Source organism: Camellia sinensis, chromosome 1 (assembly GCF_055761805.1).
Source record: "Camellia sinensis isolate YWXY chromosome 1, ASM5576180v1, whole genome shotgun sequence".
NCBI classification, from domain to species: Eukaryota; Viridiplantae; Streptophyta; class Magnoliopsida; order Ericales; family Theaceae; genus Camellia; species Camellia sinensis.
Genome location: NC_138961.1, coordinates 134833966 through 134978144, shown reverse-complemented (window position 1 = coordinate 134978144; position 144179 = coordinate 134833966). Strand labels below are relative to the sequence as shown.

Here is a 144179-nt window from a genome sequence, read left to right as displayed (position 1 = left end):
TGAGGAAGGAAAATGGACTCAACAATAAATGAACTCTTTATTATCTCCAGTAAGGAGTCAGCTAAATCCAGTGGTTCAATGTCACTGATAGTTGATAGAATTGATGTAGATGTGTCAAATAAGCTCACCAATTGGGCTTCAAAGATGTCCATCTCCTCTTCTAAAAAAATTATTATAGAAGGGTCACTTGTGGAAAGCAGTGTTGAAAGAATTGGTATGAGAGCAGGGGAGATGCCTCAGTAGCATCTATGGTCCTGGCCACCAGCAAGTCTAAGGAAGTGGGACTAGAGCTGAGCGGCAGGGGAAGTATTGGTGTGCCACCAGTGTCACCCCTAGAAGTACTAGCTACCACTGGAACATAAGTGGCAACAGGGGTACTCTCAGTAGACAAAGAGCTAACTAGGAATCTAGAGGATAAGAGAGCACGCAGAGGTGAGACAATGGACACCAAGGGCAGACTAAGAAACTCAGCAGTGCTAGGAGATCAGGAGGAGAGAATGATTGGCATATCAAGCGTCGAAGGAATAAGGAAGAAGCTAAAAAGAGTGTAGAGGCAAGATTAGAAGCATTGGTTACAGAACTCTACACTCATTGGGAAGCTGGTATCTGCTTTTCCTTTTCCCTTCAAGTTCTCTAATTTGGTGGGGGCTTAAAGGTGGCCTTTCAGTTCCCCTCTAGAGAAAAAGAAGTTAACATTGAATAGGAGAGTGGCAGGCTGGTACTACTATATTTCAAAAGCAATAAGTGTAAAGGCAATGCTAACATAAAGGATATAAGAGACAAAGGTATCATAAAGCGCTGAAGAGGATTACCAACAGTTGTAGTGGTGGTAATTCGAGAACTGTAAAGAGCGTGATGTTCAACAGCTCTGTTTTTCGTTGCAGCCTCTTTTTGTGCTGCATCAGCAGTAGTAGCCTCCTTACTTGAGATTCTTTGTTGCCTCTTTTTCTCTGATCTCTAGAACACAATAACCTCATTGGCCTATTCCTTCTCTATTGCATTGGCTGTTGCTTCATGAGCAAAATCCATGATAAGTTTGGCAGTAGGTAAGGTTGGCCTCTTTCTCATTTTTAGGGAAGGCTCTTCTTTCTTTTCCTCTTCTTCTTCTGAAGGGACCCCAGGTGCCTCTGTTATAGGCTCAAGCTTGAGTTGGGCCTTTCTTTTCTTTTCTTCTTACTATTTACCCTTCAGTGTGACAAGGGCCTGTGTTCGTTGAAATGGGACCTCCCGCGAAGCCCCTGTACCAGTAAAAGAAGCACTAAGGTTAAGAAAAGTGTAAAAGAATGAAAGAAAGGCAAAAGAAGAAGTAAAGCATGTACCATTCTTGGTGGCAACCCTAGTAATTCTAAGTGAAGGGGACTGAAACAACAGGGGTGGAAGCAATGGTGATGCCAACCTCTTTAGTTTTGGCTTGCCCACCCTAGGATGGCATATCCAGCTCTTTTAGCAAATCTAGGGTGGGAGTGGCAAGCTGCACCTCTATATTAGTTGTCCACCAGTCTTGAAATCTTCTCATGACCCCACTATGGCCAGTGAAGGGCATAAATTCGAAGCTAGAGAAGTCTTTTACAACCTTGATCATTGCTTCATCTAGCTTGGATTTTGGCACCTTCAAAGTTTTGGCATCAAGGTTAGAATTGGAGAGGCTGCTGAGAGGGACTAGGAGCCCCTGAGTAAGCCTAAATTGCCTTGCAAATTGGGCAGGGCAGTAAGCCTTGGCAATGCACTTGTAGGCCTTGGGTTTAGGGTGCCAATGAAGAGCTCCATTGGAATTAAAATCGAGACCCACATCTCCTTATGAATAGGCCTGGAATATGTGACATCAGCTAAAAAGGCCCTTAACCATCTTGGCCCCACATTAGCATTGAAGAGGCAAAATAAGAAATGATGAATAGAGGCTGGTAAATTGTAGAAGCAAGAAAAATAATAAGCAAAACTAGAGGGGTACAAAGAGACTCTGGTATACTTCTCTCCGTAGGTGATAGGCTCTTGCACCAAAAATTTCAAGCAACGATAATGGAAGTCAGTAAAGTAAGCAAAAAGCCAGAGTTAGAGAAACCAAATAGGGCCTCCTTGATTGGGTTCTAGAGGCCTTTCAAAAAATTGGGAGCAAACCCTATATGCATGGCCTAGAACATAAGGGGCTAAGGCTATCCTCTTCTTTAAAGCCAGAGCCTTGGCAAGAGAAATAAATTCAAGTATTATTTTTTGGGATGAAGTATAAAAAAGAAACTTACAAAGCCAATAAAGAATAAAAGAAAAGAATTCTCGGTCGGTCACAAGACCTTCCTTATTATTCTTAGCTTCTATAAACTCACTATAAGAAGGATTCGAAGTAGGAGTAGAGAAGGAAACTGTAAGGTCTAGGTAATCAGGACCAAAGGGGCGACCAATGGGTGAGAGCCCTAAAAGATGGCACATATCAAGAATCATGGGGGCCATTATACCACACCAAAATTGAAAGAAATTAAAAGTAGAATTCCAAAAACAAAGAGCAGCTGGAACAAGAAAGGGATCCTCAGGAATTATAAACCTGGAAAGTTGAAGGACATAAAGAATATGGAGGACCTCTAGATCTTGTTCTCTGGCCTCAATGACTTTGTCATACCATTCCCCTCATTCTGTCTTTAATGTAGGCTAACAGCAATATGGTCGAGTGGTCTTCCAACCTCCTCAGTTGAACTTTCCTTCGTAAAGAAGGTAGTGATCCTCCAAACGTAGGTACAAGGAGGGAAGTGCAATGGAAGCCTCAGTAAAAATAGGACCAAGGATATACTCCCCTTTTGTGTGGTGGCACATTCCATCGATTGCATTGTGGCCCTTTGGTTTGTTATATTTGGCTATTTCTTCATTGATTCATCTTCTCAAAGCCACCGAGGGACGAAGACATTCGACGACTGGCAAGTTTGTAGAGGAAGAAGTAGCCATTGGTGCGAGTTGAAGGAGGGATTGAAGAAGCAAGAGCAAGGGTAGGAGGAACAAGAGCTAAAGCAAGCACAGAAGTGAGTAAGAGTGAGAATAAGAGTTAGAAATGGACAAGTGAATAGGTAAGAGCTCAAGAATTAGGGCTTTATACCTTCTTGTCTAAGTTGCCCATTTAACCTAACGGGTCAAGTAGTTCTAAGCTATTTGGGCTTTATTTGACCCATGTGAAGTTAGGGCCCATTTAACATTTCGAAGGCCTTGAAAGTACATTTTTTGGACTTTCTACCAAGAAAATTTCCTTCAAAGGAGTATTTTGCTACCTTTTGAGGATAGAAAGTGTGCTTCAAAATGCTTGACTTCGCTTCGAAATGAATGGGCTACTTCGAAGCCAATATTTGCTAATATGTTAATGAGTTTCGAGATTAAAGGCTTGCATATTAGCAAATACAAACCATGAAATTGGAAAAGACAAACCCGTATTTTAATTTCAAAGGTCTTGAAAGCACATTTTTGGACTCTCTTCCAAGAAAATTTCCTTTGAAGGAACATTTTGCTACCTTTTGAGGAGGGAAAGTGTGCTTCGAAACGCTTGACTATGTTTTGGAATAAATGGGTTAATTCGAAGCCAGTATTTGCTAGTATGTGAATGAGTTTGAGATCAAAGACATGCATATTAATACAAACCATGTAATTGGAAGTAAGAAACCCATATTTTATTAAATAAACAGATGATTACATTAAGGGGCCTATTTGGTTACATTCTCAATTTCGTAAAAATAAGGAATGGAAAAGGTTACGAGATCATGGAACTTAGTCCAGCAAAACTCGATGAACACATATTCTCTCTCCAACCTTTCCTATATCCTATCTAATTGGGGCCATTCTAGTTGGTGTGCCCTTATTTGGTGGAAAAGCTATTGGCCTTCATCTCAAACTCTGTTTACTTCAGTGTATTCTCCACCTCATCCATCCTATCCATATTAGTATCATCTCCATATGATGGGTCATGGTTATTAAAGTCTTCATATTCTTCAAGGAGATTCTCTGCTTCGTACTAAGTTTGAATACGAGTAGCAGAGATCTCTTCCAATGATTCACTGGCGGCTAGCGCATTTTTATGCCAGTTGAGCAGGAGAGGAAGTTGGTCCAGGAAGGTATGGAGTTCTGTCTAAGCCACTGGATTGAGGGAATGGCTTCAAGAGACTATATCACAAGCCTATAGAAGGTTCTTGTGAGGGATGTTGTCTGGAAGCACTTCGAAGGATAGGTGGGAGAAGGCATCAAGTAGAGTTTTGGCTTTATACTACTAATAGGCAGTGGGAAAAGCTAGGGTTGGTAAGGGGAAAAATGCCAGTCCTCGAAGAGGGTGAGTTTCAATTCCTCAATCCAATTAGGATTATGAGGAAAGGGAGGTGCAGTTGAGTCAATTCCAAAAAAATGTGGAAATTAGGGCTCATTTATACATTCTAGCCAGTTAGAAGAGCAGAGTTTTGCCTTCTTGGCCAAGTGTGAGGAACTCAGTCCTAGGGCTTCGATTAGATTAGGAGTCTTCCACACTATTTTTGTTGGCAGAGTGGAGATGTACCATACTGAAATCAAGTTGTCTTCCAGGCAGTGGAGGCGATCAAATGGTACATAAAGATATACCACTGAGCTACGAAAAAAAGGAAGAACCAAAGTAGGGTCATCAAATTCAACAAGTCTATGGTGGATTCGCTCCATTGTCTGATGTTAAGTTGGTTTTGGCTAGGTATTCTAACCAGTAGTTTTTTTTAGAAGAGAAGACAGCCTCATCCCAAGCAGAGACCTTTGGGGCAGATGAAGAGCCTTTGAGGTCCATATGAGCAAGTTTTTATTCTAAAGGTGTATATTCTACGAAAGCCTCCATGACTTGTATAAATGAAGGAGGGTAAGTATGGCTAATAAATGCATGAGAGTTCTTTCAAGGTCAACCATCATTATCCAGAACCTCTTTATATGCTTGATCAATGAAGGAGAAGGTTTAATTAGCCATCAAGAATGTATCAGTCTCTTCGTTTGCACAAATAGTGTAAGTGAGGTTCAACCACGGGGGGAAGTTCAAGGTTTTAAACATTGCTTGAAGGCAGTTATACTTCCAGAATAATTAATTACCATGCACGACCCAGAACGTGGGCAGCAGTGCATCGATCCATTAATATTTCCAAGTCTTGGTTATATTAGTGCGGGGGGTAATGTTGGCCATATATTTTGTATCAGCCAACCACAGCCTGACACGTGGTTTATCAGGGGTAACTTGAGGAATTAGTAAAGGTCTCCAGTCATCAGAGGACACGTAGCAAATTATGTCAATGGCAATGGATCTGCAAAGTACTGGAACAATCGAAAGGAGCAAGGTGACGTGGCTAAACGGTTCTTGAAGATTTAAATTCAAATTCATGAGAGAAGCCCAACTGCAAGAAATAGCTTAGTGGAGGCAAGATGCTTGAAGTCATGTCCCATGATCATGGAGGTTGCGTCGATAGTTATCATCTACTTCGACAGTTATCAGCCACTTCGATAGTTACTACCAGAGCCTATAAATAGTGGAGAAAGCTTATAGTGGAGAGGACCAGAACTAGATCCAGAAACCAGTTTATTTGTTTTACATTTTCCTTCCAGTTCTTTACTTTCCCGCACTACATTCCAATTTGTTAGGAGTAGTTCTAAGTTAGTCTGTTCGTTACTGTAATTCCCTTTGAAACTGTGGAAGTGTGAAGGTACTATTGTAAACATTTGTTTACTTAATGAAATTTAGTTTCTGACACTGTTCTCTTCCTCTTTCTTTACTTTTTGATTAATTCTTCTGAATTTTCTCCTAAAACAAGCCACCAGTAAAAGTCTTTTGCATTGAGACTAAAAGAATTTCGAAGCAATTGTCTGATTAATTGGTTGGCATTTACTATTTCTGTACGGACTTATTGATCCTTACTGGCACACTCTGATTATGTTTCTAACCTTCGAAAGTCAAAAAAGCCAACAATTTCAGTCATTCACCTTTCATTTCACAAAAAGAACTAAAAAACAAAAAGTATATTTGATAAATTTGACATAGCAAATAATAATCAAACAGATAACAAACCTATTTAACAGACATAGCAACACAGCAAGATAAAATCTAAAATGTAAATCTAACAAAATCTCTTGCAAAACATTCTCATAAATTTGAAGTTCAAAACATTAAAAGTAAACAAAAATCAACTACTTTGTTGAAACCAACAAAATATATTCTTCCATTGTCTGCTTCTCTACCCTTAGCCCCATGAACCTTGTCAATTAATTGGCGATAATGTCTGCACATAACATAAATTCCATTAACAAAAAAAATAAAAACAAAAACAAAAACAACAAAAAAAAATTTAAAAAAAAAAAAACAAATTGCTTGTCGAAAGCCATACAAGATAGGGTCAAAAAATAGGAAAAGACTGTCTCCAGTTGGAATACCCAACTGGATGATCCAATTCGGCCCGTTTTGAATCTATCTCAATGATTCAAATGTGTAGAGTTCGTCGAGTATTTCATCGTTATAAAAAATTGCGTTGATCGAATATCAATAGCCACTTAATCAGATCACACTTGTATCAACATTTTAAATCATATTTATCATTGACAGAAATTTGATCTGATCAAGTGGCTATTAATATCTGATCAACGTGGTTTTTTGTAGGAATAAAATACTCGACGAACCCTACACATGAAATAATTTGGATCATCAATGTAAGCTCTGTAGTGAGCTCATAAAAGCCCAATAACACGCTCCACTCCGATCTCGGATTAGAGAGAAGTCAGTACCTTAAAAAATATCCCAACCCAAGTGCCAAACACAAATAATTTTTGAAACTGTCACTGTCTATCATTTATTCTACATAAATCATACAAAAATGGATAATTTGAATATTAATTTACATAAGTTCAAAAAAAAATTATGTGATTATGCGAATTTGTGTTTACCTTACACATTTTTATAAACTTATTTATGCAAATTCATGAAAATTTATGTAATTTTGTGTAGAATTGTATATCAAGATTTTTCCTTTGTAATATATTTGGATCTTGAATTAGTTAAAATAATAATAATAATGAAAGGGAAATATACTTAAACAAAATTTAAAAATAAAAAATAAAAAATAAAAAAAATAGACATTTTTTTTTTTTTTTGGAAAGGATTGTCTTCGGTCCACAAAGGATTGGATGGTACTATTGGATATGTGGGGTCCACCATGGGTCTTGTAACATACCCGGGGAGTACCTGCATGCGTTAAACAATTCGGATTCTCTATCTCTTTGATCTAGTCTCACGAGTGCAATGTAAAACGTAGATGAGAGTCCATTTTTGGCAAGTTATAGAAAATCCATTTTATTGCAAAACTTTTTTATAGAAAATCCATTTTATTACAAAATTATTTGCCAGAAATGAACTGCGTCATCAAATCTCAGAGTCGCCACCTAATATTTTGAGAAATTAGGAAACCCGCGACTCGTGCTAAGGCCACTGTTCATCATAACCAAAGTTGTCTTGGTTTGGAACCTTAGGTATGAGAGGGGAAGGTCATTAATTGAGCACCCCCGCTCACCCGATCAAAAGATCGACCTTTACTAAATCATGATATGAATTTTATTTACTTTATATGTTCATATTCTAATTATTTAATAAATCTTAAAAATTATTATGTGAAGCATACAAGTATAGACTGTGTCATTTATTTTGGAATAATTTGATTTCATGTAAAAAGAGTTTTGGAGATGTACAACCCAAATAAATTGAGTTTACAAACATGAAAATCAACACTATTCCAAATTAAGCGACACAACCTTCATCCACTAGCATTCATACAGTTATATCAAGTAAGCAAGTTGCCACATGGTAGGATGCTTAAACATAATAAGAAAACACACATAAACGGGATGCTAAAGTATAAAAACTTACATATTTACTGATGTCCCTCGAACAACTACAAAACAAAGTTAGTAAAACATGCATGATCTTATATACAAAATCCTAATGCAATTCACTCATGAGATGCAACTAAAGATTTGGCTTCTAAGATATGACATGTGAATCATCTCAAGAACATGAGATAGCGCACATAATCACATAGGAATTGATTAAATCCACAAATGCAAACTTAGCCGAATTAAGATGCATGAAACATAGATGCAAAGCATGGATATAACAAAAAAATAAAATCAAATCAATATGATGCATATCCATAAATAAGGAAAGTAAGTAAAAGAACAGGATAGAAAGAAGTGGGGCAAAAATTATTACAACACTTTGAATAAATTATTACAAACCAAATTAGAGGAGGGGTGAGGAGAATATTACAACAAAATAAAAACCTCACAATACACTCAAAATAAAATAAACAAAAGAAAAAAAAAGTTTTGTTTTCCTTGGAAACCACCGGAAGTTGGTTAAACATCGGAAGACAATCCCATCTTGTCCAAAATAAGCTAACTGGCCAGCCGGCCAACTAGGCCTAGCAAAACCTGTCTTCCAAAGAAAGATTGAACTTCTTGATTTCCAAACTTCTTCTTGATCACCCTCAAGTTTAGGAAGTGTGTTCTCAATCCTCAATTTGAAAGCTTGGAATCCTTGCTAAAATGATGGCTTGGAGGTGTATGTGGGGAAAAATTATTATCTCTCTTGCTTTTGCTCACTTTTACCAACACCCACTCTTCCTCTTGATTAAAGCTACTGAAATTCAAGTATTTAAAAAAATTTGGAGGATTTTTAGGTGTAGAAAAGATAGGATTTCAGTTTGTATGGAAGGTATGGGGTGTATATGGAAGATATGAGTACTTTTAGCTCAAAAACTCAATTTTTCTCTCTTTTTTCACTCTTTTCTCTTCAATTTCATGGTCCTCTCTCTCTCTCTCTCTCTCTCTCTCTCTCTCTCTCTCTTAGAATATTATCACTCTATATTGGCAATGAGGGAGAATGAAGGTCAAAAAGAAGGTGGGAGACAAGAATGTGATAGGAGGGCAAATTTTCAAGGTGGTTGCATGGGATACTCCTTTATGGATACAAACAAAATCTCTTTTTGACAATGGGGGATGATTAGGTACGTATTTGGTGATATATGGGTCAGTCAATAGGGTAGGGGAGTGTCCCACACACAAGAAAAAAATGCAAAAAGTACACCTTCTTTGTCTGCTGATTTGAAATGGTCAAATATTATTTGAGGGGAATATAATACAAGGCAAAGCTTTGGCAGAGTGGTTAAGGTGTTAGGTGTGGAGTCTTAGGTTTGGGGTTTAAACCCCTTCACTAGCATTTCTTAAATTCATATTTTTGGGTTTAGACAAGTCAACGCCACACCATTAGCAAAGACCAATCCAGTCATGCCACGTTAGCAAAACTGCCAAGTTAGCGTCACAGTCAGCATTGACGAAATATACTGCATATGGACGGAATATTTCCTAACTTAACAGAATATTCCCTCACATAATAGAATATTCCCTAAGTTTTGAAAATTACAATTTGGCCCAAAAGTTTCAAATAATTGTGCTGTAACCTAAATTTCGGGAGAATTTTTCAGTGAGGCCCCCAAAAGTGCAACAAAGGTTGATCCTAGCTAAACGAACCATTCTGGACGCAACCGCGAGGTCAGAATATTCCCTCGAAAAGGTAATTTGTGGCTGTTTAGGGTTGGAAACAGGGCTCAAATTCTGAGTTTTCTTATTGAGGATTCTGTGAGATACACCTTCTTGTTTTCATCATTGGGTGATCAAAATGAAGCGCCCAAGTCTTAGGGCCAGTCAAAATGGGGTGTCTATAGGTCCCATTTCGATAATCTGAACCAATCAATGTGTAGAACTCGTCAAATACTTCATCTTTGCAAAAAAATACATTGGTCGGATATCGATAGCCCCTTGATCATAATAAATTTTTATTAATAATTTATTTTTAAAATCGTATTTACTATTAACAAAAATATGATCTGATTGAGAGGCTATTGATATCTAATCAGTGTAATTTTTTGTAGGGATGAAGTACTTGACAAGCTCTACACATTTAATGGTTCGGATATCAAAATGAGGCATGTGGTAGGCCTTATGGGCCCAACAATATTGTCCAGTGTCGACTAGAGAAAAAAATTTCCCTTTTTTTCATTTTCAACCGCCATAGGCACTCAAATCCAACAAAGTGAGATTAATCTTCTTAATTTTTTTTTTATTATTTTTAATTGGAGATTAAAGTGTTATAAATTCAAGGGCAAGTTTCAATTTACCTCTTCTAGTTTGGTCCATGTGCGAATGACCCCTTATCATTTAGAAATAACCACATAATTCATAACTCCCATGTGGTTTATAGACCAAAGTACACCATCAGCTTTGCCATCTAAGTTAACAGAATGTGAGGATCACGGAAAATCATTTCTCACCATCAAAGGGGTTATTTCTGACCGTACTTTCCCAATCTGCCACTCAGTCCCCGAAGATCCAAACCACATTATCCACGATTGCCATATCGCATGCCGAATTTGATGGAAACTCAAACCTCCAAACCTAAACCAGCAATGCCCCAATTTTTACTCTTGGGTCAAAGCAAACTGCCTCTCTCTAACTTCATCCATGAGTCAAACATTCTGTAACACTTGTGCTCTTTAAGTCATTAGAAAGTATATTTAATTTCATTACTTTTTCCATTGGGGTCTTTGGGGTTGATGTATTATTGTTTTGGGTTGTTGAAAACCGATTTAAACTTATTTAGGTAGTTCTTTCACGCTTGGTTTTGTTAGAAAGTGCTTAGGGAGCCTTAACTTTCTTTTCTAGGTCAACATTGCCTTCTTGAGGGTCAACACCTACCCTTCTTCTTCATTTTCTATTGGGTTCTGTTTTTAAGTGTCGACATTACCTTTTTTGGTGTCGACACCATAGGAGTTGGGTGTTGCATGTTTGGGACTGCTTTTTGGGGTTGACCCTACCTCTTCTGGATGTCGACACCCTATCTAGTGCTAAATTGAGTTTTCACCACTGTTTCTTGGTGTCGATACTTGGCAAAAAATTTTAAAATTTTAGCAGCTACTTGGGCTCTACTTTTGGGACTTTTGACTTATTTTCTTGGTTGACTTTAGGTCAAACTTTCCACAATAGACCTAGACTATAAAATAGACCCCAACCCACACTCTCTTACCTTATTTTTTTTTTCTCTCTTTCTCTCTCTCTCTCTTTTCTTCTCTACTTCATGACTTCTATCTCTTTCTCTCTATACTTTAGCTTTTTGCACTAGATCCTCAAATCTACTTACCTAGAGTCATCTTCTCACCTTACTCCTTTGAGATAAAGTGTAGAGCTCGTCTATGATTTCATTCTAATCGGAGCAAATCGTGGTTTCATCACTTTCAAATTTTAGGCATTTTTCTCCCTTCTTCCTCTTTGTTTTAAGGTAAGGATTTTATTAATGATTTGTATACTCCTTAACTTTGTTGTGTGCTATTTTGTAAAATAAAGGATTTTGGGAAGCTAGTGTTTAATTTAATTTGGATATTAGTGCATAAAAAGGGGTTTCCTTTGTAGAATTATTGATTGGTTACTCTATGTTTATGTGGCTATTTTGTGACTTTGTTTGGGAAGGAAAATGATATTTGAGAGAGAAACCCCAATTTTGTATAAAATCCTAATTTAATTTTGGAGTTTTTTTTTAAAAAAGGTTTGTTTGGAAATATTCTTGAGATCTTTGGAAATGATGAATAGTTATTACTTTTGTTGAAACGTTGAGATCGTTGAACACAAACCATCTTGATTTTGAAAAGATTGAGGAAGGCTTGAATTATATACCTTGTTGTCTTTTATTTTATATTAGAGATAACTGTTTTGGTTATCGGTGGAGAATAACATTGTCATGTAATAGAAAGTGCATGTGATTTAGGCAATTGAATTATTTACAAGCCATGCATCTCATTTATCATACCATGGATTTGGGAACCTACTGTTTGGTACCTTGGTAATGTTTTATGTCGAAGACACTTACATTGTTTTTGAGAAAAAGGAGTAAATGATGTGGTGAATCCATGTAGGAGGTGTGGTTGTGGATAATTAATTTGATTATAAGCTCATGGTGAAAGTCCTAAAACCCGCGCGATCAGGTGTCAATTCCTTTCAGTTAGGAGCCGGTAAAGTGGCCTTTGATAGTGCTTTTATAGCCTACTTGCAGACACTAGCCCTGGGGATTTATAGAATTGGATTTACTGCCCTATTTTCTTTTCAGAAGAATTGTGGTTGGAAGATGTTTTGGAACTCTTGCATGACATTGTTTCAAAAGGGAAAAACGCATGTTTTTCAGCACGGCATCTCATTTGCATCTTGCCATATGACATCGTTAGTTATCATACATTTCATTGAGTTATCTCTGCTAGGCTTTATACTCACTCTACGTAGAAAACAACTTTCAGGCATTGATAGTGTGCCGCCACCAAGATGAGAGCTTGGAAGGATTTTGGGGCTTAAGGCTCGTTAATTATCTTCTTTTGTTGTAACCAAGCGATGTCTTGGAAACTTGTTGTCTTTGGGGTATGAACGTGTATTTATTTTATGTCGTCCTTATAGATCACATGCTATAAATTCATGTTCTAAGATCGATGAATGTATTAATGCATGTGATGTTATTTTGTAAGACTCAAAGGACATATATGAATGAAGTATAGTTTTGGGAATGTTATGGCATTAAATGATTGAGACGTATCTAGCTTTCACATGTTTAATGAGGACTACGTTATATAGTTTGGTATTTTTTAAAAAAAAATTTTGTGTGGGTGTTATACATTTCTTGGGCAACTATTTTTCCTATTGTGTGTTGGAACATTTGGCTTCTTCCTAATAAAATTATTTTTGAAATAACTCCAAGTACTTTTTTAACTCCAGCAAGTCAACATTCCTGACCTCATCTTTTCTAAAGCTTTAGAATGTGGGAAGAGGTAAGTAAAACAAAACCATGGATATCATTTCAATCAGCTGGAAACCACTCACTTTTAACAGCTTCAAACTCAACACAGATGGAGCTGCTAAGGGAAATTTGGGTAAAGCCAGTGGGGGCGGAATCTTCAGAAACCACCACGATCAATAGGTTGTCAGATTCTGTAGAAATATCGAAATCACATTAGCCACAACAGCTAAACTTTGGGTTCTTAGAGATGGACTCAATCTAGCCGATAACTTCAATCCTGGAAACTTATGATAGAAGTAAATGCTAAGCAAATCATCAATCTCATTTAATCAAAAGACACTACTCACCATAAGTGTGGTAACATCATTTTTTATTACAATACTTACTGAACAAGATGAGAGTATCTAGAATCAAACATTGCTACCGAGAATTGAACAAATGCGTAGATACCTTACAAACCTTAGGCTTGGAATGGGTAGGAACTCACTTTCTTGAATTTCTAATTATTTGGCCCTTGATGCCAGAGGAATTATTTGTAATAGACTTATTATATGCAATACCTTTACTAAAAATAAAAAAATGAAAAAAGATTTACAAGAGACAATTCCGGATTCAACTAGACCTCTCTCATCCCACCCGTTTAGTTTTTTATTTTTTATTTCATTTTATAGTTTTACAATTTTACATTTTTAATATCAAATTATAAAAAGTAATGTTAGGAATACAAAAGATTTTGCCAAAAAGTCCACAAACACTCCTACTCATGTAGGACCCACACTTGTGTGAGTGCTTGGTATATTTTTTGGTAAAATATTTGGGATCTTTAATATTTTCCAATTATAAAATGAAATATTTATGAAAAATTCTATAATACACGCTTTGAAAAAGGTGCATACTGTATGCCCCAATTATGACATTGGTGACATGTGGTATCATATGCTCTAATTATGATCTTTGTAACCTTTGGTTATGACCCACTGTAATGTTAATTATGACTTGGTTATGACTCATTATGAGGTTGGATATGACTTAGTTATAACATAACGTGATTGTTGTTTTAATTAGAATAAAGCTTTCTAACTTGAATTTTTGACCCCCAAATGGCTTGAATTTTTCTCTCCTCTTCACTCAGACCCACCCTCCGGCCGACCCAACACCATCCTCCCTCATTCTTCTTCCAAATCTGTTTTTTCAAAGCAAAACCCATATACAAATCAATAACTCTCCAAAACAACATAAAGAAAGAAATGAAAAAATCAGAGAAAAGAAAGAAAGAAATTGAAGAAACCTGATCCTCTGACACAGTTTCTAACACCAAGGCAACCATGGCTTTCTCACCATCTACTCTCCATGGCATCTTCACCATGGTTTCAAGTTCAGGTAGGCAATGAATCTAGATGATTTATGTTGTTTGTTATTGTTAATTGAATAGCCCATGTTTGGTTTGCTTCAATTTTGTGATGGGTTTGGTAGCTTTTAGACAGAGAAAGTAGAGAAAGAAGAAGAAGAGGAAGCCGAAGGAACCTTCAATTTTGTGGTGGGTTTGATAGCTTTTAGAGAGAGAACGTGGGTTTGCTTCAATTTTGTGGTGGATTTGGTAGTTTTTAGAGAGAGAAAAGTAAAGGAAGAAGAAGAGGAAGCTAAAAAAAAAAAAAAGCTTCAATTTTGTGGTGGATTTGCTAGTTTTTAGAGAGAGAAAGTAGAGGAAGAAGAAGAGGAAGGTGGTTCTGGTTAGGAGGTTCTGTTTGTTAGAGTTTGGTTCTCAAACATTTGAGAGGGAAAAGAGAGGAGGAAGGAAGAAGAAGATGAAAAGAAAAAAAAAAATGTGCCAAAATAACGTCGTTTTGGTACTTTCGAGCCATTCGGGGCCGCCAAGTTTCAAGTTACCCAACAGAACTGTTTTAATTATGATCAAATAAGTCTTTAGTTATGCCTTAAATGATATTTAACTATGACCATTAATTATGACTCAATTAGACTATCTCCAACGTTGCATTAGATCTTATATCAAATTCAAATTTGATAAAAAAAATGCCTTAAATATCAGCTCCAATCCTTTCATCAAACTGATATTAAATGGAGGAAGAACCAAATATTTCATCAAATCAAGAGAGTTTTTATTCTTTATCAAATTTTGTAGGTAGCCGTTGGACCGAATGTCCACCTAGACGTCCTCCCAAATAACCAAACTTTCTTTATTTGAACATCAACTTTTACTTATGGCCGAACGTCTGCCCGAAAATCCTTCCGAATAGCCAAACTTGTAACAAGATTTGATGAAAATTTTGAATTTACCATTAGAGTGCATCGTATCAGATCAAACTTCTCATTAAATTTTTAGTCAAATTTGATGAAAATTTCGATACAGTGTTGGAGATGCTCTTATGACTCATTGTAATTATAAATTTGATTATGATCGAGATAGTTCCTATCTAAAAATAATAAATAAAAAAAGGATTGTTTTAAGTTTTGCCTTAAAAATGTTTGATTATGATTCATTAAGTCATGATAGAAAATTATTTTGTTATAATATTTTGTGAAATTACTTGAATATAATACATTGAGAGGTGTGTATTATACCATTACTCAAAAATAATATATATTATATTTAATAAATTAAATTATATAAATATATATACACAAAAGTTGTTTAATTAATTTAATCCGACGGGTGAAAATATGGGATGGGGAGAAGCAACTCTCATCCCACCTCATTTTCTTATCGGGAGAGAAAATCTGGCCCTAAGTATATGAACAGATCCATGTTGCATATAATTAGGGGTAATTGCCACCTAGGAGTGGGCACCGGCCCATTGGCCCACTCATTTTGCCTGGTTCAATCTTATTTTTTTAGGGTTTGAGATAATTCGTTTCGTCTATAAGGTCTATAAGATCAAGTTGGATCAATATTTTCGGTCCGATATATTAATAGACTGAGCTTGAGGTTTATATTCTCCATCCAACCCAGCCCACTATTAAATTAATTATATATATATATATATATATTTGAATTTACACTTTATCATTATTAATTTTATTTAAACTTGATGTTTGATTGAATTCATTTTCGAAATCTTTCAATTTATATATAAAATTTTTCAATTTATAATGTTGTCAATATATTTATTCAATAAATATAATGTCTGATTGAATTTAATTATGGAATATTTTTTTAAAAAAAATTAACATATAGCCCTATGGTGGAATTTGAATTTATAATTATTTTTTGAGATGGGTTTAAACAAATGTAGAGACTCGATGTTAGGGTCGGACCAGGTTTCAACAAACACAAAATTCCTTATTATGCAGTGCCTACCTGACTGGAACCCGGCTCGGCCCAACAAAAGCCCACCCCAATTAGGGTAATCTTTAAAAATTGTTATATATTAATAAAAATATTTATAATTTTGATTATTAATACTTATTATTTTTTTTTGTAATTACTCTTCTGACAACCTCCCTTATAGTAAATCACATAAATGGTCACAAATATGTGGATCCCACAAATTTCACTCACAACAATAAGAGTTTTGTTGGTGCAACTTATTATAAGTTATAACTGAAAATAAAAAAAACAAAAGGGCCTCTCCCCCAACTTTCACATAACCAATTTTTTTCAACTTATTTAAACTATTTTTACGTAATAAATTGTAAACAGAAACTGCATCAGACTCATAAATTCAAATAAACTATAAGTAGATCATTTAAGTTGTAACAACATTCCCACATACACAACAATCAACCACGCTACATAGGTCCTGTTTGGTAGAGCTGTGGGAAAGTGCTTATAGCTTATACCTTAACAACTTATACCTTATAACTATGAACATAAGCTGATTTCTGACTTACAAATTAAGCATCTCCTGCCCCACTCAAAGAATAAGCTGATTTCTGACTTACAAAAAGCTATAAGCAGCATTGTTAAGCTAAACCAAACACATCAAAATAACTTAAATTAAGCCGAAAGCTGAAATAAACAGCTTTTAAGCTGCACCAAACAGGCACATACACACAGGCTCAACCACAGTGGCTTGTGAGTAACCCTGTGGTTGATTCTGTGCCACATTTCTCCTCCACTTTATGTTCATGGTTATTCTTATTCATTCCCTAGAGAAAAAGGGCAAAAACATTTCCAGAGACATTTCTCATCTACCCCAATGAGTTGCTAATGATTGTCCACAAGGAGCTGCTCCGACTCATTTTTAATGTAAGCTGCAAAAATCTACTCCACGATTTTGCCTAGCTGAATTACCTGTTCGCAAATGGTGAACATCCTATATTATTTGGTTATCGCTCAAAAGACTTTCAGAACACTAATGTTTATATCCTGAAGACTAAAAACTTGCACGTAACTTCAGCAGCTCAATGGAAGGCAACTTGACAGCAGAGCTAGTCAGTCCTTAATCAGTAACACAGATAACAAGCTTATACGACAGAACACACAGTGCGACAAGAATCCCAATAAACATATTAATGGAAAAATGTACCTCTATCAATTCCACCTAGAAAACAATATCATGGATTTGAAGTTCAAAGCATTGAATGTTAACAAAAATCAACCAGTTTGTCGAAGGTACTGTGTATGTTCATCCTTTGTCAGGTTCTCCGTCCTTGGCCCCATGAACACTGTCAACTGGTGGCAATGTCTGCACATAACATTACAAAATTCATTAACGAGAGAGAGAGAGAGAGAATGAATGAAAATGGAAAAATAAATACAACAAACAAGTTTGCAATCATATTCAAAAGGGAAAAAATCATTCTTCCAAATATTCTGGAAAAGAAAGCCCCAAATAAAATTCTATTGAAAGCCACACAAAAAGAGGGGTACTAGCATAGCCAAAATGCCAAACACAGATAATTTTGATTTGAAAATGTCATTGTCGTGTCATATGGGTTAACCAAGTGCTATGTGGAATGCCCATTTCTAAGGGCATGGGATGGCTTGCTTGCTTTATATGAAATTTCCTATGTAAACTCATCCATTGTTGCATTATTTTGCTTTTTGGCCTATCCTCCTGGGTTGTGAGAGGATTATAAATATAGGCTAGACTTGGCATCATCACTCTACAGTGAGTTTTTTGAGTGTCCATTTGGACTATGTTTTGAGCTTCATTGTGATACCAATTTTTGGCAATGAAATTACTTAATTACCAAAAATAAAAATTTGCAGTTCTTCTCCTAAAGGGAAATAAATAATTTTCCTAATATTCTTGAAAAGAAAGCCAAAAATAAAATAAACTCTTGAAAGCCCAAGTGCCAAACACATATAATGCTGACAATGCCATTGATGTGTCATTTGGACAAGGATTCTGCATAAAAGTAACTGTTTTGTTGAGTTTCCAAAACTTGTTTTCTGATTTTTATTTTTTTTTTAAAATTAGAAATTAGCTTGATAAAAATAAACACCAATTTTTTTTGATTTTTTTTTTTTTTTGAATTTTTAGAAATCATTCCATCCTAAAAAGAAAATCCATATGAAAATAAATGAGTTTTTTTACTATTTTTATTTTTTTACCAAACTACTTTTTGAAAAAAATTCAGAAACAAATTATGAGAACTGAGTCAAATATCCAACATTAATCAACTATAGTTATTAAACAGCCACAGGCACTCAAATCCAACAAATCATGGGCAATGTTCCTTTCAAAAAAAAAAAAATTAATTTTTTATTTATTTATTGGGAGATAGAACAAGTGTTATTACAAATTGAACAAACTACTAATACAATTGAAATCTCAGAGACATTTTATCAAACAGGTAATAGGCAACACACAGCATAGAGAAAGAGAGAGATACCAAATCAGGCTTGAAGATGTTGTGAACAATGGAAGCGCCAGAAAGAAGAGAAACAACGACAACCACGCACGACCACGCCAGCGACGGAGTGCCACTCGGCTGCCTCCGTCCTCCGAATTTCTGATTCATTTCGCGCACTCCACACCCACACCCACACCCACACCCACACCCACACTTGACTTGGCAACAATAGCCACAAGCCCAACAATCTACCTGGCTGATTCAACTACTCCTCCAAGTCTTTAAAATATACAGTAAATTACTAATAGATCCAAATTAACAATTAAATTTTATTAATAAATTTATTAAGCGATAAATTTATATTTTTTTTATTTTTATAATAATAAACTTATCAATTATGGCCTATATATAAATAAATCTAGTTAATAAAATTGATTGATAAATATTCCCTTAATATATATATATATATATATATATCACAGCTTTTTTTTTTTTTTTTTTTTTTTTTTTTTTTTTTTTTTTTGGGCTGGTAAGGCAATTTGTGATTCATTTTGATTTTTAACTTTTTTACTTCCACTACAGTTTCTCTTTACCATCACCATAATTACTATGCTTTTACCCTCATCATTGTTATTATTGTCGTCACTGTTATTACAATATAAAAATTAAAAATTATAATTTAAAAATAATAAATTTTAAATTTGATCTTATATTCAACACTTAATTTTTTAATAACCAACTTTTCAATTTAATAAATTTATCTTTTAGTTTTAGTATTTAATTTTCAACATTCAGCTTTCAGTTTTAAATTTTATTTATTTGTGTGAATTTTTATTGAGAAAATTGTCCAAACTAAAGAGGGTATAAGACATTAGGTCTAGTGAATATTTTTTTATTCATGAGAGGTCCACCATTTTTGAAATAATTTAGTAAAAAGTCTTTTTGTTAGTTTTGAGGACATTTACCTCTTAATTTATCTATGGACTTTTTTGATTTGTTGACTTTTTGTTTGCTATCTGTTCCTGTTCAAATTTATATCTATCTGTTTAAATTCGTATCTATCTGTTCAATTTTTTTTCCATATCTGATCAATTTTTCCCTTATTTATTCAATTTTTTTTACCATATCTATTCAATTTTTTGATCTTTTTAGTTCAAATTTTGTTCTCATCTGTCAAACTAACTCTCTCTGTTGTCAAAATCTTTTTTATCTGTTGAATTTTATATCTATCTGTTAAACTTATTCTATCTGTCTCTTTCTTTATCTGAGTTGTAAACAACCTATTTTGACTAACCCTAAGACTTCGGGCGCTTGCAAACTGCCCAATGATGAAATGGTACTTACTTCTTCGTTAGAAAGTTTAAAGTTGTTTAGAGATGCTGTAATAAACCCGTTTTGGCAAAAAATTAACTTTTTGCGAAAATGACCATTTTATCACTAGGCCCGTTTTTAGCTAAAAACTAACTTCTTAACACTGGAAAGCTCGATTGTGTTTTGATTGATCGTATTTTTCAAAATTAGTGATTCGTTTTATCAAAAACATTGATCAGAATGCAATTCAGGCTTACATATACTACAAGCAAGCCAAAAGCATAGAACCATGTACTTGTGAATGCATACATAGCACATGTACCAAAGCAAAATGAGCATGTGCATGTTAGATGTGAGTGCGCAGAATTATTTTTGGAAGCTCAATCTTAGTGCATTTTTTGTGGGAACGGCTGGGGGGGGAGGGAGGGAAACGATGAAACCCTAGAAGGTTTCCAAAGGCTTCCCCCAACTCTATAAATAGAGCCTCTCCCCCTCTCTTTGAAGAGGTTAAGAAATTTGAAGCATTTTGAAAGCTTTTAAGATCAAAACAACCAACTTCCCTCCTTCCTCTACCCTAATTCCAAAATACACCACCCACAACATCTCTAAATACAAAAGAATACCTAACGACTAAAGAACTTCAACCCAAACTCGGATTCCAAACTTGAGGGAAGCTTACAAGCAAGGGCCTCGTTATTTTTTTGCATTATTCTTCATGGGCTCTTTAATTCTCGAAAACCAAAAGGTAAACCCTCCCTATCATCTATATTTCAGTAGCTCTTCGCTTATTTTCAGTGGCCAATCCATGCTAGGTTGTTAGTCCATCTTAGCATCATGTAGTCTCTTAATTTTTCTTGCTCTCTCACATCTTCTTGCATGTCTTGTTTATTTTCCATTAGGACAACATATTTTTAGGGTCATCTTAATCTTATAATCAGCATAGATGGCCCAGTTTAAGCATCATGTTGGTTAGTTTTGCATTATTTTTTGTGTTGATTGTCTTTTATGTATTAAATCATGTTAGAACCCTTAAACCGGTCCTAGGTACATATTTTGTATGATTAGTTGCATGTTTAGGTCATATTTATTTTATCCGTGCATGTAAGATGCAGAAGTGGACATAAGGTAAGTCCCTTTGTTCTTTTTGGCACATGTGTGTTATTTGCATTGTCCTTTAAATAATGCAAGTTTCTGTGCTCTTTATATGCAAAATTGTGTGTTTTGTATATTTTTATAAATATTGTGTATTTTAGTTTGTGTTTAAAGCCATGGATAGTGGTGTAAATATGGCCCGACCCATGATAGGCCGTGAAGGCTCCCATTTTTTTTCAGGTCAGGCCAAGCCGAGCCTGCCCGCGGGCGGAAAAGTGGGCCCCAGGCCCAACCCCAACCCCACTTAGATTAGGGCCTAAGGCCTAGGCTCGAGCTCGGGCTGCTAGCTGGGCCTAGCGAGCCTTTTTTCTTTTTTTTTGCAAAAAATAAATGATAAAGACATTGTGTATATAGATTATTTATGAGGGATAAAAAATAAAAGAAAAATTGTATTAAAGTATTTTAGTTAGGATTAATGAGATGTTTGGTTATGTTTTATGTGTGGTGTTATTTAAATTTAATTATGTATGACTTATGTTTTTTTGGTTATGAACTTATAACTAAAAAGTATGAAATTATGTAATTTTTTTCTTTCGAAATCAATAATTATATATATATATATATATCAAAATGAAACTTTCAATATTACAATCATTAAATTAAATAGATAACATTTATTGAATGAATAATTTTATTTTAGAATGAATTAAAATATTAAAAAAAATTATATCATTAAATAAAATAAATGTAGATTATTGATGATGGTAGAGCAATTGTATCACTATAGGTCAAGTACATCCCAACTAGGTTGGCACCTACTAGTCTAACAATTATTTACATTACACTCCACCTCAATAATCTAATACACACAAAAAAAAAGACGAAATGAAATAATGAAAAGCAAATTGTTGATCAATCATCAGAGGAGCCAGACAATTCACTCGTGTTGCCCGAGGATATGTCATCCAAATCACTTTGAATTCTCTGATTTTCACTATAATTTTGTCTTCTTATAAGTACATGTATATGATCTCTAGATATCATCAGTGCTTCAACCATTTGGGGCGAAGGCCTGTTGTAGCAATTGCTTAGCACCCGTCCACTTACACTAAAAGCTATTTCCGAAGCAACTGTAGAAATAAGAACGGTTAGTATATCACGGACCATCTGTGAAAGCACAAGCCACATAGTTTCATTTTTTTTTTATCAATCCAAAATGTCAAAATTTTGGAAATCGTCTACTGTTGGGCTTTCCAAATAATATTGTAGTTCAAAATTACTTACACTTGTATGTTGAGATATTCTTCAACTATTTATAGTTGAAAAAATACTTAGTCTGCCACCTCGAGACGAGGCTATTGTTGTAATGTGTATATGTGTATTCGCAGATGCAGCTGCCTTGTATTCTTCAAATAATGTTTTGCATGTTTGCATAATATAGGCAAATTGTTTTTGATCAGCGACAATACATTCTAAAAATTCTTGTAAACCAATTTCTTTACACCTAGAATCAATTATCATGGCTAAACCTAAAAAATAAAGCAATGGATTGAAATATTTATTAAATTTTTCTTTCATTGCAGTAATAATGTTTACATAATATTCATTACCCATATATTTTACGAAAACTTTCATTATTTTTGCTAACATATGTAAAACAAATAGTAAAGTAGGAATATATATATATATATATATATATATATATATGTATAAGAAAATAATTTTGTTGCAATATTAAAAACTTGTAGAAATCTTTATGTAAGGCTACTTAGCACCAATTAAATTCTGTGGGAGTCAATACTTCTCTTGTTGATGTTGTTGAAAAAAATAAATTTATTGTTTTTCTTTGTTCACAAGCTCTTTTTAACATATTATACATTGAATTTTACATATTGTCTAAATCTAAAATTAATTTTTTAAATGGCAAGCATTCTCATTGACAAATTTTCCTATATTTCGAAATTCGATTAGCAAAAAAGATAATAGTAACAACTGCATTTTTTATTACCAGTATAGAAGTCTCGTATACATACATAGCTTCTTTAACAATCGAGTTTAAAATATGAGCACAACAACGAACATGAAATAAATCACCATCAATAAGTAATTGTAAAGTTGATTTCAAATGGGTTACAGTCTTATTGTAATATGTTATATTATCAAAACTAATGGAAAATATTTTATTTTTCAAAATACACTCATATAATACAGTTCATATTTCTACACTAAGTGAATGACTAGTGTATGAAAGTTCATCTAATCTAAATGAAATAATTCTTTTATTTAATTTCCAATCATTATCAATAAAATGCGCAGTGATACATTGATATTCTAAACCATTATTTGCGCACAAATCAGATATTAAACAAACTCTTCCATTCAAATATTTGAAGATGTCAAATAATTCACTTTTAATATCCTCAAATTTCTTTAAAATTTTGTTTCTAGTAGTATTTCTTTAAAAACTTTGATATTGCGGTGCAAAACTTTCATGAATCATTTGTACAAAATCGGGACATTCACTAGTAGTAAAAGGTTGTTCTTTTTTAATAATATAATCAATTACAGAATTTTATACATGTATAGGATCATATGAAAATTTTGTAAATGACTAGTTGATGAAACCCCTAATTGCATTTGACTTCTAATATTAGGTTGTTGATTTGTAAATGTTTGTTAGCATGCCTTTTTAGATGATTAGTACCCCCTACAGATGCAACACTAAGTAAATGTGCACAATATTTATGTTTTGCTTTAAATCTAATTGTACCATCAAGATTATTTGCAAATATCTTTTCGAAATGGTCCCAAACACTGCTAGTCGTGCCCCTAGATGATGATTCAGCTATTGGAAGAGGGATATTAGGTACATTAGAAGGAGAATCAACATATTTATATTGTGTAGTATATGCATCAATATCGACATAAACATTAGGAATATTAGAATCCATAATAATGTAAGTAAAATAATATATAAGAACTAACGATTAATTTAAATAATGAGTAAACAATAACAACTAATATATTTTAAGAAATAATTAATTTTAAAAAAATAGTAACTAATAAATTTAATTCAACTAATTAATGTTACCGACTGGCAAATGCGATATAAAAATTACCTTCTTCTGATAAAAGCTTATTCTTGCACAATTGCAATTATCACTTAGGGATGAGACTTCAAAATTAATTGAAAGAGTTGAAAGTTAAGAGAGATTGAGAGTTTGAGAGAAAGAATTGTTTGTGAGAAATAAAATGTGAGAGTGGGATATTTATAGGAGTTTAGGAGAAGGGGGGTCAATTTGTATAAAAAACAAATAAAAAAAATCTTTTGCCATTGGAAGTCAATGGTCATTTGACCGTTTGAATATTATTATTATTATTATTATTGAATTTGACTATTGGTGTGGCAGAGAGCCGTTAGGGGGTGGGTGGTGAAATTTTTTTTGGGTCGAGCAAAGATTCAAAATATTGGTTTCAAAATGATGGCCTAGGCTTAAGGTCTCGAGTTCGGCTCGGGTCTGGACCCACCCCGGGCTGTGGGTGGGTTTCGGGCCATCCACGGGCCATTTTTACACCCCTAACCATGGATTGTCAAAAATCCATTTTTAATAAAAAAAAATTCATTCTTTTAAAAGAAATATGGCTTTATTCATTCAATCTAAAGTATATGATATTCATTTTTACTTATATCAAATAGTCTTAGGTTAGTTAAAAGTGTTAGGTCTAAAATGAATTGTATGAATGATTAACCACTAAAATAATAAAATAGAGAGTGAGTAGAGGCAAATCTTTAGATTAGGCAAAAGAGGGTGCTTCCATGCAAATGACCCTCCCATTTTGTACCTATGCTCGCAAACCTAAAATTTTCTTCGTTATGATAGATTAGGCCTTAACTTAGTTTTCATTTCTTAATTTCCCTTTAAAAATTAAGTGGCAACTCTATTTCAATAAAGCAAGTCGGTGTGGGATGCGTGCCTTAGACTTGAGAAAGGCACGACGCCCATATATACAAATTGATTTCACATACAAATTTGCATAGATTGATTTCACATTTTTATTTTATCTGTTAAAAATAACAATACAACCAAGCATATCTATTGAAACAACTATTTATCATCCATAGCCAAATCTAACACTCTCAGCTAAGCATTATTTGTTGAAACCAGCACCCTCTCTCTCTCTCTCTCTCTCTCTCACAAAAACCAGTCAAGCTCTTGATTCTTTTCCACAACTCTCACTTCCTTTGTAGTTTCCATGTATAGACTCTTGTAAGACCTTTGCGAGCTCACACTAGCAATTTCTAGGGTTTCTCAATCATCCATCTTTCTTCTTCTTCTCTTTCTCCTCCTCTTCGTCATCATCATCTTCTTTTTCTTTGGACTTCGTCGTCGTCATCATCTTCCTCTTGAATATTCTAAAATGGGCGGTTTACTTCTCCAACCATCTCATGGTTCTTCAGCAACCGATCGGGAGCCATTTCTGCAGAACAATCACCAAAATCATCAAATAAACATATACACATATAAGTATATATAAAAAATCAATCCATGGCTATAGTAGCAAGATTTGTTGGATCTTCTTTCTTAATCCATGCATGTCTTCTTCTTCTCTTTCTTTAGAACTGCGATGAACAATAATGAGAAACGCAATAAACGGAATCGGAGCCCCAACCATGAGAAGCATAGAGAGAGAAATGACAGATCCAGTAAATTTGTATTCGTCAGATAGAAATAGAGATAGTTTTGGTGCTCCAGCAAATCCGTCTCTAGCGACACATATAAAGGCATCGCTGGTTTGACGGAGGAGAGAGCAACCTTTACAAATCTGTGATTGAGGTTTATAGTAATAGTGGTGAGTGAAGTACTTAGGGTTTGTCGAGATCCTAGAGCATGAAAGATAGACAAAGAACGAGATTAGAGAAAGAAATAGAGTTTCCAAGGGAACTCCGATTTCTCATTGATGACACTTTCAACGTCTGCTTCTCCAAGTCCAGCTTTCAGTCCAACAAATGATTCCTCTTCTGGATGTCACCAGTCACGAACAACATAGGAGCCGGAGACTTCTTTGATGGAAAAGTTATCGGCGAAGTCGTCGAAGACGAAGCGAGACTTGACGGTGAAGCAAGACAAAACCCTAGCAAGAATATTTGAGGAAAGAGATACAGAGATAAAGATAGAGAGACAAAGAGAAAAATAGAGACACTTTAAACAAAAACACGTGAAATCATCCAAATAAATAGTGATGGGTAGGTTGGTTATTTTGCTTGAGCTTGTCTTTTTGGACAAAGTATTTGAGCACCTAGATTGGACCTTTGGCCAAGGAAAATCCAAATTTGGATTTATCAACTGAGTGCCCATTTTTATTTTGTCAAAAATTCAACCATGCTAGTGTTAAAAATGAAATTAGTTGACATATAGAAAAAAAAAAATTAAAAAGGAAATGTTACATTGAACAATTAATTGCTCATTTAACTTAGTTTGGTAAACATAAAAAAGTTAAATGAACTAAGTTTGTGCAAATTTTAAAACTTGTAAAAGTTTTCAAACCAAACTTCAATAGTTAAAATGCTAGTAAAATTATAATTAATTTTTTTTTGGGATACGTATTTAAGAGTTTTAGTTATGAGTTCGGATTCTCTAAAATAATTTTAGAATTTTTTTTTTTAGATAACTGGTATTTAATTGTACAAAATTTGAAGATACGATAGTCAAAAGTTGAAAGTATAACAACCATAGAAATAATCACTCTAACATCATTTTTAAAAATAAGAAAACTCAAAAAACTCTCTCCTTTTGGAATATTAGGCTAATTATAATGAATCAAAATTTTTTACATAATTTCCAAAAGCCCACCATTCAAATTAATTCATCAATCATACTAAAGGGCAAAATAGAAACTTTTAAAAGAAACTAAGGACAAAATATGTACCAAAATACAAGCCTTCTCAACTAAAGGGGAGCTCCTATTTGCATCCCAAAAAGTAGGTTGGGCACCCCACTACTTTTAGCATCCCAATAATAAATTAAAAATTTTATTTATTTGTTTAGAGACTTCAAATAATACCTATCCTAACCCTAAAAATCCTAAAACCCTATACAAATCTACTTTGTACACCTAATTACCAATAAACAGAGGAACAAAAACCACATTTGGTGTCTCTGGAATTCCAAGCGAGGAAGAGGGATTCTGAGTTCATCCAAAATGAAGAGGGTTTTTACTCCTCTACATAATTTGTTCATCTAAGTATTTTTATTCATCAGGAGAATTTGGGGATCAAACAATGTAACTTATTAACATATATATTGAATTTACGATGTATATTATTTTGTTTGTTTGTTGTGTTTTTTTTTTCCCTTGTTTTTTCCCTATTTTGTTATTTTTATTAGTTTACCAAAACGACATTTAGATTTTACTTATTAGTCATGGCATGTTGATGGTCCAATTATTTCATATGGATATTCAGTATCGAACAAAATATATTTTTCTGGATACTTAATTCCAAACATGTGAAATTTGTTCGGATATGATGAGAATATCTGAGAATTAGCCCATGCATCCACAAAACAATCCAAGCTCAAGTGTGCACAAGTGTCATAACTCAAGTCACAGCTTAGGAAGGATAGCAGCCTTACATGCATACTTGTAATAGTTAGTTAGGAAGTTAGATAATTTGTTAGTTTGTTATACAAGTGTGTTTCAGTCAAGTGAGTTAGTTAGAATAGATGTATATGGATTACAAGATCTAGGATTGTATATAAACATTTGTAGAACTATTCATTTGGGTATGGAATAAGAATTTCATCATGGTATCAGAGCTTTCTAGCTCAACCGAGAAAGGTCCTACAATGGCTGAAACTTCTTCTTCAGTTACAACTATTTCTTCAAATCTCAGTTTGCTTATATCAAATCTTAGTTCCTTAGTTACAGTCAAGCTTGACTCACATAATTTTCTCATATGAAGGAGCTAGATTCAGAATGTCCTTTATGACACAAATCTTCTTGGTTATGCAACTGGTTTGATGGTTTGTCTCGCTCAAGAAATCATGGATTCTACTAGAAATCAACGAATTCTCAATCCAAAATTTACCAAATTGAGGTAATTGATGCTCATCTCCTAAGCTACTTGGTTGCAACTCTATCTCCCTCAATTTATTCATATGTTCTTCATCACACTCATTGTTTCCAAGTGTGGCAAGCCATAGAAAAGTGATTTACCTCATTATCCGGATCACATATTCATCAATTGAAGACTAAATTGCAAACAATTACCAAGAAATCTCTCTCTACGGAAGATTATCTTGCTCAGCTTAAAGAAATCTCAGATCAATTGTCTTTCACTTCTACAAATATTCCTATAACGGCTTGGGTTAGACCTAACCCTTTTATGTTCTTGGATCCGGGATCTGACACTCTTTATCATTGTCTATACTTTTTCTTGTCTTGTTGTTAGTTATGTTGTGAATAGGTTAGTAGTTTTTTTTCTAAGGAAATCATGTCTATTTTTTATCAGGTTCGCTAGAGCAGTATTTTTAATGCTTGAACGGTCTTCTGCAGTTTGTAAATTTCTGAAAGGGGGTCATTGTGCGCTCGAGCCATGTTTTGGTCGCTCAAGCGGTCTCACTTACTTGTGCCTAATGCTCAAGCGGTATTTTGGTCGCTCGAGCGGTCTCACTTATTTGTATTTAACGCTCGAGCGATATTTTGGTCGCTCAAGTGGTCTGTGTGTATATCAGATCAGAAAGAAGGGTTTTTGGTCACATTTTCATTTCTTCTCTCTCTCTCACTAAAACATTTCTAAACTGAATTTCTTTTTTTTTTCTCTCTCTAGTTCTTGCTTAAAACCCTTCCATACACCCTTATCATTTGATTTCACCACCATAAGGCTTTGGAGTAAAATGCAGAGTTTGGCGAGGGCTTCCATTTAATCTGAGTGGATCATCGTTTCGTCATCGGTGATTTTTGGGTTGTCTCCTCTTCTCTTTAAGAAGTAGGGATTTCTTTTCTCGTTTTCAATACCTCGTTATAGATACACATGTGGTAGTTTTTATAAAATTTAATAACAAGTTTGTTAAAAAAATTTCCAAAAAAAAAAATGATAGGGGTTTGGGGTTTGGATCTTAGGAGTTGGAATTAGAATTTGATGAGTAGCGGGTGTTTCGGTTATTTGAGTGGTAGTTGTGCATGTGCGTGTTAAGAGTAGAGAAAAATCCTAATTTATCATTATGGGCTTAATTAATCCTAAAGGGGTGAAGATGTGTAATAATCAAGTTATGTGTTAAAGAATTGAAATAGCCGTAGAGTTATTAAAATGAAACTTAATTGGGTTTGGTAATGGTTTTTGATTAATTTTATATTGTAGTTGTACTTTATGAATTGGATTGGTTTATGGAAAAAGATGAAGTTTTGGCCAAGGGTGGACGTAGTTAATGGTTTTAAAACAACAGATTTGGTTTTTGAAATAAAATGACGTGTGTAACTCTTTTATGAAATGAATGAGAAATGGTTGATTTGAAAGGTGGAATTAGTTATGGATTTTTATTGTATGAGTCGTGCATCTATTTATATGATTAGAGGTTTTGTCCTTGGTCATCGGCGGAGGATGGCATTGTTGTTGTTGAGTAGATGATATGTATGTACACTTTAGCATGTTGTGCTATTATTCTGGGTGAGACCAATAAAGCATGGCACTTTGACAGAGGTTCATCGTCCCTTTTAATTTGCGCCCGGTAAAGTATGAAAGGAGGTCTGTTTCTCTTCGTATTGACCTGGTAAAGTGTGGCATCTTGTGATAGGTTCCTCTCCCTTTCGGTTTACGGTCAGTAAAGTGTGACCATGGGCTCGTTCCCTTCCGGATGAGGACAGTAAAGCGTTATCTGTTATATGGGTTACATCATTTGCCATCCGTGTTGTAGGCCGGTGGAAATGGATGTATGTATTACGTTCAGTTATTTATATGTAGAAATATATGTTTTCTTGATATCCTCTTATGGGTGTTCCTTGCCCTTGGGCCTATGGCTAGGGAAGATAGTAGATGTGTTGTTACTTAAGTGTGTAGTGGGTTGAGATATGGGATTGGGTTATAACTCGTATATCTGAATGTGCTTTCAAACAAATGTGGAGATGGAATTCTTTTATATTAATGTGGGGTTTAAATAACCAAGGTTGTATTGTGAAGAAATGCTTTTGGAACTAAACTGAATAATTAGAAAGAAAACAAATGGTTTTACAGCTTGTAGTGTTCAAATGGGTGTTTTTGGAGAAAATGTACCTATATAAGTATATTTTGAATATTAAACTATCACGTTATTTATATTGTACGTCTTGGTGCATTAATGATCAGAGATATATGTATGTTGTTATTGTTTAGGATCGTATTAGGATCTCTACTGGATTTTATGTTCATCCCACATTGCTAATAAATTTTTCAAGTGCAAATTGAGAAATGATTCAAGATCGGTAATCTTGCTTAAATTGTTAGCCATGTGGCCTATACTTGTACGCGAAACACCATTGATGTAAACAGGTTAAACCCTTACTTTAATGTAAATATGTAAGCCTACGGACATTTTGTTTAAATATAATTCTTGCTGCATTCCATGTATGTACAATTGAGAGAACTTTCATTTATTATGGATGTAATGTATGTATAGTTCTACATATTCTTAATAGAAATGGATTTATGTTAATAGATACGGTAAAGTTATTCGGGTAATAAAAAGTGGGGCGTGACAACTTGGTATCAGAGCTAACCGAGTTTGAATATCTTGGGTCGTGAAAAGTGGTTTTTACCACAATGGGTTTATTATGCTTGGTGAGGATGTTTGCATATAGTTAGGATAAGTGTTAGGATTGTATGTGTGGCATTTATGTGAGCATGAGATTAAGTTTCATGGATAGTGCTAGTAGTCGGTGAACTTGCTTTAAGGTCTTATTGGAAAACACGCTTGATCAACATGGTTTCTGATGAGAATTCCTTGAGAGTTCCGGGACGAGTAGCTATCCTTGTGGACTTGATTCGATTAAGTAATTAAATGTGTAACTGTTTATGTGAATAAGATTGTGTGATTTTGTGTTAAATGTGTCTTGTAGCTTAGTGGCAGTGAGTGTGTGCCTCGGGGAAGGCCATTGGGTGATTCACTAAGTTTGGTTTTAGTTTTTCGTTTCATAGGATGTCTTTAGAAGGAAGTAAAGGCCAAGTTTGGAGTAAAAGTGTAGGTAAAGGCACAACTGTTCCGTTGGTACCTGCCCCTACAGTATCGGTTGTGGGTGAGGAAGTTGCACGTGAGATTTTAAGAGCGGTGATAGATGCTCCAGCTAGTACTGAGGGGGACTATGGGTGTACCCTTAAATTGACCAAGGATTTTCTTTGCTCCAATCCACTTGTGTTTTTGGGATAGCCTAAGCCGTTGGAGGCTGATGATTGGTTAGAGTCGATTACCAAGACTTTTGATATGCGTAAAGTCAAGGATAAGGAGTTGAGGGTTATTTTGGCTGGTTTCCAACTGAAAGGAGACACTGGTTATTGGTGGAAGTCTATGAGAGTTTCTGTGGGCACCACTTGGGCTACATTTACTGAGGCTTTTTGGGCTAAGTATTATTCTCCTTCCGCTCAAGAAAGATTGAGAAACCAATTTGTTGAGTTGCGCTAGGAGAATACTCCTTTGGCACTATTTGAGGCGAGATTCGCCATCTTGTTCAGGTTCGCTCCAAAGTTGGTCGCAATAGAGGAGTAACGTTGTTTTGAGTTGGAGAAGAGGTTGTGTGATGATGTCCGGGGTAAGGTTGCTGGGGCTATGTACAGAGATTATCACACCCTGGTAGAGGTGACGGCTCACATGGAAGCTGTTAATCTTAGTGTTGGTCAATATAAGGAGAAAGATGGCATATTGGGAATTTTGACTGTTCGGGGAGGTAGTAGACCTAGTAAGAATTGGAGACGGGCAAGATCTCAGGCAGAGGCACACGCGCAGTTAATGCCTCAATCCACTTTTGGTTCTTCAGATTCGTCCTTTGGAAGGTCTAGTCAAGCTCAGGCTTCATCGAGTCAGTCACAAAACATGGGACCACCTATTTGTTCTAGGTATGGTTGGATGAGCCACGTTCGACGTCGTTGTCCTCTACGTGAGCAGGACCACTTTCAGTAGTCCCAGCGGGGATAATAGTGATGTTCTAGTGTGGAGGAGTTTTATTATTTGTAATGTAGTATGAAGTTATCTTATTTAAAAATGTGTACCTACGAATGTTGTTTATATATATATATATATATATGTGTGTGTGTGTTGTTGTAAACCCAAATGATATGGGTATGTAATTAATCTTGAATTTTCTTGTAATGTATTGAATAATGTTGTGAGGATTAGAAAAATAGTTTTTTTAGTGTTATATTATTTTCCTGGGTGGAGCGTGTATTGGCTTGTGATGTCTTGGGTTGATTTATTGTTACTTGTTAAGAAGTAGGGGGTTATTTATCGTTATGGCTAGTCTTTATGTGGCAAGAATGAGGTTGTATAGTGTTAATGTATTATTTTGGGGTGGTGTGATACCTGTGATACCATGGGGTTCTGTAAGATAAGTAGGAGTTCCCTGATGGATGGTGAGAGTGTGCAGAGGGAATATAAGACTTGTGTCTGTAATGGTGAGAGTTGTGTTTGTATTTGTGCGGTGTTGGAAATTGGTGGTCTACAGGAAATTGTAAGTTGGTTATCTATGTTTAAGTGTTGGGTGGTGTGTTAGGAGTGTGTTGTGCTGTTGTTTTACGTATTCACGGATTTGGTGGATGGACGTTGACCTTATCGGTCTTTTAAACGTAGTGTGATGAGAACATTTTCCATATAGGCATCTAAATGGTGGTTGGTTTGGTGAGCAAGAGTGGTGTGGTCTAATCTTAAGGAATCCGATGTGATTCAAGAAACATGTGCGTTTGTGTGTAAAACTCTGTTTTGGAGTAAACAGTGCTAGGTTGCATGTCAGTGTTGGATGCCAATTGTTGAGGGTTGTTAAGTTGGGTAGTCGATTGATTTTTGTCGGAATTGGGTTAACATATACTCACCTCGAGAGTAGCTTGGAATCAAACATAAGGATTGTAAGGTTGAGCAGTGCTTTAGGGTGGACTTGTGAGTGTTAAGTCTCATGTAAGCAAATATGAAGTTGGTGTGAGTTGGTGGTAACCAGGTTGGGATTACGTGTTGAGGCCGCCATGTTGTGAGCACTTTGGCGCCATTGTGTGATTGATAGATGGTGACGAGAACGAGGCTCTCAAGAATATGTAAACTTTATATGTGCTTTCCTGTATTATTAGCACAGTTATTATTTCTATTAATTTGTTGTTATAGAAATGTTGTTTTGGTGTTGAGGCATCACTATAAGGTGTTGTTGGATGACGGTTGAGGTTCACCAGTTATTTTATGTTGAGAAGAAAATTTAGAAAATGAATTTTTCCTTGTATTGTGGTCTAAAATGGCAATGTTGAACTGTAATGTTGGGATTTAATCTAAGTAGTAATAAAGGATTTCGATGCGTGGTTTATTTGATTTAATAAAAGCTGAATCTAACAAATCATGAGAATGTGAATGATTATGTGTTCTGAATAACACTTTATTTTGTTTTCGAAGGATGGTTGCAAAATTCTAAGTTTTACGTGGAAATCAAAAATGTATTTTGGTTGTGGGCGGTGCAAGTTTGAGCACCTTTTGAGAATTTGTTTTATATAGGAGAGACATTTTCAAAGAAAATAAGAAATTAAGTTTTTTTTTTTTTTTTTTTTTTTACATGGACAGGTTGTGAATTATGTCATCTTTCATTGTTGGTTTGTGTAGTGACTTAGCTTGGATTGCTAGTCATGTGTTTAGGTGTCTTGTTTTAAGGAGGGTTTGGTGTTATTGGGGCTTATTATTCCGGAGCGTTGTCTTTTGGGTCGTGTTTTTGTGGTAAGTCCTTATCTTTTATGAGAGTTGACTAAGAGTTTTGTTGTAAAGGTGGTTTCTTTTCCTTAGTGCTCGGGTGTTGAGTACTTGGTGAAGGTTGACGTCCTTGGAGTGCACGTAAAGTCTGTTGTTTGTTTTTCTCGTCTCGTAGACCCAACAAGGTATGTGGGTCGAAGAATCATTCATGACCTATTTCTTGTATTCTTGCTGTTTGGGTGTTTTTAGGGCCCCGACGCCTTGGACCAGGATCCAAGAAAATTTTCAAAGTATGGATTTAGGCTTGGGTTAGTGGTTGTATTTATTTTTGTGGTTGGTTTGCCTTGTGTTGTGGAATATTCTTAAATTTTGAGGATGAAATTTCTTAAGAGAGGAAGATTTTAACGGCTTAGGTTACACCCAACCCTTTCATGTTTTTGGATTTGGGATCCAACACTCTTTATCGTTGTCTATACTCTTTTTTGTCTTGTGTTGGTTCTGTTGTGAATAGGTTGGTAGTTCTTTTTCTAAGGAAATCATGTCTATTTTTTTTCAGGTTCGCTCGAGTGGTCTTCTGCAAACTTCTATGAGGGGGTCATTGTGCGCTCGAGTCGTGTTTTGGTCGCTCGAGCGGTCTCACTTATTTGTGCCTGATGCTTGAGCAGTGTTTTAGTCGCTCAAGCAGTCTATGCATATATCAGATCGGGTAGAAAGGTTTTTGGCCACTTTTTTATCTCTTCTCTCTCACTAAAATATTTCTAAACCTAATTTATTCTCTCTCTCTCTCTCTCTTTGTCTCTCTAGTTCTTGCTTAAAACACTCCTATATACACTCATCCTTTGATTTCACCACCTTAGGGCTTTGGAATGAAACGTAGAGCTTGGCGAGGGCTTTTATTTAATCTAAACGGGTCATCGTTTCGTCACTGGTGATTTTTGGGTTGTCTCCTCTTGGCTTCAAGAAGTAGGGATTTCTTTGCTCCTTTTCAATACCTTGTTATAGATATACATGTGGAAGTTTTTATAACATTTAATAACAAGTTTGTTAAGAAATTTTACACACACACACACACAAACAAACAAAAAAAAGATAGGGGTTTAGGAGTTGGAATTAGAATTTGATGAGTTGTGGGTGTTTCGGTTATTTGAGTGGTAATTGGGCATGTTAGTGTTGAGAGTAGGGAAAAACCCTAATTTATCATTATGAGCTTAATTAATCCTAAAGGGGTGAAGATATGTAATAATCAGGTTATGTGTTAAAGAATTGGAATAGTGGCAGAGTTATTAAAATGAAACTTAATTGGGTTTGGTAATGGTTTTGGATTAATTTTATACTGTAGTTGTACTTTATGAGTTGGATTAGTTTAAGGAAAAAGATGAAGTTTTGGCCAAAGGTGGATGCAGTTGATGGTTTTGAAACAATGGATTTGGTTTTCGAAATAAAATGGCGTGTGTAACTCTTTTATGAAATGAACTAAGAAATGGTTGATTTGCGAAAAATCTAGAAATTCCCTAGATATTGATTTGTGATTATGTAACAGTGTTAATCAGTAAATAGCAATCCCAATCAAACAATCAAAGACAAATCGACACAATGATTTAACGTGGAAAAACCACAATTAGAGCGCCTCCAGTTGTGATAAAAAAACCATGGGCAAAAGCCACAAAACAATCCACTAAGAAAACAAAAGGAATTACACAAGTGTACTCTGAATTACCTAGCGAATCCAGGCTCGAATTGAACCGACCCCTATATGCCTCTTCCAGCCCCGTCTTCACCTTGGAAATGTCTTGCCCAACGTTGAATCCATAACGCCGATGTCGAATCCACGACAATGAGCCACTCCAGAATCCACCAAAGCTGCAGGCCCAAATTCCACAGAATCTTCCGAAGAACAACTCTCTCTTTTTGAATAAAACAAACTAAATAAACCCTTTGATATAATCCACTCAATTCATGATTAATCTCTCACATATATCAAAAGAAACAAACAAAGAAACTCTAGATGAAAACCCTAATACCCAAAAAGAATATCTGACAGCCGTAACCTTAAAATCTGATAGAACCACTTATTTATAGAAAACAGGACCGCGATATCCGCTCGAGTGCAGGAATGGCCGCTCGAGTGGACTAACTAAAACGCGTGTGACTAAACAGGGTCTATGCTCGAGCATGGAAATGGCTACTCGAGCGAGAAAAAAAAACTCTCAATACTTTTGTAGGCAAATGAAACTTCTGAAAGGTCACGATCTCTGCTCAAGTGCAGGAATGGATGCTCGAGTGAAAAAAACATGAAAGAATTAACATCACAAACTTCTCTGGAAAGGTACAATTCGGGTTAGATTCGCATCTAAAACTCATAGCCTCATTGAAATAAAAAATCGAATAAAATTACAACTAAAAGGAGTTTTGTCAAACGCTATTGCCAAAAAGAAAAAACTAACCATTTGAAAGGTGGAATTAGTTATGTATTTTTATTGTATGAGTCGTGTATCTATTTATATGGTTAGAGGTTTTTTCCCTGGTCATCGATGGAGGATGGTATTGTTGTTGTTAAGTAGATGATATGTATGTACACTTGCACGATATTATGTAGTTTAGCATGTTGTGCTATTATTGTGTTATTGTTTGGGGGTCCATTTCCCTCCGGGTGAGGTTGGTAAAACGTGGCACTTTGACAAAGGTTCCTCGTCCCTTTCGATTTGCGCTTCGTAAAGTGTGAAAAGAGGCATGTTTCTCTTCGTATTGAGTTGGTAAAGCGTAGTGCCTTGTGATAGGTTCCTCTCCCTTCCGGTTTACGCTCGGTAAAGTGTGACCTTGGGATTGTTTCCCTCCGGGTGAAGTCGGTAAAGTGTTATGTGTTATATGGGTTATATCATTTTCCATTCGTGCTATAGGCCGGTGGAAGTGGAAGTATGTATTACATTCAGTTATTTATATTTAGAAATATATGTTTTCTTGGTATCCTGTTATGGGTGTTCCTTGCCCTTAGGCCTATGGCTAAGGAAGACAGTAGATATGTTGTTACTTAAGTGTGTAGTGGGTTGAGATATGGGATTGGGTTATGACTCGTATATCTGAACGTGCTTTCAAACAAATGTGGAGACAAAATTCTTTTATATTAATGTGGGGGTTTAAATAACTAAGGTTGTATAGTGAAGAAATGCTTTTGGAACTAAACTGGATAATTGGAAAGAAAACAAATGGTTTTACAGCTTGCAGTGTTCAAATGGATATTTTTGGAGAAAATGTACTTATATAAGTATATTTTGAATATTAAACTGTCATATTATTTATATTGTTTGTCTTGGTGCATTCATGATCATAGATATCTGTATGTTATTATTTAGGATCATGTTAGGATCTCTACTGGACTTTATGTTCATCCCACGTTGCTAATAAATTTTTCAAGAACAAATTGAGAGATGATTCCAGATCGGTGATCTTTCTTAAACTGTTGGTCACAGGGCATATAATTGTGGGCGAAATGTCATTGTTGTAAATGGGTTAAACCCTTACTTTAATGTAAAGATGTAAGTCTATGGGCATTTTGTTTAAATGTAATTCCTATTTAATTCTATGTATGTACGATTGAGAGAACTTTCATTTATTATGGATGTGATGTATGTATAGTTCTGCATATTCTTAATAGAAATGGATTTGTGTTAATGGATATGTTAAAGTTATTCGGGTAATAAAAAGTAGGGCATGACAATTCCTGATGAAGATATAATGTTAATCATTCTTAATGGTCTACCGGATGCATATGATGCTCTTAAGACAACCATTTGCGCCCAACCTGACTCTCTTTCCATGGACAAGCTATGTTCTTTGTTGTGTTCTGAAGCAATTCACATTGAACGAAAAATCAAACACTCTGATGATCATAGTCTAACTATTGCATATTCTGTTTCAAATGGTTAAATCGTAATTTCTCCTCTAGTTATGGTGCTTAATTCACTCTCAATGCTTATAGAGGTAGTTCTTCACACTCTCGAGGCAGAGGTCACTCCTATAATGGCCCTAATAGAAATGGCAGTCGATACACCAATCGCAACACTAGAGGCAGGCCAAATTATCATTCTTTTGGTTTTGGTTCTACTAACTGTTAGATCTATGGAAAAATAGGCCATATTGCTTTTGATTGTTGGTATAGAATAGATCAGGCTTTTCAGCCTCTGACATCTACTTGTTAGTCTCAAGGAAATCAATTGACTCCTAGAGCCTATGCTACTACTATTGCTGAGAATAAGCAGCCTTCATCAGCCTCGATTGTCCCTTGGTACATAGACTCAGCTGTAACAAGTCACATCACCAATGACTTGTTTAATCTTCACATTTCTCAACCACATCATGGCCAATATCAAGTTATTGTTGGGAATGGCTCTTCTTTGCCTATTCATTACATTAGTACAGGTCTTTTACCTACTTTTACCTACTCTTTCTCTCTCAATCATCTCTTGCATATGCCTTCTATTTCGTCTAATCTCTTGTTTGTTCAACAGTTAACTAGGGATCATAATTGTGTGGTTGTTTTTTATGTTAATTCATTTCTTATTTAGGACAAGCTTACGAACAAAGTACTTCATAGAGGCTCTAATGTAAATGGTCTTTACTAGTTCTCTTGGTCTCCTGTTACTTCTACATCTTAGGCTTTTCAAACACTTTTTTCTCCGCATGTCTTTGCGCTTACATGGCATCAACGATTAGGGCATCCATCTCTTTTGAAATCTCAGTATCTTACTAAACATCTTCCTACGTTTCAACATGCACAGTTTTTTCGTTCTACTGATTCTTGTGATAAAGTTACTCATTGTGCACAGTGTTAAGGATCCATTCTTCTTGATGTGTTTTACTCTGTCTATTAGATTTTCTAATGCTTCCTCTGTGTGTTAGTTTCCCTCTTGCAGGTCTCCTGGACTGTCTTTGGAGCTGCACCATATTTCCTCTATGTTTTACTTGCAGGTTGTGCTAGTACTTATTTAGGGATGTTGTGGGTTGAGTGTTATGAGCTACTACAATTAGGATGGCTTGTGATTGTCTTTTAGAATGGAGCATGGTGAGCATTGAGGGTTGAGTTGCATGGTGAGCTAATATATGAGGGTTGAGTGATGTGAGATCATAAATCTATTACATATTTGTGTTATAATCTTGTCTTTTGCAGGTTGTCAAGTCAGTTTCTTAGTAAGGAAGAGGGTTGAGTTTGGTGAGGTTCTGCTGTTTGTGTGATGAGGGATGTGAGCAATATACCTTTTCTCTAACTGTTTGTTCTGCAGATTGTAAAGCTAGCACTCTTGTTAGGGAAGTCTTTGTTGTGGGTTGAGTGTGAATTAGCTCATATACTGTTTGGAGTATTGAGTGCTGAGTAATTGTATTTGTTTGCACCTATTTTGTTCAATCCTTCCCCTCATGGTCTTTGGTATGTGGAGTTGGAACAGAACCTTGTAGTGCAACTTCTACATATTGTCTTGGCTAGGTAGACTGGTTCTTCTAGCCTATTGTAAGGTTGTTGTTTGTGCTATGTTGTCTGTGTTGTTAGCTTTATGTTGTTGGTGCTAGTTGTTGTGATGTTGGTCTTCTGTGTTGCTGGTTCTGGTTTGCTATTTATGCTACTAGTACTGGTGTTGATATGTTGTAGTGATGATAACCAGTTATAGTTCTGTTGTTTTGCTGAGAACAAAGCTGAGAAAACTTCTTCAACCGGTAAGCTTTTAAACAAAGGTGAAAAACAGAACACCTATCATTAAACTAGCATATCATATGTTTTGATTTACTATGTTATTAAGCACCTAAATGTTATCTGTTTCTTTGGTTGTTGTTGTTGTTGTTTTTTTTTTTTTCACTTGCAGGTGTATACAGTAATCGTGGTGATATATGGGTGGATGAGGAGTAAATTTAGTAGTTTATTTGATTTTGAAAGGAAAGTATGTGAGATCAAGTATTTTATTAGTGGCAAATATATCTTAATATAACATGTAGACATCTACTTCTAAGTCACCATGCAAGTTCATTTGGTTGTTGGCTCTTGTACCTTGCATATGTTGACATGCTAAATTCTCATGTTTTGGCAGGTCGTCCCTACAGCTTCTGTTTTTGGTTCATCATGGACCAGTTGGCAACAAATATTTGCACACACAAAGTAAGTTTTCTAATTTTGTTGGCAACTCATACTTATCAAAATATGTGTACATGTGTATGTATATAATGTTATTGGAAAACAAAAGAAAATAAAAAGAACTAAGTAGTTATTCTGGTTCTACAATTATCACTTTGCCTAATTTTTAATGATTTTATGATTATCATTAGATTTTGGCGAATTGTTGTCACATTTATCATTCTTTGTTCAATTTATGTAATAATTGAGCTATTGTGATGGTTTGCATTTTGCACCCTTAGGCCAGTATGATCTATTGATTATATGATCTATCTACTTGCTCATGGAGCTGTTATTGTAGAACCTGAGAGCCAATTATTTGGGTATGTTGGTGCATGTTGCCTAAGCTATGCTATCACACTATCATCACCCTTATTACAAGGTCACCAAAAGCATATTTGTAATTGTAGTTTATGTCTCTGTTTTAAGTGGCCTACCTTAATTGTACTATTATAAGATCCCTGTGAACACTCAAGTGAGTTGTCCCTAAATGTAATCTTGTATTTTGAAATGGAATAAGATTATTCTCCTTTTTTATGCTTAAAACAATATTTTAGTGATTAATTGATGTTTTATGAAACTCATTTGTAATATTTGTTAGATCGTATACAACAGGTCAAATATAACATGCTGAATTAAAAAAAAAAAATTGCATACTCTACGGCAGACATAATAGGTCGTTGTATTACATATTTTACGACGAGCAATGAGAGTTGTGGTTTGTCCCAGGAATTAACGGCGTGCAAAAATAGTTGTAGAAAACTCAAACACGACGCACAAGATCCACTATTAAAGGGTTTTTAACGACATGCAAAAGTAATTGTAGAAAAATTAAACACGATTCACAAAATCCCATGTTAAAGGGTTTTTAATTGCATACTACAACATGCCGTTGAAAGTAAGTGACTTTCCATGAATGGTAGAATCGTAAAACCCCTTTTTGTTGTTGTGATACTTCTGCACCTCTTTCTTTAATTTATAGTGATGTATTTTAATACTTCTTCTCATGCTTTCAAACTTCTCTTCAAATATTTAGGACTGATGGTGGCTCTGAATTTGTTAATAAGAAGTAAGATTCTTTTCTTACTTCTCATGGCATTATTCATCAAATTAGTTGCCCTTATACTCAAGACCAAAATGGTGTGGCTAAAAAGAAGCCCAAACACATTTCAGAGACTGCTATTTCTCTTATTCATCAATCCAATCTTCTTCTTTCGTTGTGGTTTGATGCCATTGCTACCTCAGTGTTTCTCATTAGTAGAATGCCTAGTTCCACTCTTCATCTCATCTTTCCTTATGAGGTCTTATTTCAGACTATTCTTCTTTCAAAGTCTTTGGTGGCCAATGCTTTCCTTGGCTCAAACCATACACTCATCATAAACTTCAGCCTAAATCTACTCCTTGTGTGTTCTTACCATCCTTCTATGAAAAGGTATAGGTGTTTAGACCCTTTTTCTGGTAAGGTGTATATCTCCAAACATGTGATGTTTAATGAATCCTGTTTTTTTTATTATTATTATTATTTTCACCCTTCCTCAGACCTCTTCTCTACATTCCTCCTCTTTTCTTACTCAATTTTTCTAGGGTTTTTCCTATCCTTTGTGTTCTTCTCTTCCCCAGTCCTTTTTGGCTCCATTTGGTGTAGCTGTTAAAATAGATTATAGATTATAGTTTAACATATTATAGATTATGACTTTAATCAGAAGTTGTTAATCTATTTGGTATAGCTGTTGGATTATAGATTTAAGTTGCTGAGTAGTGTTTGTTAAATAAGTTGTGAAGTAGTTTTTTGCTGTATAAAAGTCTTTTTTACCCTTGTTAGTTGTAAATTGAATTTATCTTGACTTTTTGCTATTAATTACATATTAAGAGATCATTCCAACACCAAATTAACATAATGATTTTATTTTTAGATAATAACAATGATATAAACATTACACAAAAATAAATTTATTATATTTTAATAATTATTTCCTTGACAAATTGACATTAAAATCTCATATCTTCTCGAATCCATCTCATAATCATCATTATGAACCGAATGCCCATGTCGGTCTTCCCCTACCACTACTTCCTCGTCAATAGGGACATACTCAGTATGTTTATCATAGGAGTCAAATGCAATATCCATTAAATTAGTTAGTCTAATGAAGTTGTGGATCGCCATGGTAGCGCAAACAAGTTGTCGTTGACAAACAAAATCATAATTGCATGGAATATCTTTCATAAAAGCCCATATTGCTTTCCAAAAGCCAAATGATCTTTCTATTACACTCCTAAGTGACGAATGTGTTTTGTTGAATCTTTCATGTGCAGTTTGAGAAGTTCGATGGTCAAATTGAGTGAAATGATATCTCTCCCCTTTGTACGGCGCAAGATAACCCTTTGTGTTTGGATAGCCAGAATCAACCAAATAATACTTATCTACAAAGTAAAATATGAACTCATTACAAATATAACTAATATAGAATAAATGAATAAATCTTAATTTGTGTTACATACATACCTCATTCTGGATATGGAAAATTATTGTTTGGATTCCTAATTGTATCCCAAAAAATTCGCATGTCATGTGCACTTCCCTCCCAACCAGGCAAGCAAAAGGTGAAACACATATCAAAGTCACACACTGCCAATATGTTTTGTATAACGTATCTCTTCCTACCTATAAAACGGGGTAAGTATTCTACTTCCACATGAGCTGTGATATGTGTTCCATCAATTGCCCCAATGCAATTCTACATACAAAAAATATCATAAAATATTTTTTTTAAAAGAGAGAGAGAGTATTTCTAGTTACCTTAAAATGAGGGTAATATTTTCGGCTATTCCCTATGATTTTTCCAAAGATTTTTTCAGATTTTTCCAAAGATTTTTCCAAAGATTTTTTCAGATTTTTCCAAAGATTTTTTCAGATTTTTCCAAAGATCCCACTCCTTTTTTAAGGTATCCCAACGATTTTTAAGCTGAAGGCGAACATATAACGTTCCAGTTGCAATTTTGAACTTGTTAATAACTGCTTCCCAACCAACCCTATCTAAGTTTGTACCAAGTTTGTGACCTGCTTTCACTTGCTCCACAAAATTTGACCAAAATTTCAATGAATTTTGTGTCCCAATGTGCCTTTAAACCTTGTGAGGGTTCGGAGTTTTGGGAAGCTTTTCCCTTGCTCTTTGTAGTTATTGGAGATTGTGATGGTGGTTGGGTACTCATTTTCTATTAAACAAACCATAATAATAAAATCACTTGAATTGCAACAATGGTTTGAACAAACCCTTACTCATATTATTAAAAACCATATGAACAAAAAAATTAAAAAACAATCGAAACCAAGTTAATTTTACCTGGGCGTGTCCCATTTTGAAAACATTGGATATGAACAACATGAATTAATAAGAACATGTAAACAAAATAAACTTCAGAATAACAGTGAAAATAAAGGCACATAATCATTCCAACAAGTAAAGAAAATCACTGTTTTCATATTCCTACACCTAAAAGCAATTGTATCAAGTATTTGTACACTGTGATGGTGGTTGGCTACTCATTTTCTACAAAAAAAACCATAATCAAAGAACATTCTGAATATCATATGGAAAATATATATGTGTGTGTGTGTGTGTGTGTGTGTGTGTGTGTGTGTGTTAAGCACTCCTTCAAAGCATGAAGGAGATACTAGCATGATTGGGTTCAAGGGCACATGCCAATCACTTCACCTTTTTTTTTGGGGGGGGGGGGTTTGAGCATGCATGAGCCCTCCAAATCATATACAGAGAGCTAGGACTCTGGAGTACTAATTTAATTAGCACAAACAAGTGCCATTGTTCAAAAATCAATTTCAAAACATTTCAGACTTTAAGATACTAATTGTATAACATAAATATCAAATTCACATCTCCAACATTAATAAACCAAAAATCAATGCAATGACAGTCAACATCCTACACAAATTTTTAACATCAAAGCATGAATAAAATTTTCCCAAAATTTTCCTAAACCTAAATATTCTTATTTTCCCCAATTTCAACAAATTTGAAATAGACAAAATCATAAATAACTAAAACAATACATATATATATATATATATATACATGCATGTCGAATCTACAACAAAAGAGAAGAGGAAAAATCGAGAGAGATGAAGGAAAAGAGGTGAATAGAGAGAGCAAGAGTGTGAGAGAGAAAGAGAGAAGAGAGAAAAGATCCAGAGCCAGAAAAAACCAGAGCCACAGGTCACTGAAAACAAACTAGAGCCGCACGTCGCCAGAGGCAAACCAGCGCCGAAAGCGAACTAGAGCCGCACGTCTTGTTGTTGCATTTTGCTGCTTACTACTGCGTTCTTCTCTTGCCAGAGAGAAGATTAGGGCTAAAAATAATATATATTGGTGGTATAAGATTAAATATTTCAAAACATTAAGGATATTTAAGTAATTTACTACTGCGTTCTTCACCTTTCTTCTCTTAGGGTTTTCTTAATAGCCACTCAGATTCGTCCTTGTTTGTCAGAAAATGTGCTACTCGCATTACTATTCTTCTTAGCTATGTGAATGATATACTTCTTGTAAGAGGGGCTAATTTGAGCCCACTAAATTATTTAGGCCCAATAGCCCAAGATTAGTGGGCCAGAATTTATCGCAAGTCCAAGAATCGGTGGGCCCAGATTTATCGCCATCAAACGGATTAAATCGCTGTAAGCCTCGAAAGGGTTCGGGTCCACGAACCTAGAGACTTACTCAGGCCCGGAACTCGAAAGGGTATTAGGCAAGCCTAGAGATCCGAGGCACTCAGACTCGAAAGGGTTCGGATCCACGAACCTAGAATTCCGAAATACTCGGCTTCGAACGGATTCAGACGCAATCTAGAAGTCGCTCCGTTAATGAGTCCCAGAACACTTGCGGGCTCGGAGCTTTCCGGGATCTACGCACCAGAACCATGGGCGTAATGGAGTTCGAACAAAGGACCCGATCCCGAGGACGGTGAGTGGAGACAAATTCACTCTTCGGTTAAACTAGCCTATACCCGGGTCGAGGTGGCACGACCCCAGGGGGTCCATGAGACTCGGCAATATTTTGCGGCAGGACGTCCTCTGGGACTACCCCTGACCCTTTGGCATGATTGGGGATCATTGGTTAGGTGTGGCTAAGAAGAAGGGTTTGCCGAGGGATTGATCTCCTCTTCGGGGTTTTCTCATCCTCGGAGAAGTCACCTCCTCGGAGAAGTCACCTCCTCGGAGAGGTCACCCCCTCGGACAAGGTGGCTAGAGAGAATATCCCCCATGTGCCTTGCACATGGGCTCCATCCTACATCATGAGGTGCCTATAAATAGCACCCACCAATAGCTTTACAAGGGAGGGATTTTGGAGATTTTTAACTCTTGGGAAAGAACTAATTTCCCTTCTCCATTATCAACCTTGAGAGTGAAAGTGGGAGATCAATGGGAGAGCCTTGCCATTATTCTATTCTCTAGCCATTTTGCCTTCTTCTTCACCCAATCTCTTATCTCCATCATCTCCTTTGTTGTTGTGTTCCTAAGTTGAGATTATTAAAGAATCTAAGCCTCTCATTATATTCTAGAGAATTCGAAGTTATTCTTCAAGGATCTTCGAAGATCTTCGAATTTTTCAACTCCTTTCTTGAACCCTCTCCTACATTTTGGCGACTCCGCTGGGGAGGCGGATTGGTTAATGGTCTCAACGAGATCTGGAATTCACACAACTCCAACAAGGATGGCGGGAGAAGATGAAGTTCACCAACAAGGATCCTCTAATGGTGGTGATGACAGAACCATGACTCCAGATCAACCACTTTTGCTTGAAGCCATTCAAGGACTTCAGAATACTCAGCAAGAGATTCTTACCACTCTTCAGAATCTCACTCACACCATGTTGGTGATGAGTTCTAACTTTGCACCGGCGCCAAACGGGAATCAAACTGGTGGTGGAGTTATTCTCGCCGGAGCGCAAAATCAAATCCAAGGAGAAGTAGGCCCCAATCAGCCTATGGCTCATGGCAACACGGCCACAGTAACACATGCTCAAACCACAGTAGGCGGCGGCAGTTTGCCCATACCCGGGCTCCATGGCGTGCCAAGCCAAGATCCAATGGTGACTAGGGGAGTTTCTAGTGTAATGAATGGTGCTCCGGCGACTGTTGGTGTCCAAGAAAACATAAGGAGCATGATGGCGCAAAAGGGAGCTCTGCCCGTACCTAATATTGTCACGCCACCAGTAAATGTTACCCAAGCACCAAGCGGGCCTCCTTTGGTGCCGACAATAAATTTGCAAGCACAACCCGGTATAGCGGCGCCGTACGGTGGACTTTACGGGCCTCAATTCAATACCCCATCACCAACTGGCTTGTCTATAGGCGCTGATGGCCAGTATCGTCAAATGTCCTCACCAATGATGAATTCGCAGCATCAGAATGGCCAAGACGCCCCTAGCTCAGTCTTCGGGTACATAAGCCAAGTCCCGGGAATACCGCCATCAAACTCTCTCCCTCAACAGTTTCTCACTCTCGCCGATGTGCAGGCCATGTTCGATCTCGAACGGGGCAAGAGGACCTTACCCTCTTTGCCTGATCCAGACGTCAAGCCGCCTTACCCCATTGAGATGCTGAGCTATCCATACCCTGAGGGGTATACAGTGCCGAAGTTCATCAAGTTCGACGGCAAACAAGGAAATGCCCGAGAACATGTTGTGCGATTCATCGAGACTCTAGGTATTCATGGTTCAAACCACGTCCTCCGACTGAGAGAATTCTCGAAGTCCCTCACCGACCGAGCATATAGTTGGTATGTTAATTTGGCCCCAAACTCTGTTCGAAGTTGGGAGGAAATGGTTAACAAATTCCACTCCAAGTTCTTTCAAGTGGCGGAGAAGGTGACCACACTTACATTGTGTAAAGAGAAGCAACAAGAAAGTGAAGACATCCTTGACTACGTCAAAAGGTTTCAGGACAAGGCCGTGGATTGTCATGAAGCAGTTGAGGAAAGTTATCTGGTCCAAATTTGTCTAGAAGGGGCATTGAGCAGGTACAAAATGTTTCTAGTTAACCACAAACTACCCACCTTCTCGGCATTCATAGAAGCAGCTCGGAACATTAGCATTCCTCAGGCTCAGGAGTCCGGATTTAAAGCCAGTTACAAGACTAGTTTCAAGTCATCTCGTGGACCTATCGTTGCTGCTGCCTCTGCCCCGGATACCCGAAATTCACAAGGGGGAGGTCATAGGGGCCAGAAAAGAAAGCAATATAATGGTGAAAAGGGGAATGTTTCTTATCCATGTGGAATCGAGGAAGTGAAAGCTCTAGTTAAGGAATGGGTGGCTGACGGAGAGCTAAAATTGCCTTATGTTGAAGAAATGCCATCAAAAAAGGACCGTGAGAGCCCTGAATTTTGTGTCTACCATCGTACATTGAAACATCCGACAGAGAAGTGTTGGACTCTCAGGAAAATCTTCAGAGATAAAGTCGAGGCAGACGAATTGAGGTTCAAAAAGCGAGGGACTCAAGACATCCGAGAACAACCGTATCCTCAACACCGAGACAAGGGCAAGAATGTTGCTATGATAGCTTATGAAGGCCCAATGATCGAGGCTATCGCTAATCTCGATGACGATGACTGTTATCTGGACGACATCCTCGAGCCAGAGGGTGAGCAAGTTTACTATGGAAGTGCTCTCGATCCAGAGGGCAGAACATTTATGACTCATGGCGAAGATCCCTTTGATCCAAAAGGAGGAGAAAAATACTATGGAAGAGGAGGACACCATGTTTATGTGGCATCTTATTTTGAGGAGACCGAGGAGATGGTTAACTACGAGCCTCCAAGAGTGGAAAAAGATCCGGATCACTATGCCAAAACCCTGCAAGACTGTGTAAAGTTCAAGCAGTTCTTTGACCAGCTTGGACTTTCCAGGGAGGCAAGAACGGAAATCACCAAGTCTATCATTAATATAGCCGAGGCACACCATGAGGAATGCATGTCGACTGAGGGGTCTATCCCGAGGAAGGCAAAAGAGCAATCTAGTGCCATTACTTTCTCCGAGGCTGATCGGAAGTATCCTTTTTCTCACAATCGCCCGCTTTATGTGACTGTTTTTATTAACGGGGTTGAGTTCAAAAGGGCCTTTCTAGATAGTGGAGCCTCTATCAACATTATGACTCGCGCTACTCTAGAAAAAGCCGGAATCTCTGAAGAACGCATTGTGAAGCAGCCGATAGTCATCACTGGCTTCGGTGGAGAAAGGAGAGTTACTATCGGATGCGTAACAGTTGATTTAGCCGTTGGAGAGATTCGCTCGGCCACCAAGTTCCATATTATCGATTCTGAGGCAAATTATCACATCATTCTAGGGAGGACCTGGATGCATAGATATGGGGCTGTACCATCAAGTTATCATCAGTGTGTTAAGGCTAAATGGGGAAAGAAGACGGTGACAATTCAGGCTACAGAAAGGCCGTTCGAGATCCATGAAGCTCATTATTCTGATGCCATCTATTTCACCGAACTGGCTGTCAAAGAAGTTCCCACCACCTCTAAGCCTCGAGGGGTCAAAATTCCTCGTTGGGAGGATATCAAAGATGACAAGGAGCCGATGACAGAATCAAGTAAGCGGGCGATGTCTAGACCAGAAAGTCCGCCTATTCCTCGGAAGGTGATGAAAGTTCGAGAAGGAGGCAAGATGGTGTATTATTTATGAAGGTGCGGGGAGTCGGTTTCTTCAGTCACCGACTCCGAGTCAAAAGAAGAGCCTCCTGACAATGATATAGTAATAAAGCCTGAAGTGGCTCCAGAATGTATGCAAGATGGGCCGAAGCCTCAGCCCGAACAACTTATCGAAATAGATCTGAGTGATGGACAAGATGCACCAAGGCCGGTATTCGTAAGTTCGAGCCTTAGCCCAGAAAAGCGGGAACAGTTGTTAAAGTTGATAAGCCGATACTCAGATGTGTTTGCTTGGTCATATAAGGAAATGCCCGGACTAGATCCTGACCTAGTCTCCCACTATCTTGACGTGTTCCCAAACTCCAAGCCAATTAAGCAAGCTGCTCGAAAATATCATCCAGATCTCGAAGAGAAGATTAAGGAGGAGATTGAAAAACTTCAACAGGCTGGTTTCATCCGGCCAATACAGTACCCCACGTGGTTAGCAAACATCGTGCCAGTAAAGAAGAAGAATGGCCAAATCAGAGTATGTGTAGACTTTTGAGATTTGAACAAATCTTGCCCGAAGGATGAATTCCCTCTTCCTCACATCGACACCCTCGTGGATACTACCTCGGGACACCAGATGTTCTCATTCATGGATGGATTCAGTGGATACAATCAGATTAAGATGGCTGAAGAGGACGCAGAAAAGACCGCTTTTAGAACACCTCTCGGAAACTTCTTCTATACAGTCATGCCTTTCGGACTCAAGAATGCCGGTGCAACTTACCAAAGGGCTATGACTGCAATCTTTCATGACATGATCCATCATGAGATGGAAGATTATGTTGATGATCTAGTGGTGAAATCCAAGAAAGAAGAAGACCATCTCCGAGACCTTGAGAAGGTATTCAAGAGGTGCCAGAAATTCAAAATGAGGATGAATCCTCTCAAATGTGCTTTCGGGGTGACGGCTGGGAAGTTCCTCGGGTTTCTTGTACATAGGCATGGTATCGAGGCAGATGAAGACAAGGTCAAATCTATCAGAGCAATGCCTCCCCCGCATTCTCAGAAGGAGTTAAAGAAGTTCCTCGGGAAGGTGTCTTATATTCGGAGGTTTATCCCAGCACTGGCAGAGATCTCTGCGCCTTTCGGCTCTTTGTTAAAAGGAGATGCCAAGTTCGAGTGGAACCAAGAGCACGAAAAGGCCTTTGAGAGAATCAAGGCGGCCTTGACCTCGCCTCAGACCATGATAGCCCCGCAGCCCGGGGTGCCTCTAATGTTGTACCTAACTTCAACCCCCAAGTCCATAGGGGCATTATTGGTCCAAGATGTAGATGGAGTAGAACGCCCGGTGTATTACATCAGTCGGAAGATTCGAGGAGCAGAAGTCCGATATACTCCAGTAGAGAGACATTGTTTAGCTTTGGTATTCACTGCCCAAAAGCTCAGACATTACTTCCTAGCACATCAGATTCAGATTGTTACTAGAAGTGATCCAATCCGATACCTCCTCAGCAAGCCTGCTCTAACCGGGAAGGTGGCAAGATGGTTGTTAGCACTGGGTGAATTCGAGATCACATGTGTAGCCCCCAAGGCGATCAAAAGCCAAGCCTTAGCTGATCTCCTTGCCCAATTTCCAAGTGGTGACTATGAACCAGTGAATGAAGAATTAAGAGGAGAGGTGCACGCAGCTATGGCTTCCGAGGAAAGCTTCTGGACGTTGAGCTTTGACGGAGCAGCAGCCGGAGGGAAGGGAGGAACCGGGATAGTCCTTACAAGCAAAAGTGGAGAAAAGTTATATTTGTCTTATAAACTGGATTTCCATTGTTCGAATAACGAAGCCGAGTATGAGGCTCTTATTTTAGGCTTGATAGCAGCTGAGAAGCACAGTATCAAGAAGATTCGGATCCGGGGGGACTCAAAGCTGATAGTGAAGCAAGTTTCAGGACAGTTCGTCTTAAAGGAGCCTGCCTTGGCCACATATCGAACAACAGTCCAAAGGCTTCTTGACAAATTTCAGAAGGTCGAAATAGAGCATGTGCCTCGCTCCGGCAACAAGTTTTCAGATGCCCTCGCAACATTAGGGGCAAGAGTTGACATTCCAGAGGAAGAGGCAACAATTGTTATCAAGAAGAGAACAGAACCTTCAATAATACCCGAAGACAAAGGCCTTCCAGAGGACTGGAGAGGAGAAGTCCTCGAACAACTCAGAAGCAAAGTTGGAAAACTGACTATGGCCAAGCTTGCCCAATTCACAATTATTCAAGGTGAACTTTACTTCCGAGGAGGTACCGGATTCCTAGCCCGGTGTATTGGCCAACAAGAAGCAAGCTTCCGACTACAACAGATCCATGAAAAGTCTTGCGAGGATGGGGATATCAGTCTGTATAGAAGAATCCAAAGACAAGGTTATTATTGGCCCGAGATGGAGAAGGACTCGAATCAATTACAGAAGGAATGCCCCAAGTGTCAGTCATACATCCGGGAGGATGAGAGTTGCTTTGAAATTGATACCCCTGACTGGAGGCAAGTCTACATTGACTATCTCAAAGAGGGAACACTACCTGAGAGCCCGAGGGACATTGCACACCTCAAGAGGAGAGCGAGGCGGTACTTTCTTGATCAGGACAAGCTGTATAGAAGAAGTATTGAGGGCACTCCCCTGAGATGTCTCTCCAAGGAAGAGTCAGATCTAGTCCTCGGAAGAGCCCACGAGATTGAACATCAAGGAGGGGCTCGGCTGTTCGAGCAACTTATACACCTTGGGTATTACTGGCCGACCATGGAGTCAGATGCATCCCATCACGTGAAGAGGTGCCAGACTTGTCAGAAACACGGAAATTTGATCCATGCTCCAGCTGTAGACCTACATAGTATCCGAACGCCATGGCCGTTCCATACCTGGGCTTTTGATCTGATAGGGCCCATCTCCACATCTTCTAAGGGGTACAAGTGGATTCTCGCAGCCACAGAATTGAGTACAAAGTGGGTCGAAGCAATTCCTCTGAAGAATGCTACGGGGCCTGCAGTTGCGAACTTCATCAAGGAGAATATCATCTGCCGATTTGGAGTACCAAACACCATCCTCTCGGATAACGGCACTCCCTTCATAAACAAATATGTGAAGAGCCTCCTAGAGACTTACCAAGTGAAGCATCACAAATCCACACCCTACTATCCAAAAGGGAACGGGCAGGCGGAAGCCACAAACAAGACACTAATAAGGATTCTGAGCAAGATGATGGATGAGTTTGGGGGGACTTGGTCCGAACAGTTGATAGTAGCCCTATGGGCGTATCGCACTTCGAAGAGAAAGCCAACTCAAGCAACTCCTTACTCCCTTGTGTATGGGTCCGAGGCAGTGTTACCTATAGAGTTGGAAACGCCATCTGCTCGAATGGCTCTCGCCTCGGGGATGGTATTGGAGCCTCGAACCACCAGATTGGAAGCATTAGAGGAAAAGCATGACAGAGCTGCAAAAGTCATGGAAAGGTATCATGAGTCCATCGCCCGAGCCTATAACCAGACTGTGGTACCAAGGAAGTTTGAAGAAGGTGATCTAGTATGGAAGATTGTAGACCCAATCATGCGAGGACAGCCTTTACCCAAGTTTTCTCCAAAATGGGAAGGGCCCTACAAGGTGGTTCAGGCAAGCTCAAGCGGGTACTACAAACTTGTAAGGGTTGAAGACGGCTTCCGAACTGGCCCGCTCAATGCAAAGTTTATCAAGCATTACTACCCATAGTTGGACTCATCTATGTTGAAATTCATTTTCACTTTCTTACTTTGTCTAAAGGTTGTATTTCCCTTGCGTTATGAAGAAGCTGGTTTTCTCTATGGTGTATGTTTTATCCCATCACTTACAGTGAATCTATTATGCTTTTGTCAAGAAAGTTGAAGAACTAATGAGAATATTTCAGCTTTTATAAACATGTGCATATGATTGTTCTATCATTCGAAATAAATATTTTATCAAGTAGAATGAGAAAACAATGCGAAAATATCCAAACAACAAAAATTTTGTCATTTCATTGCATTGTCCTAGATAAAACATTTTTATCGAAAGGGGCAAGAAAGTAATGATAAAAAAAAAACTCAATCTTTCCTAAAGACACCTTCGAAGAAGCTGCCCGTCACATCTACATCTGGAGGACAAACAGTAGAGTGTGCCTCTAAAGTCTCCAAGGCCCGAGCATAACCCGACTCAAGTTCACGAAGAGTTGCCTTTGTCTCATCTATAGAGGTGCGATAAGAGGCAAGCACAGACATAAGTTCCAGCCGATGACTGGCGTTCGAAGCTATATCCAGGCGCTTCCGAAGCCATGATAAGTCCACTTGGTGACGCTCCATGTCAGAGATCCCCTGATACGCCGTCTCGACTACTTTTCCATTAAGGTCACACAACCGTTGCGTGTCCAAGCTATATAAGATAGTGGCAAAAGACTCGAGAAGAGCAGTCTGAATGAGTGGACACTGGCAAGCAAATGAAGCAAAGGTCTCCGGGTAACTTGAATGCACAAGCTGTAGAACTGAAGCAAACTCAGGAGCTACCCAATAATGGAGAAATGATACTTTGCCAGAAGTCGAAGGAGGAATTGGGGCCGGAAAGTTGCTAGTCTCAGGAATCTCCCCAATGTCTATCGGGTTAGATGAACCACCCGGAGGGGTAACTCCCGGCAGAGGTCCCGAGCCTGAGAATGCCGAACGATAAGGGGACAGACCAAAAGCATCACTATCAATGTGGAAATCACTGAGATTCAAATCCAAAATATTTGAAGGCACTGGCGATGAAGAACCTCTGGCAGTCGTCTCAAAGGCAGGTGTTCCCCCTTGAGAAGGAGAACCGTGAGGAGTTACAAAGAGAGTCGGAGTAGAGTCCGGGGCAGGTGAAGACGGGACCCCGGTAGCAGCTAACACTGGAGCAGAGTCCGAGGCAGGTGAAGGCAGGACCCCGGTAGCAGCTAACACTGGAGCAGAGTCCGAGGCAGGTGAAGGCAGGACCCCGGTAGCAGCTAACACTGGAGCAGAGTCCGAGGCAGGTGAAGGCAGGACCCCGGTAGCAGCTAACACTGGAGCAGAGTCTGAGGTAGGTGAAGGCAAGACCCCGTTAGCAGCTAACACTGAAGAAAAGATAAGAAGGCCTTATTAGAGGTAGGGAACAGGAAAGTCATTTAAGTAAAGATTTCTCACAGATATAAGTAAATGACAAACTTCAGAAAGAAAGATTACCAGAGGGAGAATCAATATGCAAAGCAGGGGCAACTGAAGGACTCCTAGCATCAACAAAGTCACTTGGTCGTGTAGAGACCACCTGATCGATCTCAATGTCTGATGAAGCCTGAACAGTAGTAGTCATCCCTGAAGAAGGAAGGAGGGCCGGAGGATGAGAATCACCATAAGTGCCAGAGCGAGTCTCAGAGATCTCTAGCACATCCACCTCCACACCATTCCCAGAGGCGCACCTCATCTCTACATCGCCTCTAGAAGCATGGCCCGCAACATCAATTTCTGTGGCATCAGTCCCTCTAGCAATCTCAACATCAGAACGGTGAGCCCCAACAAACTCGTCACCAAGGTAGTGCTCCTCCTCAGCTACGGTAGGGCGATGACGACGCGTGCATGGAATAAGGTCACAAAAATGATCGGAGGACTTAGCCTCATCATCATCGTCATCTATAACTGCTATACGAGGGGTGCACATCTTCACAAGTCTTGCAGACAAAGGGAGGGTGTCGTCCAAGTCTGAGTCCGGCCTGGGGGAGGCAGCGTGGCCAGGAGCCACGGTACCGAGAACGTCAACAACCGCAGGATCCTACATAACATGGGCAAATAAAAGTTTTCATTTTAGAAGGTATAGTCGCAAGAAGGAAAGTAGCTTCAAATCAAGAATTTCGGGTACCTCACGAAGCCTTTTGGAAAGGCGAGGAGCGGAAGGACTGGCATCAGAAGTCCTCTTGTGAGCCATCTTCTTAAGGCGGGTCGTCCGAGGACCAGAGGCCTTATTCAAAGGGACTGGCTCTGGAGAAGTAATTGCCAAGCTAGAAGCAGATGCCCGAGCAGAAGGGTCAGTTGGAGCAGATGAAGTGAAGAAACCCTCGTACATGTGGTCAGATTTTCGGCTCTCGGGTAGCCGAAGAGAAGAATCCTTCTTATAAATCGGCGGAGGCAAACATACGGTCGGTCTGCTCTGGACAAATGCAATAAACGCATCGATATTCTTCTGCCAATACCGCCTGAAAGAGGGGGTGAAACCCCCTACTCGGCTCAAGCCTGGCATCGTCAAAGAGCCGGATATGGGAAGCACGGTGTGTATAAGCCGGCGACTGAAGCGCCCGTAGCTCTCTGAAAATGATAATAAATGAGGTGCTGGCCCCGGGGCACATTGATCAAACCCGAATTGACATGCTACACGGTCAGGCCTATAAACGGCACTATCAACGCCTTCCTCATGCCACACCGGTAATGAACTCGGACGGATCATAATTAGCATATCAACAAAGGGTGCAGGGATGTTCTTCGGCAAAGGAAAAGACACCAAGCGGGAGGAACCATGATAGATAAGCGGTGTGGCCACACCTACAGGTGGGCATACATACGGCCGTGCCACAAAGCGTCGGGGATCATCCACCAGAGTATTCAAGGATAAGGTGGAAATAGTACGTGACCAACGTGTAATCAACGGCTGGCAAGACTTCGCTTTCTCAAATGTCCGAGACCCATCAGTATCGAGCACGGGGATGCCATCTTTATCCACTATCTCCCGAAGAACTTCCGCCTCAAATACAGTCGGAGCAGGGGCAAATTTTGGGAACCTCTCGAAGAAGAAACATAGCAGGAACTGGCTGTGAATAAAGGAGACAGGCTCATATCGACCCACGGAGCGAACCATATCTCGATGTAGCAGATCCAGCCGATAATAGAGATTCCCAAGAAATAGGGGAGCCAAAGGGATCCGATCTCCTCTGAAGAGCCTGACTGCCAAGGGGAAGACGAAAGGATTGAGGGAATCCGGAGGTGTGCTCGGAAGAATGAAGAATGAAAGGAAGCAAGCCAGAAATCCCAAGAAATAGAGCCTGGAGCCATACATCGGACCGGCTTCATACTCCCGAGAGTCAGGATCAGTATCTCTGGCCAAGGGCTGAAGATCCTTGAAGAAGTGACGGATCCATGCAGTATAGGAGGCACGGTCCGTCCTTACTCGACTAGTCCTCCTCGCTGAACCATCAAAAACAGAACTCCACCGACCACAAGTTTGAAGATTTAGCTTCAGAGATTGGATCAAAGAATCATCTTCGGGGGGTGTCTGCTCAGGGTCGAAGGCATCAGGGCCGGTCACTTCCAAACGCAGCAACATGAACACATCCTCAAGGGTGGGCCCCATCTCGTGCTGGCCAAGTATAAAGGTGTGTGTCTCGGTGCTCCATCGAAGAGCCATGGCTTCCAGGCTAGCATTGTTGCGACGGATGGATAGAGATCTAGATATTTTCACCGGAATCAATAGCCGGGCCTCCTGAAGTCGTTGACAGAGGCTCCTGTCCGAGAGGACATCATCGACCCACTCTTGCCAACCGAAAGGAGGGTTTGAGAAGGCCTTGAACTGAGGATAACAGTATGGAAAGTCCCCCTGCTCAATTCGAAAGCGTAGCACCGAGGAAGGAGAAATGAGGGCCTCATGTCCAGAGTCAGTGTCCTCAGTGAGACATAATGGAGCCGCCTTCGGAGATAGAAGAGAAGTGGTGGAGGTAGCCGCCCGCCAGAAGGGGTCCTTCCGACCAAAATAAGGAGATTTCCTCCACTCAGATGCCGGAGGTACATCCCTCTCTTTCATGAGAGCCGGTTCCGATGACCCCGGGACAGCGGGTTTCTTTCGAGAAGACATATGGCTGAAATAACAGGTATAAATAGTAAGGAGTTGACCGTATTAAAATTCAGAATATTGGAATTAAAGCAACACATTCGAATGAAATTTCGGCATCAACTATTCGTTTATCTGAGAGTCCATGAATTCAACAAATTCTACGAGGAATTTTTTTACACCAAGAGTCCAGGTTCAACCCCAGAAGTCATCAACAATTCTTTTTCTCGGGTGTTCCTCAAGCTCAACAAATTTTAATACCAATGGGTGCATCATCAACATATAGATTTTCGTCTTCTATCATCAATAAGAGGTGCAATGTCATAGGTCGCTTCATGATGAAGTTCAATCGGGTCAATTTCTTAAAGTCACTATGTTCTATATTAAAGGTCCAATTTATACGGGGCTCAAAATTTGGACAGAGTGAAGTTCAATAGTAAATTTCAGGCCCGAGATCCGAAGTATATTACATTGCTTATCAGTAGCAAGATTCAATGGATCATTATGCAAATTACAAGAATGTCCTTTCCAAAGTCCATATTCATAAGTCCAGGGTTTTCTCTCTCCATGTCAAAAATGGAGCTCAAATACTAGTCAACAAGTTATATTCGGCCTTTCCTCGGTGATAAAGTTCAACAAATTATGTTCAAGCCAAGCACCTCAATGAGGTTTCAAGTGCTAGTGCATGTTTCCATATGGCCAAAATCACGGTGTTTGAGCTAAAAAAAAATATATATATATATATATATCATTGGGATTGCCACAAAAATTGAGTCCATATTCAGATTCAGTTATTTATTTATTTATTTATTTTATTTTTATTTTCATCAGATTGCTTGAGCCCTTTACATTGCCACAAAAATATATTTATATATATTTAAATATATTTATATTCGGAAGAGGGGGTTGAATGTCATACTTACAAATTTGGGCAGTTAGAGAGGTGAAGTCCGAAGCCGATACTGGAAATTTAAGCTGAAATCAGAGAGGCTTTACAGACTGTAATCAACAAGACTGGGTTAGGCTTGGGCAAAACCACACACGTTGCGTTGAGAGGGCGAACGTGCGTGGTCAACGTCGGATAAGCTGAAGCCGGAAGCAGCGATGTGGAGCTAGGTTGGGCAAGACCACACACGTTGCGTTGAGAGGGCGAACGTGCGTGGTCGATGTCGGATAAGCTGAAACCGGAAGCAGCGATTGATTGTGCACAAGCCAAGGCTGATGTGGGTAATCCGAGCTCTAAAAAAATATATATATATATATGATAATCAATATATATATATATATATTTGCCCAAAGTTTGTCAAGCAGCAAAGTAAAAAAAAAAAAAAAAACGAAGCACCAACAGATTCGAAGCAAAAAATAAAAAAAAAATAAAAAAAAATAAAATAACATATATATATATAATAAAATAAAATATTATATATATATATATACATCATAAGCCATCTATATATATATATTCGAAATGCACCTCATGGTGGTTTAGACCACCCCTTCTGACCTTTGACACTAGAATGTCTCCGATGACTGCAAATTGGAACTTGAAGATTTAACCCTCATCTATTTCTGCATGACTCCACCATGGCACCCCACACCTGACTAGTATTGATTCTCTTTCCCTCAAAAGCGTCTAGCACAATGGTATTTCCACAACCCTCATAAAATAGTAGTCGCAAGAGCTAAGCACCAATTTGTGTCTGTCACACCCTTCCAGTGGCCTGTCTCATCATGGTCTACCGCTCTTAAAAGGAATCTAAATGATAACCAGATGTATCTAGCCGCAGAGGAAACAAATATCACACCTGAAACACGAAAGAACACTGAATAAGCTGAAGCAAACTGGTTTCATGGTGACTAGAGCATTAGGAACACACTGGATGGACATCAATTCACCTTTTAAAAATTGAAATTTTGACTGGCACCATGTTCCATGCACACTTACGTTGTACTTTCAGGTGCTATAGTAAACTTTACCTCTGATATTTGGATGAAGATTAGTGTGCAAATGGCAGAGCCTTCTTGAAGAAGAAGAACAGCTGGGTTGATCTCTGTGTAAAGGGGGGGGGCCGAAGTGGCTGTGCAACAAAAAAAGGAAGAAGGCTTTGAGCAAGGACCAAAGACCAACAAATCTAATACAGTGAAAGGAATAAAAATAGTTGAGAGGAAGACCAAGGCCCACAAAAAACGGGTTTCATAGTAGATCGATGACGGCGCGAGCAGCGTGTGTGAACAGTGGGCTAGAAGGATGCTGGGCAGGCCAACACCGCGCTGAGTGGGCGGCGTGGCCAACGCTGGTCAGTCACGGATAGAGGCAGCAGTGAGGTCACAGGTGCCGGAACAAAGCGCAGGGCTGAGCCATGGTTAGCTCTCCAGTAGGTCGACGGGGTGCAGCACGACGATAGGCAGGCTGGTGTTGCGACGGAGCTGCGGCGGATCACGATGGTTTGCGCGATCTTTGGTGATTACAAAAGTTAAAGAAGAGCACTGAGTTGTTGCTCTGATTAAAGAATGTTAAAGAAGGAGGCCGGCTGCAGCAGTATTCAACGGGTTGCAAAAAAAAGAAAAAAAAAAAAAAAGAAAAGAGAAAGGAAGAGAAAAGTTGTGCTGTCGGTGGTTGTAGGCAAAAAGAAAGGAGGGGGTATTGATTAGGGTTGCAAAAAAAAAAAAAAACGTGTGAGCCTTTCTTTAATTAAAAAAAAAAAAAAAAAGGGAGCATTATCTTTGAATATTCTATTAGTATATTCTAATAATGTATGTATATGTAATTGGTCTGCTGTGTGCCAAATAGCAAAACGCGAGCCTTGTGTGCTATTTGTTTTTTAAAAAAAATGGATGCTTTGTTATTATTTGCTTGGATTAAAAAAAAAAAAAAAAAAAAAAAAAAAAAAAAAAAGAGTACAAAAAAATAAAATTTTTGCTTGTCAATTTTTTCTGTAAATTGAAGTGCGTCATCAAATTTATCCATAGGCTCTGTCGTGACAAAACTTTTTTTTTTTTTGGGAAACGTGATGCGAAACAGGGTCGAAGAAATGACAGTATGCATGTCTGAGAAATTTAAAATTTCTCATACACGCAAGGGGCAAATGTAAGAGGGGCTAATTTGAGCCCACTAAATTATTTAGGCCCAATAGCCCAAGATTAGTGGGCCAGAATTTATCGCAAGTCCAAGAATCGGTGGGCCCAGATTTATCGCCATCAAACGGATTAAATCGCTGTAAGCCTCGAAAGGGTTCGGGTCCACGAACCTAGAGACTTACTCAGGCCCGGAACTCGAAAGGGTATTAGGCAAGCCTAGAGATCCGAGGCACTCAGACTCGAAAGGGTTCGGATCCACGAACCTAGAAGTCCGAAATACTCGGCTTCGAACGGATTCAGACGCAATCTAGAAGTCGCTCCGTTAATGAGTCCCAGAACACTTGCGGGCTCGGAGCTTTCCGGGATCTACGCACCAGAACCATGGGCGTAATGGAGTTCGAACAAAGGACCCGATCCCGAGGACGGTGAGTGGAGACAAATTCACTCTTCGGTTAAACTAGCCTATACCCGGGTCGAGGTGGCACGACCCCAGGGGGTCCATGAGACTCGGCAATATTTTGCGGCAGGACGTTCTCTGGGACTACCCCTGACCCTTTGGGATGATTGGGGATCATTGGTTAGGTGTGGCTAAGAAGAAGGGTTCGCCGAGGGATTGATCTCCTCTTCGGGGTTTTCTCATCCTCGGAGAAGTCACCTCCTCGGAGAGGTCACCCCCTCGGACAAGGTGGCTAGAGAGAATATCCCCCATGTGCCTTGCACATGGGCTCCATCCTACATCATGAGGTGCCTATAAATAGCACCCACCCATAGCTTTACAAGGGAGGGATTTTGGAGATTTTTAACTCTTGGGAAAGAACTAATTTCCCTTCTCCATTATCAACCTTGAGAGTGAAAGTGGGAGATCAATGGGAGAGCCTTGCCATTATTCTATTCTCTAGCCATTTTGCCTTCTTCTTCACCCAATCTCTTATCTCCATCATCTCCTTTGTTGTTGTGTTCCTAAGTTGAGATTATTAAAGAATCTAAGCCTCTCATTATATTCTAGAGAATTCGAAGTTATTCTTCAAGGATCTTCGAAGATCTTCGAATTTTTCAACTCCTTTCTTGAACCCTCTCCTACACTTCTAACTGGGTTTACTGTTCTTGATCAACTCTTTCATCATATGCATCAAGCTTTTTCCATGAAGGAATTGGGTGATATCTCTTATTTCTTTGGCATCTCTGTCCAAGCTCAAAATCATGGTTATTTTTTATCCCAACAAAAGTATGCTTCTGAATTACTCTCCAAAGCATGAATAGTGGACTATAACCGTGTGTAGTTCCTCTTTCTCTCAAGCCTTATTTTTCAGCATCTAATGCCTTGCCCTTTGCCAATCCCTCATTTTACAGAAGTTTAGTTGGGGGTCTTCAATATCTTACTATTACTAGACCTGATTTGGCTTTGGTTGTTAATCAAGCTTGTTAGCATATGCACTCTCTCTCAAATGGTCATTTTTGTGCTGTCAAACATTTGCTCAGGTATATCAAGGCTACTCTTTCTCATGGCCTACTGTTTTCCTCTGGTCCTCTGGTTCTTCAAGCATTTTTAGATTCAAATTAGCCTGGTGACCTCTATGATAAGAGGTCTACCTTTGGGTTTTGCATCTTTCTTGGCTCCAATTTGGTTTCTTGGTCTGCTAAGAAGCAAAATACTATGTCTCACTCTTCCACTGAGGCCAAATATCCCTCATTAGCCCATACTGTTGTAGAGCTTTGTTGGCTTCACCAACTGCTCAAAGACCTGTTTGTTTCATTCTTTGTTCCCACTTTTCATTACGACAATCTCTTAGCCATGACCTTAGCCACTAATCCAATTTTTCACTATCGCCTCATGCACATTGAAAGGGTTATTGCTAAGCTTCTTGCTCTTAAGTTTGTTCCCACTGAGCTTCAGCTTGCCGATTTGTTTACCAAGCCTTTAGCTTTCCCTCACTTCCATTTTCTTAAAACCAGGCTCATGGTGCAGCCTTGCTCCATTAGCTTGATGGGGGATAATAAGAATATCAGAGAATCAGCCCATAGATCCACAAAACAATCCAACCTCAAGTGTGCACAAGTGTCACAGCTCAAGTCAGCTCATGAAGGATAGCAACCTCACATGCATATCTGTAACAGTTAGTTAGGATGTTGAATAGTTTGTTATACAAGTGTGTATCAGTCAAGTGAGTTAGCTGGAATAGATGTATATTGATTACAAGATCTGGGATTGTATATAAACATCTGTAGAACTATTCATTTGTATATGGAATAAGAATTTCATTAAGATACTCAGTGTCGAACACTATAAAATTAGTTCTAATTGTTTCATATGGATGTTCAATGTCAAACAAAATATATTTATCCAGATACTTAATTCCAAACATGTAAAGTTTGTTTGGATCCTCAAGTTCGAACAATAGAAAATTGGTTTCAGATATGGGTACTCAGTGCAAATAAAATATATTTGTTTGGATACTTAATTCCAAGCATGTGAAATTTGTTCGGATACTCAGTGCCAAATCAATTCGAAAAATCAATGTACAAAAAACAATAAATAACAATTAAAAACTTACTTTCTCTATAGAAAATTGCTTGGAAACGTCTTCTTTATTATCCATTGTTGATTTCAACATGAAATAGAATGCAAGAATGATGGATTAAAACAAATAGGGTTGGATTAGAGTTAGGTATGACGATGCAAAGTGATGAAAGTAGGAAGAGAAGAAAGAAAAAGAATATTGAGGCTGACGATGAATGGGGTGTCCAAAACACTTTTATTTATACTTTTTCTAAAGTCAAGTACTTTTTGGTCATTTTAAATAGGGACTTAATAGTAATTAAAAAAATAGCATTAAATTGGGATGCCCAACTCACTTTTTGGGGTGCAAATAGAAGCTTTGTAACCAAAGCTATTCTTATATATATACACTAGTGGTTGACACATGTAATGATTGTGCAACTAGTTGTTAGCAACAATTCAGTTTAGGGTCAATCCGCATAGTTTTTACAAAACAAAAATAGATTAAACAATATAGTTGAGTTACATACATTAAATAGGCCAAAGATTTATTTGTGTTGGAAAAAATGATTTTTTGGTAACTTTAATGTGAAATTAAAGTAGGTCCTTACCATTGGTTAAGGTGGGATTAAATGGGTTTTAGATTCTTTATAACAAGGTCTTTACACCACAAAAAGAATGGCCAAAAGCCATTAAAAATTAAATGAGAAATTGTCTCATAAAGATGGTCTCAAGAATGAAGTATTGGGAATTGTGTATAACTACTAACCCCACATTGATTGTAGGAATAGGTATTTAAACCTCAAGATTTTGATAAGGGCATGAGCCCTTTTGGGCATCCAAATTTTTCGGAAGAAGGAAGTTATGGATGCTTTAATGATGGGCTTGGGCCAAGACTATGGTCTAAGTTGGTTATAAAAAAATTGCCACACGCGCACACGCGCGCCTCCCACCCACCCGGACCGGGCTGGGTCCTAGTCCGTGGATCGTGGATCTTGGATCTTGGGCTTGAGGCTTGCTGGAATGGGTTAGGTTTGGGCTAGGCCGGATTGGTGGTCCACCAACCTAATCCTTTTGGGCCAAGTCTGCTGCAGATATACACACTTGTGTGCACAGAATATATATCTCAAATATTATTATCCCATTAGTTTTGGTCCATTACTCCAGCAGTTTTGCAGGAGTAATGGACATTGGTCGCTAGCCTTCATGAGCATTGGTTGGTATCCTTCATGGCTAGAGGCTCCTCCTCTCTCCTCCATGGTATATAAAAGGAGATTTATCTCCCTTGGTTTTGGTACAAATTTTTTGCTTCCCAAAATATATACAGTCGGTTTGCTTCTGCCTATAATTTTTCTTTCTGTGTGAGAGAGTGCTGCCATTGTCGGTTCACCAAAGTTATCAAAAGGTGCTTCTGCGTTAGCTGGTCTAAACCGTAGTATCCTGGGAGACAGAAGCCGACGTACCTCCAACACCCACAGTGAGACGGCTAATCTGTTTTAATGAGACTGTGGTACCACACAGGTTCCGGTTTGCTTTCTTTACCATTTTATTATTTTGTGTATTTTTGTACAATATGATTGTAAATTCCAGCATGTGTTTTTTATTCTGTTGTGATTGGATTAATCAAGAATCTATTTATTTCGTTAATTACACAATTTGTATAAGCATTTGAAGAAAAATAAATAAAGAAGAATATAAGAAAAGGGAATTGAATAATTATTGATCAAAGATAATTGTCACTTGTCACAAATTACATGAACTTAAACAAGAACAAAAAATTTGAAAATACACTGATCAATAAAGATACTAGAGCTCAACTTACTAATAGAAGCTACTCTAATAATCATGATTTGTGAGTTATGTTGTGTATCCTTTCTTTGTATTTCTCTTAACCTATTTATAGGCTCACCCATATGAGAGAGAGGTAATCTAAACCAATAATTTTCTCAATAGATAATCTTTCCTCAACATCATCCATGTCTCATGTTTGATCACGTACCTAATTCCTTTACATCCTTGCACAAAACTAGCAACCATAATAATAATAATAATGTTGTGGCCAAAGTTTACCATTTAAGAATGGTTTATAGTCTGAACCAACAAACCATAATTGACAAGCCACAATCAATTAAATTATATTTGGCCGCAATCAATATGTTACAATCAACAAAAAAATAAATTATGGTCTCAACAATAGTAAAATAAAATAAAATTAAAAAGTTTCAACCAAAAAATAAGATAAATGTATTTAATTTTTATTAATAGTCTATTTATTTAACTTTTTAGATGTTCTAGCCAAAAAATAAAATAAAATTATGAGTCAAATTTAGTTTACTATTAGTAAACAATTTAAAATGATAAAATAGTATTTGGCACATTTATCATTCCTTATAATATCACAACCAAACATAAGATTCAATAAGACAGTCACTTTCTAACATTGAATTCCACGATTAAACAAATATGGGATACATATCATATTCAACCAAATTGTCTAGGGATTATTTATCCTAAAAGTCCAATGGATTACACTCTCTCCTTATCTAATCCATTAAACTTCTCCAGTACCTTCTTTATCAAACCCATAATCTTGATTTCAAATTTTATCCTCTCTTAATAAAAATTTTACACAAATACTAACTATAAGAATATTTTGAGAAAACTCAAAATATGATACTTCAATACCCTAATGGTGTGTTTGGTTGGGGGATTTGAGGAAGGATTTGGAAAGGGAAATGAAAAAGGTGGGTGAAATGTGCATAAAACATACTTATATTTCACCTAGTTTCACACACCTTTTCATTTTCCCTTTCCAAATCCCTCTCCAAATCCCCCAACCAAACACAGCGTAAGAATGCATTGCAAAGACCTTTGTTTGGTTTCAGATTTCAGAAATTAATTTTAGATGTGTTTTCATTTGTCTTTACTGATTTTTTTTTTTTTAATATTTTAGTCAAATACGTTGCAGAGACATTTGTTTGGTTGTAAATTTTAGAAATTACTTTTAGATGTGTTTTCGTTTGTCTTTACTAAACTTTTTTTATATTTTAGTTATTTTTTTAACTTTTTAGATATATCAAGATTAGATGCATCTACAAAGAAATTTTTTCAACTAAAATATGAAATAAAATTCCAAACAAAAAGCACACAATTTTTTTTTTTTCAAATTTTTGTTTGTTTTTAGTATTTTTTTAAAAATATTTTTAGTTAATTTGTTTTATTTTTTAAATACATATTGATTAAGTGCATATTAAAAGTACAAAAAATTAATTAAAACATCAAAAAAATTCAATAAAAAACAAATATCATATATATTTAAAAAAAAAAAAAATCAAACCAAACAGACAAAGGGGCCAAACAATCGTAAGATCAAGCTTGGGCCCTGTTGTTGAAATAAAAGGAAGAATCTCAAAAAAAAAATGTTAAAAAAAATTCCAATTAATGAAGGTGTGAAGCCCCAAAAATGGGAAATATCAATGAATATATTAACAAATAAATATAGGATTCTTCTAAGGTTACAAGTTTAGGAAACGTCACTAATGAGTCGTTGGTCAATAATCAAGTAAGATCCCAGAAAAGATTAGAGGAGTTAATATAGTCACTCTTCAAAGTCCAATTTCGTTAGATAACAAAGCTATCTTTTTGACAGATCTTAACAAGATATTAATACAAGGTCTACATAAGTTGACGGGAGGATAATGATAAGTTCACACAACATATATGTATATATATGTAAAATAATAGTTACAAAATCATATCTTAATTATGACAAGAGTTTTAACACTTACAATCTCAAAACATGACTACTAATTCCTAATTCTTCTAGGATAGCCATATGTCTTCAAATGTATCTGTTTCTCCATTGTCCGCGTAAATTTCATCAATAGTTGGCATGAAATGCCATGAGCTTGAAATGTCCAGTGAACATACACATACACACCTCATTCTTTTTTCCCGATCCAATACACAATCAAAATTCTAACAAACAAGTAATGAAGTATGATATTCAAATCAATAACAAAGGATTACAAGGTTAGATGTTAGTAATCTATAAATCTCCTAAATATAGTTCATCCTCCCAATCACAAGAATTAGACTTGGATTATTCGATACGTCCCCTCTTTTGCTGCTTTCAGACCTTACCTCGGATACATGCAACGGTTACCTACCGTGTAGCACCAATCGAGGACCTCAAAAGAGACGGTAAAAATATATAACCTAATCCAACCTTATCCGTCATAAGTACTTAGGGTCTAAATACAATCGATCTATTCAAGAATTTCGAAATAACAACTTGCGTAAGATTTAACCTTCAGTTACGGAATATGTCCTATCAATCCATTGTCATCTCATCATTATTCAAGTGGTCAAAAACCCAATACACTCCATTTAGTTTCCCTTTGAGTTAGATGTTTTTAAGTTAAGGTTAGAACAAGCTATTGAGACAATAATTTCTACACAAGTATAAGCATCATCAAAGTATCATGGTAAAGAAAAATAAGCACAACAATGTAAATATCATACTAAGGCCCAAACAAGAGATAAGAAGCACATTCATGAAATTAAAAGTATGAAATCATCAACAAACATAATTTCTAGATTAGATGCACTTTAAAGATAGCAATTAAAGAGACATTTTTAGATTTTTCCTAAACTTGGCATTTTCACGGATTATAGAGAATTTTATCTAGTTTTCAAAACATTTTTCAGAAGTAGAATAGCTTTTCTAGATTTTTAGTTGTTTAAGAAATACTTCAGCGCTGTCTAGATTCGTTGACTCTTACGAAAATTGAATTTTCTCTCAAATTGCTCACTCTTTTCGAGAAAAATTTGTTTCCATGAAAGCTAACACTTACAGGAAGGTTTTGACATAAAAATGAGGTTAAGGAGATTGTTTTTACATTTTTCTATAATTTTTATAAGTGGGCTATAAATATTGATTCTTTGAGCACAAAGTTTCAAATAAGAGAAAAAGGTAGAAAAGAGGGTAATCATAGATGACTTTTCACTTCTATTGCGATGAAAACATGCTAAATAATACATCATAAACTCAGAATTTTAGATTCAAGGTGTGCCTTTGGAATTCATGTGAGATAGGTGTAAAAAAAAATAGTTTTGCATCTAGTAAGAGAAAACACAAGTAAATGTGAAACAAGGCTCAACTCTTTTCATTTTTAACACAAGATCACCATTAAAACACCTCTGAAAAAAATATTTAAAATCTCTAAAAACATGTATTTCAAAGAGGAAACAGAAGGAAGGGTGGTGATGTGGCTTACTTGTTGCCTAGATGAGATGTTTGCGCAATTTTCCTTTCATTTCCTCTCTACCACCACCAAACTCTCTCTCTCTCCCGCTCTTCCTCTCCTTCAGCCGTGTATGTGAATGTATGAGGGTGTTTGTGTTCAAAATGTGGAGGTGAGTGGTATGTTTATAGAGTAAAAGTAATAAAAAGACTATTTTGCCATTGATTCTAATTCAATTGAATATTTTTTAATTTAGTTAGGATGAAATGGAATAGTAGGAACCTTAATTATGTAATTAAACATAATCTAATTAGGTTTTTCTCTTAATGAAAACTATCATAGTTACAAGCACAATGCATGTATACATCTATATATATAATTGGTACCAAAATCAAAATATGTTCCATGATTTTAGGGATATGCTTCAAAAAAAGTACTCTATAATTGTAGCCTAGGGGTGGCCGACCATATCTCCTTGATTTGGAAATTTTTCTTAATTTTTTTGATGTACAAATTGTACATTTTGTGGAGATATTTGTGTACAAACTTATTTGTTTAAGAATATCGGCACAAATATGTATATATATAATGGTACTATCTTGGGGTTAATTTATAATTCAAGTAAAATGTGAGGGCTAAAGCCTTAATTTATAAATTGGGACATTTATTTAAGTGTAGTATTTAATTAAATTAGTATTTGGAAATCCAATTCGGTTAAAGTTTATTTGTTTGGAATTAAACGACAAATCATAATGAGAACCTGAAACCTAGGGTTTTGAGCAATAAATCCATAATTAGGGAGTTAATTAATTATTATTAGGGTTTTGGAAATGATTCTTGAATTCTTTGATTTGATTGGTGCGCATTTTCGACTTTAGAGTTAAAATTGAAATCAAATAAGGAATCAATTATCTTTATTGAAATAATTCAAAAGTAAGGGTCTAAAAAGAAATTACGAAAGTCAAGGGCCTCACAAAAGGTACAAGATTTATTTACATAATTAAATACATAAATCACTAATTTCATCATTTTATAATCATTTTTTTACTCTCAACTTTTTGATATTCTCCCAAAATAAAAAGGAGAACTTACCGATAAGTCCCATACATAAAATTCAAAACCCATTTTATCCCAAAACAAAATACTTGCACCAATTAGTCATACATATTTTTAATTATTACCAAAAAATCTTTTTTTTTAAATTTTTTTTACAGATGCTGCCACATCCCACTATCGTTAGACTTCTGTCAGATGGTCACCGGAGACTCGCCGAAATGTTTAACATCACTGGAAAATCGTCAGAGTATTGTCGAAAGTTCACCGGAGTGTTTATAATGTCACTGGAAATCGCCGGAATGTCCAGAACGTTTGTTGGACATTAAGAATATCGTCAGAGACTCACTAAAATGTTTAAAATATTATTGAAATTAAATAAATAAAGAAATTAGAGCAAAAACACATAGCAAAATATGCTAAATATTGATAAATTGAAAGGAAAAAAAAACATAATAGCAAAAAACAACAACAACGAAAAAAAAACATATGTTATTTTTTAATTTTTGTAGGGTTTAAGCAAATAATCTCCAATATTGAGTAAACTGAAAAGCAAGCTTTGAAATTATAAAATATTACAGTTTCAAAGCAAAAATCTATTAAGTATTTATCTTTATTAATCACACTGAAAAATATGCTATGAAACTATAAAATTTTACAGTTCTAAAGAATGTTATGAAACTGTAAAATTTTACAATTTTAAACCTTGATTTATTTCAGTATAAAAAAAATTGAAACTACAAAATTTTATAATTTTCACCGCCTGTAATTAAAATTTAAAAACAACTTGTTCATAACTTGAAAATTTTCTCCATTAAAATAGGAAAAGAGAAGTGCATAGTAGAGAAAATGAAGAAAAAATGAGAGATCAAAGGAGAGAGACAGATATAGAGAAATGATTGTATTTCGACAACTATTTTTTTGTTTAGATCTAGCTGGATATGATGCAGATCTACTCATCTTTTTCGTCGGAAACATATCTTCTTTACTATCGGTGAGGGTGAAGCAAAGAGTCAGTAGTCAGTGGTTGCCGGTGAACCCAATCGATGGTGGTCGTCGATTGTCGGCGACTATATATTAGAAAGAGAAAGAGGAGAAGTAAGATGTGATTGCCGGTTGCTAAAAATCAGAAAGAGAAAGAGGCAAAGAAGAATAAAGGAAGAGAAGAAGAAAAATGTTATTGAACAAAAAGTTATAAGACTAAATAGGTCACACCTCTTTCAAAGATGACTTGTTGATAATTTGTCCAAATAAAAAAAAAAGGGATTTTTGGCCATAACTCCTTCATAGAGCCTGTTTTTCTTGAAAAGGACAAGCTATAATTTTTTTGGCTCATAAACTCCTCCAAAATAAAGAAATATTGTAAGAAGGACAAAAAATTTCAAATTTATATTTTATGTGACAAATTTACCCCTTCACACATACTTTCTATCTTTCTCCTCTTTCTCTCCATTTGTTTGTCATCTCTTTTTCAGCTCTTTCTCTATCTCTTGCTAAGAGCTTTCTCCTCTACCACCACCACCATCTACACCACCACCACCATCACTGTCTCCACTACCACGACTACCATCATTTCCATTACCTCCACCGTTTCCATCAACACCGTCTCAACCATTGGTGTCGTTCGTCATCATCACCGCCACTACTGTTTCACCAGCACCATTTCAACCACCAGCACCATTCGATGCTATTATACCACGGGCAACCACCATCGTCATCCTTAGCATCCAAGACCTCAGATCTGAGATTGACGACCTCATATTTGAGACCTATAATCTCAGATCTATATTCTCTTCCTCTTTTTCTCTTTGTCTCCTCATCATGTTCTGTTTTTCAGATAGTAAAATTTTACTCTGGTTTGAACAAGATCTAAGGCAATATATGTGCTCTCTTTATCTCTTTATTTCTCTATTTTTTTCTCTGGTATGTGCTCTGGTTTTGTTTGATAAAATGAAAGTAAATTTTACTTTGGTATATGCTATGTTTTTGTTTGAATGAGAGTAAAATTTTACTCTGGTATGTGTTCTGTTTTTGTTTGACAGAATGAGAGTAAAATTTTACTTTGATAAGTGCTCTATTTTTGTTTGATAACATAAGAGTAAATTTTTACTCTGGTATATGCTCTATTTTTGTTTGACAGAATGAGAGTAAAATTTTACTCTAGTATGTGCTCTGTTTTTGTTTGATAAAATGAAAGTAAAATTTTACTCTGGTGTTATGTGTTATGTGTTATGTGTTCTGTTTTTTTTTTTTTTTATATACAATGACAGTAAATTTTTACTCTGTTATTGTGTACTTCTATTATTTGTTTTCAGAGCAATGAGTTCAAGTGATGGAACAGAGTGAGGGAAACAAACGATTCCATTGTTTGATATTTGTCTATTTATATGGAAAAGTATTTCAATTTTTTTATCATATTTTTTTATGTAAGAAACTTTTAAAACTAATATTTTATTACGGAGTCTTCACACAAAAACAGCCCAATAAAAGGGTTTTTCACCAAAAATTCCTAAAAAAGGAACAAAACTAACTGGCCCGTGAAATGTTGTTATGGGCTGAACTAATGGGCCTATATTTTTCAAAAAGGACCCGATCCGATCTCTAAGCATGGTAACTTCCTGAGATTTGTATTTGGGTCCGATCTCGGCACACTGAGCAGCCCTTGGCGTGTTCTGTCAGCAACTTTGATCAGTGTCTCTGCAATCCTCCCTTAGATCAGACTCATCCCCCCTCTCTCTTCTCTCTGGTAAGTACTCTCTCATATATGTATGTATGTCTATGTATATGTATATGTATATGTATATGTATATGTGGATGGAGTTTGAATAACAATAAAAGAAGCCTGGAAATGAAATTTTAGGGTTCTGAAGGTTTGAATCATTTCCAAGTAAAACAGGCGATTCATAGGTTAGGGTTTTTGAAATTATCATTTTCTCACTTTGGAGACAATTAGCTTCAATAATACTTTGTAATTTTCGCTTCTGTAGCTTTTTTCTATTACTCTGAAGTTGAAAATTTTGAAAATCCAATTTTCCAGGTGTTGTAAACAAGGCTTTTGAACTGGTATTCGATCGCGAACATCATGGTAAAGTTTTGCTACTAGCTTATTATGATCGTTAGTATAATTTCTTTACTTGGTTTGAATGAGAGGTTTTATTGTTATCTTTTATTGATATATTATTATGAGCAATTGTTTTTTCTCCAGAATTATATTATTGGAGCTTTCAAGCCTGCTTGTAACATTTCAATCACATTTTCTGATGAGAAAACTCGTAAGAAGGTAAGTTTTCTTTTGTTTATTGCCTTCAATAATTTAACCCTAATTGTATTACTAGTAATAAATTTGTGTAATGGCTTGAGCTAGTTTACTAGAAGTAGGGAATTATTGAAACTGGGAGTTCCGTGGTATTTCTTGTTGGTCAGTGAGACGGAACTGAGATCACGGCCACATCTCATGGTCTTGTTATGCATATGTTAGGGCATCTCCAAGCCTTGACTCAAACCTATGCCAAATTTAAATTTGGGTAAAAATCACTCAAAACTCTTTCCACTCCTTGACTCAAACCCATATCAAATTGAGTTTTATCCTTTTTTTCTACTCAAATTGAGGGAGAGGCAAATGTTTACTTGGAATTTTAAAGACCATTTTGTAGCTTTCAAATTTGCCACTCTGCCATTACTAAATTTTTACTCAAATTGTGCTTAAATTTGAGTCTGTCCATTGGAGTGTTCCATGTCAAATAAATCTTTTACTCACAATTTTACTCAAATTTTTATGAAGGGCTGGAGATTGTCTTACCTGATTGAATAATTGAGTTGCTTTGATGTTGATTTTTGTGGTATTGGAATAGTGCATGGCCAAGGGAATATGCATACTCATTGATGATAAAACAACCATTTCAATGTTCTTCAAGGTGGAAATACGAAGATCTTCAAGAAACATGTATTTTAGATATGGTCCTTCTTTGGTTTGTGAGATAATTTATTCATTTAATTAGTATTTGTGACCTCTTGGAATTAGTCTGTTGCGTGAACAAATTCTTTTTTTGGAAAATTACTGCTGGACTGGTGGTTCAGTTTCTAAACTCAAACCACCAGGGGGGTGTGGCAGTTTGGTAAGGCCTTGAGATATAAACTTTGAGGTTCGAGGTTCCAGGTTCCACTCTCCCCGGGGCCAGCCACCCTAGCGATAGCATATATGGTTGGTAGGACGAACCTTCCAAGCCTAAGCGAACCATACCTAGTATTAAGAGTGTGGGTTCGAATCTTGTCTGTGTGCGAGCCCGCAACTTACCGCTACATGGTTGAGTGACCTTGCTATATAGCACCACCTAAAAGTTTCTGGACTCAGATTTATATTTGGCAGTTTACTTTTGGGGGTTTATTGCAACTGGTGCGGAAGTTGGTTAATACCGTCGTGATAATACTTATTTCTTGTGCATATGTGTGCATAGGTTCCCATGAAGAAGGAAAATGGTCAAACAATGATGATCCCACTCTTCCAAAGTCAAGAAAACATTGCTGGGAAGGTATTTTGCGCTAATAGTCTAGTTATGGTTATTGATTATTTCTAATTTCACTGTTTAGTTTAAAATTAGCTCTAAATTCATTAGTTCAACAATTTAAATGTTAATAAGATGTGCATATTGTATATTATATTGTATATAAATATATATATATTTTTATATAATTTTTGTTGGTGGTGGCCTTTTCAGATTTCTATTGAACCAGTTCAAGGGAAGAGGGTTGAACATAATGGGATTAAAATTGAACTCCTTGGTCAGATAGGTGAGTTTACTCAAAGTTTCTAATACGATATATTCCTTGAAAAGTAGAGACACGGGACATTATAGCATATACAATGACGAGGGTTCCTTTTCCTTTGTCAGCCCAAACTTTTCCCGTCAAGCAGACACTCATTTAATGAAGTTCTTAATCTTATCAAAAGGGATAGAAAAGACACTTCCATGCAGTTTGAGATAAAGTTATAATTGTCATTCTTAGAATCTTGGGTGATTTTTTTGTATTATTTTGTTTATTGTTATCTTTTGTCTTGTAATATCTACTTTTCTTATATTTACCTAATGAGGTTTGTTTTTTCAGTTTGTATTGTCTTTCTAATTTACTAATCAGTAAAAGAATAGGGACACCTCTGTGTATCTCTCATGCAACTTAACAATTGATTGCACACACACTTACAGTGTTTCCCAACACTTATTATTTTTTAATTTTTTTATTAATGTCATTTTATTTTATTTTATTTTGGTTGGACAGTAGACATTTATATCTTGTAATCCTTGGAGAGAAGAGTTTACTCCTCTAATTAGCTTCTTCCTCTTCTTTTTGGACTAATCCTTTCCCATTGAATACCTTTGCCTCACTGCTAATGATTAAAAAGTAGATGTGAAGATATCATTTTTTATTGCAGTTACATTTTTTGTGGGTTTTCGCAGAAATGTATTTCGACAGAGGCAACTTCTATGACTTTACCTCCCTTGGTGAGTGTACTAGTAATTAGATCCCATTAATTTAGATTTTACCAACTCTTTATTATTCTACTTCCAATTATTTTGTAAAACATCTGGCTCATTGGTTTTCAATCTATAAATCTCAACATTCGTTGTCCTTATCAATATGTCCATCATTGTTACATAGTGTATTTAGTTTCCAACATATTTCCACAACTATTAGCAAAATGGATTTTTCTCCCTCCCCAAATTCTTTTTTATTTTTTTCATTTTTTATAGTTCGTGAACTGGATGTTCCTGGTGAATTATTTGAAAGGAAGACATATCCCTTCGAATTTTCCACGGTTGAAATGCCTTATGAAACATACAATGGGGTGAATGTGCGGCTCAGGTAAGTTAAACACTAGTCATGAAATTGTCTGTGTAAGTTTTGTGTATATGTTGTATCTTTTGTCTTTCTTTTGGACAATTCATAGTTAACTGTATGAATATCAACTTGTTCTTATTAAAATCTATTCTGGTTTTATGAATCTAATAAATTGTAAGAACTTTTCTGAACAAAAAAAAAAAAAAAAAAAAAAAAATTTCTAAAACTTCTGGCAGATTTTTTAAGGTCATCGTGTTCTATTGCATCGCTTTTTGCACACCCATATTTACCTGTCATATCTACCTGCCATTGTTTGCTACATTGCTTTGATTTTTCCTGTATGTACTGGTTAAGGCATTGATTAAGACATTGTTGAAGTTCATTTTGATGGTCCTCATCATTTATTATGTGCAACTTGGCCTTAATGTAGCTGCATGCTTCATGACTATTTAAATTTAAATCTTAATCTCTAATGTGTGCATTTTTTAAGGTCATCATGTGCCATTGTTTGCTTCATGACTAATTAAGGCTTTGATTAAGACTGGCATGCTGCAGAGTGCAACAGTCTGATATCAAGAATATCAGATATATAAAATTTTAAGTTTCACAGGATCAAATCACCTAAAACCTGTCCTAGTTTAATTTTGATTATTGTCGAAGTGCGCTTTTACAGAAAAAACTGTCATTCCGGAGGTTAAGTCCTTTGTTGAGGGAAAATTGTCTCATTTTGGTGGTCAACTGCCTTGCTTGAGTTAACACATTTTTCTTGTGGGTTGTTGGTCTAGCTTGTTTACATGAGGAAAACATTTCTTATAGCCGTGTTTGTTTTCTCAGATATAAGGGGGTGGAACTAGACTAAATAGCCCTAGGCCTCCTCCCCACCCAAAAATATTCAGAGAAATGCCCTCTGAACCGAATTGAATAATTTTAACTTTTAAGCTATCCCATCCCTTATCCTAGGCTGAACCTAACACTTTATTTTTGGTGGGGGCTGGAGAATTTGATGAATGGACAATGTGTCTTGAAATACCTTATTGACATTAGATATGGCCATTCAACTTATTGAAGTTGACAATAGATAGTGGAAACTTATAACTATGGATTTGTAGTATACCGTCAGCTATGTTCTTCATCATACTGATACATTCAATATAGTATCTGTGATGTTAAGATTCATGTTAAAATTTCCCTGAATTATTCTTTTTGCAGGTATGTCCTGAAAGTTACAATTAGTCGTGGTTATGCTGGCAGCATTGTGGAATACCAAGATTTTGTGGTAATCTCTCTGTGAGTGTGTGTGTGTTAATTGACCATTTTTCTGAACTTTTAAAGAAGCAAAGAGGTTGTACTCAGCTATATCTAAAGAAGAAATATTATGTAGAACTAAGAAGCACGGACACAGACATAGACACGATACATGACATGACACGGACACGTTGACACCTAAGAAGTACAGACACGGATACGGACACGGACACGGACACGGATACGACATGGACACACCAATTTTCAAAAAATACAAGACAAGACATGTGGGGGACATGTACGAAATATATCATTTTATATATTTATTATATGTTATATATATGAATACATCACTCAAAGATAATTAAAAAAAAAAATGTAACATAATACTTATTTTATAAATTTACATTTTTTTTTTTTTGGTTATTGTATCCTAAGTTATTTAGTTCTAGCAATTTCATGTGTGTATAATCGGTGAACATGTGTTTAAGCAATGGACACGAGTGTCCAAAAAGTGTCCATGTCTAAATTTTTTTTTAACAAAATAGGATACGTTTTGACGAGTGTTGGGCACGTGTCGAGAAGTGTCCAACGAGTGTCGGTGTTTGACACGAACATGATACGAATATGCTACCTTCTTAGAAGTGTCTATGCTTCTTAGGTTGACAAATGTGAGACACATTTGTAGGATGTGACACATGTGAGACACATGCAAAATATGGCATATTTATAAAGGTAAGCAATTATTATATGTCATGCATATTATTTATAAATATTTACTTTAAAGATAATAATGTAAAATCTAAAAGAAAATAATATGTATAAATTTATGTTTTTTTATTCTTTTTATTTTTTTATCATTGGCTTTCAAATTATTTTATTCAAACTTATAATGTGTTTCATGTATGTCTAAGCAGTGGATGTGTGTTCCTAAGTGTTTGAATTGCATCCGAGTCAAGAATTATTTGTTTCTTTTTTAAATAATTGGAGACGTGTGTTCAGTAGTTGTTGGGAAGTGTCTGACTCCCATGAGTGTCATGTCGTGTCGGTTGGTATCCAATACGGTGTCATACACGGCACGGCACGGCACACCACATTCTTGGAAGTGTTTTTTGCATTTTTGGTGTAACTGTGTAGTAGAATATCAGTCTATTAAGGTTTGTGTGAAATATCAATACACTGGTTTTGGGAAAACATAACTACATATGTGTTATTGCAATATCATCTTCTTTTACAGCATAGTTTTGTATATGTGTGGAGTTTGGCTTCCTAACTCTGTCTACATAGATGGTTACTCATTTTTTCAAAGAACCATTTCTTCAAACAGAAGAAGATTATGCAAACTCTAATCTCACTTATGAGCCTTACTAGTAAAAGGGCTCTACCATCACCAAAAATGCATCAACATCTTTCAAACAAATGTTTACTATTAATGGAAATGCCATGTATCCAATCTTTTAGGTTCAAAAAATAGGCTTCTATTGCATTTTTTTTCATACGGTAACAAGATACGTATTATTACCTTCACCTTTGAGACTAATCTTTACCCTCAATGAGATATTTGAGATAGATTTTAATTGAAGATCAACTTCAGATTTTGATTTAGAAATGGAAATCTATGACAAAGGAAGGCAAAGTCTTTTTTCCATAGGTTGGAGGAAGAATCACAAGAGCAGATGAGAAAACAAGTTTGATCGAAATCCATTCTGTCTCTGACTGGATTTTATGTGAAAGCCTCTAAAAGTGATTTTCTCATTACAAACATTGATAATAGAAGAGATATTCGGATACATATTATTACCTTCACCTCTGGAGATGTGGTTTTAGCCTAGTCTAATAGTTGAGACCTGCATTAATTGTGCCTCATATTCTAAGCATGCTTAGAATCTCTCTTCTTTTCAAGTTGTGGTCTCAGTCTTTGACAAAAGGAGCATTGTGGCAAGGAGATAATTTTTATGGAACGTTTATCTAATCAGTACTTATCTTTGCACTCTGCAGCTGATCGCAGGGAGGTCACACCACGCCTTGTGAAACTTTTTTAGGAACTTACTTTGGAATCCCTCATTCAAGTCATGGAATTTTTAACATCTAAATGTTAATTCCTTTTTATTTATTTATTTTTATGTTTTTGGAATTTGAGAGTTTGGACTTCTGAGTTAATCTCACCCTTCCAAGTCCTCCTACGTCTATAGCTTCAGCTATTGTTTATTTATAGTGCAGGCTTTTTCTCGTAATTCTCTAAGCTTTATAATGGGCTCTGTACTGCGCTCATTTAAGACTTCATCATTCTGCCACCACCATCTATCTTTAATATGAATTGATGTTAAACAGACCCCTCTCTCTTTAGCTACAATTTTGAAATAGGTTATTCAAAGTAACTGAATGAAAAGGAACATATTATCTTGTTGACCTTGATGAGTTGATATTAAAGCCTAGTTGAGTTGAGTTTTTAGTGACTTGTGATCCCTTACTCTAGTATAATCTCTCTTTCCATCTCTTTGAGGCATAAATAATAACTAATTGTACTTGCTAATTTAATCTGACTTGTGCTAAAGTGCTTCCTATGTTACATGCATCAAGTACTGTGCCTTTAGCAGGTTGTGTTATTCCTCATTTATGTATCTGGTTGGATGCATTGGCTTGTGCACAAGTCATGCGCTGATCAGTTCAAAATTTGTATTTCATCTAGTTTATGATAATCGTTTCTTATTAATTTGTTTGGATAAGTAGGGTCTTGTTGCTCACTCAGCTTTGTTCAGTTGCGTCTTTTCTTCCAGCTTGCAACTGTACTGTTAGTGTGCTGTTCATGAAATTTATCAATTAGCAATTTATTGTTCTGATCTATTTATTTCAATTTTTATGCATCAGGTTCGCAATTACAGCCCACCCCCTGATATTAACAATAGTATTAAGGTCAGTGTGGTACTGCAATGTCTTTTACATTCGCACTAACTGATCTTTGCTGACCAGTGGCCATTCTGAAGGGTAGACTAGAGTCTATGGCTGGGATCAGGGTGCTTCTAGTGTTGGCCTATGCAATTATAGGGAGAAAAAAACAAAAGAACGGAAAAAAGAAAGAAAAAAAAAAAAAAAGGCATTATATTGTCTGCATTATGCCATGCTTCATATTCATGAGAAATTATGTATTAGATGGGGAAGCGTAAACAAAGTTAGCAACTCTAATTTCCAATTCTATATAACTTTTTTAGTATATGTTTGTCTGAAGCATGACACAATCGCCAAATCCCAATAGGATTTTCTCAATCTCTAACCGTTTAACCTTGCAGATGGAAGTTGGGATTGAAGATTGCCTTCATATAGAATTTGAGTACAATAAAAGCAAGTAAGCAATAATGACAAATTTGTGTTTTTGATTAGTAATTTATTATTTGTGGCATACCATGCTCTTCGTTCAGACACCTACTAATAATTAAACTTGTTTAATCCAATAAACTGAATCTTGATAAAAAAGAAAAAAAAAAGAGGCAGCTCCTGGTTGTTCAGTTCAACTGGGTTGTGCAGGACACTAAACCCAGGTCCCACTTCTTCAATCAATCGAAGCTTCTTATAACTTAAAGCTGATATTAAGCCATATCTGTTAGGCTTTCGATTGGACAACTTCTCTATCTGGATTCTGGATTCACAATCCAACCTGACCAAATCAGCTGCCCTGGTGTCTGGCACAGTTTAGTTGTTATTTGTCACTTACTAAATTTCAGAAAAAAGCAGGGATGTTCGCCTTGGCTGACTCTGGTGTTCATTACTCAGGTATCATCTGAAAGACGTTATTGTGGGCAAGATATATTTTCTTCTTGTAAGAATAAAGATTAAAAATATGGACCTTGAGATCAGACGCAGAGAATCAACAGGATCAGGGGCCAACACCCATGTTGAGACCGAGACACTTGCAAAGTTTGAGTTGATGGATGGTGCTCCAGTCAGAGGTATGCAAGAATCATCATTTAGGTTTCATCTGTTTTTCAATGCATGTACCCCATTTTTCTTACACTCAAGGTGTAATATCTACTTTCCAACCTTACGTACTGCTACCTTAGATATGATAATTCCCTGTAGTATTAACTTTAAAAGCAGCAGGCATTAGAACCTTCAATATATATGAAAGCAGAAACTTTTTGGAGATTTTGTAGGGCACAAGAGTAATAACTGTTTTAGAGAACCTGCAACTTAAAAAATTACTATTAATCTTTTTATTTTCTGTATCTTGATTTTGTTTCCAAAATTCTGATTGAACCATCCAGAAGGATTAGCACTTACTGACAGTCCAATCACTTCTTGTTGTTGAGACGTTGACCAAATCTGTTCCGTTCTTTCAGATGAGTGGTTAAAATTAAGTCTTTCCATTCAGCTTTATTTTGAAAAATTTGCAAGTGAAATTTTATCAGAATTTTACATAGCGGACAGATTGTTTCCAGGTTCAAAGAATAAGAATTCTCGAAAGGGCAGAAAACCACATGTTTGCATAAGTTTCTTGATAATTTTCTCGGGAATTTTTTTTTTTTTAATAGAAAAGTAGATACTTTTCTCTAGGTTAGCCCCAGTTGGTTAAAACAAACAGTAGTAGCCAGTTTCATATTTTAAGAATTGAGTAGTTTTCAAAGGTGAAACTGAGTAGAACCCTAATTGTTAATGGAAATTGTTGAATTAGATGCATGTTTGTGAACTATATCACATGTATGCAAGTTTTGATGGAAAAATTGAGGTTGCTTTTACAGGTGAATCAATACCAATCAGACTGTTCCTTAGCCCCTATGAACTGACGCCAACACATCGCAACATCAACAACAAATTCAGTGTGAAATATTATTTGAACCTTGTTCTTGTTGATGAAGAGGACCGCCGGTATTTCAAGCAGCAGGAGATCACACTATACCGCCTTGCAGAAACTTCTTAATTTTTTCTTACACGAAATTGCCGTTCCATCTAGGGAAAAAGGAATAGAGAAATTAATTTCTTCATGAGAAGACCATATGGACTGTGGACGACTGGTCATCTCATCAGAACTATGTTTCTTGAAGAGTGTCACATTGAATTTGTATTTTATTGGTGATTCCCCTCTTTGATACAACATTGTTAGGTTTGTATAGACAGGCATCTTTGTACATGGGATTTGCACCTAGGAGTGGGGGACCTCTCTGGTTGATGTTTTGATGCTAATACCTCTAAACTTACAATATGCTTTGGTGATCAACCCATATCATGTATTCTTTCAAATAAAGGCAGATATAGCAGAAAAAAATACATAATACCAGGTAATTTTGTAGATTTGGTTGCTGATGCTCGGCGAATTCAAGCATGAATGGGTATTGCTTTCATTAGTAGAATTGGGATACAGAGTAACAGGAGTAGAGACAGAATGCAACTTTGGATGCCAAGTAGAGGAAGAAGATGAGTGTAAGTTAGAGCAGAACCATTCAAAGCTTCAAACAGTGAGTTTTGATATATATGAGCTCTATATATTTGGTAGTTGAAATTGAACTTCCTTCCAGGTTGAGCTTCCTTCTCTGTTTCTGATGTGTTTTGTTCACATTGGCCAATTTTTTTGGGATATTTTGAGGGGAAAGTTAGTGTGGATATTTTGGCTTCTCGCAATCCAAGTTTGTGGTGGGTAGTTTAGAGGGACTGCTTCTTCCTTTTTTCTTTCCTTTTTTTTTTTATTTAAAAAATAAAAACAAGAAATACAAACGGGGAGCCCATTGTTTTTCCTTGTTGAAAAAAACCTAGGAGGGGTGATGGTAATATTCATTAAGCATAAAATTGTAATTGAACGTCCATAATCATTTTAAATAATTACAACCAAGCGCACTTTTAAATGCAACATTCAGCAAAAAGCCAAACCTTCGTAACTCGAAATCTCTATCCCGAATGGTTCGACTGTCTAAAACGGCGTCGTTTTGGGTAATTTTTTGTTTTTTGTTTCTCATATGTCTGAAACAGAGAGGAGAAGAGGAAGAGAGAGGAAAGAGGGGAAGAGGGAATAGAGAGAGAGAGAGAGAGAGAGAGAGAGAGAGAGCCGCCTCCAATCTCCTATTCTTCTCCACCGCCCGTCAATCGTTGCCCCCGATCTCCGATTCTTCTCTACTGCCCGGCCTTTGATCACTGATCTCTGCCTCCGATCTGTATATGAGAATAATGTGTTGAAATTTTTTTCAAATTTTTACATTTCTTTATTGTTGATCTCTATAGTGGGTTTGCTTTTTTTGTTGATCTTTATGTGTGACGATGATGATGTGTTTGGTTGATGATGATTCTCTCTCTCTCTCTCCCCTCTGTGTTGATGATGATGTGTTGGGTGGGTTTGATTTTTGGTTGATGATGATGATTCTCTCTCTCTCTGCTCCTCTCCTCTTTTCTTTTCTTCTTCTTCTTCTTCTTCTTCTTTGTTCTTCTTCTATCAATTATGAAAAAAAAAAATCAAAATGATGTCATTTTGGATTCGGGTCAATTTCGAGCTCGGAAATTTCGAGCTCGGAAATTTCGAGCTACGTAGTGGAACCGCATTCAAAAAAAAAATTATGATTTTGGTCTAAAAAAAAGAGGGTTGTAACAAGTTGTTTGTACTAAAAATGACAGTCCAACAAGGAGCTTCCATGTGTTCAGGAGGTGACTTAAAGATGGTGACTATAGCAAAATCAAAGTTGGCAATTGAGGGCTCCTGAATTTGTGTGATCAAGTCAATCATGGGTTAAGTACATTGTTTTAAAGGAAAGTATTTGTTGGCTTGAATTTGTGTGTGAATGTTTCAAATATATTAAAACGACGTCGTTCTACTTTTAAAATGATGTCGTTTTGAGACATTCGAGCCATTCAAATCATGAAATTTGAGTTACCAAGAATTGTTATATTTCAAATTCCTTGGAGATTGACAACCGTATATACCCATTTATATATTAATTATATATATAAATGCATTTGTTTAATGGATAGAGTTAGTGGAACACAGGTCATTCATCCAAAAGACCAAAGAGCTCCACTAGTTAAGACATCAACGGTCACAATTTGAATTTCTAAGCAGCTACTACATTAATGCAACTATTTTGACCAATGATGGACACTTGTCATTTATCCAAGACCCAGCCTTTTCACCAAACGGCTTAGATCAGGAGGCAGTTATAATCAAACCCAAGTGTTGAGGAGCACACAACCAACACCCTAAAAAAGAGGAACAAAGTGGGACAAATTTCTTTTCAGAAGGAGGTTCAGCATCCCACTAACATAAATTGTTCTAGATTTTCAAGAGACGGTTCCAGATTTTCAGAAGGCTCTAGCAGCTATAAATACCCCAAAATGAAGAGGGAACAAAACCTAATCAATCAATCATTCAACATAGTACATAGCACTAGTGCTATTTATCCTTAGTCTTAGTTCTAGTTCAACTTAGGAATAGACTTGAAAGGTATTTTTGCCATAGATTTAGCCTTGTTTCCACAACACACGTGTCAAATTAGTTGTTTTGGCCTTCACATACATTTTTTTGAGACTTAGATTGTGTTTACATCTATTTTGTAACTCAATTTCATGTGTTACAAACTTGTTCTTATATTTTTGTATTTTCAATCCGTTGAATTTATAAGATTAAGTGTTTTAGTGTTTATTTGCTTTTACTTAACTTTCTTCTTGATTTTGCAGACACCATGGAGATTTTAAATCGTCTTAATTGAGGTAAAACAAAAATCAGGAGGTTTTTGTCCTTTATATCTCAACACAATCTCCTGTTTTTAAAAGTCAGATTTTTCCAAAAATATTTCCACAACTTAGGCATTATTGCCTTGACACGCTTGCAAACCCTTCACTATTAAAAGTCAGTTTTTTTTTTACACAAACAGAAGTGCAAAAGCTTCTAGTTATTGGTTAGAGGAGGGGAGGGGAATAGAATGAGACCCAAATTCGGCTATTGATCTTGCCTAATTCCAAGTGATTTGGTTTTTTTTCATAGTATCACTTGGGCAAAGGGGTGCGTGCAAGCATGTTGTGAGGTCTCATAGGATGTGTTTTGAATTTATTTTGATAATTTGAATAGTTTATATTATAAATTTCGTTAAACATATTATCAATGAAAAAAAATCAAATTAATTGGACATGTGTAACCCTATAATCAAGTCTTAACTATTTTAAAATAAATTATTAAAATTATATTAACCATTTATTTTTTAAAAAATAAATGTGGTCGAGTTTTGAGATTATAGATATTCAATTAATTTAAATTGTTTTTATGAATGATCTTCTTAATAAATTTTACAATATAAACGATTCCAATCAACGATATCGGCCCCAGACAAGACCCCATAGGCCTCACATCACAGCATAGCCCGCTTCCCAGTTAGTATCACTTGCCATTTGGTTAGTTGAACCCACGATTAGTTTTTTGGAATGAAATTCTCTATTATTAAATTTTGGTTCTTTGTTGAAATATACCTTTAATCATTGAATTAATAGAAAATTTTAAGACACAAAATTTTTAGATATAATATAATAATTAGATGTACTTTAACATTACAAAAATAATTATTTAGAAAGATAAGGAGCTCATACCAACTTTTGTGTGTCCCGTTTGTTTTGAAAGATAAATGTGAGAATGAGATTAAGATAAAGGTGAGACTCAATATATGTTGTGTTTGTTTTAAGAAATGGAGAGGGGATTCATAATTTCATGAGATTAGGATGGATCTTGGTGTTGGGATTGAGATGGAAGAGATGGAGGTGGTATTATAAAATTAGTCCTCTGACTTAGGATTTTTTTTTAATATGTTGGGCATTTTTTTTAAATACTAATGTTTAATGTTTTTGTATTTTTTATTAAGTAAAAATTATAGGTTTATTTGTTTTAATATTTTATATTTCTTTTATAGGGTAATAATTTAACAATTCTCATATTAATAACTATCATCAAAATAAATATAATTTTACTTAATCGTATCACTGTTAATCCCCTCATTCTATTTCTAAAAACCAAGGGGCATGGGAGTTAAACTGATTGGGCCTTTGACTTAGTTAACGGCTGAATTACGGGTCTATAATTTGAAACCATGCCATGCCATGTGGACATGGTAAGTTGGAGTAAACTTTGGCTATAACCATGATATTGCGTAATTTAGGCATGATAAGTTTGCTTAAAACTTTAGTGTAACAGTAATATTCTAGGGTCATATTTGATTTACAAGATTAATAGTGGGTTATTAATAATTCTATCAAATTAATATAGTATTTACTATTCAATTAGATTAATAGGATAAATTATCCATTAGATTAATAATCTCACCCCTACTCCATTATTAATTAATTATTCATTGAATTAATAATCCTAAATCAAAATGTTAAAACAAATATAGAATAATTAAACATATGAATTAATAATTCCAATCCTATACTCTAATCCATTCAATCAAACATACCCTATCAGTATTGATATGGTGGATCACTACTATTTAATGACAAAATATCATATAGATGGTGAACCCGCTGTCTAAACATGATTACTCCATCGACCTCACACACATTCAAGGAGAGTAGATTACACTTACCCATCAATTTTTGATTGAATAGTAACATTATGAGTTAATAATTATAATTAAATTTTTGTCAATAACTTTATGTGCTATGATCAGGAATTGAATATTTACTCATGATCTTTCGCATCATAAGTGGGACTGGAATATTTGTCGATCTATTTCAAAAATTCTAATAAAAAATATTAAATTTTATAATTTTAATTAATAAATATTAAATTAAGACATATACATAAATTTGCCTTAGCCACCACATAATTTTTCATTTTTGAGTTGTGAGGAGGGTTTTAGAACATCTCCAACACTTATTATTATTATTATTAGTATTATTATTATTATTTTCATCAAATTTAACTAAAGATTTGGATTAAAAATTTCATATGATACTAAGTGTTTCAATACTAAATTTTTAATTTTTATCAAATAACCGGTCGACTGAAATGACGGTCAGAAGGAATTCCAAGAGTCGACTGGCCTAGTGTAATTTTTTTTCAATTCGGTTGTCCACTTGATTATCTGGGCAGTCATACCCAATTGATTAGCCAGTCATCTATTCGGTCGTCCACTAACGATCAGTTACGAGATTTGATAAAAAAATTAAACACCCATTGATTTGATGAAAAAATAAAGGAGTTTTTTTTTTAAGGTCTCTAATATTAAGATTTTATAGCATAAAGGGCATTCAATATTTTAATAATGTCTAAGGTCCCTCAAGTTGATCCGGAGAAAATTCATGTCACAAAAAAAATTGATCGAAAATTTCTCTGACCTTCTCTAAACTTCCCACTGTAAATTTCTCTGTCCTCTCCTTCTCCAAATTTCTCTGCCTACTATATATTTCCTACTCTCCCAGAGAAATTTCTCTACCTTTCCACAAAATTACATCTCTAGAAAAATTTTAAATTTTTCTGCCCTCCCTGTCTCTTCTAGACTCAACACTCTAGAGAAATTTGAAAATTTCTCTGACTTCAGTGGCCTTCAATTGGTCAAAATAAATCCAGAGAAATTTGAAAACCCAGAGATAATTGGTCAAAATGAACCTAGAGAAATTTGAATTTTCTCTGGGTTTGAGTGAAGAAGCTATAAAGATTTGAAATTTGAAATAAAAAAGTGAAACAATTATAGGGGAATTTGTTGCTCTGTCTTGAAACACCGCTTTAACTTGTGATTTTTGAGCCCTAGATAGTTATTCGCTAAGCTTTTGAAGGAATTGAAATCACAGATGGGAAGAAGAAACACGAAAGGGAAGGAGATAGAGAGAGAGAGACCTGATCTTCAACTCTTGCTTTGGACTGTTGTGATACCGAAGATCTCTGCTCCACAAAATGGCTTCGTTTGGGTGTTTGAGCGTTTCTGAATCTTTGCAGCATATCATCAGACCTCTCTGATCGGCCATGAAAGCATCTCTCTCTCTCTTCGTTCCAAACTCTGGTTTTGATCACTGCTAATCAAATACGGACTTGAACATGCAAATCATCATCATCACCGAGTGTTTTCAAGCCTTTTTCTCGTTAATCTGAGAGAAATCTCAGATTTGTAATGTTAGAGATCTTGCATTTCAAAGCAACTCTGTGAAGAAGACACTGAATATACTTATAATTCCAGTCTCTATGCATTTGATATATCGGTGAATAGTAAATCACAAAGGTGAGGTCAGTGAGTTGGAGAGAGCGAAGAAGAAATTGTTACGTACGAAAGAGGAAGAGAGAGTAAATTTTCTCTGTGATATATGAGTGTAGGGTTAATGGACCTTAGACATCACAAATAATATTATAGATCTCTTCCATCACAGAAAATGGGATAGGAATCTTAGACTAATTTTTCAAAAAATAAAACTTTCATTTAATACAAATTTAGTAAAACAATTAGAATATCATGTTGGCTAAATTTTTATCAAATTTAAATTTTATAAAAGATTTGCGCGTGGGTTGGAGAGGGTCTAGCAACTCAACAACTATGGTCAAGATGGGCATGGAATTGGAATTGGAATTGGAATTGGGATTGGGTTTGGGTTTGAGTTTGGGTCCTAGCTCTGAACAGTGAACACAAATCCTGACTCATTCGCTCTCTTCTCTCTCTCCCTATCTCTCTGTGTCTGTCTGGTAAGATAAGAACTCTGTGTGTGTGTGTGTGTGTGTGTGTGTGAATATGGATATGTATATCTGTGTGGGTAGGAACTGAAATTTTAGGTTTCGGAAAATGCGAATTGTTTGTTTCCAAGTAAAACAGTCGATTCATAGTTAGCTTTTTCTATTACTCTGAACTTGAAAATTTTGGCATTCAATTTCGCAGGTGTTTTAAAAGGGTATTTTGATAGTTTCATTTTAAGGTAAAATTGTGGGTACTTCGATAAAGGCGGAGCTCGAAATGAACGCTGCCATGGCTGTATCATCTGTACTCTTCACTAGCTTGTCGCCGTTGCAGCCACTCGTAACTACTCTTCCCTTGAACTCTCCTTTTGGTTAATGAGTGAAAATTAATAATATGAAATCTTCAACCCCAATTTGCCCAATTATGTGTTGTGAAAAATTTATATACCAAATTAGATTATGGGTTTTGAAATTATTAATTTTTTTAATTGAATTATAAAAGATATTTGAAATATTTGTTGCTTTGACACAGAGGATTGAGGTGAAAGCTGCGAATCTACCGAGCTTGAGGTGCTCTACCAGGTCACAGGTAACAAATATTGATCTCTATGTCTGAATTTTTATTTATTTTTCATACAAAACTTTGTCTAAGGATCAGTATCTTGTTTTTAAAGTTTTTTTTAATTAACCAGGATGTGTCAAATTCGCAAAATGATGGTCGTGGTCGTCGAAGAGTGTGGAGGCGAAGAAAATTGGTAAAAAGAAACCTTTCTAATTTTTTAGTCTTGTTTTCATTGTTTATAAATATAGCTTAATATGAAAGTTCCAAGTAAGTTGTACTTTTCCTGTAAAATTTCAAATTTTCGATTGAGTCCAGTGTTAACACATGAATATGCCTTCCAAATGCAGTGTTAAATAGGACTCAATGAAAATTTAATGAGAAAAAGTAGGACTTATTTAATATTTTTTCCAATTTAATTGGGTAGTGATTTTGAACAATGCCTTAACCTGAATGAAAAGTTCTAATATACTTTTTTTGAGGATTTGTTTGAAAACTATTCGCTATATGTTGTATTTTAATTTTTAAACTAATAATTTGGAATTTGCATGCTAAATTCAAGCATATTGTGTCTTTATTTCAAAATATAGGATTTTTAAATAAGTTTGGACACATACTCGTAGCCACAGAAAAGCATATACAGAAGGAATAGGAAATGCACATCTTTTAACATTGGTGGGACGACATTCCACAAAACATCATCGATGTGGTGAGAGAGGTTAGAGGCGATAGGTTGTTGACCTCTGGGAAGATGGCGGGCACTTCAATGGCTTGAGATCACCGGAGGTGGAAGAGGAGAAGACCACAGCAGGCTTAGAGAAGAAAGGAGTGGTAGTGAGAGACCTTGAATGATTCTTGTTGCGCTTGCCATGATTGTGGCTGCACTTATGATGCCGTTATATAGACTCTAGGAGTATTGGAGCCCAAGCAACCTCAAGATAGGTGTCAAGTTTTTCTTGGCTCGACAGGAGGGTGATATCAGCCCTACTAGTTGTGTCCTACAATTTAGGTCATTGGGAAGATTGCGTCATGGGAGCTGCAAGTGTAGGTATGATATCTTGAGAGGCATATCATATATGCAACAGGTGTAAGTGTAAGGTTAACTTCCCTTTTCTCTAAGCTAAGTCAAGGTGGAATTGTCACTGCAGGGAGATAGTTACATGACCCTGGCGACCCCGAGGTCTTAGCCTCCAATCTACAATCCTCCAATGATCCCAAGCGGGAATGCCTAAGTCCTGCTCCCAACCTAGGCAGCCGAAGAGGTAAGTGCATGGGTGAGCTAAAGGCTCATCCTAAGTAGCTAAGTAAACATAGGTGAGCCAAGGCTCCAACTATGTTGCTATGGAGCTGGGATGAGTGGATAGAGAATATATTTCTTATGATTGGCCATGGAGAGCTCTAGGTTAGCTAGCTCTATCAAGGTGAGCTGTGGTCGTCCTGTTTTCATATTTGGTGGTGTGCATGCCCCGCTTAGGCTAGGCATACAACCCCAACTCATCGTGGTGCCTCAAGGGTCTGCCATGTAGAGGTGTGGTGGTGATGATGTGACGCCCATAGGGCTCGCCACGTGCCAAGCACGATATAGATACCCACATTAATGCCCCTTGTGTAGATATTCTTAATAGAGTGTTTGTATATATATGTCAATGATGTTGAAAATATAACTCAAAAATAATAAAATTTGATTTCTTTTGGATAAAGGGAGATTTTGTTTTTTTTATTGACCATGGAGAATTCATATTGTAATTTCATCTGCCGCAAACGGGCCGGACGAAAATTTGGACTTGTTGGGTGATGACCTCATTCCATGGGTTCTCTACCATTTCACATAAGATTTCAGTTTCGTTCCATAGGCACCAAACTCGCCCATCACCCTTTAATGCTACTAGGAGGGGGGGCTATGGCTTTGGTATTGGGATAGCCCATGATTTGGCTCATGGACTGAACCTCGCTTCCACCTTTTTTTGTGTTTGTGATGATGATGAGATGGAAGTGTCTGCGAGAATGTAGATGCATGTAGTGCTGGAGGAAGTTAAGGCGGGGGCACTCTCAATTTTAAAGAAGAGGATGTTGAGCGGAGTGTTGTGGGGAATGCTTGGCAATGCGCTGCGGGGAGCGCTTTCTTTTTCCAAGTTGAGGTTTGCGAAGTCCTTTGTGCCCCATCTGAGTCCCAAATTGTCATTTGGGTTTTCCAATGGTGTTGACATGATGGAGATTTGGTGGTCCAAATCCCTCTTTGTTGGTCTTTATGAGAGAATGTTGATTCGAATCCTCTTGAAATGTGGGATCAACACTTGCATTGCCTGGCAGGTGGATCCTTGGATAGTGAGGTTGCGTTGTTGGTTTGGCAAGAACCAAGTGTGGGATGGTGGTATTGTGTAGAGGTCTGGAAGCGTTAACGCTTTGTACCATCCCCTTATTTTACCTCGAAATTCTTTTGGCACCTCCATGATCGTATGCGGGGATGTTGGGCGTTGGACCTAAGGGGATTCGAATAGCAGCCCTTGGAATTGCCATGGAGGCATGGCGAGCATTTTTCGAAAGAACTCACACATCGGGCGGCGGCGATGAGAGAGTGGAGTTCGAAGTTCTGTACTTTGAACCTCTCCAGTTTGAGGCCTGGTTCACTGGCCGCCAAACGGTGTTATCTCGGCATCTTTGTCCTCCGGAAGCTATTGTTTGACAGAATGGTTTGTTGAAGTTGAGGAGGAGGGTGTTAACAATTGAGTATGAATTTGCTTGAATTTTGTGAGTGCTGTTGTTTTGTATTTGCTCTCTTATAAAGAGATTGCACCGGGAAGGAGAATGTGAGTTTACTAACTTTTGTAGCTTTATGAAGACGTTGGGAAGGAGCTATCCATGGAGAGGACAACTCACCAATTCAAATCGTAGCTATTGGTTTAGAGAGGACCATTAATTGCTGCTGATTTGGAGCTGCTCATGGTAGCTTGTGATAGCTTTTGAAGTTGTTAGTAGCTACAGTGAAGTGACTTTTTGGAGAGTTTAAGGTTTGTCAGCACCTTTTTGCTATCTCGAAGCCTCTGTAGCCATGAGCCATGAGCAGTCATGTCCGTTTTTAATGTTTTCACTGAGCATGGAGAGTTTTTGATTGATCTAAGAATTCTACCTTGGGAAGGTACAATCTTAATTTATTTTATTTTATTTTTTTGTTAGAGCTCATTGTTCTTCGCAGAATATTCGTAATTTTTGTATCGTAAAATCTTGCTGGTATGTATGAATTTTCCAGTGTATTAGGAAAATTGAATGTATGAATTTTCCAGTGTATCAGGAAAATTGAATGGAGGTGATCATAAGAAATTGCAAAATTCAACCAAAATAGAGCACATGGAAAATTGAATTTTCCGCAATGTGTAAACTTGAAATTTGAATTGTGTACCTTCTGGATGAAGAGATGATTATTTTGGAATTTGCACACCAATGTTCTGTGTATTCTACGTGCATCATCAGAATGTATATATATATATATATATGTATATTTTTAGCGGATGTTGAAGTAGAATAAGTAGATTTCTGACTTCTGTTTCTATGCACGCGACCTACTTAAAGTGTTTGAATGTTCGGACAAATTGAAACTCGGATTTTTGTGCCACAATGATCTAGCTTGTCTTTCGGGTAAAGAGGTGCCTCCTTATGTGTATTACTTCATTGCCTGTGGGTCGAAGAACTTCTTCTTGGGTTTGGAGAGTGTGGATGTGTGGCTTGTATCTGTTGCATTTCCTTTGTACCTTCCTCATCGTTTTATTTTCAAGGCACTTTGTGTTCTAGCTTTTGGAGAAACAGAATTCTGGAGAGAGAAACAAAACACTTGATCTTGTTCTATTTGGTACTACGCTTGGATTTTAATCACGACTTGCGTTTTAGGGCTTGAGTCTGTGTCGTGTGTATCGTGCCTCTATTGCAAAGTATTGGCTTATTCCTTCTTCTTGCTTCGTGGGTTCTTTGTTTAGCCGTTGAAGTTGGTCAAGTCACGCGGCTGGAGAAGTAGCAATCTGGGTAGAATCCAAGTTGGGGTTGCTGAGTTTTGCTTTACCTGACATCCTTGAATCCTTCAAATCCACCTGAAGTCTACCACTGTGTTTAGGTTTGCTTGTGTTTGCCCCATCGTTGTTTGCCGAAGGAAGTGCATTGGTCGATCTATGTAAAATTTTTTCAAAATCGGGGCCATCAAGTTGGGGGTGTTCTTGCTAAAACAAAGGTAGGGTTAGGGTTTTGATTTTTTGAATCGTTGAAGCTAAGGTTTTTTTAGGGTTTATTGCTGTCATCGATTCTTGAGAGAAAAGAGGCAATATCTGGGCAATTGACAATCGAAATAGAAGTAAAGAGGCGAGGAAGGTGAGTTGGGGAGTTGTGAGCTGCGTGAAGAGAGCTTAGTGGAGTTGGGTTTGTGATTTGTGTGGAGCAGATTCTGCGGAATTGAAGGGAGGCGTGTGAGCTGACTCCAGAGTAAAGCTAGGTTTCGGAATCTGTGGGTTGAGCACTATTGCCTCTAGGGTTTTATTGTTGTTGTCAATTCTGACAGAGGGGAGGCAAGCTGTGGGCAATTGAGGTGCAAGCTACGTGAGGCGAGGATGTTTGAAGGTGAGCCACAATCTGGGTGAGGTGAGAATTGGGTGTTTTTGAAGGTGAACCACAATCTGGGTTCCACCTGCTTGGCATTCTTTTGTCGTGACTTGTGCAATTGGAGATCAACTTGTTCAGGTATGTTTCCAATTATAATTTCTTCCATTGATTTATTTATTTATTTTTAAAGTGAAATTCCCAAAAATATTTGGAGCTGGCTCCAAGCTCTATTTGGGTTCTATCGTGAGGAGTGGAGAGCTAGCCCTTAGGAGAGTTGAAAATTTGATGAATAAAAATGGTAGATTTTTGTTAAAATTTGGTGAGCCATTATATGGGCTTTAGACATAGCCAAAAAATTTGATGAGCAACTTGGAGAGCCGGAATTAGAGAGCTCTATTTTGGTGGAGAGCCAAAGAATTGGAGAGAGCTCTTAAAAAAAAAAAATATATATATATATATATATTTAGAGCTATTCACATGGGTGAGCTGTAAACTGGAGAGCTCCACTTTCTTGGAGAGTCGAGAAATTAGATAACTCTAAAAATTAATAATAAAATATTATTTTGGTGGAGAGCCAAAGGATTAGAGAGAGCTTTAAAAATTAACAATAATATATTTGGAGCTATCTCATGTGGGCTCCACATTCCACTTTTTTTGTTGACTTCTCTTCTTTGGGCACTTAGCAAATTTGATGAAAAAAATTGGGAGCCAGCCAGTGTTGTGAAAGGCGCAGCTGTTGTGACTGAAGGGACCCAAGGCGAGGCGAGGTGAGGTAGATGAGTCGCGCTCCTTGGCCAAGCGTTGGGTCAGGCGCAGAAAGGCGCAAGGCGATGCCTAAGCGTTCCTTTGTGTATTTTTTCTTTCTTTCCCCTGAGGTTGATCTAATGGCTCTGATATAAGTTTGAAAGGGTCCAACAACCACAACTCATACAACTCAATACCCAAATCAGTCGACTCCTCAAAGCCCTAAATCTATCAAAGAAAGCTTGAGGTGTCGCGACTTCATCTGGGCTCATCGCGACATCTCTTCTCTTCCTCTGGGCTCAACGTGACTTCGTCATTCATTGAGGACTGTGCTGCTTCGTCTTTCGTCTCTTCTCTTCCTTTGGGCTCATCGTGAAGAAAGCTTGAGGTGAGTCTTCTTCTTTTGCTTCGCTGTGCTTCTTTGATTCAATTTTTTTTTTTTTTTTGGCGACTTCTTCGTTGTTGCTGCTTCTTCTTTGCTGTCATTTCTCTGTTTTTTCCTTCTTCTTCTCTTTCTCCTCATCTTCTTCTTTGCTGGGTGCTGTTGTATCTCTATTTTTTTTTTTTCTTCTTCATCGTTGCTGTTGCTGGGGATTTTTTAAATTTTTTTTCTCCTCCTCCTTGCCCTTCTTCTTTGTTGCTCTCTGTTTTTTTTTTCTTCTACTTTTTTTTTTTTTTTTTGGTCTGTTTTGTTTCCTGTCTCTGTTAGAAATTTTTTTTACAAATAATATGACCTAACCTACCCTTACTTATGATATTGATGCTTTGAAATGTCAAGACTTACATTAGTATTTGTTGGATATTTATGTTTTGGATGTTTAGTTTTTTTTTTTTTTTGGGTTGAATGTGGATTATTTTATCTTTGAAAATTAGAATGCTATGTAATATGCACTTTCATGGCTTTGAGAATTATTTTATAATTTGTCTTGATTACTTTTTATTTAAAAAAAAAATTGTCTTAATATTATGAATGATTAGTCTATGTTAATTTATCTATTTTTTACTAAGATTGTGTGCCTTGCTTCAATAAAGCCCACGCCTCACCCAAGAGACCTTCAGCGCCTTCGTGCGCCTTGAGCCTTTAAAAACACTAGAGCCAACTCTATTAAAGGAGAGCTTTACTTTGTAGGCATCTGCCATCTTGGAGAGCGATGAAGTTGGAGAGCTCTACTTTGTGGGAGAACTATGAAATTGGAGAGCTCTAAGAATTAATAGTAGAATATTTAGGGGCTATTACCATGTGGGCTCCACTCTTGACTTTCCACTTTGGACCCTTAGCAAATTTAATGAGAAAATTAGGAGCCAGCTCTATTAAATGAGAGCTCTAATTTGTTGGAGAGCTATGAAATTGGAGGGTTCTAAGAATTAATAGTAAAATGTTTAGGAGTTATCATCATGTGGCTCCACTCTTTTGTTGACTTTCCCATTTTGGGAGCCAACTCTATTAAAGGAGAGCTAGACTTTGTTGGCGTCCGCCATTCTATTGAGCCATGAAGTTGGAGGGCTCTGCTTTGTGGGAGAGCTATGAAATTGGAGAGCTCTAAGAATTAATGGTAAAATATTTGGGAGTTATCATCATGTGGCTCCACTCTTTTGTTGACTTCCCCATTTTGGGAGCCAGCTCTATTAAAGAAGAGCTTTACTTTGTTGGCATCCGCCATTCGGGCGAGCCATGAAGTTGGAGAGCTCTACTTTGTGGGAGAGCCCTAAGAATAAATAATAAAATATTTAGGGGCTATCACCATGTGGGCTCCACTCTTGACTTCCCCACTTTGGACACTTAGACAATTTAATGAGAAAATTGGGAGCCAGCTTTATTAAGGGATAGCTTTACTTTGTTGGCGTCCGCTATTCTGGAGAGCCATGAAGTTGGAAAGCTCTACTTTGTGGGAAAGCTATGAAATTGGAGAGCTCTAAGAATTAATAGTAAAATATTTAGGAGCTATCATCATGTGGCTCTACTCTTTTGTTGACTTCCCCATTTTGGGAGCCAGCTCTACTAAAGGAGAGCTGTAATTTGTGGGAGAGCTATGAAATTGGAGAGCTATCACCATGTGGGGTCCACTCTCTTTTTTCTTTTTTTTTTTTTTTTTTGACTTAGCCAAATTTTAGTGAGAAGTTTAAGAGCTAGCTGTACTAAGGAGAGATCTACTTCATTATTCTGCGCCATGTTGGAGAATCATAAAATTGGAGAGTCGAAAAATTAATGAAAATATATTTGGAGCCATCTACTTCATTATTCTTCGACATGTTGGATAACCATAAAATTGGAGAGACGAAAAATTATTGAAAATATATTTGGAGCCATCATCACATTGGAATAATGTATTTGGAGCTATACACATTGATGAGCTAGGATATGGAAGAGCTAGGAACTTGGTCTGCCATGTTGGGGAGCCAGAATTTGGTCCACCATGTTGGAGAGCCAGGGAACTTGGCCTGCCATATTGGTAGCCAGAATTTGGTCTGCCATGTTGGGGAGCCAAGAACTTGATCCGCCATGTTAGGGAGCCAAAATTTGGTCCGCCATGTTGGGAGCCAAAATTTGGTCCGCTATGTTGGGGAGCCAGAAACTTGGTGACTTAAAAAATTCTTAAGAGTACATTTAGAGCTATCATCACGTGGGCTCCATTTTGTAGATTTCCATTTGTTGACTTTACTGCTAAAAGTTAATAATAATATACTTAGAGCTAACAACTCGCTCTTCGTTGGTCTTCATCATCATGGAGAGCCGAGAGAATTATTTATTTATTTTATTTTTTTTAGAGCACAATTCTTAAGCATGATTCTTTTATGAGTATGATTCATGTATAAGAAACTTACCTGCCGCAATTTGTAATGATGCATGTAGAGGTTGATTCTTCGAGATGAAGGGGAAAATTGTTTGTCCACCAAAGAAGTCTACCAAGAAGTTACCAAGCAAGGCAAGAGGTGAGGAGTCTTATGAAGTGCCTTCCATCGAGTACTGGTTTCATGCTCCTTATTTTGGAGTTGGGGATAAATTTTGGCAATGGGGGTCGAATGATGGGGCTGTCAGTCCATCTTAGATTTTATTGGGCGTACGCGTACTAGAAGCAAAAAAGGGAGCGGAGGGGATGATAGCTCCCGAATCTATTATGCGGTTGCACATAGAGCGTGGCCTTTATCCGTATGCATTTCCAATTCATGATAGTTTTGCTTCCTGTAAGAATGGTGGTGGTTTTGATATTTGGGCTAAGGAAGTGTTGATAAATCTTTTTTTCAGGGAGACTTTAAAGAACGTCGGCATTTATGGTGCCATAGCGACCAATATTAGGTTGAATGTAAGGAGGGAATCATCATAGTTAAGTGTGGCACTTTCTCGTTGCAGTTCCAGTTTCCACACCTTTATTGTTCGGTGGGGAGAGTTGGCACCTGTATTGGAGGATGTTTGCGCTTTGACCGGTTTGCCTCTGCTTAGTATAGCAGACACTCTTGCTGATACATCTGTTCCAGAACATCTAAAGATTGTATCTATTTTGAAGGCTTCGATTTCAAAAACGAGGTTCTTATTAAGCGGCTATGACAAAGAAAAGTATATTGGTCCGCAACGTCAGAAACATCTTAAGAATACTTTTGGAGGGTGGGTACGATATTACTTACATCCATCCCTAAAGAAAGGAAATGAGGTGGGGAAATAGGGGGTAGATGGGCCTGGATATGAGAAGTATAAGCATAGTTCCACTTACCTTGTTGCTTTACTTTCATATTAGTTAAGTCGGTACATCTTGGAGGGGCCGCCCAAGGATGGAATAGATTCATCTATGTTTGATATTGCCGCTTATCTTGCAATTGGACTTTTAGTTTTGCTGGGGCCGTTGTTTTTGGGGACAATCTATTGCGACTTGATAAGTATCAAGCTGGGGCTGAGAAGTCGAAGGGGGAGGTATGATGTTATTAGTTATGTGTTGACTTCATTCCTTCAGATGTTTTTATACGGTGATTTCCTAGACGCCCCCAAATTGACAGAATTTGAGCCCGTGGAGGGGTGAGAGCGTTAAGTTGCCAGGCGGTATAGGGCTCGCATTCGCAGGCCGTTGATGGATATTTTTGATGATGAGAGTTAGTTTATCGCTTGGCCGTATGTTTCACCAATTGTTGGGGTGGTTCCTTTTCGGATGTATGATTCTGTAGACTCCGAGGTGGTTTTTGGTGGGCGATTAAGCAATCTTGAGTTAATGACGGCTTGCAACTTCTTTTCTTGTTCCTTGCCTTATTTTGTGGGAGACATATATGGTTTTGTGTCTTATAACCTGTCGAGGGTGACTCGCCAATTCAGATTTGATCAAGGGGTACCTAGTCTTGGCATAGTTCTTTCTGTTGTTGATGCTTTTGAACAATTCTTCTATCATACTTACATTCTATGGCTCCGAAAGTGTGGAAAGTTTATTCGGGCGAGAGCCAATTGTGTTGGTGGGGCAACAACTCGTTGGCGACATTATTGGAAAGACACCTTTGCCACATTTTGAAAGTTTCTAGAAGGTGATATTGGGGATTTAGAGGTTGTGTGCATCTCATCGGATAGTGAGCTATGTCAGCCACGCTTGAAGGGTAGGACTCAAGCAGCTAGGGGTGAGTTGACCCGGTTTGTGTTGCTTTCTAATGTGTTAAGTCAGGTGAAGGTGGTGGTCGTGGATGGTCTTCAGGGGGAAGCGGGTACAGAGAAGCGACGCCTAAGCCTACCTAGGGACGAGCCTTGCAAGAGAATGAAGGTTAGCTCTACTTTGTTTTTCATGATTTTCTTCCTTGTTATGAAGCCCTGATACTAGGGCTTATAGGAGCACTCCATCTAGGTGTAAGTCTCTTATGTATCAAAGACGACTCTAATCTGGTGGTCAAGCAGACCAATGGAGACTATGCTATCAAAGAGCCCCTTCTAGCTTCATACAGAACCATCATCTAGAGCTTGACAGGCAAATTTGACATGGCAAGGATAGAACATGCTCCTCGCTCCAACAATCGACACCTAGACGTCCTCGCTTCCTTGGCCTCTAAGGTAGAATTTTCAGAAGAATCAACCAGGATAGAAGTCCTGGAACATTCCATGCCGTGCTTAGTAACAACTGTCTTTCCTAAAAAAGAACCTGCTGACTGGAGAGCCCCAATCATGGACGAGCTCTGTGTCCCCTCAGGTAAACTACCTTTGAGCGAAACCAAACACTTCACATTTTACCAAGGAGTCCTCTACTACAAGGGCTTGGTGGTTTATTGGCATGATACCGAAGCCAATTCTAAGTTAGAAGGGGTTCACAATCGCTCTTGCGAGACTGGAGATGTGAGCCTCTACAAGAGGCTACAATCCATAGCCAATGAAGCAAACAACCTTCAGGAATTCCCTCCAAAAGCTGAATACAACTTCACAGAAATCACCCTCGACTGGTGTCAGGTGTATATAGATTATCTCAAAGAAGATTCATTGCCACTGGACCGCTCCGCAGCTACAATAATCAAAGAAGCAAGCTCCAAAATTCTTTTTGCAAAAAGGTCAACTTTTTAGGCACTGCTTCAATGGGAAGCCATTAATTACGTTGCTTATCAGGAGCAGAAATCCATAAGGTTTTGGAACTTGTTCATGGATTGGAGCACCAAGGTGGAGCCAAGCTATTCCAACATCTCTTACATATAGGCTATTATTGGCCTACCATGCAGGCAGATGCCAAAATGTTTGCTAAACGCTGCAAACCTTGCCAACTCCATGGAAACCTCATTTACGCACCAGCCATCGATCTGCATAGTTCAAGCTCATCATGGCCTTTCCACACGTAGGCTATGGATCTTATTGGCCCTATCTCTCCACCATCAATTGGACATATTTGGATTGTGGCCACCACAGAGACTTACACTAGGTGGGTAAAAGCCATCCCCCTGAAGATGGCAACAAGAGCTAGTGTCTCCAATTTCGTTCGAGAATTCATTGTCATTTTGATATACCCAGAGTAATTCTTCCTGATAATGGGACCTCTTTTGTCAACCGCCAAGTCGGATAGCTCCTGGTCTCCTATAACATCACACACTATAAATTAACGCCTTACTATTCCCAAGGGAATGGGTAAGTTGAAGCAACCAACAAAACACTCTGTAGAATCCTTTCAAGGACTCGCAAGGAATTATCAAAGGGATTGGGCGCACATGCTCCCAATGGCTCTCTGGGCATACATAACATCCAAAAGAAGGCCAACTCAGATGACCCCGTTTTCATTGGTGTTCAACACGGAAGTAGTCCTTCCGGTGGAAATTGCCATACCCTCAGCTCGCATGGCCCTCTGAAGTGGAGCTACTCCAGACTCCAAACCCTTGGAACTGGAGATCCTTGATGAAAGAAAGGATAAGGCCCAGGCTAACCTCAAAGTTTACCAGTCGCATAGCTTGAGGCTACGATGCTTTGGTACGCCCTAGACAATAACAAGAAGGCGATTTAGTACTTCGAGTTGCACCTCATTTCATGAGGGGAACCTCTACCCACAAGTTCACCCCCAAATGGCAGGGACATTACACAGTAAGAGAGGTTAACGAGAATGGTGATTATAGAATTTCTGAACCAAACTCGCAAGCTCTCTTGAGCCCTATCAACGCCAAATGGCTAAAGGCCTATTTTCCTTAGGATGAAAGTAAGAAATCACCCTAGGAAATTCCCTATTATTGATGTAATCAAAGGCGCTGTTTGGGAAGATCAATTTGAGGCTATTATAGCCTCAATTTGAAAATGAGCCAAAAAGCCTACTGTTCAACCATTTTTATAAAAAAAAAAAAAAAAAAAGCTACGATACAAGCAGCAGCCTACACCCATAGCTATCCCACAGCTACGAACAGCTAGGTACTGTGCCACGGAAATTCATCCCACAGCTGTTAAATTACAATTTTGCCCCTTTAGTTAATTTTGAAAAATAAAAAGTTAGGGACAAATTTGTCATTTTAACTTTAAACATCATTTCAACACATTTTTCAATACAACAACTCAAATAAAAATTCATCCCATCTTCCCAAACACAAACTAAAATAGCCTACTGAAATAGCCAAATAGCTAAAAAGCTTCTAAAATAACAACTTTCCAAACGAAGCCAAAATGCCGATGTAAGGCATTGGTTTATGCTTATGATAAATAAAAAATCATTTGCTATCTCCATTCTCATTACACTTCTTGCAAATTCCAACAGTCGTTCTAAAAATGAAATATATATATATATATATATATATAAAGTAATTGGGGGTTTTTCATCACAAAAACGTTAGCTCAACTCTGCGTCACATGAACCCTCAACTCTCCAACACATGAAACCCCTCAGCTCGCCTAACTTGGACCTATTTGGCTACCTAAGTCAAAAACCTCCCCTTCCACACTAACAAGTTGAGCCTCTATAATGGTTCTTCTCTCCCTCAACTCAAAATTGCCATGTCCACATCCGCCAGCACCTTAGTTGCCCCGCTTTAACTCCACCACGGCCTTCTCCCTAGCTGACGCTGACTCCATCAAAGCCTTATCCATGTCTGCTAGCTCGGCCTCAAGGCGACGATTCTTCACTCAAGCTTCCATGCAAGACAAACTCTCTCGAAGCCAATTCACCTCAAACTCATGTCATTGAAACTGTGCCACTGTAACTCGAAATGACTGAAATGTGTCAAGAGAAGTCTCCGGAGTAAGGCCACAAAACCTTTTGAGCATATCGCAGAATGCCTAACAAATAGTGTCATAAGAACACGGTTTCCAAACGCATGAAGGTGCTTGGCTTGTGATAAAAAATAAAGTTTAGCTAGGCAAATACTCGCCTCGTACCCCATCAAATAATATCTTGGGATCAAGAACCCGCTCCTTGCCATCAGGTCTTGCCAAGGATATGCAACAATCATCAAGATGATTCACAATAACCTTGCCATCCATAGTAGGTAAGCTCGCTTGACTGCCACCGCCAATGTTAGGAGCAATAGTCTTATCATGAACACAATTGCCACTCTCACGAAGTGGCAAACTTATAGAAACTGCAGTCAAAGTAGGCATAGTACTAGGTTGAATATCCGCTAAAGGGAAGCTAACTTGAGCATCAACTGAAGGCAAGCTCAGACGAGCATCAACTGATGACAAACTGTTACGCCCATCAAACAAAGAGATAGTGGGGACTCCACCAGAAGGAAGGCAGGATTGGACATTAGGCAAAGGCAACCGACCAACCGAATCATTACCATTGACTGCCCTAAGCCCAACTGAATGTACTAGCGGGTGACCTAATTGCAGCAAAGGAGGCGCAAAAGTCACTCTATCCTCAACATATGGCACAACAACTTGAGATCTCATCCAATCAGTGGCAACATCTGTCCGCTCAGATGCAACCCTGGCAACATCACCATCCTTTGCATTCAAGTTAGCCTCTGAGCTATCCCCATCGTCACCCACACTTTAAGAATCATTGGAACCATTAGCCTTAGTTTGTCTCCACAAGCAACGACGTGGAAGCAAATCATCCACAGAGTTCTCCTCTTCAGAAGGCAGATACACCGCCCTAGGCGCACTAGAAATATCATGAAGGACAATTGACTTCTGTACCTAAAGAAACAAAGTGTTCAGTTTCCAGGTACATAAGAAAAACATAACAAGGAAGAAAATCATGAAAAACAAAGTAGAGCTAATCTTCATTCTCTTGCAAGGCTCGTCCCTAGGCAAGCTTAGGCATCTCTTCTTTGTACTCGCTTCCCCCTGAAGACCGTCCAAAACCACCACCTTCATTGGACTTAACACATCAGAAAGCAACGCCAAGCGTGCAAACCAAGTCAACTCACCCCTAGTCGCCTGAGTTCTACCTTTCATGCGCGGCTTACATAGCTCATCTGATGAGATGCACTCAACCTCTAAATCCCTAATATCACCTTCCAGAAACTTTCAACATGCGGCAAAGATCTCTTTCCAATAATGTCGCCAGAGACTTGTTGCCCCATCCGCACAATTGGCTCTCGACCGAACGAACTTTCCACATTTTTGGAGGCACGAAATGTAAGTATGATAGAAGAATTGTTCAAAGTATTGGCAACAGGAAGAACTATGTTAGGATCAAGTACGCCTTGATCAAATCCGAATTGACGAGTCACCCTCGCTGGATTATAGGACACAAAACCATAAATGCCTCCCACAAAGTAAGGTAAGGAAGGAGAAAGGAAGCTGCAAGCCGTCATTGACTCAAGATTGCTTAATCGCCCACCAAAAACCACCTTGGAGTCTACAAAATCATACATCCAAAAATGAACCACCCTTACAACTAGTGGAACATACGGCCGAGCCACAAATTCACTCTCATTATCAAAACTGTTCATCAACGGCCTGAGAATGTGCGCCTTGTACCACCTGGAAGCTCGACGCTCTCGCCCCTTCCCATGCTCAAATTGTCTGTTTGGGGGCGTATCTAGGAAATCGCTCGTATAAAAACATTTGAAGGAAGGAAGTCGACACATAGCTAATAACATCATACCTTCCCTTCAACTTTTCAGCCCCAGCCTGATACATATCAAGCGGCCTATAGACAGTCCACAAAAACAACAGCCCAAGCGCAACTGAAAGTTCAACTGCAAGATAAGTGACAATATCAAACATAGATGAAGCTATCCCATCCTTGGGCGGCCCCTCCAAGATGTATTAACTTAGCCAATATGAAAGGAAAGCAGCAAGGTAAGTGGAACTATACTTATACTTATACTTATTATATCCAAGCCCATCTATCCCCTCTTTTCCCACCTCATTTCCTTCCTTTGGGGATGGATTTAAGTCTTGGTACCAATATCGTACCCACCCTCCAACAGTATTCTTAAGATGTTCCTAATGTTGCGGACCAATATATTTTCCTTTGTCATAGCCGCTTAATAAGAACCCCGTTTCCGAAATTGAAGCCTTTAGAATAGATACAATCTTTAGATGTTCTGAAACAGATATATCAACAAGAGGTATGCTATACCAAGTAGAGGCAAACCAGTTAAAGCGCAAACATCCTCTAATGTAGGTGCTAACTCCCCTTATCGAGCAATAAAGGTGTAAGAATTGGAACACCAACGAGAAAATGTCACACTCAACCATGATGGTTCTCTCTTCACATTCAACCCAATACTAGTCGCTATGGTGCCATAAACGTTGACATTCTTTAAAGTCTCCCTAAAAGAAAGATCTATCAGCACTTCCTCAGCCCAAATATTAGAACCCCCACCATTCTTACAAAAAGCATAATTATCGTGAGCTGGAAATGCTTAGGCCGTGCTCTATGTGCAACCACAAAATAGATTTGGGAGCTAGCATCCCCTCTGCTCCCTTTTCTGCTTCTGGTACCCCCAATAAAATCTGAGATGGATTGATAGCTCCATCGTCCGACCCTCGTTGCCAAAACTTATCCCCAACTCCAAAATAAGGAGCACGAAACCAGTGTTTGAAGGAAGGCACTTCAGAAGACTTCTCACTGCTTGCCTTGCCTGGTAACTTCTTGGTAGGCTCATTTGGCAGACAAACAACAATTTTCCCTTTCATCTTGAACAATCAACCTCTACCTACATCATTCCAAATTGCTGCAAGTAAGTTTCCCATACATAAATCGTACTTACAAAAGAATTATACTCAAGAATTGTGCTTTGAACAAAAAAAAAAAAAATTGCTCTCTGCTTTCCAAGATGATGAAGACCAACGAAGAGCGAGTTGTTAGCTTTAAGTATATTATTAATTTTTAGCAGTAAAGTCAACAAATGGAAGCCTACAAAATGGAGCCCACATGTTGATACCTTTAAATGTACTTTTATGGATTTTTGAAGTCACCAAGTTTTTGGCTCTCCAACATGGCGGATCAAATTTTGGCTCCCAACATGGCGGATCAAATTTGGCTCCCCAACGTGGCGGATCAAATTTGGCTCCCCAACGTGGCGGACCAAGTTCTTGACTCCCAACATGGCGGACCAAATTCTGGCTCCCCAACATGGTGGACCAAGTTCCTTGACTCCCTAATATGGCGGACCAAGTTCTTGGCTCCCTAACATGGTGGACCAAATTTTGGCTCCCCAACATGTGGTGGACCAAATTATGGCTCCCTAATATGGTGGACCAAGTTCCTGGCTCGCCAACATGGCAGACCAAGTTATTGGCTCCCCAACATGACCTCACCAAGTTCCTAGTTCTCCTAATTCTTGGTTCACCAATGTTTAGAGCTCTAAATACACTATTCCCATGTGTTGATGGCTCAAAATATATTTTCATTAATTTTTCGTCTTCTGTTTTTGTGGTTCTCTAACGTGGCGAAGAATAATGAAGTAGATGGCTCCAAATATATTTTCATTAATTTTTCGTCTCTCCAATTTTATGATTCTCCAATATGGCAAAGAATAATGAAGTAGAGCTCTCCTTAGTAGAGCTAGCTCCTAAACTTCTCACTAAAATTTGGCTAAGTACAAAAAAAGAAAAAAAGAAAGTGGAGCCCACATGGTGATAGCTCTCCAATTTCATAGCTCTCCCACAAAGTAGAGCTCTCAAACTTCATGGCTCTCCAGGATGGCAGACACAAACAAAGTAGAGCTCTCCTTTAGTAGAGTTGGCTCCCAAAATGGGAAAGTTAACAAAAGAGTGGAGCCACATGATGCTAGCTCCTAAATATTTTACTATTAATTCTTAGAGCTCTCTAATTTCATAGCTTTCCCACAGGATAGAGCTCTCCAATTTCATGGCTCTCCAGGATGGCAGATTCCAACAAAGTAGAGCTATCCTTTAACAGAGTTGGCTCCCAATTTTCTCATTGAATGTGCTAACTGTCCAAAAGTATGGAAAGTTTATTTGGGCGAAAACCAATCTTGTGGGTGGGGCAACAACTCGTTTGCGACATTATTGGAAAGAGATCTTTGCTGTGTTCAAAAGTTTCTGGAAGGTGGTATTGGGGATTTAGAGGTTGTGTGCATTTCATCGGATATCAAGCTATGTCAGCCGCACGTGAAGGGTAGGACTTAGGCAGCTAGGTGTGAGTTGACCTGGTTTGCAAGCTTGGAGTTGCTTTCTGATGTGTTAAGTCGGGTGAAGGTGGTGGTCGAGTTGTTTTTCTTGATTTTCTTCCTTGTTATGTTTTTCTTATGTACCTCGAAATTGAACACTTTGTTTCTTCAGGTATAGAAGTCAGCCGTCCTTCATGATATTTGTAGTGCGCCTTGGGCGGGGTGTGTGCCTTCTGAAGAGGAGAACTCTGTGGATGATTTGCTTCCGCGTCATCGATTGTGGAGACAAACTAAGGCTAATGGATCCAATGATTCTGAAAGTGAGGGTGATGATGGGGATGGATTAGAGGCTAATCTGAATGCAAGGGATGGCGATGTTGTCAGGGTTGCATCTGTGCGGACAAATGTTCCCACTGATAGGATGAGATCTCAGGTTGTTGTGCCATATGTTGAGAATAGAGTGACTTTTGCGCTTCCTCTGCTGCAATTAGGTCACCCGATGGTACATTTAGTTGGGCTTGAGGGGGTCGATGGTAATGATCCGGTTGGTCGATTGCCTTTGGCTGATGTTCAGTCTTGCCTGCCTTTCAATGGAGTCCCCACCGTCTCTTTATTTGGTGTGAGTAGCAGTTTGTCATTAGTGGATACTCGGTCGTTGACCTCTAGGAAGATGGTGGGCACTTCAATGGCCTGAGATCACTGGAGGTAGAAGAGGAGAAGACCAAGGCAGACTTAGAGAGGAAGGGGGTGGCAGTGAGAGACCTTGAACACTTTGTATATGTTGTATGATTCTTGTTGCGCTTGTTATAATTGTGGCTACACTTATGATGCCGTTATATAGACTCCAGGAATATTGGAGTCCAAGCAACCTCAAGACAGGTGGCAAGTTCTCCTCAACTCGACAGGAGGGTGATATTTGTCCTACTAGCTGTGTCCTATGATTTAGGTCGTTGGGAAGGTTGTATCATAGGAGCTGCAGGTGTAGGTATGATGTCTTGAGAGGCATATCATATATGCAACAGGTGTAAGTGTAAGGTCAACATCCCCTTTCTCTAAGTTAGGTCATGGTGGAATTGTCACTGCAGGGAGACAGTTACACGACTTTGACGATCATGAGGTTTTAGCATCTAATTCACAATCCTCGAATGATCCCAAGCGAGAGTGCCTAGGTCTTGCTCCTAACATAGGCATCTTAGCATCTTAAGCAACTAAGTAAACATAGATGAGCCAAACGTAGGTGAGGCAAACATAGGTGAGCCAAGGGTCCAACTATGTTGCTATGGAGCTGGGGTGAGTGGGTAGAGAATATATTTCTTATGAGTAATGAAGGGCCATGGAGAGCCTAGGTGAGCTGTGATCCTGTTTTCATAGTTCATGGTATGCATGCCCCCGCTTAGGCTAGGCATACAACCGCCTCATCGTAGTGCCTCAGGGGTTTGCCACATGGAGGTGTGATGGTGATGACGTGATGCCCGTAGGGCTCACCATGTGCCAAGCACGATATAGATACCCACAACTGACAACCATGAATGTAGTTTTTATGAATTTTATCAAGAAATTGTAAAGGCATGATTGTGCGCTTTAAGTGGTTTAAATTTTCAAATTGGAGTGCTCAATGTCTCCCTGAGCTTATTTGATGTGCATGGTTTGTGAGCTGGTGATTTTGTGCATCCACAGGGATTAGTATTGACAAAATAGGAAAAAGATCTGCATATTTGAATTAAACATTTCAGCTGGAAGTTATCTTGATATAATTATATGTGATCAAACATGTTATATTGAGAAATTCAATGTGATTTGAATCAATTCATTTACTGGGTAGTACTGAGGAAGTTGTAGTGCATAAATGACTGAGGTGGAAATAAATCTTGGTTGGGGAGAACTGGGGAACATAAGATATAAATGAGATTTCTATGAAAACAAGGTCAGTCTCCTGGTTGCTGAAAAACTGTGGAGATTTTTTGTTTAGGAGTAGCGTGTACAGATGGAAAAGTAATTTCAATATGGAATGTTAGATTTCTGCATATTTTATTAATGGAAGTGTTGGTGTTAGTAATTTTTAAAATCTAAAGAATGAGAACGTATAAATATATGATATTTTGACATGTGTCCAATAGGTGTTAGAAGTGCCCGACGAGTGTTGTGTCATGTTGGTGCCTGACATGACACACGTGCTTCTTGGGTTACTAAATTAGTTGTCATGTTGATAAGTTTAACTGAATCTTGTGACTTGAGAAACATTTTCTTCTTTCGTTTTCATGGGACACTCTTCTCAAAGCTTTTTGACCTCTGCAGTCAAAAAAGAGTAGATGCTAATACTTGTGGCAAGAACTCTACTGTTAACTACAAGAACAAATGACATTCTAGTACCTTCACAAAAATATGGTGCTTGCTATAATTTCTGGGATTAAAACATTGTTCTTTATTGAAAGACTAGGAACACATGATATATATATATATATATTTTTGGGAATTGTGAATTTGGATAGAAAACGCTGACAGATTTGTAGAAAGAATACTTAATGTCATAAAAGGGGAACAAGGCATTTGAGTCATTCTAAAGCTTATAAATGTTTGCAGGAGTTTGGCTAATGGTTTCTATATGGGATAAATTTCTGCGTGCTTGTGCATTTTGGAATGTCATAAAAACAACTTCTTCTACATATGCTCTAGAATTAGCTCACAAATTCTATTGTGAATTCTTATTCTTTTGGCGACTTGTTTGGAATGCTTTTGCTGATCTTGATCTAGGAAAACCTCCTCATTTGGTGCTCATAAGGAAATTATGTGTGGTTCAGGCAAAGAAGGATGAGATGGAGTACAAATTGCAACGAATTCCTTTCCTTGAGGAGCAGGTGAGAAAAGTAAGAGAAGGGGGAAAGCTTTTGTCGATGGACATAGAGAGATTATTGCTGTCTGAGGATAATCGGTTTGATTTTGTGAATGAGGTGGCAGCAGAGGCCAAACAGTATGTTGAGAACAATCGAGACGAGTATGGTGGAAAGAAAGCCATCCTTCATGTGCTAAGTAATCGGATGAATGATGCTGGGTTTTATCGTCCTGAGGCATATATGGAAGATGACCCTTACAAGCCGGGTCCTAATTATCTAAGAGAAGAACTTTGAAGGGGGTATACACTATACAATACACATTAATTGTTAACTGAAGTATGAAATTTGTTGTTTTACATAAATGTATTTCCCATTTATAGCAAGTTTTATGCCCATATTACAAAACGAATTAAGCTATTCAAGCTGGACTTGTGTTTGTAACATTAGGAACTCATTCGAACTTGGCTTGTTATAAAAGTACATGAAGTCTGAATACATCAAAATAAACTTCTGAAAAAAAACTCAGACCAAGAAAAAGAAGAAGAAAAATAATGTGTTAGTAAAATTTCTGTAGGCTATAATTAAAAGGGTCTTAATTACAAATTTATCAAAATAATGATCAGGCTATCTGTTGAGGTTCTATGGCCTTGAAAGATTTAACTTTTATTTTTTTTATTTTTTTTTATACAAGTGGCACTTGTAGCAGTTCTTTACTCAAATGTGGGTTAAGCATGACATTATTATAGTATTATCATTTTTGTAGAATTAGGAAAGGCCTTTTAGTGCCCTTGAATTTAAAAAAAGAAAAAGAAAAAGAAAAAAAAAGAATTAAACTTGAAAGATTGCAAATCAATGCAACAGTCTAAAAAACATTGTATTACATGAGAATCATTTTATTGTAGATCTGACCTGTCATAAAAGATTTACACTAAATACTGGATATGACTTGCACCATATACACAATGTACTCCATAAAAATGAAATTTGTTCATCACTGTGCAGCTTATTTGAAATTTTCCAAAAACACAACAACAAAAAAAATTAAATTAAAGAAGTCAGAAAAAAGAAAAAAAAAAGAAGTGCATCTTTTGAATAAGGATTCTCTAAAGTGCAGACAAGTTCAAATCTAGACTGGACAGTGTTGTTTGGATTCATGAAACATACACATCATATTTTGATAATGCAATCCGTTTCGTTCATTTTGTAGGCCCTTATGTATATAAAAAAGATTAATCTGATAATTGTAACCATTTTATTTTATAATATTTGACTTCTAAAAAATAGACGACTAATATAATTTTAAAATTAGTGTCTATTTCTAAAAAAAAATGTAATGAAATAATCTATCTTTTTTCGTAATCTACAGACATAGATTAACAAAATAAATAAATTAAATAATTAAAATAATGCCTATCATAAATCTCAAGAATCCAAACAATATTGTCGAAGCAAAAATATTCTTATAATTACTCTCAACGAAAAAAGTTACTATGCACTTGTCATCACTCAACTCAATTATTAAAATAAAACTTATGGTAAATCTCACGAATCCATTCAATACTGGCCAAACAAAAATATTCATATAGTCACTCTCAATATGCTCTGTCATCACTCAAATCTTCTCCCTCCTCCCCCACAAAGGAAAAAAAACAAGGGTGAGAACTCTGCATCCATGAGACTTCAAGCTTTAACGAGCAACACTAACATGGGTTGAAACCACCATTATCGTCTTGTGTCAACCCTTATGTCCACTTTGTTTTAATGCTCAATTCAACCCACATGCTATGTTTACATTCCTTTAAATACATTCCTTTAACTTTACTTGAAATATTAATTACTTCTTATAATTTTGAAAATTATATTATGTCTTTTTAATTTTTAATTGCATAAACAAATAATACATTTCAACTATAAATCAATTAACAGTTTTTAATAATGTCAAAAATATATTTCAATTAACAGTTCTGATAATTTTATTGTCATATAAGAGGCTAGTTATGAATTTCACTTTTTTTATTAACTCTATTAAATGAAAAATTGATAAGAGAATATTTGTTAAATGACAAATTGATAAGAGAATATTTATAATTTTTAAAACTACAGAGAATAATATATTTTAAAAAAATCTCAAAAAATATATTTGTAATTTATCCTACATTTCAAAATGAACTACATTTAATTCTTTTGTCACTTCTATACTTAGTTTAATTTTTTTTAATTAACTCTGTTAAATAAAAAATTGATAATAGAATATTTGTTAAATGGCAAATTGATAAGAGAATATTTATAATTTTTAAAATCACAGAGAATAATATATTTTAAAAAAATCACATAAAATATATTTATAATTTATTTCAAATTTCAAAACGAACTGCATTTAATTCTTTTGTCACTTCTAAACAGTTTAATTATTCAAATTCCTCTAAGTCTCCCAAGTCCCAACCTTAGTTTCTACGAAAAAAAAAGTCCAAACCGTAGTACACCTTTCACTTGTGCACCGACATCCTCTTCATATTCATCATAGTAATCAAAAATTAATTCTGTTCTCTCAACAAAATAATAATAATAATAATAATAATAATAATAATAATAATAACAACAACAATTCTGTTAGACTTGTTCCGCTCATAAATTTAGATAAAAATTTGAAAAAGATAAAGAGAAAAAGCAAGACAAATGTGAATCAAATATATATTAAATTTTTTCTCTATTTTTATTTTTATTTTCAAATTTCAAATCAATTATTCAAACACAACGCTAGTCTTCTTGCTCAGAAAATATCATCCAAAAAATGTTGGTGCAATTTAGATTGAATTGGTGTAATGTGGACTCCACATTTAGAATAAATCTAAATCATATATTAATATTTCTAAACAAAATTTTTAAGTATGTATTACTACTGAAATGAATTTGTCTGCACATTTTGAGTGCCTTAATAAAGAGTGATATTACATATCATGAAAAGCCTTCATAAAACTAATTTAAGGGTGGAGAATTTTCATGAAGACTTTTTATAATATTTATTTCATGATACCTAACATTAAAACATAAAATTTGAATGGTTTAAAATTGTAGGCGTACATCCAAAAATAATCTCACTTAAAATTGTAGGTTTTATTGTTTTAAACTAATCAAAACTCGTATTTTGTTCGCATTGTATTTTTGCAGTTTATTAGAAAGAGTTCTGTTAAGTGTGCTATACCCATAGTGGTGTGTGTGAGTGTAAATTAAATGTATAATTAAAATAAACAACAAAATAAAATAATTCAGAAAATAATTATATAAATTAAATTATGAATTAAACACTTACAGAAATTAAAGTCGAGTTTTGTGATTGACACAATCTCCTTGAAGTAGATTTCGCCCTCGCTCCGATGCTTCGAGTTTTAACCGGCGTTTACTTCCCAGGATACAACGACTAACACTTGAATTTGCAGCACTACAAAATCTGATCTGGCGAACTAACACTCTATTATGACTTTTTTTTTTTCCCTAAAATAAAATGCAGAACAGATATAGAAACAAAAGGACGAAAAGAGGAAGAAGAAAGAAGAAAAGCTCTCCAAAAATTCGATGGGAATGAATGCCGGATGGCCAACTATTTATAGGAGGAATGATGACTATTCAAACAGGTACCAACAAGAAAAACCTGTTCGAAATAAGAATAGATCTGTTCAGAATAGAAACAGATTTGTTTGGGTGGAAATTGCACCTGTTCGGGTGGACTTTTTGAACCTGTTCAAATGTGGACCTTATGAACCTGGTCGAATGTATTTGGGTGAAGAAAAAAAGACTAGTCCAATTTATTTTGAATTTTGAAACCAAAATTAAAAATAAATAAATAAATAAATTACAAAAGTTTTTAGTCAAAAAAGATAAGTATTTGGCCGGACAAGCCCAACCCAACCTCACACCTTGCACCTGCGCCCAAGCCCAGCCCAGCCTGCAAGCACGTGTGTTTTTTATTTTGGGTCCAATGGGTCTAGCCACTTTACCCATAACCCCACTCTTCCACAAACTTGGGTATCCCTTGGGGCCTATCTCAAGCATCCCAAGCTAAGGTATATAAACCTATTCAAAACCTTGAGCCTTTCCAATGTGGGACAAGCACATTTCACAAATGTGTGGGAAACCCACCTAAATCCATTTCCACGAACCCGAAAATGCGCATTGAATTCTCATTCATTTGGAAATGGTTTTGAGCAACCAAATACACGGTTTATAAACTACGCAGTATTAAACATGAACCCAATAAAAAACATTAAAAATAACACTTGGGTCCTACCTTAATTAATGCTCAAAGTTAGCAAAAAATAAGGATTTTGCAAAGCCATTTTCCAATAATCCCCCACATGAATGGAATTCACGAGAACGGATTGCGACAAGATGTAGACAACGAAAGAGTACATTAAGAAGATACACCATATCAAGATAGGTAGCTTTTGGCTTTGAACCTTCTCTAGCGAAAGCCTATCAGACTTACTGGCTAACTAATGGACGTGATGCCTTGAACTGTTCAGCTGTTTTGTAAGCCAAGACAATAGACTACACATAGTATATTTGCAGACATAGTTTGGTTCTTACGGTTGTGTTCATTTTGGCCCTGAATAATGCCTGGTAATTCATGAGTGCTCTAGAGAATTTAGTCTTCTCAATTCTCACAGAACCGGCCAAGTTCACACTCATATAGGTGATTTCTTATTAAGAGTATCCTGCTATATCCCACCTGGATGTCCAAGCTATAAGAATCATTAAAAGTAAAGCTTATCCTACTAACGGTGCAAGTATCATTCTTCTAATCATAGAAATGGGTAGGAGTAAACCTCTTTAGTGATACGTGAAGTCATTTATAATTCAATTGTCCTTTAGAACCTAGATCTTGAGATCTCTAGTCAACTAGGTTGGGTTGCCATTATGGCGACTTTTAAGTAATAGGCTTTAATCTCATTCCCCTCGATAAATGGTACACTTGCTCTCTGGCTAACCCTTTAGTCAATGGATCCGCAATATTCTCTTTTGACTTTACATATTCTATGGAAATTATTCCATGTGAGAGCAAATTCCTAACGGTATTATGTCTTCGACGAATGTGTCGAGACTTACTGTAGACGTCCCTGAATGTCCCGGGAGAAATCCCGTTTTGTTCATTTGAGCTCACTACAGTTCGGACTCAAATGTCACGGTTCTTAATCTGATCTCACAATGTGTGATGTGAGATTGATAAATCACCAAAGAGTCTAAATCTGGCAAATCATTTTGGAAAACTGATTTTTAGAAAGAAGTGCCAAACATGGACTGCTTTGCCAGATACAGAGTTGCCACCTAAATATTTTATTTTGGAGAAATTTAAGAAACCCTGACTCGTGCCTAAGGCCACGTGTCCGTCATCACCAAAGTTGCCTCGGCTCGAGAACTTGGGTACGATTGGGGAAGGTCAGCTATGAGTACCCCCGCTCGCCCGATCAAAGATCGGCCACTACTAAGCATGATATCGAGTTTTGAAAACATATGTGCTCTTATTTCAGTTATTAGCCTAGAATTACTATATGATGCGCACAACATACAAGTACAGATTAGGTCGCCTGAATTGGAACAAAACATCTCATGTTCGTTTTGAAAAACGGTTTGCAGGTGCTACTCGCAAGTAGGCTAAAACATGGATTCCAATGAATTGTTCCAATTCGAGCAATCCAACTTTCACCCACAGGCATTCAGGCAGTTATATCACATAAGCAATTAGCCTCATGGCAAGTATGCTGTTATGTTAACATTCACATACATACAAGATGCTAAAGCATAAACACTCATAGTGTACTCCGAGCCAAAACAAGAAACTAGTTAGTAATCATGCATGATCCTAGTTCATGTTAGCAATGGCTAATGCAACGGCTAATACAACACATGCAAAATGCAACTAAGATAGGCTCGGCTACCCTAAGAATGGCATGTGAAATGCGACAACTCGATACACGTATTCAAGTTGGAATTGAAATACTATGCAATTAGTATGATGTGCCGAGCCCGGTGCGTGCAATACGAATGAATGTATGCAAACATGCTATCATAAGTATGCTAATTGAAACGTGCCCTAAGACTAACCATTGAAAGCAGGTAAGTAAAAGGGAGAAAGACGTGGGGTTGGAAGACATACATCGCGCACACGCACGCTTATTACAAAATTCGCCCTCTCTCGGAGGGGCCAAAAGAATAATACAAACCAAATAAATAATTAACTACTCTAGCTAATTAAATATTACAAAATCTTAATTAATTAACAAATTAATTAAGCTATTAAAGCAGTAAAGCTGCCTCGGGAAGAGGGTCAAATGCATGCATGCTCGATTCGCCTCGCTCGAAAACCCGTTGCCATGCCACATGTTGCCTCTATTTGCACTGTTCTGTACTTCTAAGAACTATGAAAATCCTTGAGATGCCTCTGAGTTACTCCCTGAGCATTGTGGGATGTCACCGGCCAAATGATAGGACCACCGGCCATTAGGAAGTGGTCACCGACCAAAAGTGGGGCCATCGGCTGGACTTTGGTAGCCGGCCGGCACTGAAAAGAGCCGACCGGCCATCTGTTCCTGCAGAACTCTGTTTTTTACTGCGGCAGAGGACAGACAGTGCATGGCAAGGAATTTACAAGACAATGTATGCACGACACCCTCCCTATCGTGCTATGAACTCATGGGGGTTTGGTTCTCGACCCTCGGGCCACCAATCACGCATTTCAATGCATGATGGCCAAAGGCGCCAAGTGTGCAATTTGATATCAAATGAAATGCACAAAAACACATAAGGGCCCCAACCTCTATCATGATTGATTCAAGAGGCAAGGGATGCGCACACAATGCTATGCAACCTAAGCATGCAAGCAAACTAATGCAACATGAGCATGCGAGCAACAATGAGCATGCAAGCAACAATGCTATACAAGGCAACTAGCATATAACAATATGCAAAGACAAGCATGCAAACAAGCATGTAACTTAACAAGTATGCAAGATGGATGAACATGCAACAACATGTCAATAGGCTAACATTTAATAACATACAAAGGCAAGTATACTTAGACCAATGTAATACATACATGATGAACTTAACAAAGCAATACAAGCATGCAATAGGCAATAGGCAATAGGCAATAGGCATACAACCTAAACATGTGAACATGTATAGCATGCAACAACATGCAAAATGAAACAAGCATGCAACAACATGGTGAGATGGACTTACACTAACATGGGTAGCTCTCAAGCATGCCAAAATCAGTGGCCAAACATGATGGAAATGAGGCAACAAAACACATGCAAACATGCAAGGTGCAAGGGCTCTAACTCATAGCACAAGATGCAACTCTCCTAGTGCATTGAAAAGATGAAGTATGGCATATAATGGCATATATTCCAGCTTTGAAATGACATACAAAATGGTTCCGAATCATGCAAACGGCTCACGCAATGCATGTAGGAAGGCTCAAATACGGAAACTAGTGAAGCACATTACACTAGAGGTATGCAAACAATGCTCGAATGACCAAACCAACCCCAAACAGTCCCTATGCAGGCCCAAAACAGTGGCAAAATGGACTAAGATGATGCCTTGAAGTGCACAAAAATGAAGCTCATGCAATGGCTCACAAATGGGGTATAAAAGCACAACTCTCAAACACATTGAAGGCATGATAAACATGAGAATATGGCACACCTATAAACTCTAAAATATCACATTCAATGATGCCAAAACACTAAAATGCCTCAAGCAACACATGCAAGGGACCCCAAAACTCAAAGGTAAGCAAGGCTATTACACTACAACCATGCATGGCAAGCACCAATCGGCTAAGAGGCCTAAAAACAGAGCTAAGGCAGCCCAAAATATAAACAAAACATGTTTGGAGTGTGGCCAAAAGGTGCTAGAATAGGGGGCCAAAACAACATTCAATGTGGGCTAGTAAGCATGATTTACACTACAAGCCCATGAAGCATGTGAGGGGCCACCAAACCAGCCAAAAAAAGAATCATGGCATGCCAAAATATGACCAAAAACCCACTGAAACATGGTCAATACATGCAAGAATGATGTGCTACTTTGATAAGCTATGAAAGGGATTACTCTACACGCAAGAGGCAAACAAAAGAGGACCAAACTAGCCATGGACAGAGGCTAGGAAGGTCTCAAAAGTCACCAAAAAGTGCCTGAAATAGGCCTCCAAATGATATAAACATATGCTCCTTTGATAGACCAAATATGCTAGTAAACAAGACAACAAAGGAGAGGGGATGGCCCTCTCCTTCTTAGGACCTCAAAACACCATCCCTACCACTGCAATCCCTCTGGATTTCAGTGGTGAGAAGGCCAATACAAGGTGGTCCCGAAGCTCACAAAAAAGACACAAAAATGAGGCCAAACAAAGACTAAGAGGGGATAAACAAACCCAAATACTAAAATGATCTTAAACAAATATTAAAAGCATAAAAAAACAAAACTTTTATCAGTTATACACTAAGCTCAAAACAGCATGTAAGATAGGCTAAAATCTTGTGCAAAAATGGGGAAAAAAGAGGGAAAGGAGTTACCCTTGTAGCTCAACAAAACTAGCAAGTTCTTGGACCAAAAATCAGCTCTTTAACCTCTTAAAATACCCTCCAAGAACCTTAGATGAATGGTGGAGGTGTGTGGTTGTGAGGTGGTGTGCAAAGGGGCCAAGAATCTCACTCTTTTGAACCCAAAATATGGAGATATAGAGAGAGATATATCTCTTGTGCCTTAGACAAATTTTTCAACCTCTCTAAAGGAGAGGGAGGCCCTCTCTTATAGAGAAAGAAGAGGGTTCAAGCTTCTTGGAAAAGCTAGAGGAAAGGGTCAAGCTTCTTCGAGAAGCTAGAGCAAAAGGGTCAAGCTTCTTCGAGAAGCTAGAGCAAAGGTTCAAGCTTCTTGGAGAAGCTAGAGTAAAAGGTTCAAGCTTCTTGGAAAAGCTAGAGCAAAGGTTCAAGAGGTTCAAGCTTCCTCAAGAAGCTAGAATAAAAGTTCAAAAGGTTCAGGCTTCCTCAAGGAGCTAAAACAAGGGTTCAAAAGGTTCAAGCTTCCTCAAGAAGCTTAAAACAAGGGTGCAAATCCTCTATACACGTGTATGGAGGGCAGGGTCTGTGCTTACTAGCTGGCACAGCTGGTATGCATAATGCCTGAAAAAGGCAAAGAAAAGGTCTCGGCCAGAAAAAGTAGCCGATTGACCAAAACAATGGTCGGCCAACCAAAAACAATGCCGACCAGCCAATACCTTTGGCCGGTAGCAAGAAAATAGGGCCTGTGGCCTCAAGCCATGGCCGGTGAGGTGTGGGGATGGCCAACAAGCCATTCCCTGCCCTTAGAAGCAAAAATACAAGTGTTTGGTCCATGACCAAGCACAAAACAGATAAGTTGAGAGATCTTGAGGCGAGGCGCGTAGCCGAGACTCCGAGAACTCAAAACGAACACGATCATGAATGATCATCGAGTGTTCAAACGATGACGTCCAAGTCTTGAGGACGGTCAAAAATGGGGTGTCTACACTTACCGTTATACATATGATTCTGTGCCCGTCCTATTGTTGCTTTACTATCACAGTGAATGTATATAGTTGGCACAGGTTTAGGCCATATTGGAATGTCTTCTAAGAAATTATGAAGCCATTTTGCTTCTTCTCATGTTTTATGTAATGCGATAAACTAATATTCCGTTGTCGACCTTGCTCTGCATATAGGGGTAAGCATGATCCGGATTGGACTGGATTGGCGTAAAACCAGGACCAATCCGTTATCTACGGTTCTTGAAAAATTAGAACCAATCCAAACCGTTTAAATCATGGAACCAATTCGAACCAATCCATTTACACACGAATTAGATCAGTTTAGGGCCACGGATTCACATAATTAAATAACAAATATATATATATATATATATAACACTTTAATTTCATAAAAACATAAACATAGCGCTATATTAGTTCCATAATAGTAACATGTCTTTCTATAATAACGACATACTATTCTTGAATTTAAACAACCATAAGAAAACTAGTTTCACCATAAGTATTTAGATCATTACAAATTAAAACTAAAAACTAACAAACAAAAGTAATAAAAGAAGATATTATGTGGGTTTAGGTTTGAGTTTAGGTTTTATATGGAATAAGAAAAGATACTATAGGGGAGGATGTATAATCAAAATATAGACTATTTGTATACGGTCCAGATCGGTTCCAATCCGGTTCAATCCGGAACGAATCCGTGAACTACGGATTTTTAATTCTTCAATCCAGAACCGAACCACAGATTCAAAAAATCAATCCAAACCTACCGGATTGGACTAGACTGGATCGGATTACGGATTTCACGGATTCTTTGCTCAACTCTATATGCATGTCTGCTTGGAGTATTTCCAAGAGATTGCAGCATCTCCCAGGGTAAAGACGTATTCACTAGTGAATTTTGAGTCTTTAGTATCCGATATCCAATTTGCATCGCTCTACCCCTCGAGTACTGCTGGATATTTGGTATAATGTAAGCCATAATTCTAGGTATGCCTTAGATACCTAAGTACCCTAATTATTGCTTTCCAATGATCAGACCCTGGATTACTTGTGTACCTACTCAATTTGCTCACAACATAGTCTATATTTGGCCTAGTGCAATTCATTAAGTACATCAAGCTTCCGATTATCCGAGAGTACTCTAATTGTGATATGTCTGCACCTATATTTTTTGACAAATGAAGACTAATGTAAACAGGTGTTTTAGCAGGACAGTCGTCATGCTTTACAAATTTCTCCAGAATCTTCTCAACATAGTGAGACTGAGATAAAGCATATCCTTCATATGTTCTAGTAATTTTTATTCCTAGAATTACATCTGTTACTCACAGATCTTTTATATCAAACTTTTTGTTTAACATTTTCTTTGTGGATTTAATCATGTCATTATCGCTTCCAATAATAAGCATGTCATCCACATAAAGACAAATTATGACATAGCCTTTGTTTGTGCTTTTAACATAGACGTATTTGTCACATTTGTTTATCTTAAAATCATCCGAAAGCATAGTGTGATCAAATTTTTCATACCATTGTTTTGGAACTTGTTTTAATCCATAAAGGGATTTGACAAGTTTACAAACCTTTTTCTCTTAGCCGAGAACTTGAAACTTTTCTAGTTGTTCCATATAAATTTCCTCATCTAACTCGCCATTAAAAAAAATCTATTTTAACATCCATTTGATGTAATTCCAAATTATAAAAAGCTGAAATCGCAGTTAACATGCGAATAGATGTTATTCTTGTCACTAGTGAATAGATGTCAAAATAATCAAAGCCTTTCTTTTGCCTATATCCCTTAGCAACAAGCCTAGCCTTGTATTTATCAATTGAACCATCTGCTTTTATTTTTCTCTTGAATATCCACTTATATCCAAGAGGTTTACACTCTGGTAAAATATCCACTAGTTCCCAAGTATGATTTTGCAGTATTGATTCAATTTCACTATTCATAGCCTTTCTCTACAAAATAGCTTCAAGACTTGATATTGATTCCTTGAAGTTTTGAGGCTCATTTTCTTATAGGTATTTTAAAAAATCTAGACTAAATGATTTAGAGATCCTAGCCCTTTTGCTACGTTTAGGTTTATCTGTTTCATTATCATTGTGGTTTTCACTATTACCCACAGTAGTATCGAAAGTTCTTTTATTTGAACTTGTCTCTTCAGTTTCCTTGCATGGAAAAATGTGTTACAAAAATGACGCATTCCTTGAGTAAATAATAGTGTTTACATGCATATCAGGATTTTTAGATCTATGAACTAAAAATCTATATGCACTACTATTATTTGCATAACCAATGAACACATAATCAATGGTTTTTGGTCTTATCTTAGTCGTTTTGGGACTAGGGACTGTCACCTTGGCCAAACACCACCACACTTTGAGGTAATTGTAGGTAGGTCGTCGACCTTTTCATACTTCATAAGGTGTTTGATTGATTTTCTTGTGGGGTACCCTGTTAAGGATAAAATTAGCAGACAATATAGCCTCCCCCCATAAGTTTTGAGGTAACCCTGAACTAATCAACATGTCATCCATCATCTCTTTAAGAATTCGATTATTTCTCTCAGCAACTCCATTTGATTGTGGAAAATAGGGTGTAGTGGTTTGGTGAATAATACCATGTTCAGAACAAAATTTCTCAAATGGTGCATCATACTTACCACCTCTGTCACTCCTCACTATCTTAATAGTTTTGTCAAGTTGATTTTCAACCTCATGTTTATATTGCTTAAAAGATTCTAAGGCTTCATCTTTACTTCTCACTAAGTAAACATAGCAATATCGAGTGCAATTATCAATAAAAGTAATAAAGTACTTTTTACCTCCTCTAGTTTGAACAAATTTTAAATCACAGATATCTTTGTGAATTAAATTTAGAAGTTCAATATTTCTTTCTACTTTATTAAATAATGCCTTAGTAAGTTTTGTCTCAACACAAATTTCACATTTATGATTAGGATCAAATTCTAAGTTTGGCAAACATTCTAAAGCAACAAGTCTACTTAAAGAATTAAAATTTATATGTTCTAATCTACCATGCTATAACAAAAGAAGACTCAGCAACATAAACAGAAGATGTGTTCTTATTATTAATAGCCAAATTAGATACAACAGTATTTACATTGAGCTTAAAAAGCCCATCACTCATGTAACCTCGCCCTACATACATGCCACTCTTGGAGAGTACAACCTTGTCAGATTCAAAGACTAATTTAAACCCATTCTTGATTAACAATGACCCATAAATCAAATTCTTGTGAATCTCTAGCACATGGAGTACATTGTTAAGAGTGAGTTCTTTCCCCGAGGTCATTTTCAGCACGATCTTTCCTTGTCCTTCTACAATTGAAATGGAGGAGATTCCTATAAAAAGCTGTTCTCCACTTTTCACCACTTTGTAGGTTGTGAACATCTTCTTACCTGCACATATATGGCGGGTTGCTCCAGTATCCACCCACCACTCTTTGGGATTGCCCACCAAATTTGCTTCAGAAACTACTACAACAAGATTGATGTCTGCCACTCCATCAGAAAGATAAAAATCCTCGGCTATGTTGGCTTGTGCTGGCTTTTTGCTTGAACTCCCTCCGTCCTTGCGAACGTGACAATCCTTAGCATGATGTCCATCTTTGCCGCACACAAAACACTTTCCTTTAAACCTCTTGTTGAACCCGTTGTTGATCCCATTGTTGATCTTACTTGTGGATCCTTGTTTGGGACCATTGCCATCATGCTTCTGCTTTTTGTTGTTGAACTTTGACCCTTGTTCATGTTCCATAACATTTGCTTTAGCTTGCATGACATGGTTTCTTAACTTCTTGTCGGAACCACGATTGTCTCAATTCTGAGCCGCACTATCAGTTCCTCCAATTTCATCTCCTTGCGCTTATGCTTCAGATAATTCTTGAATTCTTTTCAGGATGGTGGCAATTTTTCAATGATTGCTGCTACTTGGAAAGATTCACTGAAAACCATTCCTTCCGTATGTATGTTATCGAGAATTAATTGGAGATCTTGAATCTGACTAATAACTGTCTTGGAATCTATCATTTTATAATCCAGAAAACGTCCAATAACAAATGTCTTTGACACTATACACATTGTACAGTGTATTGTCCAACCCATTAAGGATATAATTCCGACACAGAAAATCACCATGTTTCCATGCATCAACTGTGGCAACCAGTTGCTGGTCAGTTTCTTCTTCGTTCAGTGCCGGAGCTTTTTTATGTGTGAAGCGAGCCAAACTCAATGTTGTAAGATAAAACATTATCTTTTGTTCCCATATTTTAAAATCATTTCCATTGAATTTTTATGGCTTCTCCCCATGATTTATCGGTACAGCCGGAGTCATTATTGGCACAACAAGTGTGAGGGTCAGAGTAATAACAGTTTCAGTACTGTTTATTTCAGTTGTGATAATTCTGATGAAATAATAATACACCAATCATAAATTTATACAAAAAAGAATTTACACACAAAATATATAGAATAATATTTTGTACCAAAATTCCAATGATAAACAGTATATTACTACTATGTTATCAAAGAAATCACTAGACAGTATATTACTATTATTTAAGAAATCAAATAGTATATGACTACTATTTAATTTCCCCGAAACAAAATATTCATTTTTCTAACATAGAAATAAAAATTCAATAAATCTACTTTAAGATTGTTATAGCAACAGTGGTGTGTGTGTGGGTAAATTAAATGTATAATTAAAATAAACAACAAAATAAAATAATTTAGAAAATAATTATATAAATTAAATCCCGAATCAAACACTTACAAAAATTAAAGTCGAGGCTTGTGTTGGACGTAATCTCCTTAAAGTAGATTTCTCCCTAGCTCCGGTGCTTCGAGTTTTAACCGACGTCTATTTCTCAGGATGCAATGACTAACACTTGAATTTGCAGCACTACAAAATCAAGTCTGGCAAACCAAAACTCTGCTGTGACACTTTCTTTTTCTTCCTAAAATAAAATGCAGAACAAATGCAGAAATAGAAGGACGAAAGGAGAAAAAAAGAAGAAGAAGAAGAAGAAAAACTCTCCAAAAATTCGATGGGAATGAATGCTGGATGGCCAACTATTTATAGGAGGAATGGTGGCTATTCGAATATGTACCAACAGGAAAAACCTATTTGGAACAGGAACAGATCTGTTCAGAATAGAAACAGATCTGTTTTGGTGGAAATTGCACCTGTTTGGGTAGACTCACTGAACTTGTTCAGATGTGGACCTTATGAACTTGTTCGGATGTGTTTGGGTGAAGAAAAAAAAAACTAGACCAGTTTATTTTGAATTTTGAAACTAAAATTAAAAATAAATAAATAAATTACAAAATTTTTTAGTCAAAAAGATATGTATTAGGCCGGACAAGCCCAACCCAACCTCACACTGTTTTGTTTTGGGTCCAATGGGTTTAGCCCATTTTACCCATAACCTCACAATTTCACAAACTTGGGTACCCTTTCACAAACTTGGGTACCATTTGGAGCCCATCCTAAGTATCCCAAGCTAAAGTATATAAATTCATTCAAAATCTTAAGCCTTTCCAATGTGGGATAAGCAAATTTTACAAATGTGTAGGAAATTCACCTAAATCCATTTCCACAAACCCGAAAATGAGCATTGAATTCTCATTCATCTAGAAATGGTTTTGAGCAACAAAATACACGATTTTATTCATTACGCGACATTAAACATGAACCCAATGAAAAACGTTAAAAATAACGCTTGGGTCCCACATTAATTAATGCTCAAAGTTAACAAAAAATAAGAATTTTGCAAAGCTATTTTCCAACAAAGTGTTCTAGAGACATATATAATAAATATAGTTGTATGTATTAAAATTGTTGAAAGAACCTACAATTCATTATTCATCTTTGTACTTTTTATTTATTTATTTATTTTTATATACTATTTGGTAAGGTTATGCAAAAAATACTGTCCAATCTTCTAAAATTGTTCAATCTACATCATCTAACCGCTAACTGTGAGTTGGTTTATCTGCAGTTTCAAAATTATAATCCACCTTCAAAATCGGTTTGTTTTGCCATAGTTAATTCATATATATATATATATATATACTTCTAATAAAATATCAAAAAGTAAGAATCAATGTAAGAGATCTGATATGTGAAATTTGGTGTAAATTAGTGTTATATATATGAAAAATATTACGTAAAATCAGTTAGTATTATATGTTAGGATATTTTAATAAAAATAATATTATATCTAATTCATTCATTATATTCAACATTATTACAAAATTAAATATTATACTTATTTTGTTTAATTCCAAAAACCATTTTAATATTTATTAGTATTATTGTTCATAATTGTGCACTTATGTGGTTTGAGCTGACAATACTTATACATGGGTTTGGCTTCTCTCCGGTTTATGATCGGATTGGAGGGTGCTGTTAGGCCTATGGAGGCCTACCACGGGTCCCGTTTCGATAATCTGAACCTTTCAATGTGTAGAACTCATCGAGTACTATATGTCTTTGAAAAAAATACGTTGATCGGATATCGATAGCTACGTGATCAAATCAATTTTTTATAAAAAAATGAACGGTGAAAAAGTAAACGGTTGACAGAAATCTGATTCGATGAGATAACTATCGATATCCGATCAATGTGATTTTTTACAGGCATATAGTACGCAACGAGTTCTACACACTAAACAGTTCGGATTATCGAAAAGGGACCCGTGGTAGGCCCCCATGGGCCCAATAGCACCCTCCAGTCCAATCACAGACTGGAGGGAAGCCAATCCGCTAATATATATATATATATATATTCCTATGGTTTTCTAATGGAAGGTGAAAAAAAAGAGAGAAAAAAAAGATGAATGATCGGGACAGAAAATTCTCTATATTGTTATGTACATTCATATATGTAGCTTATATATTATTTTTGGACAACTTTGATTCGTGACATAATTCAAATCTTCTAATAGTCATGAACACTAGATGAGGGTTGCTGTGAATAATATGTGTTCTACCTTGGAACTGCTTCACTCTGGTTGTACTTTCACGAGAGAAGAAAAAACAGTTTTGGAACAGTGACAACACGACTTCCAAAGACTCACAACTATATTGTTCTTCTCTCGTTTTTGTCTATATAGATATTATTTATTGTCATTGATATTATATTATTCATGCAACTTTTCATGTTTATTATATTGCTAGACTAACAATGTAAAACTGCTTTTTCTTCTAAATCATTTGTAGATCTAGCAAAATTGATAATATTGTGATTCTCATATTTGATTGATTTTAAGTATGTTAACATTCTATTGCAAGAACTATTTTAAATTTGATCGTTTAAAATGTAATGGCTCTACTGTTTCTAGATGAACATAGAATTCATAACATTAGCTTTATTGTTTCCTATGGTAACCTGATCGAATATATCTTCTTTGGTTTCTTGACAAGAAATCAATTTTACGTTTGGTTTTAAAAAATAATCTCAATTTTGAGATTTAATATCTTCTGTTGTTAGAACTTGTATATGTTATTTTTTTGTGGTGGCTTGTGTGTTATGTGCCCTCCATAATGCTGTCTTAAAATTGTGATCCATGTATGTGTTGAGTTGCTAGCTGATTTTCTTTCTTTTATTGATTCAAAGATGAAAATTTCTAGAGTTATCCATATAGTCTATTATTTTTGGAAAGTTAGGTCAACATATTAAATTAAAATTAAAATTAAAATTTTTTATTTTTTTATATATGTTTAAATGATTTGTGAACTACGAAGTTGGGAAAATAAATCAAATATATATATATATATATATATAAATATTATTCAATGTGGTTTTTATCTCTTATGGTAACAATTAATTTGATTCTTTATTATATAACCGTTGTGCATTACTATTGGAGAAAAACAATCATTCATATTAATTACCATCACAATTAAACTAGAATTAACTTGATAATTCAGTTTCAGATTATTTTAAAAGTAGGGTAGAGCCTTCTTGAGTTTTTGGCCTCTCATCTCTAATTAGACGTTAATTCTTGCCTTCAAATTTATTTATCTGTGTAATTATTTCATAGCAGTTTCTGTTTCACAATGACTATTAGTTATCATTTAATATATATTATGACTTGAATTGTAAATTGATTCGTCTCATGTTTATTTCTTACGAAGACTTTGTATATAGGGATTTTTATTGATAAATCTAATTTAGAAGTGTTTTAATCCTAGAAGTCCATGAAGGAATTTTTTAACCCATTTAGTCCCATATATGTATAGTTTTATTCCATAAAGTCCATTTTCTTGATTTACACTATTTTCTTGGACATTTATGCCCTTATATTCAATTTTGATACCCTTATAAATATTTTTTGAACGATTAGCAATTTAATGATGTGAACATTCATATTTTAAAATTCACATTGGTAGGAATGTAAAATTGGCCCGTGGGCGGCCCAAAACCCGCTCGGGAGCCGGGGCGGGCCCGGCCCGTTGACAATGTGAATATTCACATTGACATGTTAATATTCACATTAATAGGAGTGTAAAATTGGCCCACGTCCCGTGGCGGCGCGAAACCCGCTCGCGGCCCACGGGCGGCCCGGGACGGGCCCGGTCCGGCCCATTGACAATGTGAATATTCACATTGACATGTTAACTTTCACATTGATAAGAGTATAAAATTGGCCCACGGCCCATGGGCGGCCAAAAGCCTGCCCACGGCACGGGGAGGGCCCGGCTCGATCCGTTGACAATGTGAATATGCACATTGACATGCTAACATTCACATTGATAGGAGTGTAAAATTAGCTCGCGCCTCGTGGCTGCCCGAAATCCGCCCACGGCCCGTGGGCGGGCTCGGCCCGGCCGGTTGACAATGTGAATATTCACATTGATATGTTAACATTCACATTGATAAGAGTATAAAATTGGTCTGCAGCCCAGGGCGGACCCGACCCGGCCCGGCCCGTTGAAATTGTGAATATTCACATTGACATGTTAACATTCACATTAATAGGAGTGTAAAATTGGCCCCCCGTCCCGTGGCGGCGTGAAACCCGCCCGCGGCCCATGGACGACCCATGGCGGGTCCGGTCCGGCCCGTTGATAATGTGAATATTCACATTGATATGTTAACATTTACATTGATAAGAGTATAAAATTGGCCTGCGGCCCATGGGCGGCCAAAAGCCCGGCCCGGCCTGGCCCGTTAACAATGTGAATATTCACATTGACATGTTAACATTCACATTGATAAGAGTGTAAAATTGGCTCGCAGCCCGTGGGCGGCTCGAAGCCCAACTGAAGCCCGAGGCGGGCTTGGCCCGACCCGTGACAATGTGAATATTCACATTGACATGTTAACATTCACATTGATAGGAGTGTAAAATTAGCCCGCGCCCCGTGGCTACCCGAAACCCGCCAACGGCCCGTGGGCGGCCCAGGGCGAGTCCGGCCCAACCTGTTGACAATGTGAATATTCACATTGACATGTTAACATTCACATTGATGAGAGTGTAAAATTAGCCCGTGACCCGTGGACAGCCCGAAGCCTGACCTCGGGCCGGAGCGGGCCCGGGCCATTGGCAATGTGAATATTCACATTGACATGCTAACATTCACATTGATAAGAGTGTAAAATTGGCCCGCAGCCCGTGGGCGGCCCGAAGCCAGACAGCAGCCCGAGGCGGGCTTGGCCCGACCCGTAACAATGTGAATATTCACATTGACATGTTAACATTAATATTGATAGGAGTGTAAAATTTGTCTGCTACCCGAAGCTCGCTCGCGGCCCGCTGTAGGTCTGGACCCAAACCCGGGGCACCCCGGGCCGCCCATGGGACGCGAGTCAATTTTACACTCTTATCAATGTGAATGTTAACATGTCAATGTGAATATTCACATTGTCAACAAGCCGGGCCGGGCCCGCCTCGGGCCGTGGGCTGGTTTTGGGCAGCCACGGGGCACGGGTTAATGTTACACTCTTATCAATGTGAATGTTAACATGTCAATGTGAATATTCACGTTGTCAACGGGTCGGGCTTCGGGCTGCCCATGGGTCACGGGCCAATTTTACACTGTTATCAATGTTAATGTTAATATGTCAATGTGAATATTCACATTGTCAACGGGCCGGGCCGGGCCTGCCCTGGGCAGTGGGCGGGCTTCGGGCCCCCCACGGGCCACGGGCCAATTTCACACACCTATCAATGTGAATGTTAATATGTCAATGTGAATATTCACATTGTCAACTGGTCGGGCCGGGCTCACTCCGGGCCGCCCACGGGCTTCGGGCCACCCATGGAGCGCGAGTCAATTTTACACTCTTATCAATGTGAATGTTAATATGTCAATGTGAATATTCACATTGTCAACAGGCCGGGCCGGGCCTGCCCCGGGCCGCCCACGGGCCGTGGGCTGGTTTCGGGTAGCCACGGGGCGCTGGTTAATTTTATACTCTTATCAATGTGAATGTTAACACGTCAATGTAAATATTCACATTATCAACGGGTCGGGCCGGGCCCGCCCAAGACAGCCCACGAGTTGCTGGCGGGTTTCAGGAAGGCCACAGGCCGCGGCCTAATTTTACACTCTTAAATGTGAATGTTAACATGTCAATGTGAATATTCACATTGTCAACGGCCCGGGCCTGGTCCGGGCTTCAGGCTGCCCACGTGTCACGGGCTAATTTTACACTCTTATCAATGTTAATGTTAATATGTCAATGTAAATATTCACATTATGGACGGGCCGGCGCGGCGGGCTGGCTTCAGGCCGCCCACGGGCTGCGAGCCAATTTTACACTTCTATCAATGTGAATGTTAACTTGTCAATGTGAATATTTACATTATTAACGAGCCCGGCCGGGCCTATTTTTTTGGCCTGTGGGCCGGCCTAGCCCGACTCGAATTTTTCTGGGCACCCACGAGGATCGATATGGGCCGGGCCCCTACACATTGACGATATGAACATTCACATTGATGGTGTGAACATTCATATTAGGGGTATTTTGGTAATTATGTCACCCATAGGACTTATTGAAATATAAGAAAATAATGTGAACTAAATAGAACATAAGTAGATGGAATATAAGAAAAGGGTATTTTGGTCTTCTTATCTCAAATTGGACCTAATGGAATAGTAAAAAAGAATATGGGTTGGATGGAATAAAGCTCTTAGAAAATGGATTTATCAAAAAAACTCCCTTGTATATATTATATATTAAATGATAATGGTCATGTTTTGAGAACATGAATGAAGATTTTAAATAATGACAATTTTAATGCTTACAATAGAATTATGTTTAATTTGCTACACAATTATCTTTAATTCGTTATTATGTGTAATGGATCATATCATTGGCAATTGGTATATGGCCAGAGTTATATTAGGATATTAATGGTTTTAAAAAGCATAGAGATCAATGAGAAGAAGTTGCTGTTAAATATTATATTCAAATTTGTTAGGCTTTCATTTTTGGTAATCCCGTATGATAAAATTCCTTTCAATTGTAATTTTATTCGTTCTTTTATTTCAGTGAGGTTATGAGTTTTAGATGCGAATCCAACCCGAATTGTGTCTTGCAGAGAAGTTTGTGATGTCTATTCTTTCATGTTTGCCACTTCGCTGATTATGTCGGGTGATCGAGCTGTCCGGTTAGCTTTCTAGTGTCGAGGGAGTAGTGCCCCTTGGCGGGTTCGACACAGCACCCAAGTGGGGTCGAGGGGCAGCGCCCCCGAAGTCATAAGCAAAATTGTAGTCGCAGTTGTTTGGTCGCTTAAGCGAAGGAGTGTGCGCTTGAGCGAAGAATCCTGGGTCCCAGAAGTTTTCACTGACTGTAAAAATATTAAGAAGTTGCATATCTCGCTCGAGCGACACCTTGGTAGCTCGAGCGAAGACACTTGGGAAAACACGCGGTTTTAGTCTCCTCGCCCGAGCGACCTTCGTGACCCGATTTTCTATAAATATGTGTTTCACTAAGATTTTAGGGTACGACTTCCAAATCTTCTTCTTAGATATTAGGGTTTATATCTGGATTCTTTGATATTTGTTTGAGTTTAAATCTGGTTTGAAAAGTATACATCAAAGGATTGTTTGTTTCGTTCAATACACAAGAGAGTATTATTCTTCGGTGGATTTCGTGGATGCCTAAAGCTTTGGTGGATTCCGGAGTAGCTCATCGTCGTGATTCGACATCGGTGTTGTGGATTCAACGTTGGGCAAGACAATTACGAGGTGAAGACGGGGCTAGAAGAGGCACATAGGGGTCAGTTCGATTTGGGCGTGGATTCACTAGGTAATTGAGAGTACGCTTGTGTAATTCTTTTATGTCTTCTTAGTGGATTGTTTTGTGGCTTTTGCTCGTGATTCTTTATCACAATTGGAGGCGCTCCAATTATGGTTTTTTCACGTTAAATCATTGCGTTGATTTATTTTTGATTGTTTGATTGAGATTGCTATTTACTCTTTAAAATTGATACATAATCGTAAATCAATATCTAAGGGATTTCTAGATTTTTCAAAATTCATAATTGGTGCATTTCTTATTTGTTATAGACACTTGGGGCTTGTTTGGTTTGTATCTCAAGATACAATTTTTGAGATATTTTTTTAAGATTTTGTTTGGTTCAAGTTTTTTGAAGAAAATTTCCAAAATCACTTTCTTGCTCCTATGCATCAATCGATCACCTTTTCTCTCTCCTCTCTCTTTTTCTCAATCATTTTTTCTATCATACACATCTATTCAACTACAACGAAATATCAAATCATCCCAAACTCTCAAACTTCAAAACTATTTTCAAAATATACAACCAAACAAACTAAAAAAATTTCTAAACTCTCTCCTAATTTTTTTTTTTTTTGAAAATTTATCTCAAAACACAAACCAAACACCTTTCTCTTAGGTTAATATAACAATGGTTTCCTATGTGAATGTGACAATCTGTTCCTAGAGAGACTGCTTGAGCGATGTTTTTACTGCTCAAGCAGTGATGTGAGATTCTTAGTATTTTGTTTGCAGACTGGGTAAAGGCGACGGCCGCTTGAGCGGTTAATTTATCGTTCAAGCATAAAAGTGAGGTGCCCAGTATTTTGAGTTGTAAGTTGAAATACTGAGAATTTAAGTTCACGCTCAAGCGGTAAAAAGATCGTTCGAGCGGTTTGAGCGATATCAGCAATTTAAAAGGTTACTTTTTGGATCATTTCTTTTACTTTTTCTTTTCCTTTTCCTCTCCTCTATCCTAAACTTCGAAAAAGACTAGTTTTCTCTCTCTAGATATGTCACTTTTCACAAGATTCAAACCCAAACCTCTTGTAAAAAACGAAGCTTACGTGGAGATCGCGATTCTCATCGATTGGATTTCCATTTGGGGAAGAGTCATTCTTAAATCTTGCCTTTTTGATCTCATTCTTGAGGTAGGGTTAATTTTAACTTATGTCTTGTTTGTCAACTATACATTTTAGCTAAAAAGCCAAAAAGTCACTATAAATTGTCACATCATTCGCTCTACTTTTTTGCATATCTTTTTGTAAAAATTCAAAATATTACTAAAATAGTCTGTTCCTAAATGAGGCCTTAGTTTCTCTTTGTTTTGAGATGATTATGTGGTATTATCTTCACTATGGTGTTTTATGAGATGTTTTTATTCATAAAATGAGTTTTATGTTTACAAAGGGGATTCTACTCAAATTTTCTATATATTTCAGCTAACTCCATATAGATTATAGATGTTGGTGATGAGAATTGACTCCTAAAGTAAAAGAGGGAAAAAAAACTCCAATTTTTTTTTAAAACCCTAGCTTTGAATTTGATGGAAAAATGATGATTTGGTTAAATTGATTCTTGAACCTTGCAATTGGATAGATGTTAGATACGAATAAGTAGAGATATGATATTTTAGATTATTTTGATAAAGTGTATTGAGAATTGCCATTATATACATCATGTGCATTACCAATTTATCTCATGAACTATATAATTCTTTGGATATTTGGAAATGTTGGAAAGGGGTAAATAGCGTACGAGTCCAGATAGTTGAGTCAGGCTATGAAAATGGTTATGTATTGTATTGGTACCCGCGCAGGGAGTCTAGGTGACCAAATGTCCTGTCTTGAGCTTATCGTTGGACGAATGTGGGAAAACGTTTTTGGGTGTCCACTAATCCTGCCGTATTAATAGCCGGTGTATGTGGGGATATTTTATGTTATGAATCTATCTATATAGATGTATATATATATTGTTGGGACTCCTATAAGGGAATTCATGACGTATTTACCACCCCAATATGAGGGAGCTATTTAAGTTGAACGAGGATGCATTTGTTTCTTTTTCATTTAAAAACATAGCTTCTAAATTAGTTTTGGTTACAGTAGTGCCCTATGGATTTCAAGTAATTAGATACCTTGATAAATGTGTCTCTACTAGATATATAGTTCATCTCTATTTAACATTTTTCAGGACTTGGTGATGTGCCTCTTCCTCAATGATCAAGAGGTGGATTTTTGTAAATGGAGCACGAAGGATGATGGATGTGATATTGTGCAAGCTTTGAGCTTATCTGTTTTGGGACTGAATGTCCATTTTGTTATACCAAGACCTTGTCTTGTTAATTGTAAGCCCTTAGGTTGTTTTGATTGAATCTCTAGCTTACTGAACTATTATGATATTGTTGTATCTATAATTTGAATTTGAAATTGTAGCCTTTTGATTATAGTTCAATGAGAAAGATGGCTTTTGTGCTAAAGTTATCAGCAGATTTTACAAAAATACCAACCGACACATTTTATTAATTCAAGATTAGTGAAGTTAAACATGAATTGGTAATTATTATTGTTATTTTAAAATATTTTGGGACCTTACAGTTAAGGAGAACAATAAACTAATTTTTAATTATTTTACAAATTTAGTTCAGTTTTACGTATAAATATTGGGTAAATTACAAAGACACCCCTGAGATTTGCCTGCCCCCTATGGTTTGAAAAATTACAAATATCTTCCTGTTAGAATTTTTTATTTAACAGAATTAATTAGAAAAAGTGAAATTTCTAACTGTTCACCTATACAATAATAAAATGGGAGCTTTTTTGATAAATCCTATTTTTAAGAATTTTATTCCATCCAACCCATATTCTTTTTGACTGTTCTATTAGATCCTATTTGAGGTAAGAAGACCAAAACACCCTCAATATCTCATTCCCCCTATGAATGCTGATATTTAATGTTAATTGTTATTATGTTTTGGTATTTTCCATACATCAAGATGTTGACTATCATTATATTCATATTAATTTGAAATGAATTTTTGTCATTGTGTTGTCAATTACATGATGTGAATATTCACATCATTATATTCATATTAATTTGAAATAAATTTTTGTCATTGTGTTGTCAATTATATGATGTGAATATTCATATTAAAACATACAAATGTGAACGTTCACATCACTACATTAGATGAGAGAAAATATTTACATGTTATGAATGTTCACATCACTATATGTTGTGAATAAGAATGTGTAGCCAATTAAAAATATAATGATAGCCAATTAAAAATATAATGAACGTTATTTTTAATGCGTTGTCAATTAAAAATAAGAAGGTCCACATGTTGTGAACATTTACATCACTACATTAGATGTGAGAGAATTTTTTTGAAAGGTGTTGTGAACGATCACATTAGATGAGAAAGAATGTTCACATTATTTAGAATGTGTTGTCAATTAAAACTATATTCATATCAAATGAGAGAGAATGTTCACATTATTTTTAATGTGTTGTCAATTAAAAATATATTCACATTATTTAATAATATAAAATAATAACATTAATGTTATTTAATTTGTGTATGAAATTTCTTATGCCTTGGTCCTCTCCCTTTTCTCTCCTCCCCTTAGCATTAAATATCAATATTAAATATAAGGGTATAAGAGTCTAAGAAAATAGTGTAAATCAAGAAAAATGACTTTATGGAATATAAATATAAATACATGGGACTAAGTGGGTTAAAAAATTCCTTCATAGACTTCTTGGGTTAGAACACTTTTAAATGAGATTTATCAATAAAAAACCCTAATAAAATTATTTGAATTATTAATTGAAATAAAATTTTAACATTATTAAAAATTGTTAATTAACTTGATGATTTATTAATAAAAGGACTTATTTGTTATAAAATTAAAAACCTTGGGAGTATAATATAATTTCTAGAATCACAAGAGATAATTTATAATTTAAGTAAATCTCAGGAGGTGCGTTTACCCTTAAATATATTATGGTGGTTGCACTTTATGTGTAATGGATCAAATATTTTGTTTGAGCAATTTACATGCCACATAATTACTATCGGTGGTAGAGTTATTATCTTTTATTTTCTTTTTGAATTTAATTTATGTTGTTTTAAATATTACAAAAAAAAATTGAAATGTGGTGATGAGTTATGTAAAAATTTTATTTTTTGAAAGAGAATTTGGTGGAATATATTTTGTGTTGTAAACAGGGACTAATCTAGGATTTTCATATAGGGAAGGCAAAAATATATATACTAAATTTTAAAAAAAAAAAGAAAGTATAAATTTCTACTAATTTAAAAAGTAAAAATAAGACAAAAAAGTATATAAATAACGTGTTTTTTTGTATGCATATTTAGTTATAAAAAATAGCAACTATAAAACAATCTATATAACAAAGTGAGGCACTTTGAATTGTTGTGTTCGATATTAGTTCATATCATTAAAAATGTCTATGATATAATCGATATTAAAATCTTTTACAATGTCTTTATCAATGAACGTGATTAAGTAACTATCTAATGCCTTATTTAATTCTTTAGAAACTTGGACTTGTAATTAATAATAGTTATAACAAAGAATTTTTTTTTAAAATTTTTTTGTTTCTTTTTAATATTATATTTTGATCTTATGTTTCATATATATAGAGTGACATCCATTAAAATTTTTCTAAAAGAAGAAAAACGTAAATGGAGTGAGTCTCTATGATATGTAAATAATTATAGCTAATACTACTATAATAAATGGTGTTTTTAAAATCATAAGGGGGCGATCGTCTATTACCCCTTCTGGGTCCATCCTTGGCTATAAAAAGAAGAGAACAATTTTACATTTGAGTTTTGTACAACAATTGTTTTGAACAATCTCAATCTCAATCTCAATCTCAATTTCAATCTCAATTTTTATTTTATTTTATTATATATATATATATATATAAAAGATTGAAAGTGAATGAAATTATTTGTATGTTTACAAATTCTTATTTTGTGAAAAGGAGGTCATAGTTATCTCGTGGATTTTCTAAAAATATAATTTGCGATCTTCTAAAAGAGAAATTATTTTAAATTTGAGTTGATTTCTCTTAGAAAAATGTGACTATTTATTTATTACAATTCAAAATATATTCCTAATGTGAAGTGAGAGACTACTAGTCACATAGATGAAAATTGTGATTCATACGTGTAGTTCCTAGTAGTAGACTACTAATTACTAAAATTTGTGATTCCTAATAGTAATTGACGTGGGTAGGTCCATAAAGGCCATAATCCACTATGAACAATCCAAGCCTACCACTTAGGACCCAATACATAACCCAACTGATAAGGCCCAGCACGGTTGGAAGTCAACATGACATGAATGACCAATGATATTCAGACACGTGGCAGGTAAAGGGCGAGCCACATCAGCAGACAAAGATTTGCAAAGTTATTGCAACTGCACATCGCTATTAATGCAGCCCCTCACAGCATTTATTACGACAACACCTCTCCGTCGGGACAGCACGCCCTCACCCTGAACAAGATAAGCTACAGCATAGACTTTTGGCCAAGGTGATAGATCGGAAGGGACAACGAAATGATTACCAACGGATATAAGCAGACGTTGAAGACAAGAAGAAGGTTAAGCTTTTTTATCTCTATTCCATCTCTATACTCCACTTCTCTCTCTAACTTGCTCGTTGGAGAGTTCGCTGGGGGACTCCCCGTTCCCCGTTGAACTCTTGTGCAGGTCTTCAGGTGGACTTGGTCGTTCGGACATAGCGTTAAGGAGCGTGGATCAGTCCAACCCGTTCTACCATCACGAATTGTATCATTAGTTGGCGCCATTTGTGGGAACGCTTTGCTCCACGCGCCAGTTGTGCTCATTGTCGTCGGAGACCCTGTTCCAATAACCCTTTCCTGCTACCCATCAAAGTGTATGGTCATGACTAGATCCATGGCTTCTCACCAAAATGCTGCCGACCACCAAGCTGACCCGCCAAATCCAAACAACCCACCACAGTATTTCATCGAGCTTACCAACAGCATTAACCGCATGGTTGAGCAAAACCAAGCCCTGATAAATGCCCTACTCCAAAGAAACCTTCCTATGCCTCCTCCACCACCTCCAGATATTCCGCCCAACCAAGAACGAGCCCCGAGCCATACTATCCCGTAGCCCTATTCACCCAACTTGGAAGGCTTGTAACCTCCTCCTCCTAATATAAATCCACCACCCCGACCCCCGCATCCATCGGTCCTGGCACCAACCCCTGAAGGGGAAGCCAGTAGCGTCCAACCCCCGCTGCCTTCCGGTGGTGATAACATCCCTCTCTGTGATGCAGAACTCTGAGCCATGAAGCTCCGACTCCAAAGGGTCATGCAGAACATCCAGCATAAACCCTCTACCACAACAAACTCACCATTTGTTGCCTCCATTCGGGACAAACCTCTACCCCCCAAGTTCAAAATGCCCACCATCTACTCTTTTGACGGTACAACGGACCCAGTCGACCATCTGGAGACCTACAGAACCCTCATGATCCTCCATGCATTCCCTGACGAGATCATATGTCGAGCTTTCCCATGACACTGAAGGGGTCAGCTCGGCTTTGGTTTAGCCAATTACCAGCAGACTCCGTCTCCACTTTTCAGCATCTCAGTGACTCCTTTCTCAGCCATTTTATTGGAGCCCAGTGCCAACGCCGTCCGGCAACCCAACTCCTCAACATCCGCCAGACCGAGGGGGAGTCCTTACGTAGTTTCGTTACCCGCTTCAACACCGAAGCCTTGTAGGTGGCGAAAAACGATGATAAGGTCATCCTTACGGCTTTCATGGCTGGACTACGGTCATCTGATTTCCTTTTCTCCCTCTCAAAAAATCCCCCGACCTCCATGGCAGCCCTACTCTCCAAAGCCCAAAAATACATGAACGCAGAAGATTCCCTAGCCGTTCGCCAAGACCCTACAGCAAAAAACCCGACCTCCCGAGAAAAGCGAAAAGACTCAGAAGTCAGAAACACCCAGTACAATAACCAAACACCGCATTATGCCGACCAACCCCCCCCCGAGCCGACCGGTCGGCACCAGTCCGACCGCCCAGTCGGTACACACCCCTTAATTCCTCCGTGGAACAAGTCCTCAATCAGATCCAGCGGGATTACCCCCTAAAATGGCCCCAACCATCACGAACTCCTTCAAATCGGAAAGACCAGTCCAAATATTGCCATTTTCACTAGGATCACAGCCATAATATCGAGGAGTGTGTTAACCTTAAAGATCAGGTCGAGGGCTTGATTCGCCAAGGACGCCTCAGCCGATTCACGGATACTCGGCCTCTGCAGAGGCAAAGGACTGAGCCCATTAGAAACAACCGCCGGCGCACTCCTCTTCGGCAGCCAGCCCAACCTAACCAAGGCCATGATCGCCCTCCACAGCAACCTCGGGCACAAGGTAATCCCGCCCCACCTGTTGGAGAAATTAGAGTTATTTCTGGCGGGCTTGCCTGTGGAGGACCATCCCGCTCAGCTCAGCGGACAGAACTCAGGAAAATAAGGCAAGTCTCAGACAAAGAAGTTGCCACATTGGATCGACCCTCCAAACAGCCCAAACAGTGGACGGAGCCTATCACCTTTAAGGACGCTGACTGCACCGGCATCCGTTACCCTCATGACAACCCTCTCGTCATCTCTACCCTCCTCTCCAACTACAAGGTCAGATGGGTTCTCGTTGACAATGGCAGTTCCTCTGACATCATTTTCTTAAATTGCTTCCGCCAGCTTAAGATCGGGGAAGAAAGCCTGTCCCCTCTCCAAACTCCATTGGTCGGTTTTACTAGTGATCGGGTGACCTCCATCAGCTCTATCGATCTTCCCCTCACAATTAGAGAATACCCCAGTCAAACCACAATGCTGCTCACCTTCCTTGTTGTCGACTGCCCCTCTGCTTACAACATCATCCTTGGCTGCACCGCCCTAAACGCCTTCCAAGCCATCACTTCCACCTTCCACCTTGCCGTCAAGTTCCCCACCGACCTTGGGGTCGGCATAGTGAGGGGAGAGCAGACCGTGGCCAGAGAATGTTATGTTGCCTCACTCAAAGAAGTCAAACTAAAGGAGGCTATGATCATTGAAGGACTCGATGTTAGAGACGAAGATGAGCTGGTCAGAGGGGAACCAGTGAAGGAGCTCGTCGAAGTCCTCGTCGACCCAACCAACCCGGCCAAAACCGCCAAGATCGGCAGCCTACTATCCCCCCAAGCCAAGGCCGACCTCACCACCCTCCTGGTTGAGCACAACGACTTGTTTGCCTGGACTCACTCCGATATGTCGGGTATTGATCCCTCATTCATCAGCCACCGTCTCAGTGTTGAGCCCCATTTTCGACCTGTTCGCCAGAAACAACGCATTTTTCACCCGAAATGCAATAACCTTATTGCTTCTGAAGTAAACCAACTCCTTGAGGCATAGTTTATCACTAATGTGGACTACCCCAGATGGTTGTCGAATGTGGTTCTGGTTCGCAAAAATAATGGTAAATGGCGACTCTGTGTCGACTACTCCGACCTCAACCGAGCTTGCCCTAAGGACAACTACCCTCTGCCTCACATAGATTTTCTGGTCGACGCCACAGCCGGTCATCAAATGCTCAGTTTCATGGATGCCTTCTCTGGGTACAACCAAATCTTGATGCACCCATCGGACCAGGAGCACACCTCCATCATCACAGACCGAGGCACCTCCCATTACCGTGTAATGCCATTTGGTTTGAAGAATGCCGGGGCCACTTACCAACGGTTGGTCAATGCAGTCTTCCATCATCAGATAGGCCGAAACATGGAAGTATATGTCAATGACATGCTAGTCAAGAGCAAGCTCTCCACTGATCATCTGGCCGACCTGCGAAAATCCTTCGCCACCCTACGAAAGTACCAGATGAAGCTCAATCCGGAAAAATGTGCCTTCGGTGTAAGATCTGGGAAGTTTTTGGGATTCATGGTCAGTCAACGGAGCATCGAGGCTAACCCCGAAAAGATCAAGGCCTTAATCGAGATGCAGTTCCCCAGAACGGTCAAAGAGGTTCAGAGGCTTACTGGTCGAGTGGCCACCCTCAACCGCTTCATTTCCCGAGCAATGGATAAGTGCCTCCCTTTCTTCAAAGTCCTCCAGCAAACTTTTGAATGGACGGCAGAATCTGAAAAGGCTTTTCAACAGTTGAAACAATACATGGCTAACCCCCTACTTTCTCAAGCCATCACGGGCGAACCCCTCTTCCTCTATCTAGCCGTGTCACACACTGCAGTCAGTGCAGCACTCGTCAAGGAAGACAGTTCTGTCCAGCGACCAGTCTACTACATCAGTCGGGCTCTTCGGGGGGCGGAACAGAACTACCCATTGTTAGAAAAAATGTCTTTGGCCTTGGTCACCGCTTCTAGACGACTCCGCCCTTACTTCCAAGCCCATTCCATAGTGGTCCTCATTGACCAACCATTGAAGAAGATAATGCAACAACCAGAGCTTTCCGGCAGGCTTATGCAATGGTCGGTCGAACTCAGTCAGTTTGATATCTCCTACCGGCCTCGGACAGCAATTAAGGGACAGACTGTTTCCAACTTCATCTTGGAATTCACTAACCTCATCCCAACCACAGCTCCTCCATCCCAACCAACCCCTACCGAGCCAGAAGACCCCCATTCTTGGACCCTTAACGTCGATGGATCATCCTGCAAAGAAGGCAGTGGGGCTGGTCTCATCCTCACCGTCTCCGACGGTGGTTATTTCAAACGTGCTCTCCGCTTCCTATTCGAGGCAAGCAATAATGAGGCTGAATATGAGGCATTGATAGCAGGCCTCCGCATAGCCAGAGACATCGGTGTCAGCCACATCTGAGTGTTCAGCGATTCCCAGCTTATCGTCGGGAAAATTATGGGGGAATTCAACGCCAAGGAGGACACCATGCGGGCATATAGGGATATTGCTCTCTGCCTTGCTCGCTTCTTCAATACCTTCCACATCAAGCACATCCCTCGGGCTGAAAACTCCAAGGCAGATGAGATGGCCCAATTGGCTTTTACAGACCAGTCAGACCTCAACCACGGTGTCCGCCTCGAATATCTGACCCACCCGGCCATCTCCCCCAACTTGCAGAAAGTCCACTTCCTCCAAGATGAACCTATCCCATGGGCGGCAGACATCTTTCTATATCTGACAACGGGGGAACTTCCAGACGACAAACAGGAAGCCGCCAAAGTCAGGGCCCGATCGTCTAATTACGCCCTTATCAGTGGCCTCTTGTACAAACGTGGCTTTTCACGCCCATACCTGAGATGCCTCAATCCTACTCAGGCGACCTACGTGATTAGAGAAATCCATGAGGGTGTATATGGAAATCATTCGGGTGGCAGGTCCCTAGCCCACAAAATACTTCGCACTGGTTATTTCTAGCCTACTCTCAATCAAGATGCAACTGACTTCGTACTTAAATGTGATAAATGTCAACGTTTTGCCAACGTCCCCCATACTCCTCCTACAGAGTTGATTACGCTTTGCAGCCCCTACTCATTCGCCAAATGGGGGATCGACCTGGTTGGCCCATTGCCCACTGGCCGAGGCCAAACCAAATTTGCAATTGTCGCCATCGACTACTTCACTAAATGGGTGGAAGCAGAACCCCTTGCTACCATTATTGTGCGGAACACAACCCGATTCATCTGGCAGTCAATCGTATGCAGGTTTGGCATCCCTCAAGCCATCGTCTCCAATAATGGCAAACAATTCGACAATGCCAGGTTCAGGAAATTCTGTGCAGAGCTTCAAATCCAACCATGTTTCTTTTCCCCAGGTCATCCCCAAGCCAACGGTCAAGTTGAGGTCACCAACCGTTCTCTTCTGAAGATCATTAAAACCAAGTTGGAAGCTGCTAAGGGACTCTGGGCTAAGGAACTACCGAATGTACTTTGGGCCTATCGCACTACCGCTCAAACTCCCACCGGGGAGACCCCCTTCCGCTTAACATACGGTGCTGAGGCAGTTATCCCAGTGGAAGTCGGTCTTCCTACACCAAGGGTTCTACATCCGAATCCAGAACTCACTTACGAGCTGCGCCGAACAGACCTAGACCTAATAGAAGAGCTCCGAGAGACCACTACAGTCAGATGGGCCACATTCCAACAGAAAATGAGAACACGCTACAACCGCAGAGTTCGACCAAGGGAGTTTTCCGTGGGGGACCTTGTTTTGCGCGAAGTAACCCTCGCCACCAAGAATCTGGCTGTGGGCAAGCTGGCAGCCAAATGGAAAGGACCTTACGTCATTAAAGCCAGACCTCATCCAGGCACTTACCGACTTCAGGACATGGAAGGCCGCGATCTCCCCAACCCATGGAACGCCGAGCACTTGAAGCGCTATTTTCAATAAAAGTTCAATTCTTGTATCAATCTTTTTCTGCATTTCCTTTTTTGACAATTTGCACACTTCATTGTTTTCATTCTCCCCTCATGTGATGTAAATCTCTGATCAAATGGGCTACACTTTAACGATAACAAGCTTATATTCCAAATATATGTGTGATCTTTAAAATAACGCTTTGATTGTAGCCTCAGCCAGACTGAGCATAAAAGCCTCGGCCAGACTGAGCATACAAAGCCTCAGCCAGATTGAGCATAAAAGCCTCGGCCAGACCGAGCATACGAAGCCTCGGCCAAACCGAGCATAAAAGCCTCAGCCAGATTGAGCATAAAAGCCTCAGCCAGACTGAGCATAAAAGCCTCGGCTAGACCAAGCATACAAAGCCTCAGCTAGACTGAGCATAAAAGCCTCGGCCAAACCAAGCATCAAAGCCTCGACCAGACCGAGCGTACAAAGCCTCAGCCAGACCGAGCATGACAAGCCTTAGCCAGACTGAGTGTGACAAGCCTCAGCCAGACTGTGCATGACCAGCTTCAACCAGACTGAGCATAACCACCCTCAGCCAGACTGAGCATGACAAGCTTCAGCCAGACCGAGCATGACAAGTCTCAGCTAGACCGAGCATGACAAGTCTCAGCCAGACCGAGCGTGAAAGCCTCGGCCAGACCGAGCCTACACAGCCTCAGCCAGACTGAGTTACTTCAAGCTACTGAATTACTTGCAGAGTCAGTTAATCATAGCTTAACCCCAACTGAGCACGCATGCAGAGCTCGGTCAAGGCCATTCATGCAAACTTCATGCTTATGGCATTAGTAGACACACTTAGTCAAAATTCCAGGTCCATGTTTTTACACCACTCTTTACTTAGTCAAATTCCAAACCCATTTTTTATTTACCAACACTCTTACAACATGATTTACAACTCCATTTTTGGGCATAATTTGAAACTTCACATCTTTGACATTCTTACATGTTTCCTTTACAAGTCAGATTATTTTCTTACTTATCAACTTTTGCAAGTCAGCCTCTTTCCTTACAAATCAAGCCTAACTTGAATAAACCACCCTCATTCACTTCAGACTCACCAAAATAAAGACAGCAGTGTGGCAAACACAAACTTACAATTTTATTATATTTTCAACTTCACTCTGCATTGAGTTTTTATTACAAGTTCAACTTCACTTTGCATTGAGTTTTTCTTAACTTTACTCTGCATTCCGGTTTTCTTACATTTCAACCTTGGCTTTGCATTGAGTTTCCCTTACACAAGCCTCATACACAAGTCACCATTCTCATTCATTCTAGATGCACAAGCAAAAACAATGGAATGAAAACACAACTCAAATTTTATTTATTCACAAACTTGTACATAAGTTCATTACAACAATTCAAAAAAAAAAAAAAAAAAAACAAAACAAAACAAAAAAACTTGTACAACCCAAAGCACAATAAATACCTAAAACCCTAAGTACAGGTTTTGTTCACACCAGTCACTCTTCCTCACTTGAAACAAGGTTTTCTTCTTCAACGCCCTCATCTAGGGGGGTCTAGGTCACGTCGTCTTCATCACTCCTTACACCGCTAAGGTTCAAGTCTGGGAACAGTTCTTCTGCCTTCCGCTTGAACATCTTCCAGCCACTGTCCTAGAACTCAGCCATTTCGTGTTTGTAAAAGTCCGACCGCTGGAAGCTCTCAATAACTTCTGTTTCAGTCCTGCCCCCAACGGTCGTTCCCAACGGGCCTGCCCCCCCAGACATCTCCCTTGCCAAGTTGCTGGCGACCGCGGCATCGATTGCCATCTGAAATTCAGCAGACCCCTTAAATTGCTCTACTGGTGCGACATATAGGTCGGGGTATGCTACCCTTTCAGAGGTTGCCTTGGTTTTTTCTTCTTCCAACTCCTTTTCCAATCTCTACTTCTCCTCCATCGCCTTCGCACGCTCATCTTCCAGCTTCTTCTGCAACCCAGCAATCTTTAGGTCTGTCTCATCCTTTTCTTTGATTTGCTGGGCACGTAGTTCTTCATTACTAGTCATAGCCTCTTCAAACCGCTCGGTAGCAACCGTGCAGGCATTTTGAGCATCCCCCAACTTCTTCTGCTCGCCAGCTAGCTGGAACTCGAGCGACACTACCTTGCGACGATCGTCCTCTAGCTCCAACTTGACCGCAAGCAGCTCAGTGTGGGCTCGAGTGGCAACATTACGCTGCACGATCACCATTACTTCCATCTTCTTCGCTTTCTGCGCCTCCTCCAACCCCCTGGCACACGCACTCCGCGTAGCCCTCCTCCAACCCACGCTCTCCCTCTTGAAATTTTCAAGTTGGGCCTCCACCTCCCCTAACTTCTCCCTCTCCCTCCTCCATTCGCCCTTCGCCATCGCCGCCTTATTCAACAGGGCTCCTGCTAAGGCAGCCGCCTCCATCTGGGCTGAGCACAACCCCTTCATTAGCTCAGCCTCAGTATAACAAGCCACCGAGCGAACGACTGCGTCTTCCACTACCTCCAAGAGGCGGTCTGCAGCCATCCTGGCCTCTCTCCCTTCCCCTTCTACTCGTCCGGACACCGCAGGGACATGGTAGAAGGCGATCTTCAACCCTGGCGTTGCTCCCTCCCCTTAGGGTGCCAGACCCTCCTATGGTTGTAGCTCTCCCCTAGGCTCTACCCTTGGCTCAGCGCCGACCCCGCCACTTTGCATTTCCTCCCTAAGGCCAGTCGCCCCACTCTCTCCCTCTTTGGCCGCCCCTTCCAACCCCATTTCAGGGGTCCCCTCTGCCTTCCCCTCTAGGGGAGTCTGCTCCGTCGTCGCCTCCTTCCTCCTCTTCAAGGCAGGCTCCCCCTCACTCCTCCTCAATCTCTTTTTTTTTTTTTTTTTTTACCACACCCCTCATCTCCTCGTATGCTCTCTCCTTCAAAGGATCAACTGGAGGCGGTCGTGGCTCAAATCCACCCAAGTCTTTTTCCTCTAGGGGTTTGGGGTGCGGTCGGATCCTCTCCCTCGCAATCAGCTTGAGCGGTCGGTTTGCCTGGGATTCTTTGAACTTACTGGCTTTGGCGAGGATGGTCATATCCTCAGCCTCTTGCGCGTTTCTTCTCGCTTCTAACTCCGCCGGTCCCAGGTCTCCACCGATCGGCTGCGGACCTAACCCTGCCGCA

At 37.8% G+C, this 144179-nt stretch overlaps 4 protein-coding genes and 1 long non-coding RNA gene across 7 annotated transcripts; 3 read left to right on the top strand and 2 right to left on the bottom strand.

The window, feature by feature from the left end:
* Positions 1-17232: 17232 nt before the first annotated feature.
* On the bottom strand, positions 17233-19032 carry LOC114317578 (uncharacterized). Its single transcript, XR_003648653.2, has 2 exons — positions 18632-19032; positions 17233-17478 (listed from the first exon to the last, which is right to left on the bottom strand). It is a non-coding gene; the product is annotated as an uncharacterized LOC114317578 (long non-coding RNA).
* A 32884-nt stretch (positions 19033-51916) lies between these two features.
* On the bottom strand, positions 51917-54191 carry LOC145797503 (uncharacterized). Its single transcript, XM_082884754.1, has 2 exons — positions 53931-54191; positions 51917-53821 (listed from the first exon to the last, which is right to left on the bottom strand). The coding sequence occupies exons 1-2, from the start codon at positions 54166-54168 to the stop codon at positions 52797-52799; spliced, it is 1263 nt and encodes a 420-aa protein (XP_082740880.1). The 5' UTR covers positions 54169-54191; the 3' UTR covers positions 51917-52796.
* Positions 54192-70930: 16739 nt separating this feature from the next.
* LOC114296052 (vacuolar protein sorting-associated protein 26B) lies at positions 70931-80791 on the top strand. 2 transcript variants are annotated; one of them, XM_028240345.2, is made up of 12 exons: positions 70931-71176; positions 71468-71515; positions 71636-71710; positions 72885-72959; positions 73146-73218; positions 73884-73928; positions 74178-74289; positions 75475-75541; positions 78379-78423; positions 78798-78853; positions 79279-79454; positions 80244-80791. In XM_028240345.2, the coding sequence occupies exons 2-12, from the start codon at positions 71513-71515 to the stop codon at positions 80420-80422; spliced, it is 906 nt and encodes a 301-aa protein (XP_028096146.1). In that variant the 5' UTR covers positions 70931-71176; positions 71468-71512; the 3' UTR covers positions 80423-80791. The 2 variants fall into 2 exon arrangements, with proteins under 2 accessions (XP_028096146.1, XP_028096147.1); XM_028240346.2 differs by lacking the exon at positions 70931-71176 and adding an exon at positions 71266-71338.
* Positions 80792-86892: 6101 nt separating this feature from the next.
* On the top strand, positions 86893-108428 carry PTAC7 (plastid transcriptionally active7). 2 transcript variants are annotated; one of them, XM_028240348.2, is made up of 5 exons: positions 86893-87136; positions 87327-87464; positions 87657-87713; positions 87817-87879; positions 107756-108428. In XM_028240348.2, the coding sequence occupies exons 2-5, from the start codon at positions 87402-87404 to the stop codon at positions 108080-108082; spliced, it is 510 nt and encodes a 169-aa protein (XP_028096149.1). In that variant the 5' UTR covers positions 86893-87136; positions 87327-87401; the 3' UTR covers positions 108083-108428. The 2 variants fall into 2 exon arrangements, with proteins under 2 accessions (XP_028096149.1, XP_028096148.1); XM_028240347.2 differs by having other exon boundaries at positions 86962-87136; positions 87799-87879.
* Positions 108429-139672: 31244 nt separating this feature from the next.
* On the top strand, positions 139673-141034 carry LOC145820022 (uncharacterized). Its single transcript, XM_082914310.1, has 2 exons — positions 139673-139867; positions 140513-141034. Exons 1-2 carry the CDS (start codon positions 139673-139675, stop codon positions 141032-141034), a joined length of 717 nt encoding a protein of 238 aa, XP_082770436.1.
* The last annotated feature ends 3145 nt before the right edge of the window (positions 141035-144179 follow it).

Bases quoted from the DNA above. Each gene is read 5' to 3' on its own strand.
- LOC145797503 (XM_082884754.1), bottom strand. From the start codon at position 54,168: ATGAGGTGCGCCTCTGGGAATGGTGTGGAGGTGGATGTGCTAGAGATC. The intron at 53,822-53,930 runs GTAATCTTTCTT...TCTTTTCTTCAG, and splicing joins GCATATTGATTCTCCCTCTG to TGTTAGCTGCTAACGGGGTC.
- LOC114296052 (XM_028240345.2), top strand. The intron at 73,219-73,883 runs GTGAGTTTACTC...GGGTTTTCGCAG, and splicing joins TGAACTCCTTGGTCAGATAG to AAATGTATTTCGACAGAGGC. The intron at 78,424-78,797 runs GTCAGTGTGGTA...TTAACCTTGCAG, and splicing joins ATATTAACAATAGTATTAAG to ATGGAAGTTGGGATTGAAGA.
- PTAC7 (XM_028240347.2), top strand. From the start codon at position 87,402: ATGAACGCTGCCATGGCTGTATCATCTGTACTCTTCACTAGCTTGTCG. The intron at 87,465-87,656 runs GTAACTACTCTT...GCTTTGACACAG, and splicing joins TGTCGCCGTTGCAGCCACTC to AGGATTGAGGTGAAAGCTGC. The intron at 87,714-87,798 runs GTAACAAATATT...TTGTTTTTAAAG, and splicing joins GGTGCTCTACCAGGTCACAG to TTTTTTTTAATTAACCAGGA.
- LOC145820022 (XM_082914310.1), top strand. From the start codon at position 139,673: ATGGCCCAATTGGCTTTTACAGACCAGTCAGACCTCAACCACGGTGTC. The intron at 139,868-140,512 runs GTCAGGGCCCGA...TCTCTTCTGAAG, and splicing joins ACAAACAGGAAGCCGCCAAA to ATCATTAAAACCAAGTTGGA.